Raw genomic sequence first — 144179 nt, forward strand, 5'->3', positions numbered from 1 at the left:
GCCTGCCAATATTGTGCCTGGTTCGTCGATAGCGGACCCATTCCTCAAGCTGGTTAGACTCAGCCTAACATTACCTACTCCCTCAGGCGGGTAAGGCCACACCCCCTCCCAATCGACCACAACACAGTGGGAGATGCGGCCTACTGGTATACGGCCCTCATGCACTCATATATATCCACTTGGTCTTGACGTTAGGGCGTCCTCTGGTACCAAGAGGGTTTAGGAATTTTCACCCAGGGCCATCTATGGTAACCTGATGCTAATAACATATTTTCGGTGTCCCATCTGGTCTTCCATGATATGACTGTGGAGGGTACGATCCTGATGTTGCTAGGGCGTATAGTAATCACAACACACAATGCAAGATGCATGAGTCATACAATCTAGTCATGCATCAATCCCGCGCATACCGTGTGCTCATGTGAGATAACCTCCGCCTATCAGGGAGTCTCATAACAACCTGTCCAATGACATATGCAATGGTCAACCACATCTCATAACAAACATGTAGATGATGCGCATGGGCATGTATCATGATGCTATGCTGTCACATACTCATAATTGGTTTGACAATCGACCTCCACAATGTGGACTTTTAAGCAACATTGCCCCCAAGGAATAACCCATATAGAGCCTAACATAGAGTGGACCTATGACCTCACACAAGGGCCAAATATACAACACCATGGGTCTCACTCAAAAGCTTAATACACATCACGATGGGCCTTTCACATGGGCCTAACATACATCATAATGGGCTCCATCGCCTAGCCCTCGAAGGCATCACAATGGGCCTCATCACATGGCCTCATATAGATCACATTGGGCTTTAAACACGGGCTGAATCACATCACAACGGGCCTTAAATACGGGCTGCATATACATCACATTAGGCCTCAAAACACGGGTCGAGTGCACATCACAATGGGCCTCAAATATGGGCCACATATACATCACATTGGGCCTCGACAATCGGAATTAGCCTCGATAATTGACCTCGACAATTGGCCCATACAAGGCCCCAATAATCGGAATCAGCCTCGACAATCAAAATCAGTATCGACAATCGAAATTTGTCTCAATAATCGGCCTCGACAATCGGAATCAGAATCGGCCTCATCAATCGGCCTCTACAATCGGAATCAGAATCAACCTCAATAATCGGCCTCAACAATCGGAATCGGCCTCGACAATCGGAATCGGCCTCAGCAATCGGAATCAACCTCGATAATCGGAATCAGAATCGGCCTCGACAATCGGAATTGGCATCGATAATCGAAATCAGAATCGTCCTTAACAATCGATCTCGACAATCGGAATCTTCCTCGACAATCGGAATCGAAATTGTCCTCAACAATCAGAATTAGCCTCGACAATCGGAATCGGAATCGGCCTCAACAATCGAAATCAGAATCGGTCTTAGCAATCAGCCTCGATAATCGGAATCGGCCTCGACAATTAGAATAGGCCTCGATAATCGGCCTATCAAAGGGCCTAAGGGAAGGTCACAATATGAACATTTACCAATCATCTCCCATCAATGTGGATATTTAACCATCATTGCTCCCAAGGAGTGACCTTCATAGGGCCAAATATATATAGTGGGCCCATGGCCTCACACAACGGCCTAATATACATCGTAATGGGACTCAAATATACATCATAGGTGGGCCTTGCTAAATGGGCTATAAATACATCTCAATAGGTCGCATCACATGGACCTCATATATATCATAATGGGCCACATCATATGTGTCACACCAATGGGCCTCATATACAATAAGTGGGCCGCATCAATGGGTCGCACCAATGGGCCTCATATACATCACATTGGGCCTCATATCTTGGGCTCCATATACATCAAGTGGGCCGCATTACATGGGCCACACACACATCACATTGGGCCTTGCATATGGGCTAAAAATATATCACAATGGGCCACGTCATATGGGCCGAAAATACATCACAATGGGCTGCATCCATGGGCTTTAAATACACAATAGGTGAGCCCTACACATGGGCCTCAAATACATAGCAACGGGCCCCATTTCATGGGTTTGTTATATATCACAATGGGCCGTAATGGGCCCAATACACATCACAATGGGCCACATGACATGGGCCCAATATACATTACAATGGGCCTCAAATACATCAATGTGGGGCCCACTGTCCAGGCAATAGATGGCGTGGATGAAACACTTACATCATGGCCGGTCCCATGATTTGGACAGCATGGATGAAATCATAAATACCTGGTGGGCCTCATAATGGGCCTCATCGCCCCATAGTCGGGCTTTCTCACAACATCACAGTGGGCCCAAAAGATTACAATTAGAGACACTAGCCCCACTGCTTCCTGTGCTGTGGATCAACTGAGATTTGGATCCCTCTCGTTTCCAGGCCTATGGCCTATAATGATATGGAAAATTGGATGGACAATCTGGATATACTTTACATGCATCATGGTGGGACGTCCATGTCTCAGCTAGATGGTGGAGGTTCCACACGTGCAGAGTGGTCCCACTGTCCAGCAATTGGACAGACGGTTGGGATATCACGGATACCTCATGACAGGGCCCACAACCCTGCTGACGTCAATATAGTCAGCAATATACCTGATGAGGGTACTCCAGCCAGTCCGTTTCCAGCAAGGTGCGGCCCACCATAACATTTATTTTCCATCCAATCTATTGATAAGGTCACACAGACCTAAATAAAATAAATAAATAAATTTCATATTTATCTAAAACTTCTAGGACCCAAAGAAGCTTCAATGATAGACGTTCAATCCAACATTGTTTCCTGTAGTGTGGACCACCTGGGCTCTGTGTATGGCTGATTTTTGGGGTGCCCCACTATTTAAAGGGGCCCCATTATAATACACAGTATTGATGTTCAACATATATCACGGTGGGGACCATGGCTGGGACCCACGGTCCTTGCCTTTACGTGAAGCAGCAGGACGCTGCTGCAGCGTCCTCTGGATGGTAGCAACAGCAGCGACCGCTGAGTATTATTATTTATTTATTTATTTACTTTTTTCTTCATGCAGTTTTTCCTATGTGGGGCCCACATCAAGAGGATCTAGTCCATCCGTTGGATTCCCAACTCGAGACAGGTCTAACAAGCCCAATATATAATATGTTTTGAAGCAAAGAAACATCGTAGCGGGCCCTAACAATTTAACACTATTAAAATAATGTTTTTGATAGTATGGCCTACCAAGGATTTGGATTGGTTCCATTTTTTGTCTCAACGCCTAAAATGAGCTGGGAAATTGGATGGATGGTTTGGATCAAATACATACATCAAGGTGGGGTCCACATGAGTGGCCCACCAAAATTTTTGGATCAAGCTGATATTTCCCTTTCTCCCTCTAGCAACGCCTGCTGCTGGGTGATGAATATACAACATGTATAATAAGTGGGCTCCACTGTCCCTTACTAGATGGTTGATAGCATGGATAAAACATATATATCAGGTGGGGTCCACGTCAGTGTGGCCCACCCATTTTTTATCAAGGCTTATATTCGTGATTTCCCCCTATCCATGCCTGTCCCCAAATGGACAGCAAGGTGGGCTCCACCAGCTAGATAGACAGCTTAGATAAAATGCATCAAGGTGGGCGTGATGGCCCTGGATGGTCTGGATGTGCTGTGCACATCAGGTGGGCCACTCATCATAAAAAAAATAGAGAGAGAGGGAGAGAGAGAGAAAATGGTTGTGGGAGGGGCCCCACCACTATAGGCGCCTCATGCATTGCATCACATGTATGCCATTAAGGTGGGACATTAGCCATACCTAGGGACCAAGATGGGATCTTCACCATTGATTGGTGGGTCCCAGTTACCCTATTCAAGAAAATGAAAGGATCCACCTAAAGAACACCCACTATTTGCTTCATCTTGGATTCTCCTAATCTTTAGCTCCAATGGAACATTATTCAACGGTTGAGATTGATCATAGAGGGTGGGATTGGATGGTAGGAAGGTGGGCCACACCTATCTCTCTCATGGAGCTTGGACGTCCACCCTTGGGAGTTGGAGAGTGAAGTTAGAAATGAGAGAGAGAGAGAGAGAGAGAGAGAGAGAGAGAGAGAGAAGTGATGGATGGATGAAGTGGGTGTTGTAAGAAATGGGAATGGGAAGTATGGGTTGGTTTAAAGGTGGAATGGGTGGGGAGAGAGACTGTTAACATGGGAAAACGAGGGGATATGTGCATGTACTTGGGATAGAGTGAGGTGGCATTAGGGTATAGAGGGTGTACTTGATTGATGTGATGGGTCGTAGAGATTCTCTCAAAATTCGCAACGCGCAGAGTTTCTTCGGAATGAACGTAGGCCCATATCTCCTAGCTTGGGTATCTGATCGGCGCATGAAACACGGCATTGGACCCGCGGCGACGGTGTGGTTGCTAGGGTACAAGTTTCGAGTCAAGCCAACTCTAATATATAGGACACGGCTTAGGATCGTATGCAAACGCTGATAACAAATTGCAGGTCACCGGAATTCAACCGGGAGGACCACGGAAGCCTACAGAATGGTACGGGCTAGGATACGGGTCTCACAGCTCTCCCCACCTAAAAATATTTCATCCTCGAAATTTATAGAACAGACCAGGGAAGAGGTAACATCATCAAGTATATATGTCAAGGCTCAATTAATCTACAAAAGGATGAAGAAAGCACTCTCTAATCTCAGCCTTACGCTCCCAAGACGCCTCCTTAATAGAATGTTGAACCATACTAATCCTCGAATCCCGGATCAGAAATGATAGAAACGAGAATGTTATGCAGCCTCATAATCTCAATGGTAAAGAGCTATATCAAAAAATCTCTAAGTTATTCTAACTCGAGAATCTAACCATCCTAAGTTCTCAACAATCATTGAGTGCCGGGTAGCTATCAGCAAATATGTGATGTTATCTTCAGGTGTTCCCAAGTTATGCTCTGATACCAACTTCTATCACACCCCAAACTATGAAACCGGACTCACAAAATTCCAAATCGCCAAATCCGTTGCCGATAGCCTCCGTAGTACCCCATTCTTGGCTCCTAGTGTCCATACACCAGATTCCGATCTTGGCTATAAGGAGGATTTTTCAATGTACATTTAACTCGTAATAAGCATAACCAAAAGTATACCCAAATCATAAAGGCAACATCATCACCACATATCCACTAATATAAACATTTGAATACAATGCTGAAAGAGAAATACACATGTCAAAACTAGAGCTCCAGAAGTTCGTTGCACTCTCGAAGCTCAACGCTGCTACAACCTAATGCCACCTGCACGCATCTATCATGCATAAGCTTATAAAAAACTTAGAGGGTGGTGAAAGTGTATGCACAGGGTATGTGTCAAGTATTCAATATAATGACATAATCATACAATATCAAAAATATTGACAAGATCATGAATCATACGATATCAGAGTAAGCAAAAATACTAACAAGTCCATGAGTCATACAATATCAGAGTACATAATACAGATTAGCTATGCAAATGAGGAGTCATAAAGAGCCAAATATCCGATGCCAAGGATGTAATGTAATATGCGGTGCGAATGAAATGACCATGCTTGAGTGTGATGTCGGGATGATAGTACGTAGTATCGCAGGATATGGGGTCCACTACAAGGGACTTCTATCCAAACCAGTCCCATACTTAAATTTGTATAGTTAGGCTCAGTATGGTAAACTCCTGATCTCAAGTTAATCGCGCGCCCTAACTGAAATCCCGACTATTACGAAGGTATATGTAACAAATAGTTGGGCACCAACAGCCCGAGTGGGCAGTGAATGAATTGATGAATGAGTAAAATGCTGGGTATACAACTCATGCTCTATAAATCGGTATGTACATTTCTGGGATTATCACCAGGGTCTAATACACTCTACACCAGCTTGTCGCCCCTGTTCACTCCCCAAGTATAGGGTTGTGATGTAGTAATAAACTCGGTAAGACCAAGGTCGAATCCACAGGGACTGAAACTTGTACGTGATCTGAAACTAACTAGATATAGAACTAGCAAAAAGATGTAATCTAAATCCAATAGAATTTAAGGAATAATTGAGGAATAATTATCTAAAACTTAGGGAATTCAGAGGAAGGAAACTAGGGATTCAGAGGATCCACTTGTAGAGATCAGGGAGATCTTATGCCTGCATCAAGAATTATTGAATTTAAACTAGACTTCCTTTGATATAGTTTTCAAGAGGTGAAAGGTGTATGAATTAGAATGGATTCCATCACCAAGCCATGCCCAGGAGACAAAGTAAACAACAGAATTAAACTAATTACCAACTAACCAACAATGTATGAGGATCAGGAAGGGTACTGTCATCCTACCATGCCCATGGGACAATGATGAACAACAGGGGTTCCTGACTTCATAAACTTAAAAAGGGAAAAGAAATACTCAAAGCCATTGCAAACCCATTGTAATTTCAGTCACAACAGACCATAAAAGACTAAGAAAAATATTCCTTTAATAATCAACTATATCAACTTCAGTTTAGAAATTTAAATTAAAGGCATAAAGTAGGTTCTCCCATCTCGCTACAGGCTTCACCTCTTAGCCCTAGCTAAGGGGTTTAGCCACTCATGAATGGGCTAAATAAAACAACAAAATAAAAAATAAAAAGGAAAGAGAGAAGAACAAGAAGGAAAGGGAGAAAACCAGCTCCACGTTCAATCTTTCCTGCTACATCCCACGGCCTCCACCTTCCAATCTCCTCAAAACCGAGCCTCACGTTCCCCCCTTTCTTCCCGTTTCTTCCTGACGTGCAGCAGCAACTGACCTCCCTTTCTCCCTGCTGCCGTCCGCATGCTGCCAGCAGCCAACCTTCACACTGCCTCTCTTTCTCCCTGCTGGCGTTCAAGCCTTAGATCCCTGCCATCCTTCCTTTTATAGAGGAGCAAAAATCAATCCAGAGTCCCAGACTGACTCTCTTTTTCGCTGAAGAAAACAGCCGCACTCCGTTTTTTTGTGTCCGACTTGGAGAATACACCCGGCGTTTCAATTAAATTTGGGAGAAAAGAACCTCCCGTCTTCGAAATCTGCTTCTTGGTGAGGAAAAGAACTCCTTGCTTGGAATTTTGGACGGTCTGGATCACTGATCCGACCCTGATAATGATCACAGAACGGACCACCGTGGCCGGTTTTCACGGACGCGCGTCCCTGCGTAAACAGGGTATGCTGCGACGATCGGTGGGCCCCACAGTATGGTTTTTAGAGAAATCCACCCCGTTCATTGGGTTCCTGGCGAAAAAACAGGCTGGAAGGAGTGGTTTTGGTCAGGTTTTAGTGTGGCCCACTGTATTTTCTCCCTACCGTCCGTCCTGCGTTTGGACGGTTAAAATCCGATCCACGCTTTCTTCTATAATTCCTCCACCTAGGAGAGGGTCAAGCCACCCCTCTAGGACACATTGGACGGTCCAGATCATGAAAAAAGATGATGGATGGGGCTCACTGTCAAAACCCAATCACAAGCACCTACGTCATTGGACGTTTTTTCACTATTTGCATGTTTTGTACAAAAAATTGGTGGGGCCCACTTATGATGACATTCTTGGAGATCCACTCCCTCCATCAGCTCCTGTACATAGTGTTAGCCCATGGCTTCCAGTTTAAAGTAGATCTGACTTCAGGGTGGGCTACACGCTTAACCAATGTATGGACAACATTCACCGTTAAAAAAAATAATGGGCTTCACGTAAGCCATGCATGGCACATCTATTTACAGATTTGCCATTCTGTTTTGTTATATCTTCTGCCGTCAGTATCTCCTGATTACACTGTCCAAACGCATTGAAATTTGGCGGATATCCATCGTTTTTCATCTTCTTTCCATCAGTTCAGTTTGGGTCCAGATCTCCCAAGGATGTCCAAGATGCTTTCTTAATGGTTATTATCCTCTGATCTCTCTGTTGGGCCACTTCCACAAGGATCTAATGGCTGAAATTTGACGTGTACGGTTAATTTATGGTCCTCAGGCCATGTATGAAGTTTCAAGCCGAGTGGATGGTGGAAACCCTGTGATCTTACATTCTGACTAACTTTCAGGCCACTTAAGCTTCAGTTTATCAATTTTCTCGAATCTCTGGTGTGTATATCCATCGATCTCGGTCCCTTGGAGTCCATTCCTTGCTCTGGTGACTTTGGAGCATTAAATCCATGCTTTTAATACTCTTTTTCAATCAAAGCTCCTTATTACATCCTGCAACAAAAACACGATTAAATTATAATATTAGGCATTATCGTGTACGTAAAATCAGGCAGTAATCGGGGTCTAATATGCAATATTCGACCCTCAACAGCCCCATCAAGCATACAACTGGGTAAGTGGAAGAGACCTTACTATCCGCTTGCCAATATCAAGCCTGACTCGTCGATAGCGGACCCATCCTCAAGTTGGTCAGACTCAGCGTAGCATTGCCTACTCTCTTAGGCGGGTAAGGCCACACCCCCTCTCAACCAACCACGACACAGTGGGAGACGTGGCCTACTGACATACGACCCTTATGCAATCATATACATCCACTCTGTCTTGACATTAGGGCGTCCTCTAGTACCAAGAGGGTTTAAGGATTTTCACTAAGGGCCATCTGTGGCAGCCCGATGCTAATAACATAGTTCCGGTGTTCCATCTGTCGTTAGGCCGTACAGTAATCACAACACACAATGCAAGATGCATGAGTCATACAATCCGGTCATGCATCAATCCTGCGTATACCGTGCGCTCATGTGAGATAACCTCCGCCTATCAAGGAGTCTTATAACAACCTGCCCAATGACATATGTAATGGTCAACCACAACTCATAACAAACATGTAGATAGTGTGTATGGGCATGTATCATGATGCTATATTATCACATACTCATAATCGGTATCAATAACCGACATCAACAATCGACCTCGACAATGTGGACATTTAACCAACATTGCCCCCAAGGAATGGCCCACATAGAGCCTAACATATAGTGGACCTATGGCCTCACACAAGGGCCAAATATACAACACCATCGGCCTCACTCAAGAGCTTAATACACATTACGATGGGCCTTTCAAATGGGTCTAACATACATCACAATGGCCTCCATCGCCTGGCCCTCAAATGCATCATGATGGGCCTCATCACGTAGGCCTCATATACATCACATTGGGCCTTAAACACGGCCTGAATACACATCACAACGAGCCTCAAATATGAGCCGCATATACATCACATCGAGCCTCAAAATATGGGTCGAGTGCACATCACAATGGGCCTCAAATACGAGCCGCATATACATCACATTGGGCCTCGACAATCGGCCTCGATATCCGGCCTTGACAATTGGAATCAGCCTCGATAATTGACCTCGACAATCGGCCTCAACAATCAGAATTGATCTCGATAATCGGCCTCGACAATCAAAATCGGTATCGACAATCGGAATCGGCCTCAATAATCGGCTTCGACAATCGGAATCAGAATCGGCCTCGACAATTAAAATTGGAATCGACCTCAACAATTGGCCTCGGCAATTGGAATCGGCCTTGATAATCAGAATTGGAATTGGCCTTGATAATCGGAATCAGAATCGGCCCCAACAATCGGCCTGTACAATCTGAATCGGTATCGACAATCGGAATTGGCCTCGACAATCGGAATCATCCTCGACAATCGGAATCGACCTCGACAATCATAATTGGTATCGACAATAGGAATCAGCCTCAGTAATCAGAATCGGAATTACCCTCGACAATCGAAATCGTCCTCAACAATCGGCCTCAACAATCGGAATCAGAATTGCCATAAACAATTAGCCTCGATAGTCAGAATCGGCCTCGACAGTCAGAATTGGCCTCGACAATCCGAATCAGCTTCAATAATCGGCCAAACGAAGGGCCTAAGGGAAGGTCACAATGTGGACATTTAACCATCATCGCCCAACAATGTGGACATTTAACTAACATTGCTCCCAAGGAGTGACCTTCATAGGGCCAAATATATATAGTGGGCCCATGGCCTCGCACAAAGGCCTAATATACATCATAATGGGCCTCAAATATACATCACAGGTGGGCCTTGCTAAATGGGCTATAAATACATCACAATAGGCCGCATCACATGAACCTCATATATATCATAATGGGCCACATCATATGTGTTGCACCAATGGGCCTTATATACAATAAGTGGGCTACATCAATGGGTCGCACCAATGGGCCTCATATACATCACATTGGGCCTCATATCTTGGGCTGCATATACATCAAGTGGGCTGCATTACATGGGCCACACACATATCACATCGGGTGTTGCATATGGGCCAAAAATATATCACAATGGGCCACGTCATATGGGCTGAAAATACATCACAATGGGCCGCATCCATGGGCTTCAAATACACAATAGGTGGGCCCTACACATCGGCCTCAAATACATCGTAATGGGCTCCATTTCATGGGCCTATTATATATCACAATAGGCCGCATGAATTGGGCCTAATATACTTCACTATTGGTTGCATGGCATGGGCCTAATATACATCACAATGGGCCACATGACATGGGCCTAATACACAACACAATGGGCCTCACCAAATGGGCCTCAAATACATCAATGTGGGGCCCACCGTCCAGGCAACAGATGGCCTGGATGAAACATTTACATCATGGCCTGTCCCATGATTTGGACGGCATGGATGAAATCATAAATACCTGGTGGGCCTCACAGTGGGCCTCATCGCCCCATATCTTGGCTTTCTCACAACATCACAATGGGCCTAAAAGATTGTAATTAGGGATGCTAGCCCCACTGCTTCCTACGCTGTGGATCAACTGAGATTTGGATCCGTCTCATTTCCAGGCCCATGGCCTAAAATGATATGGAAAATTGGATGGACAGTCTGGATATACTTTAGATGCATCATGGTAGGACGTCCATGTCTTAGTTGCTCAGTGGAGGTTCCACACGTGCAGAGTGGTCCCACCGTCCAGCAATTGGATGGACGGTTGGGATATCACACATACCTCATGATAGGGCCCACAACCTTGCTGACGTCAATATAGTCAGCAATATATCCTAATGAGAGTACTCCAGCCAGTCCATTTCCAGCAAGGTGGGGCCCACCATAACATTTATTTTCCATCCAATCGGTTGATAAGGTCATAAAGACCTAAATAAAAAATAAATAAATAAATTTCATGTTTATCTAAAACTTATGGGACCCAAAGAAGCGTCAATGATAGACGTTCAATCCACCACTATTTCCTATAGTGTGGACCACCTGGGCTTTGTGTACGGCTGATTTTTGGGGTGCCCACTATTTAAAGGGGCCCCATCAAATACACGGTATTGATGTTCAACATATGTCACGGTAGGGCCTGCAACTGGGACCCACGGTCCCTGCCTTTACATGAAGCAGCAGGATGCTACTACAACGTCCTCTGGACGGTAGCAGCAGCAACGTCTGCTGAGTATTTTTATTTATTTACTTTTTTTATTTTCTTATAGTTTTTCCTAGGTGGGGCCCACATCAAGAGGATCCAGTCCATCTATTGGATTCCCAAGCTCGAGACAGGTCTAACAAACCTAATATATAATATGTTTTGAAGCACAGAAACATCGCAATGGGCCCTAATAGATTATTGCTATTAAAATAATGTTTTTGATAGTATGGCCTACCAAGGATTTGAATTGGTTCCATTTTTCGACTTAACGCCTAAAATGAGCTGGGAAATTGGATGGACGGTTTAGATCAGATACATACATCAAGGTGGGGTCCACATGAGTGGCCCACCAAAATTTTTGGATCAAGCTGATATTTCCCTTTCTCCCTCTAACAGCGCCTACTACTGGGCGGTGAATATACAACACGTATAATAAGTGGGCTCCACCGTCCCCTACTGGACAGTAGACAACATGGATAAAACATATATAACAGGTGAGGTCCACGTTAGTGTGGCCCACCCATTTTCGATCAAGGCTTATATTAGTGTTTTCCCCTATCCATGCCTGTCCCAAAATGAACAGCAAGGTGGGCCCCACCAGCTAGACAGACAGCTTAGATAAAATGCAACATGGTGGGCCTACTGGCCCTGGACAGTTTGGATGTGCTGTGCACATCAGGTGGGCCACACATCATAGAAAAAATAGAGAGAGAGGGAGAGAAAGAGAGAAAACGGTTGTGGGAGGGGCCCGCCACTATGGGCCCCTCAGGCATTACATCACATGTATGCCATCAAGGTGGGCCATTAGCCATACCTAGGGACCAAGATGGGATCTTCACCATTGATTGGTGGGTCTCACTTACCCTATGCAAGAAAATGAAAGGATCTACCTAAAGAACACCCACTGTTTGCTTCATCTTGGACTTCTCCTCATCTTTAGTTCCATTGGAACATTATTCAATGGTTGAGATTGATCATAGAGGTTGGGATTGGATGGCAGGAAGTTGGGCCACACCTAGCTTTCTCATGGAGCTTGGACGTCCACCCTTGGGAGTTGGAGAGTGAAGTTAGAAATGAGAGAGAGAGAGAGAATTAATGGATGGATGGAGTGGGTGTTGTAAGAAATGTGAATTGGAAGTATGGGTTGGTTTGAATTTGGTGTAAAGGTGGAATGGGTGGGGGAGAGAGAGTGTTAACTCGGAGAAAAGAGGGAATGGGTGCCTGTCTTGGAATAGGATGAGGTGACATTGGGGTATGGAGGGTGTACTTGAATTGATTAATGTGACGGGTCATAGAGATTCTATCAGAATTCGCAACGCACAACATTTCTTTGGAATGAACACGGTCCCATATCTCCTGGCCTGGGTATCGCAACGGTGCATGAGACGCAATGTTGGAACCACGGCGATGGCGCGGTCACTAGGGTACATGTTTTGAGTCGAGCCAACTCTGATATAAGGGAAATGACTCAGGATCATGCGCAAATGCTGATAACAGATTGCAGGTTATCGAAATTTGACTGGGAGGACCGCAGAAGCCTATGGAATGGTACGGGCTAGGATATGGGTCTCGCAGTTGACCTATATAGAGATCTTCTAATCTTGATAAACTTGAAACCAAGCGACGTCGTTTAAGTCTTAAGATGTTGAGCTGATCGTGAGTCGATCTTCACGAGATGCCTTAGACTATTGTTGTATATTTGCGATCTGATTGTATCTTTGTCTAAGAAATTTGACAAGTTTATATGTGATATAAATATAAGCACTTACACACTTATCATATATGCAATCGACCATGCAGGGGACTAATCTGATTGTTCAAGGGGAACCTTGGACCGATAGGCATTTTGTGCAGGCAACCCATGTAACTCCAACTACTATTAGTCATCCAAGTTCAGCCTCAGTCAGCCACATGAGTCGGGATGACTCGGCTCGTCGATTATTCCCTATTTATAAAGTTATAGGCAGGGCTCGCCTCTTCTTATCATGGCTTGATTCATAAAATATGATGTAACTAATGATATAATATTTATTTGACATTAATAGGGTTTTAAACTTAAATCTAACAATCAATGTATCTTAAGGAAAATGTAGGTCAGAATTTACATGTGTCCCGATTCTGTACACAACAAAATATGCAATGAACATGCCTAAAGTTATACATGCATCAAATACACTTGAAATTTACCATTTTCATTTACTAATCGTAATCAAACACTAGCCAAAAGGGCATTAAAATGAGCATACATTTCATCATACATGTAAGCTAGCACCCATAACACAACCAAGGGTCTTTACAATAAAGCATTTAGTGCATACTTAAACTAATGATATGTAGTATATCAAAAAGGGACCATAGTCTATCACCCTCAAGGGTTGATAAATGGAAACCCTTGTAAAGTTTGGGAAAAACTTAACGCATGGTTCAGCAGCAATTAGATCGCTAATTTTTTAGCTAGGTTCGGAGTAAACCTTCAATGCTTGTGGATGGAAATTCGACGAAGGGTTCGGCCGTAATTGGATTGCCAATTGGCTACGAAGGAGGCAAAGTTCACAACCGATTTCCCTTTCTCTCATAACTCTCCCTTTTTTCTCCTCTCCCCCCCCCCCCCCCCCAAAGCTAGGGTATGAAAATTCCTGCGGGAGGAGGAGGTGAATAAGAGGGATATTTATAGTGCCAAAATGTGCACAAATGACTCTAAGAGCTAAGTTTTCATTAAATTAATTAACCATATAGGGGGGTTGTTCCCAACCATGAGGGCCCATCGGGAGGTGCGTGGGTCAATCCAAGTTAGGGGATCGATGGCCCATTAGGGGATCTATGTTTGGATGTGGTTATCTGATGATCTGACATGCTGATCAATGGGTAAAGTATTAAACTCAGTTTGACTATCATTGTTAGTTGATCGGGGACGTGACTATACAAATATGTGTAGGGGAATGTTTTAAGTCAGTGCCCCAAGTTTGTCTATGATCTGATAGTCCTAAAGTCACAACTTTAGTAAAATGCATCTGTAACATCTCAAAAAAATTCGTACAAAGGCTCGAGTACCGCCTCAGGCAAAAATCCCCAAAGACCGTAATCTGTAGAAATTACCCGAAGATTAATTAAGTACTAAACCAAATTAATCAATGGATTTAGCTCGAACCACCATTAACACAAATGGCAAGACCCAAAACCACTAATATCACTGACTCAACACTATATAAAAACCTAGGAGAAATCCCAAGAGCCTGTCGCTCTCGGGAGCATATTGAAACTCCGTATCAGACCTGGACCGCACGTTGAAAGTCTGATGACCGCGAAACTATAGGGTTACATCCGCCTTACTGGGCTTGACAACCATCATGGGAATCTAGCCCAGATAGTGTCCAGAAATGTTTAATTTGAATGCTGAGTGAAGTGTGTGAGGAATGCGAATATCCTTAGAAAAAGGTCTTGAAACTTAAGTGAATTGGGCCATTCGCACACAGGTAAAAATGAGGATTTCAGACCGAAAGTTTCTGAACAAACTTCACCATGGAATAGGGAAATTTTTCTACACATATCTGTATACGTGTGGCCCCGATCGAGTAAGAACGACCGTTGATCTGATACAGGTCCTTCACGGTTGATCCGCTTATCTGATCGCACCGAAAACACATCCTGGTATAGATCCATCGTCATGGAACTTACCCTACATCTTAAGTGAGTAATGGACCTCTAGATGGACACCGCTTGCCCGAAACAGGCACCCTTTGGTTATAATTTAAGTATACTATGGCCATGGGGCCATTTACACCAGTTCTGGGCCTATATAAAGCCCTTAAACCACCCCATTCCCATTTCATACGAATTTCTCTAACCTAGAAGAGAAAAGAGAGAAAAGAAGAGAAAAGAGTGAGAAAAGAAGGGAGAGTTTGGGAGATCATTGCTAGGATTCCTTCCCACGACTCCACGCACTGAATCGCCTTCCTGTTACGCTATACAATCCATTTCAACTATGATTTGGGTAAGAAATCCTAACGCTAATCTTGATTTAGGGACCAAATAGAGTAATTGATGAAATAGCTACCTATTTCATTGCTTAGGTGTCCGTCAATCCATTTTCGGGAACGTAGGATACGAATTGCGTCTGAATCGAGTATTTCGACGAAAGGTGCAGACTATAAACATTTAGGTTATGGTTTTCAATGCTTTCAATGTCAGTAATGATTTATGACTGACTTGATTGTTGTCATATTGTCTTAGATACGCCACTTTCGATACAATATACATGTGTGAACTATGTTGAACGAAATATGCATCTCATGTGTTTGTTGAAATGATTGAATGAGTATGAAAATCTGATTTGTATTTAACATGCTTACAAAATTAGGATTCATTATTGTTATATGCGTACTAGCCTCCCTGTGTAAGAATTTACAAAAATATATGTCGTAACTAATCTAGTCTATGTATTTAATTAGTAATGTGTAGTCTAAGTGTTTGATTAAATGTCTGAATGAGAAATTGTTGGTGAATTGTATTTAATAAGGGTATTGAGATAGGACTACCAATTACTTTATCCATATGTATAGTTTCCTTCATGTAATCCTAATTTCACTACACGATTTATGGATCAAATGCAAGTATTTGGTAACATGCTCAATATGTTAGGCGAGATACTTAAATGAGAAATTCACTTGAATTGTTTGTCAAATGATGATATGATTATCACATGTATTTACATGCTACATCTGAGTAAGATTGGGACTACAACGTGGTCTAGGTAATTGACAACAGTTCCCATTCGAGTGGCCGAGTTAGTTTTGCCACATTTGATACTTCCAATGAATTTGGGTTGTACGACAATTGTTGATAGTGGTTAGGCCACGTGGAGTGCTTATGCGCTCCATGTCGATTAAGTCACCATGCACTCGTACCAATCGAACTATCTAATAAACTGATTGGCCTATTGTGTGTTTACCATGTATGGGCATCACTACTTGAATCTAAGGTACCACTTACTAATGTAAAGATCCGTTTCAACCATGGTACCACGATCCGCTAAGACTCATGAGCCGGGCATGGTGGTATGGGACATCATGGTTGAGTTGTCGGCCTGCGCTGGGGTGACGAGCATCCCTGTAGTGACCAGTGAGCAACCCAAACTTGTGAGCCAGGTATGGTGGTATGAGACACCGTGTTCGAACTGTCGCCCTACGCTGAGGTGACGAGCCTCCCCGTAGTGACCGCGAGTATAAACTTTTAAATTTGCCTATCGATTACTTTTCATTAGGGGTGATGCCCTACAACTTGCTTATCGTATGTGAATAACTAGGATTGATGACCCTAGATGGATCCTTCGGTTGGGTAAATGATACAAAGGGAGGTACCTTAGCTTCTCGAACCTGCTGTATGAATAAGTTTAATTAAGTACTCAACTAACACGACCATGCACCGCATTGCATGTGCTTTGGCGAGGAAGTTAGACTTTAGGGAGTTTGTCATGCGCAAACTTGGTTGTTGGAGTCGCTTTTAAGGGTGCTTTGTGCGAGGGCATGTATCATGCTGCACACCATCCCTGCATTAACAAGAGTAGCTAGGAAGTGATTGTTGTATTGCTTTATCATTACTGCTTGACTGAATTGATAACATGTTAACCTTTGTCTTATAGTACCACTGAGTTGATCACTCACTCTCACCTTAGGACGGTGTTTTAAAACACCAACTAGACTCTGTTGTAAACGCAGGTGATGACGGAACTTATGCGGCTGAGTTCGACTTTGTAGATGAGGAGGAGAAATTCTCCTATGTTCAACTATCAGGTGGGTCTATGTAGACCTTGTTTGATTCGACGGGATTACAAGGTTACATGGATTACTTGGACACCTACATTTTGACATTTTGTATATTTTGAAACAAACCTTGTATATATCAAGCCCTGTTACATCATCGTACTCTGGAGGCTGTGAACTGCTTACTCATTTCAATACTTATACTTCAGTCTTCCGCTTACTTAACTATATTATCTTTGGAGTATGATATGCTGTTTAAGTATAATCTCACTCATGTTTAATGCATTGATATGGACAACATCTAAACATCATTATCTATGTTGCATAAGTGATGTGCTGGATCTCGGGAGTAGAGCTTTGCTCAACCCTCGAAATCCGGGGCGTTACAGCGTCGGGTGACCATTTCACTTAAAATTCAAGCTATTAACTAAGGTACTCACACAACTCATGCGCCCAACTTGCGAGTTGAAGTTAAGTGATCCGAGGTGTCACCTTGGCTCAATGTCCATGATGGACGTCAAGCCTAGCAAACCAAATGTTAATCTATAATTTCGAGACCAATAGACTTAGAATTTGCAGTCCAGCACTATTTTGGTTAACTTGGGCATTTATGGGATATGTTAACACCCGGTTCTTCTCATGGGTGCCAACTAGCATTGGACTTGTCTAACTTTGTGACCCTACCCATTCGTGGTAAGCGGAAACATGTATTTAACTCTAATTTTCCCAAATTGTGTCATTCCTAGTATGGTTAAGGCACTTAGTTGGATTTATACAACCTACTAACAGTTTCACTCACCTACATACGGGGACTACTATATGGAGAATTTTAGAGCTCTACAAGTATGATGTCCTGAGAGAGCATTGGGTTTACATACACACACAATAATCGTTCTCTCTAACCCTTATTTTATTAAGTGCCGGAACAAAAACCCGCCTTCCTTTTGGACTATTTTTGAAAAATTAACTACTTTAAAAATATTTAAAGTAATCCGCCTATCCTTTTGTGTCGCTATCGTTTTAACTGAATGGTGTCGTATATCGTTGTGATTGCATATATTTTTAAAATTGTATTTAATAAAAGGTTAAAATGCCCTTAATTTAAAACACGTAATGTAACAGATAGAGTGGCGGTTAATGTTCAAAGTTTCCAAGCTAGGTGGGGCCCACTATGATGTTTGCAAGAAATCCACCCTGTTCACATGTTTTACCAAATCATTTTATGGCATAGCTCAAAAATAAGGCAAATCCAAAGCTTAAGTGGGTCACACAACAGAAAACATTGGAGATTGTACACCCACTGTTGAAACATTCGTGGGGTCACAAAAGCTTTAGATTAGGTTAATATTTTTCTTCTTTCAATTCATCACATGTAAATAAACTTATGAGCACTTGGATCACCTTATGAATGGTTTGAATTGCATATAAACAACGCATCCAGTCCAAAAACTTTTGAACAATAAGCAACCGCTTTCCATTGTTTCTAATCATGTGGCTCACTTGAGTTTCAGATCTACCATATTTTTGGTTGCATGTCATAACATGATCAGCCAAAATGAATTGATTAAGTGGATTTCTCCCAAACACCACGGTGGGCCCTACATACAGTAGGGTAAGCTAGGTGAGACCCACCATGGTGTTTTTGAAAAATCCACGCTGTCCATCCATTTTTCCAAGCCATTTTAGGGTATGACCCTAAAAATGAGGTACATTCAATGCTCAAGTACAAGTATTTTTCAAAAGACAAATATTTTTAAAAATAGGCAGATTTTCAAATATTGACCAAAACACAAAACTCAGGTAGCCATCTCTAAATAATTCTTTTATTATTAATAAAACATATAATATGATAAAGTGTCACGAAAGAGCACGCAATCATTCTACATTCCGTAACAGGAATTTTATTCCAAGCTATATATCATCAGTCACAGCAACTCCGATCAGGATATCTACGTAAAATCTGTAATAGATGACTTTTCTCCAAGTACAAGTGCCCTTAGGATGGTATCAGTCACTCCATTAGCTTGTGCAAGAAGGTGTCCGCTATCGGGAAGCTCATGATACTGGATCCAAGGAAGCCTCTTCGAAACATATCGTTGTAGAGCGACGGGAATGATCTTGTCTTCATACCCTTGCCATATGTGGACAGAGCCCTTGTTGTGGGGAAATGGGTTGTTTAGATCCATAGGATCGAAGCCCCATTTGCCGAGGCCAACGATCAAGTCTCGATGGAGAGATTCGTAATCGCCTTGTTGCCGGGCTTTATCCTGGGATTTTAGAAAACACAATTGAATTCAGAACTATGAATCTAGGAAATGTGGCAACACTACCATTTCTTACGAGCTGAAATGTAGCATACTCTTACGACATTCCAGATGTCCAATTTGTGGGGTCCATTTTGGTGGTAGCATAGCCAAAAAATACTACTAGAGTTGAATGTTCTTGCTGATATTTCCATTTATCATCGGCTGTTTAATTTGGACTCTTTTCTTTTATCTGTCCATTTGATGATAACCATGTTGATTGTAGGCATCGTCCAACCAGTTTGATTTTCAAGCCATAAGCCATATGCAGTGGCTCACACAATTTCGGCAGGGGGCATTGATCTAAATTTACGCTATCTGTATGGTGGATGAATCATTGCCATTCAAAAAAATTGTTGGGAAATGTACCTGAGAGAAGATCATTTGGATATCAGGAAAATCAGGATATTTGATGGATGTATGATGGATGCAAGCGATTCAATATCATATGTCCATTTTCATACCCATGTAAAAGTCAAAAGGATCAAAATCTATAGACACGAGAAATTATTGATTGGTTGCAAAATTTTCAAACTTCTAGAGTTAAAACAAGGATTGTTCACACAGATAACAAGCCCTTCAAATGAATCATGAAGGGTTTGGGGTGCAACTTTGGTCGGGCTAAACCCAAACCCGACACGCACAACCCAAACCTCCGGTAGGGTCAGTTGGGCTCACGTTGGAAATCCTCAGTCTGACTGTAGGTTGGGTTGAGGCGTTGGGCAACTCACACAATCAAAACCTGACCCTATGTTTGTACTATATATAACTTTCGCCAGGGGCAAAAAATTTCAACCATTTAGTCCTTACATTGGTTCAAAAAATAAAAAATAAAAATAAAAAAATAAAAAATAAAAATAAAAAAATAAAAAAATCCCCTTAAGGGAATTTGACCGTAAGTACTCGATGTTGGTCAAATTACTTGGAGAGGTACTGCCGTCCAGACATCCCGAGGGTGGCCGTCTGACAACTTTTATAAATTATTTCAGACAAAAATGCCCTTGTATAATTGTAAGGTCCTGGAGTGAATAAAAAGTTACCTTTTGTTTCAACCCCGAGAAGGAAAATGATTGGCTACTCCCCCACATCTAGCCAAATGGATGGTGGTCGATGCTCTGTGGGTCCCACCATGATGTATGTGTTTCATCCATGCCATCCATATATTTTTCTAGATCATTTTATGGTATGAGACCAAAAATGAGGTATATCCCAATATCAAGTGAACCATGTTACAGGAAATAGTGTTGAATGAGCATATACCATTAAAAGCTTTTTGGGGGTCATAAAAATTTTGAATCAAGCCGATCTTTGGTTTTTCCCATCCGTGTCTGTATGACCTAATCAATAGATTGGATGTCAAATAAATAGTACAGTTGGCCTTAAGTGGATTTTAATGGTGGATATCCAATCACTATTGTTTACCTATGGTGTGGTCCAGCTGAGGTTTATATACCTCTCATTTTTGCGATCAAGCCCTAAAATGATCTGTAAAAATGGATGAACAGAATGGATGAAACACATACATTATGGTTGGGCCCACAAAGCACCGAACACCAGCCCATGGCTGGTGGCAGGGGGAGTAGCCAATCCGTTTCCTCCCCCCCCCCTGAGAACGTGTGACGTGGACGGAAGCATTTATGAGCTAAGGAAGGGCCAAATGTCGCCTATATTCACCTTTTGCAGACCTTCTTCTTATTCTTTCGTTTTCCTAGAAAAGTGAAGATCCAGGGACCAATTGCCAGAGTGGGACGTTGTTTCTCCTTATCGTTTCTCTCGTTTGAAAGCCTCTTCCACTACGAGGTTGGCATTTTATTTTATTGTAACCATTTGCTAAGATAAAGGAAGATCAGAGTGGAGAAGGTGAGGGTTCTAGTTGTCACGTGAATGAAGCTTACTGTAGGGCACACCTTGATCAAACATCCACCATTGATAGTAGAAAACCACTACTTTACGTTTTCAAATCTTCCACCCTCCAAGAAATCAAACTTCGACCACTGACCATGACAACCACAACCCTTCACGTTGTCAAGCCAGTTGTTATGAATTGTGTTTGTCACGGTATATGGATCGTGGCTTCCAGTTGTTATGGATCATGATTGTCATGTTATATGGTTTGTGGTTTGCATGTTACACGGGTTGTGGTTGTCAGTTGTCATGGGTCGTGGTTGTCATGTTATTGGTCGTTGTTGTCATGGCATATGGATCGTGGTCGTCATGTTATAAGGATCGTGCTTTTCACTATCCTGTGCAAGGACCAACTTGTTTGGTCCATAACCTTGTATCGTGGTTGTCAGGTTATATGGGTCGTAGTTTTCACGGTATATGGATCGTGACTTCCATTTGCTATAGATCGTGGTTGTCATGTTATATGGGTCGTGGTTGTCACGGAATATGGATCGTGGTTGACAACCACGATCCATGCTGGATACAACAACGATCCATTGTTCATCATAATCACGACCCAACGTGTATGACAACCATGATCCATTGTGCATTTGAACCATGACCAATTGTTCATGACAATCAGGACCATTTGCTCTTCATAATTAACCACGACCCTTCGTACTGGCCTCGATGCATGACCTTACCTCTCAAATATTCCAAGGGTGGCCTTCTAACAACCTTTATAAAATATTTCGATCGAAAATGTCCCTTGTCCTTAGATCAGTAGTTGTACAGTTTCAGAGTGCAGAAGAAGTTACCTATTTTGAACAATCCCGAGAATGTGACATGGACCGAAGTCTTTTTGAGCAATGGATCGTGGTTTCATGTAGATTAGGTCGTGATTGACAACCATGATCCATTGTGGATGTAAACCACAATCTAATGTGCATGTGAACCACGATCCGATGACCGGGTCATGGTTGTCATGCAGAGTAGGTAGTGGTTCCCAACCACGATTCAATGTGGATGACAACCACGACCCATTGTTCATAATAACTTGACCCTTCTCATGGGTCGTGTTGTCATTCACATAGGTACCCCGACCTATTGTGGATGACAACCACGACCCATTATTCGTCATAACCATAGCCCTTTGAGTGGATCATGGTTATCATCTACAGTGGTCTTGGTTATAAAGAACGATTGGTCATTGTTGACTTGTTGTCATCCACAATGGGTTGTGGTTCACCAACCACGACCCATTGTGGTTGATAACCACAACCCATTCTTCATCATAACCACAACCCTTCAAGTGGATTGTGGTTGTCGTCCACAGTGGGTCGTGGTCGTCAACTATGACCCAGTGTGGATGACAACCACGATCCATAGTAGATAATAACCACGACCCTTTACAGATGACAAGCAGGATCCTTCATTTCTGACAAGCTTTACCCATTTAATTTTTTCACAGATTAAGCAATATTAGAAGAGTATGAGCCGTAGGCCTTTATTATGTTATTATGATGGAGAGAGTGTATATGACAAGGGAATATTTACTTACGATGGTGGAGACTCAAAAGGATTTGCTATGAGTAATGATATTACATATCGGCAGCTCCCAGATAAAATGCATTTGATTACGAAGACTACATCAGATTAATTCGATTTGATGATTAAAGTTGTGTATGGTGATGCACTACATGGATTCCTCCGTCCAGATAGAATCAAAGACGATGAAGATCTCGAAGCATATATATTATTCTATAGACAGACTCCTCAAACACAAATACCATTGTATGTTGAGAAAGTGAGGCGTTATCCTCTCATTGAAGATAATAGCATAGATTATACTTTACATTTGAACTTATCATCTCTTGATTTGTAGCCTTCAAGCAATGATTGGGTAGACGATGATTTCGATATACTTGGCCCTTCAAGTAATGACTGATATCACAATCGAGGACTCGACAATTGTGACACACACGTCCCTTCATGTAATGATACACATCATGATTTAGGGAATGATGGCTGTGATATACTTGGCCCATCAAGTAATGATAAATATCATAATTGAGGACTCGACGATTGCGATATATGCGGCCCTTCAAGTAGCGATCAATTTCAAAGAACAACTGACCACTGCAATCTCCAAATCCCATCTGTCAATGATGTGTCTTTTGATCCATCCATGTAGGTCAATCCACAGCCTATAAACTTAAATTTAACCATACCAGTGTATGAAGAAAATGGAGATATTCCTAGATCATTGTATACTATCTTCGCTCCATCTAATGAAGCTTTGGTCAATTCAAATCATTAAGGATATCCGGAATTGGTGGAAGATCCAATCGAAATATTTGTTGGACAAGTGGTCAAGGACAAAGGCCGATTACAACATTTTCTATGTAAATATACAATGCGCCACAATTTCCAATATAAGGTCTTAAAGTCTACCAAGCTGAGATATACGATTATGTGCATTATAGAAAATTGTAGTTGGAGGATGCATGCTTCAAAATTGGACGACACAACGATGTTCAAGATAAAGACTTACAACTCAAAGCATACATATAACATGTCATTTAAGGCGATATGCCATTCTGAGTCAACGATTGTGGAGGACGGACATGATATAGTAACCTCGAAGAGGAAGGAAGAGATCATCGCCAAGCCACCAGTTTGATAAATAGTGAATTTGGAGTTGGTCGAATGAGTTCGGGACTGGTTTGCACACCAAAAGAAATTCAATATCGAATGAGTGAGATGTACAGGGTTGAGATCAGCTACAAGAAAGCATGGAAAGGTAAAGAGATTGCAATGGAACAAGTCTTAGGATCTTACGAGGGTTCTTATAATGAGCTTCTGGCCTATTTTTAAGAGTTGAGAAATGTCAATTTAGGGACTATGATGGAGTTACAGGTGAATGAAGAAATAAATAGTTTTGAAATATGCTTTATTGCAATTGAACAGTGCATCAGAAGCCTACATTTGCATATTCAGAGAGTTTTTTGTGTTAATGCGGCACATTTGACAGGAAAGTATAAGGGTGTTCTTTTCATGGCTACTGCATTGGATAGAAATTCACATCCTCCATGTGGCATATGAGATTGGAGAATCTGAGAATAATAGTAGCTAGAGGTAGTTCCTTGGAAATTTTTTCAAAGAAATCGGGATTCTTTTAGGACTAGTTATAGTGTCAGATCATCACAAAGGGTTGGTCAGTGAAGTCCCTAACATTTTCCCCTATGCAATCCATGGATATTATGCTCATCATATTCTTGGAAATATGAAGAAGGTGTGTTCGGATGATTCTGTGAGGGAATACTTTTGGGGTACTATTAAGACATACAATACATCCACGTTTTGGGAGATGATGCGATGCATTTAAATGTTGAATCCCACAGCATATCAGTTCCTTAATGGTATAGAAAATGAAAGATGGTCATCCATTTTCTCTCCTGGCATGAGGTATAACATTGTAACCACAAACATTGTCGAAAGCATGAATGTATTATTTGTAGATGCACGAGAGTACCCCGTCACGAAACTTCTTGAATCAATAAGGAGTAAAATTCAAGACTTCTTCCTCCACCGACGAGACGAGGCCTTGGCTTGTAAGGAAATTTTGACTCCTTAGGTAGAAAAAAGATTCATCGAATTTTATCACTCGAAAGTGCGAAAGGCACAATATATTATGATTTCAGTGGATGAGTTCCAAGTGACAGCACAGGGAATGACTAATGTAGTGAAGCTAAGAGGAATGAAGTGCACGTGCGGTGAGTTTAGTTTTATGTTGTTTCCTTGTATTCATGTGATAACGGCCTGTGATAAATATCAGCTTGATATTTATAAATACTGCTCTCCATTCTACTTAAAAGAAATATATTGTAAATCATACCAAGATTCAGTTTACCTAGTGCTTGACACGACACAATGGAACATTCCAGATGAAGTGATGATTTTATGTGAGAATATGAAGCCTGTAGAAATGAGAAGATCTACTAAAAGACTGAAAAATATTCGAGTTACATCACGGGCAGAAGATAAGCCAACACCCAGATGCTTAAGATACAATTGAATAGGTCACAATCATCATCAATGCACTTTCGTTCATGCAGGCTGAGGCTGATGATGATTTACTACTTTGGTTTTTTTAATTTTTAATTTTTAATTTTTTGTGATAATGTAATGGAATCACACCAATGAGCATTTTGGCCTTGTGAATTGTAATATACTTATTGATTCACGAACCGTTGTGCATGTTAACTACGACCCAATGTGGATGATTATCATGAACCGTTGTGCATTTGAACCACGACCCAATGAGGATATCATGTACTTAACAATGGGTCATGGTTGTCATGTTATATGGGTTATGCTTTCACACAGGGTCGTGGTTGTCTACCACGATCGAATATGGTTGACAACCATGATCCATAGTGGATGATAACCACGATCCACATTGGGAATATTTTCCTACGAGGGTGGAGACTCAAGTAGGAAAAGATATCAAGTAGACCAATAAAGAGAGCCAAACACTGATTTGGTATTGAATGTTAAATGGATTGGTGTTTATAATGTTTTTTCTTATTATTATCTGTAATGGTTTGGTTACTGAGATGGGTCGTAATTTTTCATGATCATCGTAGTTCTCTTGCACTTTGGATCATGGTTGTAATGTTCTATGAGTCGTGGTTGTAAACCACGAGCCTTTTTGGATGACAACCACGTTCCATTTTTTCACATGAACCAAGATGCATTTTGGAAGTGAACAAAGATGCATTCCATCGTGGATGACAATCACGATCCATGTAACATGTAATGACCCTGGAAATTTTATGCTTATCTTTCCCTAAGTAGTTGTTTTTGGGGTAATTAGCGCTATACTCGATTGCTTGTGAAATTCGCATCAATCACTTTAAATTCGATTTGCATGACTCAAAACTTGTAGATTAGTTAGCGCTATGTTACTCTGAAATCTGGGATCCATCGCTAAATCCAGTTGTTCTGGAGAATTTTTGGAAGTTCTGGATCGGACCTAGACCGCGCGTCGAAAGTCCGATAGCGATGCTCTTAGGCTGTTGCGGTCACTATGTTGGGCTTGACCATTACTTTGAAAATCAAGTCCAGATGTTGTTCTGGGTCGATTTGATTGAGTTCGGAGTGAAGAGTGTGAGAACGGTTGGAAATTTATTAAGCTTTTATGAAATCTAAGTCGTGTCACTTGCGCGATGATTTTAAGCTATCTGACCATTGGATCCTGACCCAATTTCACCCTCTGATCAGGGAAGGTGGCCCAGGCATGTCCTTGTGCTTGTGGACCTGATCGAGATTCCTTGACCGTTGAATTGAGTGTGGTCCGCCACGGCTGATCTGAAGAGCCGGTCGATACGAAAACTCAGATTGACCTAGATCCATGGTCAGTGAGCTTAAGTCCGACCTTTCGTGGTTATATGCCCACCAGAAGTGCTTCGTTGGATCGAGAGAGGCTTGCTTTGGTTATAACCAAAGTATACCTTGTCCCTGGGGTTATTTTCATCAATTTGAGGCCTATTTATAGTCCTTAAACCCTAGCTCTCTTTTCCATACGAATTTTCTCTAACCCTAGCTTGGAAAGAGAGTGGAAAAGAGAGAGATAGTGAGAGAGATGTTGGTGAATCATCTTGGATTCTTTCCTGTTCTTCTACATCTTTGAACCTTCACTTTGAATCGTTATTCTGACGATTCTGAGTTCATCTTAGGGTAAGTTAACCTAACCCTAATCTGTGTTAGAGCTTAGAATAGTCTTGGTGTTGTTGTATCTCATTTCTATTCTTGCTTTAGGGTATTCTATCGCCGTTGACGAAGACATCTCGTCTAAATCAGTTTGGTGTTCTTTTCTGGCTTAAGGTACGGACTTTAAGTGTGTAGGTTATGGTTTTCAAGGCTTTCAATGCCAATTAATGATTTATTCTTGTTATGGATGAGATTTCACATGCCAAATGTTATGTTTATGTTGCGTTCCTGATATGCATGTGTTATATTGAGATTTGTGTATTCTATGTGTATGTATAAAGTACCATATACGTATAAAATATGCACTTGTGTTTGCCATGATTATTGGTCATGTATGTATGCTAGATGTATGTGTGACAACTCCTTGGTAAAAGGAATTGTCCAAATGCTTGTATTTCAACATATGTCATATATGTTGTATTATGTATTCTAAGTGTCTGTAGAAATGTCTGAATGATCTAAAGTGTGATATTTCAACCTAGTATGGGCGTTGAGAAGCGATTCTCAACTCTCCCACTAGTGTGTATGATTTCCTTCTTGCTAGTTACATTCCTTGTCATTTAAATTCAAGCATTACTTATGCTTACATTCATGTTAAGTTGATAATTTTCAAGTGCTTATGTACCATGATTTGAGTTGTTGTTCCTTTACTGTTCTACATTCAATATGAATATCTGTTATAGTGTAATGTGTGTGGGACTATGCATTAGTCCAGGAAATCGGTAATCTGCCTTAAGGTTGTGGCTGAGATTGCTTTCACCACAAAGGACGTAATTAGACGAACCCGAGCCATATTAGAGTTGTCGGCAGTGGTTTGGCCACGCGGAGTGTTTGCGCACTCTATGTCATTTAACCCAACGTGCACTCATGTTAGTCGAGTTCGTCAAGTAACCCGATTATCCAATGTATGTTCACCATGTATGGAAGCTACTGTTTGAATCTAGGGTACCGAACTTACTAATGAAATACTATTAACCTTGGTACCTTGATCCGCAAAGACTCATGAGCCGGACATGGTGGTATGGGACACCGTGGTCGAGCTGTCGGCCTATGCTGGGGTGACGAGCCTCCCCGTAGTGACCAGTGAGCAACTAAACTTGTGAGCCGATTATGGTTGTATGTGACACTATATTCGTGCTGTCGGCCTACATTGATTGGTGACAAGCCCTTTGTAGTGACCTCGAGCATGCCTGGATACCGCATTGAGGTGATGAGCCTTGGTGTAGTAACAAAGGTATGATAGGCATGCATTGTTTGGTGACGAGCCCTTTGCTACGACCTGAAACCATATGATCGTATGAGATGTCTAGGACTGACGACCCGAGAATGGATCACTGTTTAGATGGTGATATGGGGAAGGAATCTTAGCTTTCCAATTCTGCTGTATGAAAGGACTAATAACAACTTGGTAATCATATCCATGCACCGCATTTGCATGTGCTTTGTAGATGTGACGCACTTTGAGGTGGTGTCATGCGTAACGTAAGATGAAGACGCTGAGGGTGTACGCGTGAGGGCACACATCATTTTACATACATCCTTGCATTAACAAGAGTACTTAGGATTTGTTTAATTGTTCTGCTTTATCATTACTGCTTGATTGAGCTGATAACATGTTAACCAGTGCCTTATTGTTCCACTGAGTTAATCACTCACTCCCACGTTCTGGGGCGGTGTTAAACACCCACCAGACTCTGTCTTAGGTTCTGATGTTGCAGATGTGGATGCGACTTCTGAGGTAGAGCGGGAGATGGATGATGATGAGGCTGCTTTCTCATATATGCAGTTTTCAGACGGGTTCTAGCGAGCTCGTTCTGATGCACGGGACTCTGGGATTATTCTTGGGATTTAAATGATGTAACTTGATACTTGTAATTTTGTTAAGTAACACTTTCATACGACCTGGTTTGTGTATGTACTTCAGGGATTCACACTTGTACACATATATTTCTATAAGTCTTCCGCTTGCTTTATTCACTTATCCCTGAATTATATCTGTGTTTTGACTTAATCTATTCCATGTTTTATGCACTAATACAGACAACATACATCCATCATTAAATATGTTGCATAAGTGATGTTTTGGAACTCGGGAGCTGAGTTATGCTCGACCCCCGAATTTCAGTGCGTTACATAACATGAGAACCACGACCCATGTAGTAGGAAAACCCCAAAAAAGGGCTCACATGAACGTGAGAACCATGACCCATATAACATGATAACCACGATCCATATAACATGTTAACCACAACCCATATAACATGACAACCCGGATCCATGTAATGTGAGAACCACAACCCATGTAACATATCAACCACAGAGCATGAAAAGGGCTTTTTTGACTGAAAAATGGTAACCATGATGCATATAGCATAACAACCATGACCCATATGACATGACAACCACGAACCATTATAACTAAGAACCACGATCAATGCAACACGACAACCACGACCTGTATAACATAAAAACCATGAACCATATCAATTGGCAACCACAATCAATGCTTCACGACAACCACGACCTATATAATATGACAACCATGACCCATATATCATTACATTCAGGAACCATGTACCATGACAACCATGAGCCATACAATATTACAACCACGACCCATATATAATGACAATCACGACCCATGTAATGTGTCAACCATGAAAAGGCCAAGCTATATGTCCTAGAGGACTATGCCAAATTAAATCTTTAACAACAAAATTTAAATGAATAAAGGAAAGATGACACTTTAAACAAATCACAATACGAAAATGTAAAGCAACCTCAAAATTCAAATCTTGAGAGGTTGATACAAATGTTGTTCTAAGGACAACCTTGCACCATAAAAACCAAGGGTTTATGACAGGACAACCTTACTAGAACGGTTTAAGTATCAATATCTCAAACTGAAGAAGAATAAAATTAAAGTAAATAGCAGGAATGGAAGTCTAAACTATTACAACATTCCCCATAATGCTTGAAATATAAATATTACAACATTCACATCCACACATACATCCCACAACTTTGAATGATAAAAGATATAGCAAATAAACAAACATTCAAATCACAAGAAATAAAGAATTATAGTGGTTCACCTGTGTGTTCACCAACTGTTAAACAATAGCCACACAACTTGCTACTCCACTCTTAATATCCTCACACAGGGGATATTAACATTCACTATGAAAATAGGTTTTTCTCAGGTTCACCTAAAACCCTCACAATTGTGTCTTTCTAATGGGCTTACACAATTCAAAAACCCCCACACTCTGAGTTTTCTGGCTCTCCTCAGATAACCAAAATTTCAAAAAAACCAAAAGCATAAAAGATTTACACAAATGTAAAATACCTAAATTTCTCCTTTTGTAGCAGCCTAGAAGAACTAAGTCGGAGTAGAAGTTCGAATGTAAAAGTTCAATGTCCAATACTCACTTTGAAATGGTTCTAGGTTCTAATTGATTTTAAATTAAATCAAGTTGGGTTAGCTCTATTTGATTTTGATTTGAAGAAGTGGAATATCACAATTCCTCTTTCAAATCGGATTGGAATGTAGAAACAAAATCAAATATAAAAAGCTAACAAAAGATAATATTAAATATGCGTAATGTAGCTTAAAAAGAACGCAAACTTATCTCTTAGAGTGATGCCTTGATTTTACTTTATTTGGATATAAAACTCTGAAATTCGTGCTCTATTTATAATTACAGAAATCGCATCTACGATTGGTCCTGTGGACACTACGACTGGTCATAGGACCAACAACATTTTAAAATTTTGAGCACGATCGGATAAAACCATTCAACGACTGGTCGTAGGCACTTCATGATTGGTCGTGAGTCCTCTACGACTGGTTGTGACCTGCCCACAACTGGTTGTGAGAAACCAGAATTCATTGTCGGAGTTTGAGTTGTCGCTACAGGACTAGTCGTGAATGAGTCGGCACTGTTCACATGACCGGTCGAGTAGACTCCAGGACTGGTCGTAGCTCAACCAAAAAATTCTAAAATTTTGCAACAACTTAGGAATGGCCTTGAAATTTCTTGGACTAGTTGAGTCAGTTCTAGGACTAGTCGAACAGAGTCCACGAGTAGTCTAAGAACAGACCAAAAATATATAAAACAAGCAATTGACTTATGTATCCAAAATGACCTACCCTAAGGTCAATCTAAGGTCATTCATACCTGAGACATGAAGTATGAACATTGAACATTCTTTTCTTCAGATGATGGATGATCTTTGAAGATCATGAAGCTTTGGATCTCGACGCTTGATGAAGCTTGAAAGCTTGAACTTGTAGTTCTTGAGTTGTACTTTAGAGATCTTTGGAAGTAGTACTTTAGAGATCTTTGGAAGTAGTTCTTGAGTTGTACTTCAAAGATCTTTGGAAGCTTTAGAGAAGAGAATAATGTACTTGATCTTGCATTTCTTAAAGTAGATCATTGTACTTGATTTGAAGATTGTCCTTGAGCATGAGATGCATTTCTTTGAACATATATAACAATGTGTTACACAAGGCGCAGATTGTGGTTTTAGCATAACAAAATTTGACAATCAAAGGAGCAAATAACCATAGCACTTACAAACCATGACCCATGTAACATGTCAACCATGACACATGCGCTGAAGTTAGCGGTTATACTGAGATAGTGCGCTGAATATCGCTTCGTACGTGCATTACTAGAGTTAAGTCTCGAGCGTGATTATAGGGCTTGCCTCTGTCCGAGCCAACCTTATAATCAGAGTCCTTGTGACAGTTTAGCTATGTTGTCAATGAGCACCTACTCGGTGTCGGCAGACGAGGTGTATAATGGCTTCTTCTGGGTTCTTGGCTGATGTCAAATCTCTACAGAAGAACTTGGACAAAGTCCTATGGCTCGAGCTAATGAAAGACATTTTGTCATGACAGTTTAGCCGTGTTGTGATTGAGCACCTACTCAGAGTCGGTGGACAAGGTGTCTAATGGCTTCTTCTAGGTTCTAGGTTGACATGAAAGCTCTAGAAAAGAACTTGGACATTTTGTAACATGACAACAATGATCCATATAATATGACAACCATGATCCATATAATATGATAGCCACAATCCATATAACATGACAACCACAACCCATAACGACTGACACCATGACCTATGTAACATGAAAACCACGACCCATATGACATGAAAACCATGACCCATAACAACTGTCAACAATGACCCTTCGTCTGGGTTGTGGTTTGACAACGTGAAGGATCATGGTTGTCATTTTAAATGGTTGAGATTTGATTTTTTAGAGGGTGGAAGGTTTGAAAATGTGAAGTCGTAGTTTTCAACTATCAATGGTGGAGGTTTGATCAAGGTGTGATCTACAATAAGCTCCCTTCACTTGGCAACGAAAACCATCACCTTCTCAACTTTGATCTTCCCTTATCATAGCAAATGCCTAGAAGAAGGTCCGATAAATAGATACATCCCCCTATGGGAAAATGGTTGTTTTCCATTGGGAAATCCATTAGATACATTCCTCCTATGGGAAAACAAACATTTTCCATTGGAAAATCCATTTCCCAATGCATTCCCCATATTATGGAGAAACAGTCATTTTCCATTCGAGGCCAATACAAAGGGTCGTGGTTATGAAGAACAATTGGTCCTGGTTGTCATGGACAATGGATCGTGTTTCACATGCACAATAGATCATGGTTGTCATACACGTTGGGTCATGGTTATGATGAACAATGGACCATTGTTGTAAAATGATAACCACAATCCATATGTCGTGACAACCACGACCAATGACAACTAACAACCACGACCCATATAACATGAAAACCACAACCCATATAACATGACAACCACAATCCATAAAAATTGGAAGCCACGAACCATATTTTGTGACAACCATGACCCATGTTCAATGGGCCGTGTTCAAGGCCCAACTCTTTGGCCCACAATTTGTATCGTGGTTGTTATGTTATATAGGTCGTGGTTTTAATGTGCGATGGGTCCTAGTTGTCAGTTGTTATGAGTCATGGTTTTCATGTTATGTGGATCGTTATTGTCATGTTATATGGATCATGGTTGTCAAGTTATATGGATCTTGGTTGTTGTCATGTTATATAGATCATTGTTGTTATGTTATATGGATCTTGGTTGTTAGTCATAACGAATCATGGTTTTTATGTTAGATGGATCGTGGTTGACATGTTATACGGATCGTGTTTTCAACGGGCCATGTTCAAGGCCCAACTCTTTAGCCCATAACTTTGTATTGTGGTTGTTATGTTATATAGGTCGTGGTTTCAATATAAGATGGGTCCTAGTTGTCAGTTGTTATGGGTCATGGTTTTCATGTTATATGGATTGCTGTATTCATATTATATGGATCATGGTTTTCAAAATTTTCAGACCAATATGCCCTTTACATGTAAAAAGTGGTAATGATGAAAAGGAGAGGTCAGAGCAGGAGTTCTTGTGTTGTGCTGGTATGTCTCATATGGTTGTGGTTATCTCTCGGTTGTGGGACAAATGTGATGTAAATTTTCAATCTACACTAATTATTAGTTGTTTGAGTATGTCTTAATCTTTATCTAAAAATATGAACATTACTTACAGATGAAGTTGACCACACCCAAATAAATAGTTATAAAGTGTTGAGAACTATGTGGACCATACACCCTTCTGATAAATATTATTTTTATGTTATGCCTTTATATACGTATATTACATACGATGAGCAGGTTAGATGACATTTATAGATCACTCTGGGCCCAACATATCTTACTTTGTACTGAATTAATATGTCACACGTAGGTACAGTAAAAATGGCGAGAAAAGGCGGAATATTTCGCTTACGATTCCCACTGCATAAAACCTGTTATAGTCTACAGGCTCATCATAAATCAGATCTAATCCGTTAGAATTATTCAGGGTTGATGAATTCCCAAGAAATGTTTAATACTGACACCGTATCAAGCCATCAGTGGCCCACCAGATTTGAATATTTGGATCATTCTTTGGACAATTGTGTTCCTTGATTTTACAAATAGAATGGACACAGCGGATCGGACAAAATGCAAATTGATGTGACTTAGAAATGTCATAAGTTGGAATGTATATAATATAAAGCAACCATTTGTCCTCATACAGAACACCGAGCTTACCATTGGCATTTGAAGCTTCTTCTCTGGGACCCCCTTCCCTTTACATTTTCCTGGTTTTGAATCTTCTTCAGTGGGATCCTCCATCGCCACTCAGTAAGTACATCTATAACTTCAATCCAACTAGTCTATATAAATGGCAAAGCAAGGTATGTGTTTTGCCAAACTCCATTCTCAGTGTTTTGAGAGGGGTCGTGGTTTACATGAAAATATGGTCATGGTTTACATTCACAATGGTCCGTTGTTGATATGCTCAAAGGATCACAGTTAACACGTACAATGGATCGTGGTCATCAAAAAATGGTTGTGGTTGGTAGCTTATTGAGAACGGTCGTGGTTACTTAAACAATGGGTCATGGTAGATAGGCACAACAAATCGTGTGGTTCACATGTACAATGGATCGTTGTTTTCAACCACGACCCAGTGTGAACCATGACCCTTCACTGTCTTCTAGCAACCACGACCCATTTGTTAATGTGAACCATGGATTATATTGTACAATGGGTCATGGTTGTGTTTGTGGTTGATATGCCCAGTGGATCATGGTTGACAAGCATAGTGGATCGTGTTTGACAGCTTATTAAGAGGGGTCGTGGTTTACATTAACAATGGGTCGTGATTGATAGGCACAACAGATCACATGTTCAATGGATCTTGGTTGTTAACCACAATCTATTATGGATCACAGTTCACATGTACAATGGATCTTGGTGCACATGCATAATGTAATGTGGTTATCAACCATGATCCATTGTGGATCGCAGTTCACATGTATAATGGGTCGTGGTTCACATGTACAATGGATCGTTGTTCTCATGTATAATGGTCTACATGTGTAACATCCCGAATTTTTTCCAACTAGGTGATGCACGTCCTTAGGCAATGGGTTGATCATAACACCTTATTGACTTCTCAGAACTTAAATCCTAAAGTCTTAAATCCCCATTTCAACCCATTTCCTTCAAAAATCTCACCTTTCACTACCTTATTCTTCAAATTTTTCTAAGTACTTTCATATTAGACACAAATCCTAAAGTCTAAATAATAAAGAACAATAATTAAACTAAAATTTACTATAAATAGTGAATATATAAATAAAATGGGTTTTTGACCATTAACCTTTTAGAATCTCACCAAATAAGTAGGTTATTTGGATAGCGCAGCTTCTCTTACCCCAAAATCATATATTGCACGCCGAATAACTCATTTCAGTTTGTAAAATACACCCATTTCAAATATCGAGTGGTAAAACCACCACCGGACAACACAGCCGACCGCGATGCTCGCCGGTGCACCGAAATTATGTGGATCCTCGCCGCGATTTTCTACACTTTTCAACCGACTTCAAAAAGTCATATCTTCCTAAATATAACTCCGATTTAGGTGATTCAAAAGCCAGATTAAAGGTTGGTAAGTTTGGTTTCATATTAAAATAAGTAAAAAATATAGTAAGATTTTTAATATAGTTAAATCTATATTTATGTGACAACTGTCTAAAAATTATTAGTATGGACAGCCGCTACTTCTAGAATTTTAAAATTTTTTTTACAATATGAAATCTAATGAAATTTAGCAAAGATAAAGTAAACTTAAGCATGAACTAATAAAAAAATAATTAAAATAATATACTAACAAAAAGTGCCAAAAGGGGGCATAAAACTACCCTAGGACCTTATTCTGTCGTAATTAGGGCGGAATTTAATTAAGTGTTAAACTAAACAATCAATGAATTTGGCTTGAACCACTTTCTATACAAACTACAAAACTCAAAACCATTAAAATCACTAACTCAACATTACTTAAAAACCTAGGAGTAATCTCAAAACCCAGTTGCTCTCAGGAGCATATTGAAACTCCGTATCAGACCTGGACTATGCATCGAAAGTCTAATTACCTTGAAACTATAAGGTTATGACTGCCTTATTGGGCTTGACAGCCATCGAGAGAATTGTTCCCAAATATTATACAAAAATACACAACTTGAGCCTTGAGCGAAGTGTGTGAGAAACGTGAATATCTTTAGAAAATAAACTCAAACTTAAGTAATTTGGGCCATTTGCTTACGGGCAAAATTGAAGACTTCGGAGCGTCAGATTCTAACCCAAATACGCCAATGGATTAAGAAAAATTTCTTGCACCTATTAGTATACTTGTGGCCTTGATCGAGTAGCGATGACCGTTGATCTGATACGGGTCCTTTACGGCCAATCCGTTTGTCAGATCGCACCATAAACGTAGTCCTAGTGTAGATCCATCATGAGAGAACTTGTCCTGTGTTGTACGTGAGAAATGGACCTTCCCAGGGGTCCCGTTTGCCCGAAACAGACGCCTTTTGGCTGAAACCCAAGTATACCATAGCCCTGGGGCCATTGACATCAGTTCCGAGCCTATATAATGCCCTTAAACCCCCCCTCTCATTCCATACAATTTTCTCAAACCCTAGGTGAGAGAAGAGAGAAAAGAGGAAGAAAGAGTGAGGAGAAGAGAGAGAGAGATAGGGAGATCGTTGCTGGGATTCACTCCCATGCCTCCATACGCCGAATCGCCACCCCACCATCACTACACCATCAATTCCAACTTCGATTTAGGTAAGAAATCCTAACCCTAATCTTGAATTAAGAATTCAAATAGAGTAATCGACGTAATAGCTAACCTGTTTCGTGATTTAGGTACCCGTTGTTCTGTATACGGGAGCGTAGGATTCGAACCGAGTTCGAAACGAGTTAACCTATGAAAGGTTCAGACTATGAACGTTTAGGTTATGGTTTTCAAGGCTTTCAATGTCAGCTAATGATTTATGTCTGACTTGTTTGCCACCATATGATCTTAGTTACCATGTATTCAATAAATAATACATGTGTGTGAACTATGTGAATATATAATGCATTCCACATATTTGTTGAAATGTTTGAATGAAATTGCTATCATGATTTGTGCTTGCCATAACTATTAACCTAGAATATATGATCGTTGTATGTATGACAACTCCTTTATGAAAGGAATTGCCATAATATATGATATAACTAATTTAGTTCATATATGTGGTAATGTGTAGTCTAAGTGTTTGATAAAATGTCGGAATGAGACATTGTCTGATGAATTGTATTTATTAAGGGTGTTGAGATAGGATTCTCAACTACCTTATCTAGATGTATAATTTCATTCATGCAGTCTTAATTCCAAGCACGTGATTTTTGTACAAAATGCATATGTATATTAATATGTTCTATGTGTTTTGATAAAATGTCTGAATGAGATATTGTTTGATGAATTGTATTTAATAAGGGTGTTGAGATAGAATTCTCAATTACCTTATATATATATATATAATTTCCTTCATGTAATCTTAATTTCAACTATGCAATTTATGGATGAATTGAAATGTTTGGTAGCATATTCAATATGCTGATAAAATGCTCAAATGAGTGTTATACTTGGATTGTTTGTTAAATGCCTATATGATTATCACATGTCGCCACATGCTGGATTTGAGTATGATTGGGACAACTACGTAGTCCAGGCAATCGATAATAATTTCTCTTTGAGTGGCCGAATTAGACTCGCCACATTTGATGCGTTCGGTGAATCCGAGTCATACGATGATTGTTGATAGTGGTTAGGCCATGTGGAGTGTTTATGCACTCCAAGTCAATTAATTCAGTGTACGCTCGTACCAGTCGAACTTGTCTAATAAATCGATTGGCCTATTGTGTGTTTACCATGTATGGACACTACTGCTTGAATCTAAGGTACCACTTACCAATGTAAAGCCCGTTCAACCATGGTACCACAATCCGCTAAGACTCATGAGCCGGGCATAGTGGTATGGGACACTGTGGTCAAGCTGTAAGCTTACGCTGGGGTGACGAGCCTCCCCGTAGTGACTTGTGAGCAACCCAAACTTGTGATCCAAATACGGTGGTATAGGACACTGTATTCGAGCTGTCAGCCTACACTGGCACAGCTTAACTGCAGTCCCAATGTGGGTTGGGGTGTACCGTCTGATCTGAACCCCCTTCGAAAATAGTGCTCCAGTTGGTAGGGCGTCAGTGGAGTGACCTCGAGTATAATCAATTGAACTTGCCTCTCTACTACTTTCAATAGGGGTGATGCCCTACAACTTGCCTATCGTATGCAACTAACTAGGATTGACGACCCTAGATGGATCATTCGGTTGGGGCCAATGAAATAAAGGGAGGTACCCTAGCTTCCCGAACCTGCTGTATGAATAAACTTAACTAAATACTCGGCTAACACGACCATGCATCGTATTGCATCTAACACCCAGTTGCATCCTAGCTGTGGTCCCAGTGTGGGTTGAGGTGAGCCATCTGAACTGGACACCCTTTGAAAATAACACTCCAGTTGGTAGGGCACTGGGTAAGGTTTTTTAGGATGTGCTTTGGTGAGGAAGTGCATAGTAGGAGTTGTCATGCATGACCGTGAGATGGTGTCGCCGAGGGAGTGCAGGAGAGGGCCTACATCATTTCTGCATATCATCCCTGCATTAATAAGAGTAACTAGGATTATTTGATGTATTGCTTTATCATTACTACTTGACTGAATTGATAACAGTTAACCTTTGCTTTATAGTTCCACTAAATTAGCTACTCATTCCTGCCTGGGATGGTGTTTTAAAACACCAACCAGACTCTATTATAGATATAGGTAATGACGGAATCTATGCAGCTGAAATGGACGTCATGGATGAGGAAGAGGAATTCTCCTATGTTCAACTATCAGGCGGGTCTTCGTAGACCTTGTTCTGATTCGATAGGATTATAGGGTTACGTGGATTAGTTGGACAATTTCACTTTGATATTTTATAAATTTTGGAATCATACATGTATGTATTCAACCCTGTGACATTATCATACTTTGGAGGCAAGTAACCGCTTACTTATCTCAATACCTATATTTCAGTCTTCCGCTTGCTAAATTACATTATCTCTGGAGTATGATGTGCTGTTTTAGTATAATCTCACATATGTTAAATGCACTAATTTGGACAACATTAATCATCATTATCTATGTTGCATAAGTGATGCGTTGGAACTTGGGAGTTGAGCTTTGCTCGACCCCTGATTTTTAGGGCGTTACAACAAGTAAGAGAACCAAGACCCTTCTCTGTCTGCTAGCAACCACAACCCATATAACATGACAACCACGATTGTGGTTGTGTTTGTGGTTGATATTCCCAGTGGATCATGGTTGATAGGAACATTGAATCATGGAGCACATGTTATGTGGGTCGTGACTATTAACCACAACCCAACATAAATGACAACAATGATTCATATAACATGACAACCACGATCGTGGTTGTGTGTGTGGATGATATGCCAATGCTTATAGGCATAGTGGATCATGGATCATATGTTATGTGGGTTGTGACTGTCAACCATGACCCAACATAGATGACAACAACAATCCATATAACATGACAACCACGATCATGGTTGTGTTCGTTGTTGATATGCCAAGTGCTTACAGGCACATTGGATCATGGATCACATGTTACGTGGGTCGTGATTCAACCACGACCCAACATAAATAACAACAACGATCCATACTGCCTGTCAACCATGATCCACTATAAACTCATGTCAACTAGGACCGTTCGTGGATTACAACCACAATCCACTATGTACTACAATTATGACCCATGCTAAAATTTGACTCCTAAATTTGTAAGACCATCTTATTATTGATTAACAATCCACGACCATATTAGAATACAGTTCGAAACAAGCCAATGATGACCACATACTTAGACTTCAAAAAGACACAGGTCTCTCCGAAGTGCTTCACCAGTTTTTTGAAGGAGTACATGATTGAAGATATGGAGAAGAATCCTGCTAGAAAGAAATTATTTAGGAACAACTATTTTGGATTTCTACTTGACTTTCCACTGACTGGGTGGATGACACACTCTCAGATCATGCATTGCATAATGCAGATGCATGTTGGTGATCTGACATTAAATATTCAGGGCACTATGATAAAATTTACTGAGCTCGATTTTGCATTAATAATGGGTCTTAGGTTGGACCAATTAGGATAAATGATGGCGGTCATGACAAGAGTGGAAGAGTAGAGATAGGAAAAGGTATTAGGGAGACCTATCTGAGAGCAGTTAGTGTGAGTAGGAAAGAATTGAAAGAAGCCTATATGTCACTCACCGAGAAAGAAGAACATATGGACGTGGTGAAGCTGGCTCTAATAATTTGCGTTGAGAATCTAATAATTGGATCTCCATAAGAGAATTACTGTGTTGATAAGTTTATCGACATGGTTGATGATTTGGATTATTTTAATAACTACCCTTAGGGCAGTGTGGGGTATGAAAATTTGATGGATGGGGTTAACACTACAATTGGCAGTGTTGGGGAGAATGGATAGTACCCCAAATCATACAACATATACGGATGCGCGTATACACTACAAGTAAGTTATTATTATCCTCATTCATACTTTGAGTTTGAATTTTTACTCCATACATGTTAACCAACATGTAATGCATGATAATTGATTTTAAATAAATTTGGGCATACGAACGTTTCCCAAAACTCACTGGTGACAGTGGGTGGGCCGCTAGAAGACTGCATACAAGGATTCCTCGAATACTAAATTGGGATACTTATAAAGTAGGCAGTATCACCATATCGACCATCTTCACAACTATACCAGTAAGAGTTATTTAATTATTAGTGTAATTTAATTATACAGTATGTGTATAATTAATAAATTGATTTTTCTCCTGTAAGTGGTGCTGGCTCCAAAGCTTCAACCAACGGTCGAAAAAGAAGAGACGAGGTTGTTAGGAGTATAACTGATGACACTTATAGGAAGGACAAGGCTCTATGGGCAACACCCACGATAGAGAAAATGGTGGAGGACATGGTGCTCAAACATGTCACTAGCAGAAAGGAGAAAAGCGAAAGTTATATGGATGGAAAGGAGGAATTGGAGGAAATAAGAAACAAACTTGAGGCTGATCTTAAAGCCTCCCTCGAGACCCTTATTGGCAAGATATTTAAACAGAATAACAAATTAAGATCTGCAATAAAGAAATTTAATTAGCGAATTGAGATCACTATCAATGAAATGGAAGGAATAAAGGAGGAAGTGAAGCGGATTGATGGGTTTGGAGGAGAAATAAAGCATCTCAAGGAAGAGAATGCTTCTTTACGCCAAGAAGTGAAGTTAATGAGAAACGATATTCATACAAAATACGTACGCGATATTACTTTGCTTTATTTGTTAATAGGTCACTATGAATGTAATGTCTTCTAATATAAGATTTTAATACAGGTCAACAGCACAACAACAACAACAATAACTGTTAATGATGGGATGAGCCATATCAAACGTTTTGAAGATGGGATGAGCCATCTCAAAGATGACAATGCTTCACTGTGGGAGTAGATGAAGCAACTAATAGATGAGTTTCAAGCAACAAAGGTATATGAGATTGAAGTTATCTGGATTCTTATTTGGTCGTAGTTGTGTTCTTATATGGGTCGTGGTTATCATCCACAATAGATCGTTGTTATCATCCACAAGGGGTCGTGGTTGTCATACACATTGGGTCGTGATTGATGCACGACACAATATTAATGACAACCACGATCCTGATGAGGGTCGTGGTTACTGTGAAAAATGGGTCGTGGTTTGAATAAACTATGGATCATGGTTATCATACATAATGGATCGTGATTTTCATCCAAAAGGATCGTGATTTTCATCTACGATGGTTCGTGGGTGTGGTTGAACCACAACCCAATATGGATGACAACCACAATCCATTGGTCGTAATAACCACGACCCTTTTCTTGATCGTAGTAGTCATCCACATTGGGTCGTGGTTCACAACTAGGAAGGGTCGTGGTTGAGTTCCTTAAAAAAGACACAATGAAATACATAATAATATATGATTTTATTACAGGACAAAGTCCCTTCGATGAGCCCTCTCAGAGGAGAGAATGCTTTACTGCAAGAGCAGATGAAGCAGCTTAGAGAGGAGTTCCAAGCAATGAAGGTATATGAAATCGATTTATCTTGAATTTTATTTGGTTGTTGTTGTGTTCCTTTTTGGGTCGTGCTTATCATCCAATGATGGATCATTGTTATCATCCACTGGGGGCCATGGTTGTCATACACATTCGGTCGTGGCTAATGCACGACCCAATATTGATGACAATCACGATCCAGACCAGGGTCATAGTTATAGTTTTATAAGGGTCTGGTTTGTATGAACTATGGATCATGGTTATCATCCATAGTGGATCATGATTTTCATCCACGATGATTTGTGGGTGTGAACCATGACTCAATGTGGATGACAACCATGACCCAAATGGAGGGTTATGGTTCATATTCCCAATAGAACATGGTTTCTGTTCATAGTGGGTCGTGGTTCAACCACGACCCAATATGGACAACAACCATGATCCATTGTTTGTAATAACCACGACCCTTTTCTTGATCGCAGTTGTCATCCGCAGTGGGTCGTGGTTCACAACCAGGAATGGTCGTGGTTGAATTCATTGAAGAAGACATTGAAATTCATAAATAATATATGATTTTATTATAGGACAATGTCCCTTCGGTGAGCCCTCTCCGAGGAGAGAATGCTTCACTACATGACTAGATGAAGCAGTTTAGAGAGGAGATCCAATCAATGAAGGTATATGAAATTGAATTTATCCTGAATCTTATTTGGTCGTTGTCGTGTTCCTTTTTGGGTTGTGGTTATTATTCAAAGATGGATCATTGTTATCATCCACCAGGGGTCATGGTTGTCATACACATTAGGTTGTGGCTAAATTAGGACCCAATATTGATGACAACCACGATCCTGACTAGGGTCGTGGTTACTGTGAAAAATAGATCTTAGTTTGTATGAACTGTGAATCATGATTATCATCCATAGTTGATTGTGATTTTCATCCACGATAGCTCGTGGGTGTGAACCAGGACCCAATGTGGATGACAACCATGATCCAGATGGAGGGTCGCGGTTCACATTCCCAATGGAACATGGTTTCTGTTCATGAACAACAACCATGATCTATTATTTGTAATAACCACGGCCCTTTTCTTGATCGTAGTTGTTATCCACAGTGGGTCGTGGTTCACAACCAAGAAGGGTCGTGGTTGAATTCATTGAAAAAGATATTGAAATACATGAATAATATATAATTTTATTACAGGAAAAAGTCCTTCGATGAGCCCTCTCAGGGGAAAGAATGCTTCACTACTGGGACAGATGAAGCAGCTTAGAGAGGAGATCCAAGCGATGAAGGTATATGAAATTGAAAATATCCTGGATCTTATTTGGTCATAGTTGTGTTCCTTTTTTGGTTGTGCTTAGCATCCACAATGGATCGTAGTTGTCATCCACAATGGATCGTGATTATGAAACACAACCCAATGTGGTTGAAATGACCTGTCCAGGCAAGGATCGTGGGTGTTATGCATAGTGGGTCATGGTTTTCATACACTATTGGGACGTGGTTGATGCACGACCCGACGTGGATGACAACTACGATCTAGACGAGGGTCATGATTATTGTCAATATTGGATCGTTGTTATCATGTTTAATTGGTCATGGTTATCACCCAAAGTAGATCGTGGTTATTATCCAAAATGAGTCATGGTTGATGCACGACCCAATATGGACGAGAGAGGATATACATACAAAATATGTACGTGATTTGCCTTCGGTTTAATTGTTAATAAGTCACTATGAATGTAATGTCTTCTAATATACGATTTTAACACAGGTCAATAGCTCAATAATAACTACAACCATTGAGGATGGGATGAGCCAGCTCACTCGTTTTGAAGATGGGATGAGCCATCTTAAAGATAACAATGCTTCACTGTGGGAGCAGATGAAACAACTAATAGAGGAATTCCAAGCTACGAAGTTATATGAATTTTAATTTATCTTTGTCCTTATTTGGTTATAGTTGTGTTCCTTTATGGGTCGTGGTTATCCTCTACAATGGATCGTGATTATCATCCACAATGGATCGTGGTAGTCATGCTATATGGGTCATGGTTATGATGCACGACCCAATGTGGTTAATATGCCCAGTCCAGACGAGGATCGTGGTTATTACTCATAATGGGTCGTGGTTATTATATACATTGGGTCGTGGTTGATGCATGACCCAATGTGGATGACAATCACGATCCAATATGGGTAATAGATGACAACTACGACCATTCATCTGGGTGATACATAAATAATATATGATTTTATTATAGGACAAATTCTCTTCGACGAGCCCTCTTAGATGTGAGAATACATAACTGCGGGAGAGGATTAAGCAACTAAGAGAAGAGTTCCAAGCATTGAAGGTATATGGAAATGAATTTATCTTAATCCTTACTTGGTCGTAGTTGTGTCCCTTTATGAGTCGTGATTATCCACAATGGATCGTGGTTGTCATCCACAATTGATCGTGGTTTTCATAAACATTGGGTCGTGGTTGATGCATGACCCAATTTGGATAACAACCACGATCCAAATAAGGATCGTGGTCACTATCAACATTGGATCATTGTTATCATGTATAATTGGTCGTCGTTTGTTTTGACAAGAAAACAAATGTGTTTAATTTGGTGGATTTATTCAATGATAACAAAGATTTTGATAAGAGAACAATGATCACATTTATTCTGAGTTCATTTACATCCTCAGATTCCCTTGATTCTGAAAAACAAAGTACAATCAATCAAAGTTAGATAAGATAGTCCAATGAAAATTTTGGCAGCATTCCGATGCCTGTTTCAGTCATCTCCTAATACTTAGGAGGAATTGTTAAATCGATCAACTAATCTCTAAGGAGAAAGAAATTTTGGCAGCATTCCGGCACCTGCTTCAGTCATCTCCTAGTACTTAGGAGGAATGTTGAATTGATCTCTTCTACTGATTTCTCCCCTTGAAGCTTGAACAGAGGAAATCTAGAGACTTAGCTATTTCAGCAGCATGTCCGCTTGTTGACTTCACGGACTGCAGGGCAGTCTAGTTGTACGGACCCGCGTAATGGATATTGGTTGTGCAGACCTGCGCAAACCACCGGAGCCTTCTCTCTTTTACCTTCAGTCTTCCTCCTTGCTCCACTTCCTTTCTAAAATCTTCAATCCGTCCAAATGAAGGAGGGGAGGGGGTATTTATAGGCCCTCGCACATGTGGCACCTCGATTTTGGCACCATGGGACCCTCCTTCCAATGCTTGAGACCTTTTTACAAAGGACCAGTTCTGGAATTCATTGCGCAGACCCGTGCAACGGATATTTCGGTTGTGCGGACCTGCACAACAGATATCATTTGCGCGGACCCGCGCAAACCACCCTTAAGTCACTTCATTCTTCTTCTTTCTCAATTTCCTTTCTATTTCTCAATCTTCTTTTGCTTCAATCCCTTCTTCATTTTTTTATGCCTTAACAGATGCCCCCTTGATCCTTCTTTGATTGATTAATGAAATCAAATGGAGGATCGATCTTCTTCCGACCAAAGAACATAATGAACTACAACTGAAGGATGACTAGATGATCATACTTGTATGGAAGACTGGATAATCATGTTTTTCTAGAAGATTGAATGATCATGTTCGAGAAGGCTTAAATGATCACGTTAAAACAGAAGACTTGAATGATTGCGCTTGAACAAAAGACTTGAATCATTGCACTCGAACGGAAGACTTGAATCATTGCGCTCGAATGGAAGACTTGAATCATTGCACTCGAACATAAGACTTGAATGATTGCACTCAAACAGAAGGCTTGAATGATCATGTTTGAATGGAAGATTTAAATGATTGCGCTCGAACGGAAGACTTGAATGATCACGTTCAAACGGAAGACTTGAACGCTCACTTTGAACGGAAGATTTGAATGATTGCGCTCGAACAAAAGACTTGAATGATCACGTTCAAATGAAAGACTTGAATGCTCACATTTGAATGAAAGATTTGAATGATTGCGCTCAAACAGAAGACTTGAATGCCCCTTGCTAGCAGTATCGAGTGGATGCTTCATTAGAGAAGATGAAATTCTCTTTTCATCGAAACTTGCCACTGTAACAGCTATGATGACTTTGTCTTTGAGCAACTTGATCAGAGAACTATCTTTCAACACCATTGCTACTGCAACGGTCTCTTTGATCAACTCCAGCGACTTTTCCTTCAATTCTGTGTCTAGAAAGTTGTTCTTTAATGCCACTCCTGCCGTAACAACTTTTCGACTGTTTCCTTTATTCATGATCTGCATAACCCGACCTTTCAAATGATGATCTTTCCTACTAAATTAATCAAAATTAGTATCTCAAGACATTATAATTTTCCACTTTTAGCTTCATGAAGTATTGATAATTTTAAAATATATATTAAAAACTTCTCTTCTTTTTAGGTTGATTGTGATATTCACAATATGATAATGATTTAATCATTTCATCCCTATGCTTGTCATTGTTGCTTGTCATCGTGCTTCGCATTGCATCGTTTGCTTATTAAATCATGCTCTTAGAGATATTATCTCCAGCTCCAAAGGTTCAACCGTTGAGTCTTTTGTCGAGTCTTTTCTAGTTTGTGCTCCTTAGCATTTCTTCATAGACTTTGCCTGGGATCTTTGCTAATTCTGAAAAATAGACAAGACTTCTCTCAATTTTCACTTCTTAGCTTTTTAAAGGACATAGAAGTTACTGATGATGATTCTGTCTATTCTTTGTCTCCATCAGATCTAGTACTTGGAGTGTTACGTTATCATTACTAAGATAGTGAGAAGTTACGATATTGGCATATAAATTTCTCCACCGTGTATAAGAGATTATCAGAAAGACCAAGGCATAGATTACTGATGAAGACATAGATCCTGCCCCTTTTCCTGGACAATGTCACATAAAGATTTCTTCAGAAGATAATATTTCCGAAGTGAAACCTGCTGACACTCCTGAAGAATGGATAATCTTTACTGCTCTTTTAATGAATCTGAAGAATATATCTGAATCCTTATATTGTTCGGGAGAGAATGATAATTCTTCACTAGTTTATTCTCTACCACCTTTTGAGAATCTTGTGCAATAATATTTTTCTATTCATCAAGAAGACGAAAAGACCTTACGGCTCTTATCAATATATTAATTGACCTTGAAGACTTGAACTTTTGAATAGATAATTGCCAATATCTTGAAGGCATTTACTGTCGCTGTAATTTGAACCTGATTCAAAAGAAATGCATTTTTGCACATATATTTTTTTACTCAATATTTAAAATTTCCATCAGGCAATTGCATATTTGAGCATTTCTAATATGTATCCATAACATTTTGAATGTTGCACATATAGTTTATGCTTTTTGAGCAGTGGTACTAGTATACTTTGACTGACCATACTTTGACTGGACAGGACTTAACCTTAACTGAACTTGACTTGACCAAACTTGACTGAACTAGATGACTAGATTTGACTAAACTAGACTTGACACTGGGCTCAAAGAGCAACATAGTTTACCACCAATTTCAGGCAGGGCTCTAGGAGCAAGATAGTTTACCACCAATTTCAGGCAGGGCTCTAGGAGCAAGATAGTTTACCGCCGATTTCGAGCTGGCCAATTTTGGGTTTTTTAAATCATCGAAGCTTTGTAGGTCTTATGCGTAGTTGGCCATATAGGCTTGGCTAGGCTGCCTTAAATGATCATTTGCCATCACTGTCGTAAGATTTGTGTGGTTGGCCATATAGGCTTATTCCACTGCTTATTTCACTGCCATGAATGGTGAATCAATAATTAATACATCGCCACTGCTGATATGTTCTCACAATGCTTATGGTTAGGATAGTGTATCAACTTGGCGATGATAATAATTTCAATAAGGTAAGATAAGATAATTTTGTATCAGCAATTGATGACAGCAGCGATAGTTACTAATTTTGGTGATAATCATCGACGCTTTTCATTTAGCGATCATCATTGGCGCTTTGTATTTGGTGATTGTCATTGGTGCTTCGCATTTGGTGATGACTTGATATGCTTGAAAGCCTGCATTTTATTCATATACAAAAGAAATACATTCCATGGTGAGAAATATATTTCATATTTTTTTTACTCGCCTGTCTTGCCCCCTTTTAATTTTGGAAGTATCATACCAATACCTTTCGAAATCAAAATAGCGGTCATCTCCTGAACTGGCAGGTATTGCAATGCATTTCTGCAACGAATATGTTTTTTTTATTGTGGATTTACATCTTTTGCCTCACTCACTTCTTTTCATTTGACTATTTATGCTATGACAGCTCGATCTTGTCAATTATCGACGGTTCACCATACGAAGCATGTTATCGTCTTTTAACGCGGATGCCCCCAGAATTTTCTTTATTGAGTTTCTATCATTTTTCTCCTTTTTTCTCTTTTTGTCATGCTCTTTTCATCGCAATTTCTCCCTTATCGATCATCTTTTGTAACTTTTTCCTGAGGGAATTACAATTTTTCGTGTTATGCCCAAATTTACAGTGATAATGGCAATGATCCATTCCTCTTGTATTTTCAATTTCTTTGAGGTGTCTTAGCCGAAGTAATTCAATACGCTTCATAGCCAACAATTGATTCAGCATAGGAAGTATATCTTTTATTGAGAATGCATATTTCATATGGTCTTTATTTTGCCTGGACCTTTAATATGTCATTATAACCACACGACCATTTCTATCTTCTTCATCCCTATCTATTTTAACATTCTGATAATCATCTTTAGTTTCTTCTTTTCGAGTTATGTGGGCTGATTTTGACTGAAAAGTAGACACTCTTCCCCTCATCTTTTCAAGAGCATAAGCCTTCATAGCAAAATTATGAAAAGTTCTCCAATCTTTACTAATCAGGTGGCATGCCAGTTCTGATCTCAGGCCTTCTAAACAAAATTCTACTTGTTTTGATTCCCGCAAAGGATGTTGACATGATCTTGCCAAGTCCTTCCATCGACTGATGAATTCTTTAGCTGATTTATTTTCTTCCTGGCGAATAGAGGCCAATTCGATCAAACTAACTTCTCGGTCTGAAGAGAAAAAATTTGACATAAAAGCATCCTGCATTTGTTCCCAGGTTTGAATAGATCCTAGAATTAAACTTGAATACCATCTAAAAGCTCTTCTTGTCAGAGAAGATCCGAATAATCATAGATAATATTGAGGAGCTCTAGAGAAATTTTCCATCTTTATTATAAAATGCATCATATGCTCTTCCGGTGATCTGTTCCCATTAAATTTCTGAAAGTCTGGGTGTCTGAAATTAGCGAGAAATGACATCTCTTCTATTTCACGAGGATATGGTGTCAGATATTGAAATTTTTTATTCTGACCTTGCTTCTTCTCTAAATAAATGGCTTCAATGACCTTCTGTCAAATTTCTTCCTGTGTTATATTCTGAGTAATATTAGGCATCGGTTCTTAAAATTTAACCGATTATGGTTGTGGCCTTTCTTTTTGCGGTTCAATGTTGTTCACAACAGTCGCTGTTGGAATATTAGGGACTTCTTCAGCTGCATGTTCATCTAGCGAAAACTGATTAGGCTGATTAATATTTGTCGACGGGCTTTTTGTTTCTTTATACTTCAATTGTCTTGATATTGAGGGAGAAAACGAGTGTCGCGCTGCTGACCCTGTTGAAGAGGATGAACTATCATTTGATTTGAAACCAGCATACTATCACTTCGAAGGACTAGCTGACTCAAATTGTGGCATTCTTAATGCATGAGTTTGCTTGAAATCTTTTACAGGAGGTGCTGTGAGCGAAAATTTGTTGGTTACGATCGCCTTCCCTTTATTTTTCTGAACTCGTAATGATTATATGGAAGATGTCTTTATGGTTATAGTTAATGGTATCGAAAGACCTTTTGGAGTGACGGGCCTTTCTATTTTGCTTGAATGAGATGTTTGTATAACCGAAGCAGGACTGTGTCTCATGACACTTCGCATAATTGACCCAGTACTTGGCGAGATGATGCTTCTTGCTGGAGTAGATCGAACTTTTCGTCTTTTGGATGTTACTATTCTCCATCCTCCCTTATCTTGTTGAGCTAGTGGTGAAATAGAGATCATTCTATCCATCATGTGAAATTCCCTACTCTTGATCACAGCAGACTTTGTTTTCTCTAACGCTTTCTTCTTACCTTCAGATAAAAAATACGAAATCGCAATTAGCATCTAAGTGATTAAACATTCTATCTCAGAGATGAAGGGGGGGGGGGGGGGGATGTTCCCACTGAGAGTCGCCATTTTGGCGTCTATGCTAACGCCAAAAAGTCATAAATGTTCTCTGAATATTTTCTAAGTTACCATTGAAAAAGGTCCCCAGTGGAGTCACCATTTTGTTTCGACAAGAAAACAAATGTGTTTGATTTGGGGATTTATTCAATGATAACAAAGAATTTGATAAGAGAACATTGATCACATTTATTCTGAGTTCATTTACATCATCGGATTCCCTTGATTCTGAAAAATAAAGTACAATCAATCAAAGTTAGATAAGATAGTCCGATGGAAATTTCGGCAATATTTTAACGCCTGTTTCAGTCATCTCCTAATACTTAGGAGGAATTATTGAATCGATCAACTAATCTCCAAGGAGATAAAAATTTCGACAGCATTTCGGTGCCTGCTTCAGTCATCTCCTAGTACTTAGGAGGAATGTTGAATTGATCTCTTTTGCTGATTTCTCCCCTTGAAGCTTGAACAGAGGAAATCTGAAGACTTAGCCATTTCAGCAGCATGTCCGCTCATTGACTTCACAGTTGCGTGGACCCACACAATGGATATCGGTTGCGCGGACCTGCATAAACCACTGGAGCCTTCTCTCTTTTACCTTCAGTCTTCCTCCTTGCTCCACTTCCTTTTCAAAATCTTCAATCCGTCCAAATGAAGGAGGGGAGGGGCTATTTATAGGTCCTCGCACGTGTGGCACCTCGATTTTGGCACCATGGGACCCTCCTTCTAATGCTTGAGACCTTTTTACAAAGAACCAGTTCTGGAATTCGTTGCACAGACCCGCACAACAGATATCGTTTGCACAGGCCCGTGCAAACCACCCTTAAGTCACTTCATTCTTCTTCTTTCTCAATTTCCTTTCTATTTCTCAATATTCTTTTGCTCCCTTCTTCATTTTTTATGCCTTAACATGGTTATCACCCAAAGTAGATTGTGGATGTGAACCACGACCCACTATCATTGACAACCACGATCCTTTGACTGTGTCATGGTTACTAGGAACCATGGATCGTGGGTTTCATCCACATTGGGTCAGGATTCATCCACGATAGTTCATGGTTGTGTACCACAACCCAATGTGGATGACAACAACATTCCATTTGAAGGGTCGTGGTTCACATTCCCAATGGAACGTGGTTTCCATCCATATTGAATCACGACCCCGACCAAGTGTGAATCACAACTACGATCCAGTTCGAGTTTCATGGTTCAGATTCTCAACGAAGCGTGGTATCCGTCCATAGTGGATCATGGTTCATCCTCTCCTCATTTCCCTATATGACGTATTGAAATACATAAATATTATGCTATTGTATTATAGGACAAAATTCCTTTGATGCAAATAGTCGAAGCAAAAATGAAGCAACTGAAAGAGCATAATGCTTTGTTAAGGCAGGAGATGAACTTGCTAAAGGATGAAGTTAATAAGAAAAATGTATATGAAACTGCATTTGTTTTAATTTTTAAATAGATATTATGTTATGAATTACATAGATAATATGTGATTTTATTACAGCTTAACATCAGTACTTCGCAAATGAGTGAGGAAGGGAGAGGACAACCAATGGGTACAACAACTGTGACTATGGTGGATGCTACTCCTACTGTGGATGTACTTAGGCCACAACGCAATACATTGGCCTTGAAATTTCGGTCTTCTCCATACACGGCTCCAACTTCTTCGCCTGTAAAGGAGAGTCGTCAGGGGTATGTGGATCCCCACTGAGCTCTAACTAATGCTGAAGACAACGAGTTGAGACTTGTTAGAGAACCAGGTTCACAACAATGGTTGAAAAACATCTATGACTTAAATTCATAGGTCAACTCTGAGGTAAGTTTCTATCCTTTCTATTTCTTTATGTAATATCAACGTATGAATATTATATGACACATTTTCCCCATTACGTAGGCCATCGATCTATACTTAAACTACTTATTAACACGTTGAGAAAATCGATCGCGTCATAGATAGGACTGCGCATTCGTCCCGTCACTATTTACGTTAATGTGAATTTGATGGCCATAGTTTTCTTTAAAACATCATTAATTATTTATGTTTCTAACACTATCCAATATCTCAATAGTAAATCATGGAAATTCAACTTGGCTTGTTGCGCACTTAAGAAGCTGGGAACCATAAGGATTGATAAGTCATGAAGTCAGAAAAATTGAATGAAAATCTTATAGCTATAGTCGATGGTGATGGTAAAGTGAAGCCTCTATGGAAATATGAAGTGGTAAGATCTTAGTTACTTGCACATGCACTTAGACTTAAATGATATTATTTATTTTAGAAAGACATGAGTTTAATTGTTGTCATATTTCTTGTGCTTGACAGTTATACATCCCTCTCAACATGAGACAACAACACTGGTTGATGGGTATTGTTTCTCCAAAGAAGAGAGATGTCACTTTGTATGACAGCATGAGTACTGATTGGAAAGAGAAAAATGAGTTAGTCGTTGCTTAGATAACAAACAGTTTGAGGTGGTTATTCCACATTCTTAATGGTGGATCTAAGTTGTGGGAGAAGCCATGGAATGTGAGGATAATCACTGATAGACCTGCGCAACAAAACTATGATGATTATGGCGTATTTATGTTGAAATTCATAGACTTCTTGAGTAGCATGCATGTAATTGATTTTACACTTATAAGCATATATTTATTCATCTACATTAAATCTTGATTGCTTTGTCTTTTGTTTTAATACTAGTTCATTCCTTTTCTGTAGGAACAAATTCCTAAATTTAAAAAATTACATACAACTGTCTACGATACAAGAAAGAAGCTGATGCTATTTTCATGAAGAAACAGCAAGAGATATCAAGTAGACTAATGAAGAGAGTCAAACACTGGTTTGGTATTGAATGTTGAATGGATTGGTGTATATAATGTTTCTTCTTATTATTATCTGTAATGGTTTAGTGAACGAGATGGGTCATAATTGTCCGTGATCGTCGTAGCTGTCTTGCACTTTGGATCGTGGCTGTAATGTTATATGGGTCATGGTTGTAAACCACGAGTCTTTATGGATGACAACCACGAGCAATTTTTCATTTGAACCAAGATGCATTTTGGAAGTGAACCATGATGCATTTCATTGTGTATGACAATGACGATCCGTGTAACATGAGAACCACGACCCATGTAGCAGGAAAACCCCGACCCATTATAATCACAACCCATATAACATGATAACCACGATCCATGTGACATGAGAACCACAACCAATATAACATATCAACCAAGAACCATGAAATAGACCTTTATGATTGAAAAATGTCAATCGCAATCCATATAGCGTAACAACCACGACCCATATGACATGACAACCACGAACCATAACAACTGACAACCACGATCCATGCAACACGACAACCACGACACAGATAACATGACAATCACAAACCATAACAACTGACAAGCATGATCAATGCTTCACGACAACCACAACCCATATAACATGACAACCACAAACCATAACAACGGACAAATATGATCAATGCTTCAGAACAACCACGACCCATATAACATGACAACTATGACTCATATATCATCACAGCCACGGCCCATATATCATGACAACCACGACCCATATAACATGACAATCACAACCCATATATAATGACAACCATGACCCATATATCATCACATTCAGGGACCATGCATCATGACAACCACGACCCATATAACATGACATCCATGACCCACATATAATGACAACCACAACCCATGTAACATGTCAACCACAACCCATATAACATGTCAACCATGATGCAACATAGTGGGGCCAACGAGTTAGGTTTTTAACGTGGCCCTTACAACCACTACCCTTACCACATGACAATCACGACCGTCACTACATTACAACATGACCAATACTAGATATTATTAGGTGGTAGTTGTCATGTGGTATGGGTCGTGGTTGTCAGTTATATGAGTCGTGGTTCACATACGCAAAGGATCATGATTGTCATCTATATTGGATTGTGGTTGTCATTTACGATCCTTTATTCATGACAACCACGATCTGAAAATTACATTATACGTGAACTCCGTAAGAGGAATACAAAATCAACAAGTGAATTTTCATTTAATTATAAGAAGTTTGTAGATAAAGAAGAAGAAGAACAGGACAAGGAAGAAGAAGAGTGGCGGGATAGGAGCTATAGGTGGGCCGATTTGAGGTCTTCAAATATTTTAGTGACCTTAGCTTTCGCTTCCTTTAATGCGTTGCACCTCTTGATCCAGTGCAGCATTTTCTTGTTAAAGCTCTGCTCACAAGTATAGTGTAGCCTGTTCTTCCCAGCTGCTTCAAAGTGAGCTAGCAGAGCCCTGCACTCAGCACTAAGGGCCGACAGGCGAGACATAGCCAAAGAACACATCTTAATTTCTCTGTTTGCCTTAAAGAAATTATCTCTGAGTTTTCGAAGTTCTAAAATGATCTTTAGAATTTCCTATGGAGATCGTTGATCTTCAGAAAGATCGAAAACATCCCTGAGGAAAGAGAGGAGATCACCCATAAAAGAAGAATGTGAGAAGGATTCGATGCCTTCTTCGAATATCTCCTCTATTATTTTGATTGAAAAAGCAAAGAAATCCATGAACACTTAAGGTGTTATAATAAGGATTTTGGTTAGGGTTGGCTTGTGAAAGTAATTTGAAACCCATGTACCACTTTTTTAGGCTGGTGATTTAGTGGTTAATGTGATTAGGATGCGATGTGACTATTGGTTTTTCAATGTTAGGTGAACCATTTTTTGTGATTAGAGGGAAGTAGTGAAATGAATGTGATTTCATGAAAAAGAATGTGGTGCTATTACCATGGTCAATATAGTCTTCATAATCTGATGCATTTTATCTAGGAGCTACCGATATATAATATCATCACTCACAACAAATCCTTTTGAGTCTCTACCATTGTAAGTAAACATTCCCATGTCATATACACTCTCTCCATCATAATAACATAATATAGGCCTACAACCCATACTCTTTTAATATTGGTTAATCTGTGAAAAAATTGAATGGGTACAACTTGTCAAAAATAAAGGATCCCGGTTGCCATCTGTAAAGGGTCATTGTTATCGTCTACTATGGATTGTGGTTGTCATCCACATTGGGTTGTGGTTGACGACCACAACCCACTATGTACGACAACCACGAACCACTCGAAGGGTCGTGGTTATGATGAAGAATGGGTCGTGGTTGTCAACCGCAATGGGTCGTGATTGGCAACCACCGCCTAGTGTGTATGACAACCACGACCCAGTCGTTGGATCATGGTTTACATGCACATTAGACAGTGGTTTTCATCCACGTTGGATCATGGTTGTCAACCATGACCCACTCTAGATGAAACCATAATTCATTACTCGAAAAGGGTTCAGTCCACGTCACATTCTCAGAATTGTTCAAAACAGGTAACTTCTTCTTCTTCCACACTCTGAAACCGTACAACTACTGATCCAAGGAAAAGAGACATTTTCGTCTAAAACATTTTATAAAGGTTGTCAGAAGGACACCCTCAGAATATTTGAGAGGTAGGACCATGTATCGAGGCCAGTACAAAGGGTCATGGTTATGAAGAGCAAATAGTCTTGGCTGTTATGGACAATGGGTCATGGTTCACATGCACAATGGATCATGGTTGTCATACATGTTGGGTCATGGTTATGATGAACAATGAATCGTTGTTGTATCACGAGTGGATCGTGGTTGTCAACCATGATCCATATTCCGTGACAACCATGACCCATATAACATGACAACCATGACCCATAGCAGCTGACAACCATGAACCGTGTAACATGCAAACCACAACCCATATAACATGTAAACCATGATCCATGACAACTGGAAGCCACGATCTATATACCGTGACAACCATGACCCATATAACATGACAACCACGATACAAGGTTATGGGCCTAATGAGTTAGGCCTTACAAAAGGCAGTGAAAGGCATGAACCCATATAGCATGACAACTGGAACCTATATAGCATGACAGCCACGACCCATAACAACTGCCAACCATGACGCACGACCCATGTAACGTGACAACCATGATACAATGTTGTGGGCTAAACGAGTTGGGCCTTCCATAGGGCAATGAAAGGCACAATCCTTATAACATGACGACCATGATCGATATACCGTGGCAACCACGACCCATATAACATGACAATCACGACTCATAAAAACTAACAACCACGACCTATGTAACATGCAAACCATGATCCATATAATGTGACAACCACGATCCATAACAACTGGAAGCCATGATCCATATAGTGTGACAACCACGACCCATGTATAATGACAACCATGATACAAACTTATGGGCCAAACGAGTTGGGCCTTGCACAGGGTAGTGAAAGGCACAATACTTATAACATGATGACCACGACCCATATAGCATGACAACCACGACCCATAACATCTACCAACCACAACCCATGTAACATGATAACCATGACTCATGTGCATGTGAAAAGCATGATCCTTATAACATGACAGCCACGATCCAATGTGCATGTGAACCACGACCCTTTTTTTGGGTCGTGGTTGTCACTGTCAGTGGTCAATGTTTGATTTCTTGAAGGGTGGAAGGTTTAAAAACGTGAAGTCATGGTTTTCTACTATCAATGGTGGAGATTTGATCAAGGTGTGACCTACAGTAAGTTCCCTTCACGTGACAACCAGAACCCTCACCTTCTCCACTCTGATCTTCCTTTACCTTAGCAAATTCCTACAATAAAATAAAATCCCTAGATCTTCACTTTTCTAAGAAAATAAAAGAAGAAGAAGAAGAAGAAGGTCTGTAAAATGTGAATAAAGGCGACATTTGGCCATTCCCATGATCATAAATGCTTCCGTCCACGTCACACTTTCTTGGGGTTGAAACAAAAGGTAACTTCTTATTCACTCCAGGACTGTACAACTACTGAACCAAAGGACACGAGCATTTTCGTCCGAAACAATTTCTAAAAGTTGTCAGAAGGCCATCCTTGGGATATATGGAAGGTAGTACCTCTCCAGGTAATTTGATAAAATGTTGAGGTCAGTATGGTTAATTTCCCTCCCCTTAATATAGAATTCTTAACCAAGACAAAGCATAGTTTTTACGCAACCCAGGTTGTGTTATGGTTGAGTATTTGATACCTCCAATGGGGTTGGACCATCAGTCGACTCTTCTTAAGCTTGGGCTGAGCTTGGGTTGACCCTCTACCTGACCCAACCCATCCAAGTTTCAAAGCCTAATGGAGGGGCATATGCACCAGACATACCATTGAGCATGAGTTTCACACATGAAGAGGGTCATGCTGAAGTAGTTGGCTCCACCAAAATAGCAAGGATCCCATCTATATGGGATCCAAGAACTTCCAATTCAAGTATGTTGTATATTTCTGAAGCCAGTGGCCTGCTGTTCGGATGCACTATTGAATTTAATTGCGATAATCATTTTAATAGAGTAGGAATGTCAAATCGCAGTTGACTTCGTTAGTATTCATACTAAGGGAAGAGCATGCTCCAAACTGAAATCATGTTACTTTGATACTTTGAAGTCTACTGAAGAGGTATGAAACTTTGAACCAGGGGCTGCTCCTTTAATATGAACACAAAGGCAATTGTAATTTGGTAATATTCACTTTATTGAACTAATCACACTTCTGATGTAATGAAGGATGTGATGAGGTTGATCACTGTCTTCCTCAATTGATAAACACCTTGAATTCACAAGGCCCTCTTGAATTCACAAGAGTTTTCTTGAATTCGCGAGAAGAAAGAAGAAAATTTCTAAGAAATTGATTTATTAAATGAATACTAAAAATGACTTTAAAACCCTTTAAATAACCCTTAACAAACCTTAAAAACATAATCATAAAATTCTAATCAAATAAGGAAACAAATTCCAAAAAAGGTGTAAATTTCCACCATCTGTCGACTTGTCGTCTACCTGTCGAGTCGACAAGTCGAAACAACCAAAAAGTATTCAAAGATTTAAACCAAAAAAATTTTGATTTTTAACCTGTCAACCAAATCTATTGACCTATTGAAATGGATTTCGACTTGTCGACAAGATATGTTGACCTCTCTAATCTGACATAAATCAGCCAGCAAGCAATCTAGAATAATATTTCGACCAAGAGTAACTATGCATGCAACAACTGCTTCATCTGTGACCACGAGCGGATTGGATCCTTCATTCATCTCATCGTTCGAGTTGAAGTTGCTCCCATATAGTCGAAGTTTTGCCCTTCAACTTGTAAGGCATAGGCTTAAACTTTTTCTCTTCAATGACATCCATGTAGTTGAAGAAGCGTTTGACTTCAAGCGGCCTATCCAGGAGGTCCTTGATGTGTAGTTGGTCATTGAAACTATGAAGGTCGACTTTCATCTTAAATTCCCGATCCATCTGATCTATCCGATCAATGCCTCGTCTGGGATATTTCAAAATCATGTCGTTGGATCCCAACTTCTCGAGTGCAATTCTACAATTCACCGTTGGCAATGCCCTACGATCAATGCGATTACGAATTTCAGTGCCTATCAGGAGTAAATCACCACAACGAACATGGAGCTATTGTAGAGCCTCCATCATGTGATTGATAGTAGCCTACGTGACTTACTAATTCTCTCGTTGCACGACTTTGAAAGCCGTTGCCATTAAAGAGAAATTCCCTAGAGCACCATCAATGAGAATGTTACCTAACCCATTGTTAGAAGCCATAGATCAGAGGAGAAAGCCTCGCTTTGATACCAACTGACATAGGGGAGGATGTGATGAGGTCGATCACTATCTTCCTCAATTGATAAACACCTTAAATCCATAAAGCTCTCTTGAATTCACAAGAGCTTTCTCGAATCCACGAGAAGAAAGAAGAAATTTTCTAAGGAATTGATTTATTGAATGAATAATAAAAATGAATTTAAAATCCTTTAAATAACCCTAAACAAACCTTAAAAATGTAATCAAAGAGTTTTAATCAAATAAGGAAAAAAATTTCACAAAATGTGTAAGTTTCCACCGTTTGTCAACCTGTCAACTCGATAAGTCGAAATAGCCAAAATGTGTCCAAAGATTTAAACCAGAAATATTGTGATTTTGACTTGTCAACCCGATTTGTCAATCTGTCGACCTGTCGAACTAGATTTTAACCTATCAACAAGATATGTCGGCCTATCTAAAATGACAGAAAACACATAACAAGCAATCTGGAATATTATTTTGATCTATCTAAATCGATAGAAATCAGCTAGTAAGCAATCTGGAATTTTTGGCAAAATTTTGACCTATCGGCCATATTTGTTGACCCAATGGAACTATGTTGAATTTTATCTATTTCTTATTGGGTTTATTCTAATCCATGTGTGTTAGGAATGTATTTGATATACATCATACATCAGACCCTGAATTTGGAAAAAACTCATCCTCGAGTTTGATTCACGATACGTATTCAACTTCATCTTGTTCTTCAGTAGACTTGGTTCACGATACTTATACTGGTTTGCTAAATTGAAAGTCCTTAGTTTTTAAGAGGCGTGATCATTGATTTTCTTATGGAAAATAACATGGCCTATCTTCTTATCATCAACTTGTTATACAACATAGTCGAAAAAAATTTCCTTGCGTAAGTGAACCAACACATTATCATCCACTTGAAACACCTTTTGGCACCAATGTATGTTAGGCTCTTCCATGCACTTGACATTTGACACCTGAGGTGGCACAACACATGTACTCACGCACTCCTTGAATTGACACTTATAGATTAGTTCCTCCTCTTATGGCTTCAAGATCCTACATTCTTTCCAATAATATGGCCGATTAGGTAAACTTGCTCTTGGTTCAAGATCAATATAGTTTTGTAGATCTTGTATGGGAAGTAATTCCTTAGAAAGTTCATCGGGTACATTTGTCTTGAATTCCTGCAATAATGATTTCAAATTCTTTAAGATGTTTACGGGCTTCACATCTTTGTCCTTTTTAAATGATGCATCTACATCTCCCATCTCCTCAAATTGTTTAAGGAAATCCTGTTTAGTTATAAGAGACTATCTCTCTACTTTATAAGTCTTAGGATGGTTCTCCATTTCCTCAGGGACCACATGTACTCCACTGATGAATCTGAATGCCTGTTGCGGCTTCACCTTGACTAGGTCACCTCTTGCCTTCAAACAATGGGATTTCTCTACATAAACCCTCACTGATTGGCTATCTTTGCCTCTCGCCAACAAACAATATGATTTCTTTACATAACACCTCACTTGTCAGCTATCCTGCCAATAATTTTGGTTTTCTTTGAATAATAACTTTTTGTAAACGCTAAAGAGGAATTGAGCATGCAACAACTACTTCATGCACGACCATGAGTGAATTTGCACCTTCATTTGTCTCGTCCATTCGAATTGAAGCTACACCCACCAAGCCAAAGCTCTGCTTTTCAACTTGTAAGCCACAAGCTTAACCTTCTTCTCTTCAGCAACATCCATGTAATCAAAGAAGTGTTTGACTTCGAGTAGGCCATTAAAACTAGGAAGTTTGACTTTCATCTTGAATTCCTAATCCATTTGATATATTCGATCAAAGCCTCATTCAGGATTTTGGGGAATCATGTCACTGGATCCCACCTTCTCGGGTGCGATTATGCAATTCACGATTGGCATCGGCCTACGATCAGTGCGATTACGAATTTCATTAGCTACTAGGGGTAGATTATTGCCACAAATACAGAGCTGCCCTAGAGCCTTCATCATGTAATCGATGACACCCTGCAACCCTTACATAACTTGCTGATTTTCTCGCTGCACCGCTTCGAAAGCCGCGGTCGTTAAAAGAAAATTCCCTGGAGCACTGTCCATGTGAATGTTGCTTGACCCATCATTAGAAGCCATATATCTGAGGAGAAAGCCTTGTTATGATGCCAAATGATGCAGGGGAGGACATGATGATGTAGATCACCATCTTCCCCAATCGATAAACACCTTAAATCTACAAGGCCCTCTTAAATCCATAAGAGCTTTCTTGAATCCATATGAAGAAAGAAGAAAAATTCTAAGGAATTAATTTATTGAATGAATAATAAAAATGAATTTAAAACCCTTTAAATGACCCTAAACAAACTCTAAAAATGTAATCAAAAGGTTCCAATCAAATAAGGAAACAAATTTTTAAAAAACATGTAAATTTCTTCCGTCTGTTGAGGTCAAAACAACCAAAAAGTGTCCAGAGATTTAAACCAGAAATTCTGTAATTTTTAACCTATCGACCCGATTTGTTGATCTGTTGAACTGGATTTCGACCTCTCAACAAGATATGTCGACCTCTCTAAACTAGCAGAAATCAGCTAACAAGCAATCTGGAACATTATTTTGACTTGTCTAAACTGATAGAAATCACTAAGCAAGCAATATAGAATTTTTGGTGGAATTTTGACCCATCGACCATATTTGTCGACCTGATGGAACTATGCTAAATTTTATCGATTTCTCCTTGGGTTTACTTCGATTCATGTGTGTTAGGAATTCTCATTATCCACGTCCTACATTAGACCCCTCAACTTGGAAAAAACTCATCCTAAAGTTTGGTTCATGATACGTGTTCAACTTCCTCAAGTTCTTCAACGAACTTGGTTCACAATACTTATACTGGGCTGCTACATTGAAAGCCCTTGGTTTGATATAGGCCTGATCATTGATTTTCTTAAGGATCAGAATATGGCTTATCTTCTTATTATCAACTTGTTACATGACACAATTAGAAAATTTTCCTTGAACAAACGAACTAGAACATTATCATCCCTTGAAACACGTTCTGGCACTAGTGGTTTTAGCCTCTTCCTTGTACTTAACGTTTGACACCTGAGCTGGAATAACACATGTACTCATGCTCTCCTTGACTTGACCCTTATGGATCAGTTCCTCCTCTTGTGGCTTCAAGATCCCACATTCTTTTTTATAATATGGGTAATTGGGAAAACTTGCTCATGGGACAAGATCAATGTGGTTTTTTAGATCTTGTATGGGAGGCAATTCCTTAGAATGTTTACTAGATACAATTGTCTAGATTTCCTGCAATAATGATTATAAATTCTCTGAAATGTTCATGGGCTCCACATCTTTGTCCTTTTTAACTGATGCATCTACATCCCCATCTCCTCAAATTGCTTGACGAAATCCTATTCAGTTATGAGAGATTACCTCTCCACTTTTGAAGTCTTGGGTTGGTTCTCTATTTCCATAGGGATCACATGTACTCCATTGATGAATACGGGGGCTTGTTGTGATTTCACCTCGACTAGGTCACCTCTTTCCTTCAAATAATGGGATTTCTCTGTATAACCCCTCACCAATTGGGTATCTTTGCCTCTCGCTAACAAAATGACGCAGGGATGAATGTGATGAGGTTGAGCACCATCTTCCTTAGGGGGATAATTGTTTTGAATCCATGGAACTTCTCTAGACTCCTGACGGAGAAACCTTGAATCCACGAGGAAAAGAAACTAGAAATAATTCTAAAATATTTGAAAGAAATTCATTAATGATTGAAATAAATGAGTCTATAGCCCTTTAAATAGGGATACCAAGCCTTGGAAGAAGTTTAGGAATTAAACTATAACTAAAACTCCCTAAAATTCGTAACTTACTATAAATAATAAATTTACTATTTATAGTAAGTGTAAGTACTATATTGAATAAAACACAGCTCTATTTGTCAAATTTCATTTAGACAAAACAGCTTATGAAGTGGTTCGTCTAATGTGGATCAAGATGGAAAGTTTAAGACTATACTTCAAGACAAGTAGTGGATCAAGATGGAAAGTTCAAGACTCTACTGAAGTTCAAGATGACTGAGTTCAAGTTCTACTACACTTCTAGTAGAAGATCAAGCTCCATTTTTAACTTCAAGCTCTATTGAAGATTCAAGTAGAAGAACAAGTTCCATGAAGGTCAAGCTAGTTTAATAGTTCAGTCATATCAGGTATATGAAACCCTAGAAAGACCTTAGGCCTAGGTTCTTTCAAAACATAACTCAAATAGGTTTCTATACTTATGTTAGGCTAAAATTTGGCTAGTCTAGGATAAGGTTTGACTAGTCTAAGGAATCTTCGACCAGTCCTAGTTTAAATTCCAGAAAAATGGATTTTTTCGTTAGTTCTTCGACCAGACGAGTAGGCAGTTCAACCAGTTGAAGAGAGGCCTTCGACCAGCCGAGGGTTGCTCGACTCGAAGTCAAGCGACTAAATTTTTGGCACCCTCGACCAGTCGAAGTTCTATTTTATCCGATCGCGCTCAAAATTTGAAAATCTGTTGGAACTTAGACGAGTCAAAGAATGTCTTAGATGAGTCGAAGCAACAACTTTTCTGCCTATAAATAGAGGCCTTCTCTCAATCCGAAAATACAATTGAAGTACATTAAATCCATCATCATGAGGGATAGAAACCCCTATTATACTCAAGCTATTGCACGGTATTTATAAACTTTTAAATAGCTTATTTGTTTTAATTCATAAATCTCTTATTCTTTGAATTCCATTTTATAAAGAGAGTAGATGCTCTTCTTTGAGATCATATGGAATTCAAACAAGTAGCTTTTGGTTTGAATCTATTTAAAATCAATCTAGAACCTTGAACCCTTGTCTATGTGACTAAATATTGAACAATATATGACAAGAGAAACGGTTCTACGGCTACATCGACTGCTACATCTTCAAAGGTGAAGATAAGTATATTTTGTCTTTTGTATTTTGGTTTTATTAAGATAACTAGAAAATCTCATTTGTTGGTTTTCCTGAGATAGCCAAAAAATCTCAGTGAGGAGTTTTTGTGTTTGTAATTGCCCTTTAAAATCACAACTATATCAGGTTTTAAGGTGACCTTTTGAAAACTTGGTTTATAGTGAAAGCCAATATCACGTGGATAGTGATTATTGGGAGTGGAGTAGGTGTGGCTGTTTGAGAACAGTTGTTGTATACATCGAACCATTATAACTCTTTGTGTGGTGGTGAATGTTTACTTTTTGCATTTGTGGAGAATTGTTGTAATTTTATTTATGCAAAAGTGGTGAATGTTTGTAATAGATACCTTTATTTTCTTTTGCTTGGTTTAAGATCTTGATTCTTACAATCGTTCATAAAATAAGGTTGTCCTACCTAAACTTTGTTTTTGGTGTAGGTTGTCCTACGAAATAGTTTGAATCAATTTTTCAATACTAGTTCAATTGAGTTTTCTTTCTTATTTATTATTTCACCACTTTAATTTTTATTTGGTATAGTCCTATTCACCCCCCTTCTAGAACTTCTTAAGCTTGCCTTTTCAAGTGGTAGCAGAATTAAGTTGCTCATTTTTTTTAATCAAATTCCTTGAGTTAAAAGATCTAGAGCTTTCATAATGTCAAATTTCGATAGCTTGTCTATTAGCAGGCCACCACCTTTTGATGGCTCTAACCATGCATACTAAAAAACAAGAATGAGGATTTTTCTAAAATCCTTAGATGAAAGCGTGTGGCAAACCATTGTAACCAAATGGAAACCTCCTATGACTGAGATAATAGCCAAAGATGGACCCAAGTCCATGAGAGAAATTACATTCTACTTATGAACTGGATCTCAGAAAAGTGAAAGCAGTGTAAATGCTAAGGCCTTAGATGACATAACTTGCGCTCTATCGCCTGATGAATTCAAGAGAATTATTTCATGCAATATAGCCAAACAAGCCTGGGATATTCTTAAAATGACACATGAAGGAACTACTATAGTCAAGAAATCAAAAGTCCAACTCCTCACTACTAGATTTGAGGAGATTCGTATGGAAGAAAATGAAACTTTCATAGACTTCTATACGAAACTAAATGATATAGTAAATTCCATGTGGGTCTAAGAGATGGAATTCCAGAAAGCAAGGTCTATGCAAAAATACTGCGATCTCTTCCTAATAGATTCAACTTTAAGGTCACTGCCATTCAAGAATATAAAGGTTGAGGATTTAGTTGGCTCTCTCCAAACGTATGAGTTAAATTTTAAAGCTCCTAAAGGTAAGTCCATTGCTCTTAAATCATCTAAATCTGTTTCAAAAGAAAAATTTTGTAATTCTGATTTTGAAGATACAGAAGATGATATGGCATTGCTAGCTAAGAAATTTTATAGAATTTTCAAAAATATGAAAAGATCATATTTTCAAAAACCATCTGATAAAAGAAAAGGAAAATCTAAGTCTTGGAAATCTATAAAGGACAGTCAATGTTTTAACTGTCATGAATATGGGCACTTAGCAAATAAATGTCCTAAAAGGGATAAGTTAAATAGAAAGGGCATGATAGCTACTTGGGATGAATCATCTGGCTTTGAAAGTTCTTCTGAGTCTGATGAATCAGAGCAAGAAAAATCAAATGATGTAAAAGCCCTTATGAATATAGCTAGAGTCACCTTCTTAGATAAATGTAACATATCTGATTATAAAAATCTCAGGAGTGACCCTAAAAATGAAAATGAAGATGATCTTCAAGATACCTATAATGCCTTATACAGGGAAAGTTGTAAAATTGCTGTCAAACTGAAAATTAAAAGATAGAAATATCTTAAGTTAAAAGAAGAACTTGAAAATAATGTTTTACAAAAATCTCATCTTTCAAATTGTTTTGAAAAAACAAAACTAGACTTAAATTTCAAAACTTCATAATTACAAAAAATCATAACTGAAAATGAGAAACTAAAACTCGAAGTTTCTTCCCTTTTGAGTTCTAAGGATACTTGGAGATATACCCACGGAGACTTAAAACTGGAAAATTTATTATCATCATCCAGAAAATGTAGCGACAAGTCAGGTCTAGGCTATATCAAGAATGATTTTTTAAAAATTAAGAATTCAGCTCCTACATTTATAAAAGGAGAATCCTCAAAATCTAAAGGTAAGAATTTGAGAAATTATGGTCGAAATGATTCCAAAAATTCAAAACCTCTTTAAGTTTCTAAAATTAACTCTAAAGCCATCGGCTATAGAAATCAAAGATATAGCAAACCACCTTTAGCTGAAAAAATAGTGGACTTACTCAAAGAGCTTCTAAATTCCAACTCAGATGGAATCGGAGTTAATAGAAAGTGGAGAAATTTGTACTCACAAAAATAGAGAAAATCCAATGGAACTCCTAAACCCATAACTATAATGAAATGGGTTCCAAAGGTTACATGTCTTGTTGCCCACACAACTTTCAAAGCCACTAGCCATTCAAAATGGTACCTGGATAGTGGATGTTTAAGACATATGACAAGTGACAAAGCGATATTCACCAACTTCAAAGAAGTAAATGACGGCTTGGTTACTTTCGGTGAAGGAAGCAACTACAAAATCATAGGCCAAGGTACTGTTCAACTCTCTAATCTTCCTCCCTTTGAGAATGTACTGTATGTTGAAGGTCTAAAACATAACCTTCTAAGTATATTTCAAATCTGCGATAACAAACATAGTGTAGAACTTACAAATCACAGATGTGAGATTATAAATGAGAAGGGAAGTGTGATATTAAATGGTCGTAGGACTTCTGAGAATTGCTACATTATGAATGACTCATGCTCTTTTAACTTTCTTGTTACATGGTCCAAAAAGACGAAATAGAACTTTGGCATAAACATCTTGGACATGTTGACTTTAGAGATCTTTATAGATTGAGCAAGAGCAATCATATCCATGGTTTACCCAAATTAAAAAAAGGTAGAAAATTTTTGTGGCGCATGTCAAGCAAATTAGGAGTAGTCACAAGAAAGTGAACTCCTTAGCCACAGTCAAACCTCTTGAACTACTCCATATGGACTTAGTAGGACCAATGAGAATGGAGAATAGAAGTGGAAAGAAGTATTTTCTGATTATTTTTTATGATTTTACCAGATATACTTGGGTAGCCTTCTTGAGAGAGAAATCAAAGACTCTCGATGAAGTCAGAAAAATTTTAAAACGAATTCAGACTGAAAAAGAAGTACATGTGATCAAAATCAGAAGTGATCATGCTACTGAGTTTGAAAATAGTAATTTTGAGAAGTACTATTCTGACCATGGTATATCAAATGAGTTCTCGGCTCCTAAAATACCTCAACAGAATGGAGTTGTTGAAAGAAATAACAAAGTGTTACAGGAAATGACCAATGTAATGTTAAATGGTATGAACTTACAAAAAAACTTATGGGCTGAAGCTGTTAATATTGCTTGCTACATTATAAATCATGTGTATGTTAGAAAAGCCCAAGATAAAACAACATATGAGTTATGGTTCAATAAGAAGCCAACAGTCAAATACTTTTAAACTTTTAGAAGTAAATGTTTCATTTTACGTGACTGAAAAAATTTAAAAAATTTCATGGCTAAGAGTGATGAGGGAATATTCTTAGGTTATTCTCTAAATAGTCGAGCATATCATGTTCTTAACAAAAGAACATGGGTGATTGAGGAATCTATTAACGTAGTAATTGACGATCACCTAATTACACTCGCACCAAGTCAAGATGATGATGAAGTCAACATTATCGATAAACATGATTCTTCATCTAAATCAAATAATGTTGAATTAAGATCAGTCAAAGACCATCCGAATGATAAGATATTAGGTAACCCTTGTACTGGTGTTCAGATAAGAAGACAGTTAGAAAATATCTGTAATTACGTCTGCTTTACGTCTCAAATTGAACCAGCAAATGTAAAAGAAGAACTTGCAGATGAAAGTTAGATATTGTCGATGAAAGATGAGTTAAATCAATTTGTCAGAAATGATGTTTAGCATTTGGTTCCTAGACCTTCTGATAAACAAATAATCGGAACCGAATAGATTTTGAAGAACAAATATGATGAAATGGGAAATATCATTAGAAACAAGGTATGACTGGTTATACAAGGCTACACTCAGATATAAGGAATTGACTATGATGAAACCTTTACACCAGTTGCACGCCTTGAATCCATTAGATTATTTATTTCAATTACTTGTTATAAGAAATTTAAAATATATCAAATGGATGTTAAAAGTGTGTTTCTAAATGGTGATTTATATAAAGAAGTATATGTTGAACAACCTAAGGGTTTTAAGGACCCTAAACTTTTAGATCATGTGTACCGTCTTACAAAGGCACTTTATGATTTAAAACAAGCTCCCTGGGCATGGTACAAAAAGTTGACTAAATTCTTACTGAGTCACAACTTTATCATGGGAAGTGTTGATAAAACTTTATTTGTTAAAAAATATAATGAACATATATTGATAGTACTGATCTACGTTGATGATATTATTTACAGATCTACAAGTATTAACTTGTCCATTGAGTTTGCAGATCTGATGAAATCCAAGTTTAAAATGAGTATGGTTGGAGAACTAAATTACTTTCTTAGATTATAAGTAAAACAACAGAAAGATGGTATATTTATCTCTCAAACCAAGTATGCTTTGAATCTGGTAAAAAAGTTAGGTTTGAAAATAGGAAAAAGTTTGATACTCCTATGAGTACAACTCTCAAACTTTCCAAGGATGAATCAGGTAAATGTATAAACTCCCGTCTATATCGAAGTATGATTGGTAGTCTTCTATACTTAACTGCTAGTAGACCTAATATTACTTTTAGTATTGGAATATGTGTTAGATTTCAATCTGATCCTAAAGAATCACATCTAATCATTGTTAAATGGATAATCAGATATGTCGCAAGTATTGCTAATTTCGATTTATGGTACCCACATGATACAATTATACAACTTGTTGGATATACTGATGCAGATTGGGTAGGAAACATCGATGATAGAAAATCTACCAGTGGTGGATGTTTCTACGTAGGAAATTGTTTAGTTTCCTGACTCAACAAGAAACAAAATTCTGTATCACTTTCAACTGCTGAAGCCGAATATATTGCAGCTGGTAATACTAGTACCTAGTTGATCTAGATGAAAAGTATGTTAGCTGATTATAGGATTGCGCAAGATACAATGATGTTATATTGTGATAACTCAAGCACAATTAATATTTTAAAGAATCATATTCAACATTCTCGTATGAAACATATTGACATTCGATATCATTATATTCAAGAATTAGTTGAGGATAAGAGTATTTTATTATAGTATATTTTGACTAAAAAGCAGCTTGCAGACATAATGACCAAACCGCTCGATATGAATAGATATTCCAAGTTAAAGCATGATATTGGTTTGTATACTTTTAATTAATTAAATCATATTTCTTATACATTTTTGTTTATTATATGCTTATAATTTTTAAATTTTAAAAATATTTTTTTTAAGCTGCTTGACAGGTCAAGTACATCCTCGACCAGTCAACCTTCAACGGGTCAAGGACCATACTCGACCAGTCGAGGTGCACCGATTTGCTCATTAAAAGGGGGAAAAACACATTTTTATTTCATTTTTTCCTTTCTTCCTCGACTAGTCATGGCTTCACTCATCGAACTCGTCTCCAAATCTTCGTTATAAGTGGTCAATTTCCAATTTCCTTCTAGATTTGGGTTCCTCTTTACTAGTTAATCTTCCATTTGTGGTTTATTTGTGATTTACATCCTTTATTTAGTGAGTTTTAAGTAAAAATATGATTTAAGCCAAACCAATCTATCCTCTTTAATATTCTCTTTTGTAATCTCTACATAGAGTATCGCACTAAGAAGAAGGCTACTCACAAGGGCCCTAGCAGCTCCTCCAGGTCGACTCCAGTTAGGGTGAGAACCCTAAGATCTCCTGAAGAAGATTCGGAGCATGTTAGGGATTTTCGCTCTAAGGAATTATCATAGAAAGGAATGTAAATGTAGATCACATTGCACCATTCCATCTTTTGCCTATCCTTACTGCTATTGGTTGGGAAAATATTCTCGGTTTGGGCAGAATGGCTTATAGCTCCATAGTACAAGGCATGTATGCTTTTATAGGCGATTTGTCCCTTGAAAATCTTACATTTTCTATTAATTTTTTAGAATGGACAGTCCCTATAGATCACCACTTGATTTCAAGTTTGCTTGATATAAATGTCAATGATGATGGCATCCCCATTGCCACTTTTACTGAGAAAATCACAGAAACTAAGCGACGGGCAATCACTCACAAATTATGTCGATTTAATGCTTAATAGAGTTCTGGCAATGCCCTCCGTGCTAACTAGATGCTTCCTAAATATAAAGTCATACATCACATTTTCACGTCCAATGTGTATCCACGATTTGGGAATAAGTTTGAACTTACTCCCTTCATGACTCGGGTTCTTCACGCTGCTGTGTCTGGTATTGCTATTTGTCTTCCTTCTTTGATGTGTTATTTGATTATCTAATTTCGTATCCATCCTGGTCATGGGTCAATACCTTTTGCCTATCTCATGACAAGCCTTACTATTTATTGCAATGTTGTCATTTCATCGACCGAGGCACTAGAGTCAGCTCTACCATTTTATAATACAAATATACATAAAATGAACTTGGCATTCCTTCCCAACAAGAGAGATGAAGGAGAAGGAGAAGGAGAAGGAGAAGATGCGCCTTTACTAGAGGACACATCCATGGACGACATATTTTCCAAGCTTGATGAATCGGATGATGAAGCTGATCCTGACTATCAACCTTCTTAGGTTGATGATCGGCTCAAGTGATTGGAAGAGAAAGTTGTTGAGTTAAAGGTATCCTAAGATAATCTGGCAGAAGTCACAAATCATTTATGAAATATATACGAAATTATTTTCTTCGCACTACCAAGGGACTTCACCAGATTGATCATTATATACCTCCTTCATCTTCCTCTAGATCCGATTAGGCTGATTTACATTTATCTTTGGGTTGTATAACTTTAACTTTGTGTGTGCTTGGTGATAACTCTCAAACTCTACTCTCTTAATGCTTCTTGATGACATTTTGATAACTCCTTTAATTGACATGTTTATATGCATTTTCTTCTTTTTATTCTACTGATTCTGTTGTGGTTATTAATTATAATCACATGAGTGTTCTTCCCTCTGTCATTTTTTGACAAAAAGGGGGAGATGATTGATAATTATTAACCAAGTAGAATGAATGAAGATGCGCATTATATGAATGTTGATATATGGTTGGAGTTTTGCATTAGACTGCAAAATGTATATGTCATAATACAGGGAAAAGCTAACATTGAGGCGGGTAGTAAGGTGAGTAGTAAAGTTTTTGCACATTCATTAAAGCTGCACCAAATCTTCTATAACATGGAATTCAAGATGTCATTCTAGTTGTTGTAATAATAAGTGTTTTGTCACAAATTTGAGAAAGGGAGAGATTCTAAGTACTATATTGAATAAAGCACACCTCTATTTGTCAAATTTCATTTAGACAAAACAGCTTATGAAGTAGTCTGTCTAATGTGGATCAAGATGGAAAGTTCAAGACCATACTTCAAGACAAGTAGTGGATCAAGATGGAAAGTTCAAGACTCTACTGAAGTTCAAGATGACTGAGTTCAAGTTCTACTACACTTCTAGTAGAAGATCAAGCTCCATCTTTAACTTCAAGCTCCATTGAAGATTCAAGTAGAAGAACAAGTTCCATGAAGGTCAAGCTACTTCAATAGTTCAGTCATATCAAGTATATCAAACCATAGAAAGACCTTAGGCTTAGGTTCTTTCAAAACATAACTCAAATGGATTTCGATACTTATGTTAGGCTAAATTTCGACTAGTCTAGGCTAAGTTCGGCTAGTCTAAGTTGTGGCTTGACCAGTCTAAGGAATCTTCGACCAATCCTAGTTTAAATTCTAGAAAAATGGATTTTTCCGTTACTTCTTTGACTAGTCGAGCAGGTTGCTCCATCAGTCCAACAGAGGCCTTCGAACAGTTGAGGGTTGCTCGACTCGAAGTCCAACGACTAAATTTTGGCACCTTCGACGAGTTGAAAACCATGCTTGACCAGTCGAACAGGGCCCTCAACCAATTGAGTAGGGCCTTCGACCAGTCGAAGTTCTATTTTATCCGATCATGCTAAAAATTTGAAAATCTGTTGGAACTTAGATGAGTCGAAGCAACAACTTTTCTGCCTATAAATAGAGGCCTTCTCCCAATCCGAAAATATAATTGAAGTATATCAAATTCATCATTAAGAGAGATAGAAGCCCCTATTCAAGCTATTGTAAGGTATTTATAAACTTTTAAATAACTTATTTTTTTAAATCCTAGATCTCTCATTCTTTGAATTTCATTTTATAACAAGAGTAGATACTCTTCTTTGAGATCTTATGGAATTCAAACAAGTAGCCTTTGGTTTGAATCTATTTAAAATCAATCTAGAACTTTAAACCCTTGTCTATGTGATTGAACATTGAACAAGCTACAAAAGAGAAGCGGTTCTACGGTTACATCGACTGATACATCTTCAAAGGTGAAGATAAGTATATTTTGTCTTTCTTATTTTAGTTTTATTCATATAGGTAGAAAATCTCATTTGTTGGTTTTCCTGAGATAGCCAGAAAATCTCAGTGAGGGATTTTTATGTTTGTGACAGACCTTTTGTAAGGCCCGTATCTTAGTCCGTACCATTCCTAAGACTTCCGCGATCCTTCTCGTTAAATTCTGGCGACCCGCAACTTGTAATCGGCATTTGCGCATGACCCTAAGTCGCATCCCATAGATCTAAGTTGACTCAACCTGAGACTTGTACCATTACGACCGTGCCATCGTCGCGTTTCCAACGATGCATCTTATGCACTGATGTGATACCCATGCCAGGAGTTGTGGGCCCGCGTTTATTTTGAGAAAAACGCCACGGGTTACAAATTTCGAGAGAATCTTTACCCAAACATCACATCAATCAATCAAGTATACATCCCATCACAACTCATACCTAGCCCATCCCTCTCTTACCAACAAGGCATGTCACCCATCCCTCTCTCATCCAAAGTCAACTCTCAGCCCCATCCCTCTCTTACACACCCATCTCTCTCTTACACCACCATCCCTCTCTCCCATCCATCACTCCATCCCATCTCATTCTCCACCATTTTTCTCAAGCTTCCATGAGAGAAAATCCTAAGGAGAGAAAAGAGAACCCAAGATCAAGGCCCACTTTCCTACCCTCAAATCTTACCATCTAACCATCCAAACTTCATCATTCACCCTTAAAGAAGAAGTTTAGGAGCTAAGGATTCCAAGGAGCTAAAGAAGAGACAATCAGTGGGTGATCTTAGGATTTCCACCCTTGCTTTCTATTTGAGGGCCCACTTGTGGTGGGACCCATTTGATGTATGCATTGTATTGAGTAAAGGGAGGGCCCATAGTGGTGGGGTCCCCTCCCCTTCACACGATTCTCTCTCTCTCTCTCTCTCTCTCTCTCTCTCTTCTCTCTTTTGTGATGGTGTGTGGCCCATCTGATCCAAACCATCCACCAAGTAGGGGTCACCCTGCTGACCGTCCAGCGGCAGCAATGCTGCCCGTTTGGGGTAGACCCTAATGAAGGGATAATACAAATATTAGCTTTGATACAAGCTGCTGGTGGGCCACACGTGTGGACCCACCTGATTCATGTATTTTATCCAAGCCATCTATGGCCCACCATGATGTATGTGTGAATCCATGTCGTCCATCCGTGACAGCCACACGTGATGTACGTGTTTCATATCTAGGTTGTCCAAGGCCTGGACATTAGTAGCAAACATCGTCTACTATATTATAATACATATATATATATATATATATAATATCATATGTGGTGGGACCCACCTAATGAGATAGTGGATTGGCTGGAGTACCTTATAGCGGCTATATAGTTGTTATATTGATTTCAGCAAGTTTTGTGGGTTTGTTCATAAGGTATGTGTTTTATCCTATCTGTCCATCTATTTGGCAGATGTGTAGGGCCCAACCCACACGTGCTGCACATGTGGGATGGGGCCCACCTTGATGAATGCATTTTATATCCTCACCATCCACTTGATTGGGATGGTGGGATGCCACCGTGATGCATGTATATCCACGCAGTCCATCGGTTATCTGGACAGGTGGGGCCCACCTTGTGGCATGTGTTTCATCAACATTGTTCATCTGTGGAACCACCATGATTTATGTACTTTATCCCACCATCCATCTAGACGATGGGGATCGCCTATATAGCGGTTGTTTGACGACAGCAAGTTATGTGGGTCTTATCATGAGGTATGTGTTATATCCCAATCGTCCATCTGTGTGGGACCCACCTGTGATGTATGTGTTTCATCCGTCCGTCCTGTAGTCCCACATGATATATGTGTTTTATCTATAACGTCCGTCCATCTGGAAAAGTGACCCAACATGATGTACGTGGGTCATCCATGCTGTTTAATCTTTTGCAGAAATCATTTTATGGCATTACAAAGACGATGAGATAGATTTAAATTTCATATGGGACCCACTTGTTGTATCTGTGTGGCCCACATGATGCATGTGTGTTTCATCCACACCGTCCAAGTAGGGACGGTGGGACACACCATGATGTACGTGTTTCATATCCACGCTTCCCACTCGGTGGGGCCCGTTTACCACACGCAGGGCCCACCTGCCGTATGTACAAGGCCCACTTGATGTATAAAGTTGTCTGTGAGGCCCAATGTGATATATATATATATATATATGTGGCCTTGTGTCAAGTCCAATGTGATGTACATGAGGCCCATGTGGTGAGGCCCAATGTGATGTATATGTGGCTTTTTGTGAGGCCCAATGTGATGCATATGAGGCCTATGTGATGAGGCCCAATTGCGATGTGTGACCCCATCGTAGTGTATGTTTCCTTTGGCCATGATATTTCTAGGCCATGGGCTACCCATATATATAGCCCATCTTGATGTATGTGGGCCATGGGCCGTTTCTTGAGGCCACCATGATCTATGAAATGTTAAGTGTGATGCCCATTCTTGTTCTTAAGTAGTATTCAGGCCATGGGCCCCATTGTATATTAAATTTCTCAATGGGACACTCTCTAAGGAGTAATCGGTGGTTAACTGTCCACATTATAATCCTCCCTAGAGCCCTTTATCATGCCCATTCTCATCTATTGGGCCCTCATAGTGTTTCCTATTTAGCCTTAGTGGGCTACTCAAATCATTGGGCACCCATTGGTGTAATAACCCAAATAAATCTTTACTGTCCAATTTTAACCATTGATCGACGTACCCAATTAGTCTGATATGATTGTCGATCTACAAGATCATTTGGTTCAATCTCAACCATTGATTTGGACATATTCAATCCAACTATTCATTAACCAATAAATCCAACCATATATTTAACCATCCATCCAACAATACAACCATCAAACCGTCCATATGTTGAAATCATCAGAATACTTGTCCATCCATCTAAACTAACAGTCCATCTCGCTCTTCATGTGGCCAGTTACAATTCTACCCATCCATCTCACCACCAATCCACAAGTACATCACGAAGTCCATTCCCCATTCACATATGAACTCATCCAACCATACATTTATTCGTCCATCCATGTATCCATTGATGTGTCCATCGACCTACATCATCCATTTATGTACTATTGACTACATCACAACCGTAGGTTAATGCATACATCATAGCTTGCACATACATGTGGCACATTCACAACAATCGCCTACACACACCTATCACATGTGTGGCATGCACATACATGTGGCACATGCACAACAATCGCCTACACACACCTATCACATGTGTGGCATGCACATACATGTGGCACATGCATGCAGTGCACATGAGATGCATGGTGCATGCATGCATTTAACCAGCCCACGTTGCAAAAATAAATAAATAAAATACAAACAAAAAAACAAACAAACAACATTATGAAAAGAAAAGAAAAGCAAAATGGAGGCATAAATGCATGTGAAGTGTTTATACTTGTGCACACGGTGTAAATCAAAAGAAAAAAAAAACAAAAAAAAAAACGTGACGTACAAAGATTAAAAACGAAAGAAAACTGAAATTTTAGAAGTACATTTATTAATAGCAAACATTGATGTTGTGCTCATTATAAATAAAGAGCAAAGGAAGAGAAGTGGGATGTGTTGTGACGTGAGAAGAGTGAGGAGAGAGAGAAGAGAGAGAGGGAAGAGAGAGAGAGAGAGAGAAAAAAAAGAGTTGCTGGTTATCTACGTTGGAAAGAGGGGGAGAGAAGAGAGAAAAAGGAAGAAAGAAAAGGAGGAGAGAGAAAAAGGAAGAGAGGAACAAAAGAAAAGAAAAAGAAAAGAAAAGAAAATACTTTTTTAAGAAATGTGAGTTTCTCTCACTTGATATTATAAAAATGTTATTTATTTGTTTATTTGTTTGCACTTATAATTAATTATTTTTGTTGCCATCTTAAATGTTCTTTTAATTCAATGTAATTGGTTAGTATGCTTCCTAAAATGTTTTTTAAATTTTATCTTCAATTTTACTTCAGTTGTCGTTATTTTAATATGCCTCAATTCGGCTTTTATATCGCCTTATTGTTAATCATACCCTGAAAATTCATTTTTATTTATTTAGACTTTAAAAAAATTATATTTGAAGGAATTTTGAGTTTATATATAATTTTTATAGATTCTGAGATCTAATTAATTACGTTGCATGTTTATTCATTTTTATTTTTTGTAGAATTTAATCATGTAAGGACAATTTACATTGACCGGAAACTTTATTTTAAGTTTGATAAATTATTGACAACATATATCATGGATTCAACCGAAGAATAGCGATGCTTGTATATTTTTAGAAACATTTGTTTCATGTAATATTCAAATCATTTATGACCAGAATAGATCTTGAAACACCAGAAAATAGGTGGGGCGATCAAGTCCTCTGGGTTGAAAGTCCCAGAAACCCAATTGGTACCTTTTAGAACCTCTATCATAACCTTTGAGTGGGTGAGCATGTCAGGATTGCAAAATGTTCCCACCATTAAGTTCGGTAGGGTAGTAGTCTGATCAACTAATGTATAAATGGGTCCCTCATCACATGCCCTTTGGATGGGTGAGCATGTCATGTGAGAGGTTCCCATTGCCAACTAGGTGTTGTATTGGCGCAGGTGCTGGCCAACCAGTGTAAATTAGCCCTTGTGTTAAAAAGAATAAACTATACATGTTATTATGGATTATAACATATGTTGATTTCATTCATTCATTTTTCTTTAAATTTACATTGAAATATCTTGTTTATTAAATTTCCTTAATTGTTGTTTTACCTAAATAGGTACTGTATCTTTTAATACATTTTTCTTCATGTTATATGTGGTTATTTTGAAACCTGTGTTGAGATTACTCACTAGGCTTCACAGCTTACCCTATTGGGATTTTAAAATTTCAGGATCGGGATCTCATGGAGGAGCTTAAAGAGATTTTCTTTTATTTATTTTTGTTTCTTTATCATTTTCTAAATAAGTGTAATGAACATTAAGTATAGTATGATAGCATGACGATGACATGCGTTTGATGATAATCTTGAATGGTCGGAACATGGACATTTTATTCTTCTTTAAATAAATGTTTGATTATTTAATTTTTGGATTGTTATATTTTATAAATGAGAATCATTTTGTTAATATATGCGTGGATTATGAAATGTAAATATACAAAATATAAGTCATGCTTCAGATACGAAATCAGGATTGAATATACCCGGGTACCAGATTTTGGGGCGTGATAGATTGGTATCAAAGCTTAGGTTTAGAATCATTGAGGACCTAGGGTTTTACTTGAAAACTTAGTCACTTTGAAAATTAGGATATATCCCCTGCGAGTGTTGTTGTGATTAAAACTTAACCTGTAGTATTTTCTTTTAGTGATCCACCCTTATATGATATCTAAAGCTTATTGTTTGATTTAAAACATGTCTGGGAGCTAGCGTGGAGATAGAGGTAGATGTAGAGCCAGTCCTGTGGCAGCCACACCGAGGTCCACCAAAAGTGACCAGTCACTTGATGGGGTTTTCCGTGCTTTAGGTGACATGGCGGCCATTCTTGGACAACACATTTGCCCCGATAATAGAAGAGCCACCTAAGTTGTGTAGGATGGTGTTGGGGGCTTAATAGAGAAATTTAAGAGATTGAAGCCACCTGCTTTCGAGGGTTTGTCGGACCCTATAGAGGCAGAAAAGTGGAAAAAGCAAATAGAGAAGATATTCACTATTTTAGGATGTAATGAGGAGCAAAAGGTTACACTTGCAGTGTTCATGTTAGATGGAGAGGCCAACCACTGGTGGGAGACAATTGCTAGAACAATTGAAGAAGATACTGCATGAACATGGGATATGTTCTATGAGAAGTTCAATGAGAAATACTTTCCTGAGTGTGTACGGGAGCAGAAAGCAGAGGAATTCATAAGCTTAGAACAAGGGGAGATGACTGTAGGCCAATATGAGTCTAAATTTATTGAATTATCCCGTTTTACCCCATATATGATTCAAGATGAAGCTCGCAAAGCTAAGAAGTTTGAGCAAGGTCTGAGAGGGTCAATTCGTAACAAGTTAACTCTACTTAAGCTTAGATTGTATGTAGATGTAGTAGAACAAGCTCTAATGATAGAGCGAGACAACGAAGGATTCTAGAAAAGTCATAACCAGAAGAGAGTAGCGAAGAGCAATGGTAGGGCTACACCGAATACGTATCAAGCACAGGGCGATGCTTCTAACAAGCAGAAGATGATGATAACAAACACCTCAACTCCTGCCCAGCCAATGATCATAATTATAGGTAAATGTTATAACTGCAGAATGGAGGGTCACTCTGCTCATTTTTATAGACGACCACCTCTACAACCACACTATCAAGCACCCTAGTAAATACCTTAAGTCGTAAGCCACACGAAGTAATTGCTCACCTAATGATTTAACGATGGAAGATGTTAGATGCAGTGAAGAAATTTGATGTTCAATTGAATCAGCAAACATCTGTAGCTCGTCTCGTTAACCTAGCCATTCAACCTTCCTTAATTAATAAGGTTATAGAAGCTCAACAACAAGATTCATGGCTACAAGCCAAGGTAATAGAAGCTGAAAAAGGTGATAAGTCGGAATGGAAAGTTGGTACGGATGGTGGATTAAGGTTCTAAGGAAGATTATATATACCAAATGTGGCGGAATTAAAGAAGGAATTTATGGATGAGGCACACCGCACTAAGTTCACAATCCACCCTGGAGGTACAAAGATGTATCGTGATATGTGTAGCCAATATTGGTGGAATAATATGAAGAGGGAGATCGCTAATTTTGTAGCCAAATGTCTCACGTGTCAACAGGTGAAAGCAGAGCATTAGAAGCTGTCAAGGATGTTATAGCCACTACCGATTTTCAAGTGGAAGTGGGAGCACATGTCCGTGGATTTCATTATGGGATTGCCATGGACACGTAATAATCATGATGCAGTTTGGGTCATCGTCGACCGGTTAACTAAGTCCACACATTTTCTTCCTATACATGTTACCTAACCCCTAGAGGAATTATGTAAACTCTATATTAAAGAAATAGTTAGACTACACGGAGTGCCTGTATCTATCATATCCAATCAGGATTCCAGGTTCATGTCCCTTTTTTGGAGAAGTTTACAGAAGGCGCTGGGAACCACTCTTGATTTTAGCACTACTTTTCACCCTCAGACTGACGGGCAGACTGAACGAGTGAATCAGATCCTTCAAGACATGCTCCGAGCTTGCGTGCTTGATTTCAAAGGAAGTCGGGATGATCATTTACCATTGATTAAGTTCTCTTATAATAAAAGCTACCAGATGAGTATCAGGATGGCACCATATGAGGCTTTGTACGGGAGGCCTTGTAGATCTCCAAATTGTTGGGCAGAAGTTAGAGAAGGTAGTTTACTTGGACCAGAGATTATACAAGAGACAACAGAAAAGATTTTTATCATTAGAAACCATTTGCGCGTAGCCCAAAGTCGTCATAAGAGTTATGCAGACAATCGCAGAAGATATCTAGAGTTTACAGTTGGAGATCACGTCTTCTTAAAGATTTCTCCTATGAAGGGCGTCATGAGGTTCGGTAAAAAGGGAAAGTTGGCTCCAAGGTATATAGGTCCGTTTGAGGTTCTAGAGAGGGTTGGTGTTGTCATATATAAGCTTGCTTTACCGCCTTAGTTGTTTGGTATTCATGATATTTTCCATGTGTCGATGTTAAGGAAATATGAGTGGGATGTTTCTCATGTTATAGACTGGCAACCATTAGAGATCCGAGAAGATGCTTCATATATCGAACAACTAATATGTATTCTTGATCAGAAAGACTAAGTGCTTCGATCGAGAGTTATACCGTTAGTCAAGGTTCAGTAGAGTAACCATACCAAGGAAGAGGCTTCTTGGGAACGAGAGGCCGAGATCCAAGAGAAATACCCTCACCTGTTTGCATTATAGGTATGTAAATTTTGATGACGAAATTTCTTTTAAGGAGGGTAGAATGTAATAACCCAAATAAATCTTTACCGTCCAATTTTAACCATTGATCGACGTACCCAATTAGTCCGATATGACCGTCGATCGATGTGAGACCTGACCCGAGTTCGCATGTGTGCATTTGTTTGTGTGAGTATGCATCTTATGTATTTTGGTCCCACGGTCTTACCGGTCAAATTTCAGCCACCCGCGACCTTCGGATAGTGATTGCGGTCACCCATGAGTTTGGTCACGTAGACCCGACTCGGATTGACCCAAGACCTATGCCATTGCGACCGCATCATCGCCGCGGTTCCAGTGCCGCGTCTCATGCGTAAATCCAGCATGTCCATCAAAAGTTATGGGCCGCGCATTATTTGGACCGTTGATTGCATTTTTGGTGGGACCCACCTGATTGCACATTTCCCCATGTGCACTATTCCCCATGTAAGCCACCTTTAGCCTAGCAATGATGGCTTCTTTTCTCAAGAAAACCATGATGAGATTAGCTTCTCTAGGCAATGATGAGCCACCCTATCCCATGAGCAATGATTATTTTCTCTTTTCAAAACTCATCTTTTTCTAAGAAAGCAATCATTTCAACCTTAGAAACTCTCTCATCTCCCTCTCTCTTTCTTCATTTCTCTCTTCTCCTCCTTGCAAATGCTCTCCAATGTCCTCCATTGCTGAACTTTTCCAGCCATCTTTCCTCTTCTTTCCCCCTAGATCTAACCATCAAAGATCCATCATCACCATTGAACCTCCTTCCTTGAAGCTTAAGGAGCATGGTGGTTGAAGAATCTTGAAGATCCAACAAGTGGGTGAGCATGTAGGATAGATTGCATGGTTTTTATTTTCATAAATCTTTTGTTGCTTCATATGGAGAGTGTAGGACTCACCACATCAATGGTGAAGGTCCACCACTCCTTGGATAAGTTTTTTTTTAGCCATCACTTGCATGCATGTGATCTTGATGGGGCCATTCTCCATGGACCCCATCTTTATGAGATTTTCTTTCTTTTTCTCTTCTCCACTTTCTATGGTTTGGATGCAATGATTATGTGGCCCACCTGATGTGCCATGCAACCAGAATTTTTAAATTTTTGGGACATCCAGGCCCAAGTTGTTGGACACCCAGGCCCAACTGTGCTGCCTAGTTTTGCTACTTGATTTGGAAAGCCTTTGGGCCTGATTTTATGGATTTTCTTGGGGAGGGGCTGGGCCTGGGAGTTGTGTGATACATCAGGGTGGACCCCACCTTGTGGAATCTATGATTTATTTCCCATTTATTAATTTTTTTGGGCTGATCTAGACAGCAACATGTTCCTGTCCAGATTGCTGGAATTTTTTTTTATGTTATAATGTATGGGTTGTAGGCCTTGTTTGTGGTCTCCTTTTTCCTGATTTCTTAGACTTTTCTTTGAGGTGTGGACCCCACCTAAAATTATGCTAAACCTCACCTTCAAATGTCCCTATTTGATCACCCAAAAGGGTGGGCCAAGGAGGGTGGACGGTCCAGATTTTTCTGGACTGTCCAGCCACACTGTTTGCTGGACAATCATAAATATCAGCCTGATTTTTAAATGGTGGGCCACCTTTGTGGACCCCACCTTACTGTATACTTGTATAGGAAGGTTGGCCTTGCATTTTTCCAAATTTACATAGACCTGGGCCCACTCAAATGGGGTGCTAAAGTCAGGGACAGCAGCATTGCTGCAGCAGGAAAATAAAAATCTAGACCTTGCTGTCCATAAATTGCATGAGTTAAATAAAATATTTCTACTATCCCAAAAATCCTAAATTTTTGTAGGGAGGTGTCCCACCTATGGTAGGACCTATCCACATAATTTCAGGGCCAAGGAATCCTATTTGGGCATCCAAAAGGGGGGGCCAACATACTGCACTGCCAGAAATTTCTGTTGTGCAGTCCAGCAGTATAGTCCCATAAAAATAATATTAAAAAAATAATTTCTAAGAAGGTGGGCCATATTTCTGGATGCCAACTTATTTTAGGCTTGATGAGGGACCTTGGGTCCAAATTTCAGGAATTTTGGAGGCCCAGAACCCACCCATTTGATGGCCCAAATTCAGGACGGTTATATTCCAGCAATATTTTACCCTGGATAGATTGTATTATTTAAATTAATTTAAATACTTTTGAGTATCCTATAATCATGAAAATTTACAGGGAGGTGGTACACCCATGGTGGGACTCACTTACAAATTTTTGGGGCCAATGGAGCCCTGTGTACACCGTGACAAGTTCTGGAATGGCTCACCACGTTCAGGTGTCCCGATTCACCAGATTTTCTTGATGGTCTGTATTATTTAAATTAATTAAAATACTTCTGACCGTCCAAAAATCCGAAAATTTTGAAGATTCGTGGTCCACCTATGGGAGGACCATCTTGTAAATTTTCATGGCCATCGGGCCCCTGTACTGATCGTGGTGTGGCCTGTAAACTTGGGTAAGTTTTGGGCCAGATACTCAGGCCCGTAGGACTACCCATCACGGGACGCCCCTACCTTAGGCTGTTGTTGGGCCTGTATTCCAGCAGCATGGCCCACTTCTAATGTGTGTTGTGCATTCCCCTCTCATCTGGTGGGACCCACTAATATGTGTGGGTCACCATGGGCCAGTAACCCATCTGAATTACATAAATTTCTAGATTTCCAGCAGGCCCAGGAAGTGGGTGGGCTGAAATTCCAACAAGGGGCCCAAATTTGCTCCATAGTTGATTGTTTTGGAGCTGTTGTGGCCCACCAGATTTAAGGGAGTGTTGCACACACTCCTTGCCCTATTTCCTTAGATATTTTTGGGCATAATTAGTGGCTCTTAAGGCTCACCTTTGTGGTGATGTTGTGGGTTAGCCTTAACCAGATTTTTGGTAGTTTATAGGCCCAATGGGCTGGAAACCTATTTCTTGAGCCCAAGATCGTGTAGGGCCTGACCTTATTGTTTCACGGGCCCAATGAGCCGTCTACAGGCTGACCGTGTGTATTTATTAGCCGTGATGCCCTCATGAAATGCTTAATTATGGGCTGACTTGTGGGGCCCATATAAATGTATATTGTGGAGGGCCTTGTTAAGTCCTTGGGCTGATGTGGCAAGGCCCACACTGTCAGTATAGGCCTTGCCTATGTGTATTCTTGGGTTTATGGGCTGCCCTCAAGCCCACCATAATGTATGAATTGGATGACTTTTGTTTCGGGCCATTTCTTTAGGGCCCATTATGTGATATAGTATATGCATGTTTGTGTTAGCAAGTAGGCCTTGTGGACTCAGTTCTTTTGGATAGGCCTATTGATCTTGAGCCTATACTCTCCTATCTATTGTGATGGGCTTAGGGGCAATGATACACAAGAAGTCGGGCCCTTGGCTGCCCATTAAACTGACCCTGTACTTAGGCCAAAAGTGAGGCCCAACTCACTTGTGTTAAATGTGAAACTTGCCCATGTAAATGAATTACTGGGCTGCCCATGAAGGCCACCACAATATGTGGAATTATGACCTTTGTGGTTGGGCCCAAACCTTACTTGAGGGCCCACTATATGGCTTATGAGTTGGGCTTGGTGTATGGCCTACTAGTCCACACATTGCTTAGGCCTTAGATCTTTCATTATATGGGTAGTGGTGAGCTACCTCTTGGAAATCAGTTGAGGTTGGATGTCCTCCTGGGTGATCCTAAGGTAAGCTCATAAGTTTCTCTATGGGTGGTTAAAGGCCCACCATAGACCTTAGGCTATTTATTTAAGGCTCAATGTGCATGTATGTGGAACCTACCTTAATGCATGTTTGGTCCAGGCCGTCCAAGCCTTGGATCGCCCGGTTGTGGAAGCACTCTCTGCCTTGGGTTGCTGCTGGACTCACAATCCAGTAGCAAGCCCACTTGATCTTTTCATGATATATACACACTCTCCATCTGGTGGGGTCCCCCAGTGAGTATAGTTGACCTTCATGAGATTATTTCCACATACTCAACTAATTTCTGGACCGTAGCAGGCCCAGGAAGTCAAACGGGCCAAAAGTTTATCAAAGGGCCTTCAATGTATAATTTTATGGTTACAACTTTATTTGGCTGTGGGGCTCACCATATTGAGAACTTGTGTACGTGTTACATGTTTATGCTTTCTTATAATCCTTGGGCTTAATCAGTGCATTCTTTTGGGTCACTTTTAGTGATCTTATGAGGACCCCATCTTAAGATCAGAATTTTGGGACATCCAGTGAGCCCAGATTGGGCAGGGACATCCCAGCTTGGCCCAACCATACATTGGGCCGACTTCCACCATTTTGATGGACTTGTGGGCTGAGGTAAGGATAGTATTGGGCCCTTGGTTGTCCACTTAAATTGCTAGTTATTGGGCTGATGTAGTGGGGCCCATTTCATCCAAACTTAAACCTATGTTTTTGGGCCGTATATTGTGTACGCGGGCTGCCCACCAAGTCCAACTTAATGCATGGATTCTATGGCCATTGGGAATTGGGCCTTGGGCCTTAATTTCCCTCTTAGAGCCCATGTTGTTAAAAGTGGTATTATATCTTTTTATGGCCTATTATGAGGAATATATGTATGTGGTTACTTTTATTTTTATCTTAAATGTAGGCCTTGGGCCTTTTATCCATATAGTTCATGGTTGATATGCCTTTTTGGGGAATGGTGGTTAAATGTCCCCATTATGGACCCCTCTAGGTCCGGTTGTATTTAAGAGTGATTGGATACTTATCTTAGACAGTTGCTAGGCTCATTTCTATATTACCTAGACCCGTAGTTGTATGCTTAGTCTTATGGGCTACCCCAGGTAAATGGGTCCCCACTAGAGGTGGGATTCCTTATGGATATTGTCTAAGTACCTAGTCTTGATTCCTTCTTGGATAGGAGGAATGTAATTTACTTTGTATATCGCCGCATAATGCGCCTAGACCCATCTTCATGGCCCATGTGCATCATTGTATGCTTGGATGACACTGTGTGTGTGGTTATGATTGTGCCATTGGGCATTGCATGCTGTCTTCCCGAGGGACGTAATATTCCCTCTTGAGCATGTTGGATGCTTGGAATTGATGCATAGTTGATTGTGTGATTCATGCATCTGGCATTGCATAATATGAGCATTATCACCCTTACTTCATCAGGGTTGTAGCCTCCATAGATACATCATGGATGGCCAGGTTTGGACACCGGAAATGTTACTTGAGCATACTGGGTGCATAGGATGCCCATGGGTGAAATTTCCAAAACTTCCATGGTACCAAGGATCTGCTCCAACGCCGTGACCGGGTGGAATATATGAGCGCACGAGGGCCTTATACCATTAGGCCGTGACTCCCACTATCGTGTAGTCGGTTGGATAGGGGTGTGGCCTTACTAGCCTAATGTAAGAGGGCATTGTTAGGCTGAGTCTGACTAGTGAATGGGTCCACTACCGTCAGGCCTTGCTGGTGATTGGTTGTCCACAGGCGGGTAGTGAGGTCTCTTACGCTCGTTTGACTGTGCGGGGTCTGTAGAGCGGCAGTCATCCAGCAGTGTAATGGACCCCGGTGATTTCCTTATGATTGGAAATATACTTGACATACGGTTTGGTTATGAGCACTGGCATTACTTGCATCGCATTAGTATTGGTTATGTAAGCCCCTTCATGCATTGCCTTGGTATGGCGTCCAGTACTCATTGCATCATATTCATGATAAGCCTTGGTAAGGCTAGTGATATTCTCATTGAGCATGTCTCCTTCCTGTATCTCCTATTATTCTTCTGTGCACTATTATCACATACTTACACCACCCTCTAAGCTTCTATAAGCTTATGCACGATTGATGCGTGCAGGAGATCCTAGGCAGGTGTTGCAGTGGCAGAGTTTGGATTAGAGCTGAGCTTGAGGACCCAGTATTGCATCCTTCCTTTCTTTCTTCTATTATCTTATGTATGTCCTTTTGGACCTTATGTAAACTTGTAAAAGTTCAAATTCATAGTGGATTTTGTGATATGTGCCTTTTTTTTCTCAGATTTACTTGTTATGATCTTGGGTATGCTCGTATTGGAAATGGTTATATTGTTATGGAAATCCTCCTTGTAGGATCCCAGGATCGGAACCTGCTTCAGGAGCCGAGAATGGGGTACTACGGAGGCTGTTGCAGCCAGAACCGGCCATCGGATTCCTTGTGAATCCGGTTACCGAGTCTGGGGCGTGACAATCGACAAGATCATTTGGTTCAATCTCAACCATTGATTTGGACATATTCAATCCAACTGTTCATTAACTAATAAATCCAACCATATATTTAACCATTCATCCAACAATACAACCATCAAACCGTCCATATGTTGAAATCATCAGAATACTTGTCCATCCATCTAAACTAATAGTCCATCTCGCTTGTCATGTGACCACTTACAATTCTACCCATCCATCTCACCACCAATCCACAGGTACATCATGAAGTCCATTCCCCAATCACATATGAACTCATCCAACCATACATTTATCCGTCCATCTATGTATCCATCGATCTATCCATCCATCTACATCATCCATTTATGTATTATTGACTACATCACAACCGTAGGTTAATGCATACATCATAGCTTACACATACATGTGGCACATGCATAACAATCACCTACACACACCTATCACATGTGTGGCATGCACATACATGTGGCACATGTATGCGGTGCACATGAGATGCATGGTGCATGTGTGCACTTAACCAGCCCACGTTGCAAAAAAAAAAAAAAAAAAAAAAAAAAAAGTGGTGAAAAGAAATGCAAAATTGAACCATAAATGCATGTGAAGTGTCTATACTTGTGCACATGGTGTAAATCAAAAGAAAAAAAAAAAAAACGTTGTGAAAAGAAATGCAAAACGGAAGCATAAATGCATGTGAAGTGTTTATACCTATGCACATGGTGTTAATCAAAAGAAAGAAGAAAAAACTTGACATACAGAGACTAAAAATGAAAGAAAACTAAAATTTTAAAAGTACATTTATTAGTAGCACACGTGATGTTGTGCTCCTTATCAATAAGGAGCAAAGTATGAGAAGTGGGATGTGTTGTGACGTGAGAAGAGTGAGGAGAGAGAGAAGAGAGAGGGAAGAGATTGAGAAAAAAGAGAAAAGAAAAAAAAAGAAGAGTTGCTGGTTATTTACGTTGGAAAGAGGGAGAGAAAGAAGAGAGAAAAAAGAAGAGATAGGAAGAAAAGAAAAGAAAAAGAAAAGAAAAGAAAATACTTTTTTAAGAAATGTGAGTTTCTCTCAATTGATATTATAAAAATGTTATTTATTTATTTATTTGTTTATTCATTTGCACTTATAATTAATTATTTTTGTTGCCATCTTAAATGGTCTTTTAATTTGATGTAATTGTTTAGTATGCTTCCTAAAATGTTTTTAAAATTTTATATTTTATTTTTAATTTTACTTCAGTTGTCCTTATTTTAATATGCCTCAATTCGGCTTTTATATCGCCTTATTGTTAATCATACCTTGAAAATTCATTTTTATTTATTTAAATTTTTAAAAAAATTTATATTTGAAGGAATCTTGAGTTTATATATAATTTTTACATATTCTAAGATATAATTGATTACGTTGCATGTTTATTCATTTTTATTTTTTTGTAGAAATTTAATCATGTAAGGACAATTTGCATTTACCGGAAACTTTGTTTTAAGTTTGATAAATTATTTACAACATATATCATAGATTCAACCGAAGAATAGCAATCCTTATATATTTTTAGAAACATTTGTTTCATGTAATATTTAAATCATACATGACCAGAATAGATTTTGAAACACCAGAAAATAGGTGGGGCGATCAAGTCCTCTGGGTTGAAAATACCTAAAGCGTAAATATGTGGGACGATCAAGACCCTTGGGTTGAAAGTCCTAGAAACCCAATTGGTACCTTTTGGAACCTCTATCATAACCTTTGAATGAGTAAGCATGTCAGGATTGCAAAATGTTCTCACTGTCAGGTTCGGTAGGGTAGTAGTCTGACTAGCTAACGTATAAATGGGTCCCTCTCCAAGTGCCATTTGGATGGGTGAGCATGTCATGCGAGAGGTTCCCATTGCTAGGCTAGGTGTTGTATTGGTGCAGATGTTGGCCAACCGATGTAAACTGGTCATGGTCTTAAAAAGAATAAACCGTACATGTTATTATAGAGTATAACATATGTTAATTTCATTCATTCATTTTTCTTTGAATTTACATTGAAATATCTTGTTTATTAAACCTCCTCAATTTTTGTTTCACCTAAATAGATATTGTATCTTTTAATACATTTTTATTCATATTATATGAGGTTATTTTGAAACCTGTGTTGAGGTTACTCACTAGGCTTCGCAGCTTACCCTGTTGGGATTTTAAAATTTTAGGATCGGGATCTCATGGAGGAGCTTAAAGAGATTTTCTTTTATTTATTTTTGTTTCTTTACCATTTTCTAAATAAGTGTAATGAACATTAAGTATAGTATGATAGCATGACGATGACATGTGTTTGATGATAATCTTGAATGGTCGGAACATGGACATTTTCTTCTTCTTTAAATAAATGTTTAATTATTTAATTGTTGGATTGTTATATTTTATAAATGAAAATCATTTTGTCAATATATGTGTGGATTATGAAATGTAACTATACAAAATATAAGTCATGCCTTCGGATACAGAATTGGGATCGGATATACCCGGGTACCAGATTTCGATGCGTGACAATTGGTACTAGTGATACTCATCCTCCCTTAGTGGGCTTCTCCAAAATCATTAGGCTCCCAATGGTTGTTAGTATGATTTTTTATTTTTTATTTTTTTATCTTGGAGTCCATCTAAGACTTATTTGGGCCCCCTAGGGCATCTAGCAGGCTATATGATAGTCTGGAGAAAGAACCCTTTCCGGATCCTTAGGAATTTAGGTAGGCCACCTAGGCCCCAACCTTGATGTGAGGAGAGTTCATCATCGCTGTAGACGGAGGGATCCATGGTATCAAATTTGTTATACCCACAATTGAGGACCGAACTTCATGTTATGGGTTTGTTGTCCATCTATGGACCCCGCCATGTGTATAGGCGGTTATCGATGCCGACTATGAGTGCGTGCTAGTATAACATCATGATACAAACCATTGAGATGGTATGAGGTCCATTGTGATTGTATTAGGCTCATTCCCATTTCCCCTTAGTAGGCTAACCCAAATTGATGGGCCCCTATTATTATTAGTATGATCCATCTCACCTTATTGGGCTATCCCAATCCTTTGGGTCCCCATTGATGCTAGTTGAAGTACCCAAACCTGGAAGCCTACTCTTAGGCCCATGAGTAGGCCATCTAGACTCATCCTTGTTACGAGGAGGATGCATCATCACCTTTGGCCGTAGGAAGAAGAATCTGTGATATTAGATTTGGTGTATCTGCTATTGAGGACTGATCCTCATGTTATGCATTAAATCTGTTGTCCTTCTATGGACCCCGCCATATATAGGCCGATTATTGATTACGACTATGTTAGTATATACACTGAGTATGTGTTAGTATAGCATTATGATTGTATAAGGTCATTGCAAAGTTAATTGCTATATGAGGCCCATTATGACCATGTGAGGCCCGTTGTGATTGTATGAGGCCCATTGTGATTATATGAGGCCATTGTGATTGTATGAAACTCATTATGATGATATGAGATCTATTATGATGGTACGAGGCCTGTTGTGATCGTATGAGGCCCATTATGATTGTATAAGATTCATTATGATTGTATGAGATCCATTGTGATAGTACGAGGCCCGTTATAATTGTATGAGGCTCAATTGCGATGAAAGAGGCCCTCATATGTGTGAGGACCATTATATGCGTGAGGCCAATTGTATGTGTGAGATCCACCATGTCTAGGTGATTATTGCACACCATCCATTTTCCTATACAGGCCATGATCCATCTTATACCGGCCCACTATGATGTATGTTATTATAATCATGCTTGTTATACTTCATGATACATGCTTATACGCATCATCCTCATGCTTGTTATGAGGAGTGATTGGGCATAACATGTGTCATTGGGCTGATAGTTTATGAGGCTCTCTGAGAGATGGAGTTACCCCACATGAGCTTGCGGTACGCACAGGTTTGATGCATGACTGGATGGTATGACTTATGCATCTCGCATTTTGTAATATGACTACCGTACGCCCTAGCGACATCAGGGTTGTGGCCTCCACAAGCATGTCGTGGATGGCTAGATGAGACACTAAAAATGTTTGATTCTAGCATACGGGTGCGATAAATGTCCCTGGGTGAAAATCTCAAAACTCTTGAGGCCAGGGGATGCCCCAACGTCTAGACCAAGTGGATATATATGAGTGCATAAGGGCGTATACCAGTAGGCCACGTATCCCACTGTGTCATGGTCAGTTGGGAGGGGGTGTAGCCTTATCCACTTGAGGGAGTAGATAATGTTAGGCTAAGTTTGACTAGCTCATAAATGGGTCCGCTATCGATGAGCCGAGCAGATATTAGTAGGCGGATAGTGAGGTTTCTTCTACTTACCCAGTTGTATTGTGTGCTTGATGGGGCGGCAAGCTGGCGTAGAGTGTACTAGACCCCGGTGAAGATCCTAGAAATGTACGGTACTGATATGTGAACTTATTGAGCAGGAGTTGCATACTCAATATTTTACTCATTCATTCATTCATTCACTATCCACTCGGGCCGGTGGTGCGCAACTAATTTGTCATGTGTACCTTTACAATACTAGGATTTCAGTTGGAGTGTGCGACCAACCTGAGATCAGGAGTTTACCACATTGAATCTAGCTATCCAAATTTAGGTATGAGACTGGTTTAGATAGAAGTCTCTTGTAATAGACCCCACAGCTTATGATACTACGTACTATCATCCTGACTTCACACTCTAGTTGGGTTATTTCTTTCGCATTACATATTACATTGCATCCTCAGCACATAGCATTTGGTTTACTATGCTTCTGTATTGCATAGCCTGAATGAGGTTAATGGTATTATGGACTCATCAGGATCTGCATATTGCATTACATCCGTGGCATATGGCATTTGGGTTGCTATATTTCTGCATTTATATGGCCTAGATGAGCTGATGGTACTCGTAGCTATTCAGAATTGCATATTGTATTGCATCCTCGGTATTTGATATTTGGCTCATTATGACTCCGCATTTCATAACCGATCTATATTGTATACTCTGATATTGAATGTGTTGTAGCCTCGCCAGTATTTCGCTTACATTGATATTTGTGTGCTTGGCACTTATCTTGCACATACATGTACACCACCATCTGAGCTTTCTATAAGCTTATGCACATAGATGCATCCAAGTGACAACAGGATGCAGTCGAGCTGAGGCAGGAGTGTGCGGCAGAGCTTTTGGAGCTTTTGGCATTTACCTTATATTTCCCCTTTATGTATTGTACTTAAGTTTTTGATTTTAGTGGATATGTGATGATGATGTTGCCTTTATGATTTGGTTAAACTTGTGGTTATGCTTGTCTACTAAGAAATTCATGTTAAAAATCCTCCTTATAGGATCCTAGGATCAGAATCTGGCGTATGGGTGATGGAAGCTAAAAATGGGGTACTACAGAGGCTGTCGACACTAGATTTGGCGATCGGGAACTTGTGAGCCCGTTTTCCTAGTTTAGGGCATGACATATTTAAAATCATTACTGTATCAGGTTTTAAGGTGACCCTATGAAAATAGTAAAAGCCAATATCACGTGGATAGTGATTATTGGGACTGGAGTAGGTGTGGCTGTTTGAGAACAGTTGCTGTACACACCAACCACTATAACTCTTAGTGTTGTGGTGAATGTTTACTTTTTGCATTTATGGAGAATGGTTGTAATTTTATTTATGCAAAAGTGGTGACTGTTTGTAATAGATAGCTTTCTTTTATCTTACATGGTTTGAGATCTCGATTCTTATAATCGTTCGTGAAATAAGGTTGTCCTACTTAAACTTTATTTTGGGTGTAGGTTGTCCTACGAACTAGTTTAAATCAATTTTCAATACTAGTGCGATTGAGTTTTCTGATTTATTTATTATTTTAGCACTTTAATTTTTATTTGGCATAGTCCTATTAACCACCCCTCTAGGACTTCTTAAGCTCACCTTTTCAGTAAGTGTCCTATGTGGCTTAACCATGTTATCATCCTAATTTTCCTAAACACTTTTCATGTTGGACACAACTCCTAAAGCCCAACAGATGAAGAATTACAATCAAAATAAAACTTACTAAAAATAGTAAAAATAGAAATAAATAGGGAATTTGACCATCGATATGATGGAATCTCACATATTCGGCATGAGTAACTCAGAATAGCCAGGTTGGTTGGCTAAAGTAGCTCATCATACCCTAAAATCATATTTGGTACATCAAGTAACTCATTATAGTTTGTGAGATATGCTTATTTAAGGTTTTGATGGTCTTGATGACTTCTGCCTTCGTTCGGGCCTTCTCTAGTCCATGTTGGACATGAAAGTGTTCGCGACCTACCCTACATCAGTCCCTTTCACTTCAAAAGAACTCCTCCTCGAGTTTTCATCCTGCTTCGGTTCATGGTACTCAGTCAGGTGTGCCTCGTAATAATACCTATAAGACCTGCATCATAGTCCATACCATTCCGTAGGTTCCCCCAATCCTCCTTGTCAAATTTCGGCAACCCTTGACCTGTATCCAACATTTGCGTGCGATCCTAAGCTGAGTCCTGTAAACTAAAGTCGGCTTAACCGAAGACTTATACCCTGGTGACCGCGCCGTCGCCTCGTCTCTTTCACTGAGGCGATACCCAAGCTAGGAGATGTGGGCCCGCGTTCAGTTTGAGAAAATGTCGCGCGTTGCTAAACCCAAGAGAATCTCTACTCAATGTCACATCCATCAATCAATTAATCCCATCAAAAGCCAAGTACATGTCAAGTACACCATCACCTCACACCCATCCCCAAGCAACCCCATAAGTCAACAATTTCTTACACACCCCATACCCTTCTTACACCATCTACCCCTAAAGTCAACAAAGTTCTCACACACCCACCACTCACCACATCCATCACTCCATCACCCATCTCTCTCTCTCTCTCTCCCTCTCTCTCTCTCTTTACAACCCTCTCTCTCTCATTTCTCAAACTCACTTTCCCAAGCAAGAAAAAAGATCACAAGTCTAAACTCTTTTAAACCTCTAAGAGAGCTTGTGTGTGGCCTACTTTCTACCCTCTCATCTCCCATCTCAACCACCCAAACTCCATCTCTTCCATTACGATCGAAGCTAAGGAGAAAAGGAAGCTAAGGGAGCAAGAAGAAGTGGATGGTGGGTGATCTTGGACCGACATTTTTATTCTTTTGTAATTGTCTTTTTGAGATCTAAGGGCCCACATATGGTGGGACCCACTTTGATGTATGCTTATATCCAAGAGGGGCCCATAGTGGCGGGGCCCCTCCGTTATCTTCAATCTCTCTCTCTCTCTCTCTCTCTCACTCTCTTTCTATGATCATGGCCCACCTATGATGTGTGTATTTTACCCATGTCATCCAACTAGTGGGCCACCTTGATCCCTATTTGGGGCTTGCATGACCGGACGGTAACACAGGCCCGGATGAAAGGGAAACACAAATATTAGATTGATCCAATCAGGTGGGCCACATCCATGTGGGACCCACCATGATGCCTGTGTTGTATCCACACTGTCGAGCGTCTAGGGACACTAGATGTGGACTATCAATGAAGTGTGAACTGACGTGGGGTGGTTAACGGTGATGTGTGAGCGTGTAGTGGGTGTACTGACAGTGAAGTGTGGGTTGACAGTGGAGTCCATGGGACCCATCCACATCCTCCATCCATTCTGATGGACCACGCCATAGTGTATGTGTTTATCCAAACCGCCCACCATCTTTGAACAGTGGGGCCCACCCCACTTGTGGGGCTGCAATGATGTATGCGACTATCCAGGACGTCTAGGGCCTGGACGTTGTATATACATTATATATATTATATTATATTATATTATATTATATATATATATATATATATTCATTATATATATTGTATATTATATTATATAATATATACCTATTGTGGTGGGCCCTACGTGGGACCCACCTTTGTTTTGTTTTAAAAATAATAATAATAATAATAAGAAAGGAAAGGGGCAGTAACCCTGCACGTGCTGCGTCTATGCAGCTACTCTCTTTAACGTCAGCAAGTTGTTGGTCCCACATGATGTATGTGTTTTACACAAGCCGTCCATCCATCCTGACGGTGGGACCACCTTGATGATGCACTGCATCCACCGTCTAGCCCATGGACGGTGGATTCCAGCCATGATGTATGTGTTTTACACATGCCATCCATCTGTTTTTTATGGTGGGACCCACTGCCATCTGATGACAGCAAGTTCTGTGGGTCCCACTATTAAGGACGTCAGCAGGTGGTTTGGGACTCCACAGTAATGTATGCTTTGTATCACATCGTCCAGATGGCTGGACGGTGGACCATGCTTGATGTATGTGATACATCAAAACTGTCCATCCAAAGGGTGAGCTCAGTTTAAGGCTTAAGACCAAAATGAGACAGATCTAATATCAAGAGGACCACATTGCAGAAAACAGTGTTGAGTGAACGTTCACCATTGAAACACTTCTTGGGGTCACAGCGGTTTTGGATCAATTTGAAATTTGTTTTTCATCTTAATTCAGGTCTGTGTGACCTTATGAATAGATTGTATGGGAAATAAATGTTATGGTGGGCCTTGAGAATTCTAATGGTGGGAATCATTATCACCACTGTTATTTGGAGTGCAGTCCATGTGATTTAAATATTTCCTTTTAATACTCTAAAATGATTCCTATGAATAGATGAATGGTGTAGAAACCCCCCTTTGATGAAGGTTAGGCCCATGCCATGTGGCCCTTGTAATGTGTATTGGGCTTATTAGTGCAGCCCATACAATGCGGCCCACTTGATATTCAAGGCCCAGGGACGAGGCCCATTGTGATGTATTCAAGGCCCATGGGCGTGGCCCATTGTGATACACTTGAGGCCCTTATATGAAGCCCAATGTGATGTATGTGAGGCCCATGAAGGAGGCCTAATGTGATGTTTGTGTGGCCGTTACATTGCGTTTAAATCCCTTATGTGGGCCACTCCTTGGGAGCAATGTTGGTTAGATGTCCACATTGAGGGGCAATGATGGTTAGACGTCCTCATTATGACCTTCCCTTAGGCCTTGTTAGACCGATTCTCTTCATGGGGTAACCCAAATAAGTGGGCCTCATTTACCATAGATGGATGGTTTCATGCTATCGGATTTGATATAACCTCGGCCAAGGGCTAATCTTTATATTATGGTTTGATTGGTTGTTCATATATGGACCCTGCCTTACTTATAGGCCGATAATCGATTCCGATTATGATTATATGATAACATAGCATCATGATACATGTCCATACGCATCATCCGCATGCTTGTAATGAGATGAGTGATTGATCATAGCACATGCCTTCGGGCAGATTGTTTATGGGCTCCCTGATAGGCGGAATTGCCCACATGACCACGTGGTACGTGCATGTTTATTGTATAACTAGATTACGTGATTCATGCTTCTTGCATTGTGTGACAGGTGTACTGTACGCCCTAGCGACAACAGGGCCATAGCCTCCACAGGCACTTCATGGTTGGCAGGATTGGACACCAAAAATCTTGTTCTACATGGGGTGTTATAGATATCCTTGGGTGAAAGTCCCTAAACCATAATGGTACCATGAGATTGCTCTAACGTCTAGACCGAGTGGGTGCATGAGCGCCGAGTGCCGATTAGCAGAAGGCTGAGCTTTCCACTATGTCATGGTCGGTTGGAAGGAGGAGCGGCCTTACCCACCCGAGAGAGGAGGCAAAGCTAGGCTCAGTTTGACTAGCTTGAGGAATGGGTCCGCTATCGACAGTCGGGCCCGATATTGGTAGACGAATAGTGAGGTCTCTTCCACTCACCTTGTTACGCATGATGAGGTTGCAATCTGGCTTGGAGTGTACTAGACCCTGGTTATATTCCAGCGTTGAACTGTAGTAATATATGGACTTAGTTGAGGATTTATATGCTTAAGTTGCATCTTGTATAACATGGCCTTGGTATGGCCAACATCATTCATGTCTTGCATCGCATAGCTTTGGTACGGCTAATAGTATTCATGGATTCATCAGCATATTCCGCATTACTCTGATACTGCATAGTTGTATTACTACCTCCCGAACTAACTTTCACCACCCTCTAAACTTTTCATAAGCATATGCACGACCGTTGCGTGCAGGTGACATTGGATCGCAACAGTGCTGAGGCTAGAGCGCATGGCAAATCATTTTGGAGCTTTTGTCTATCATCATTGTATTTTCCTTATCGTGCACTGTACTTATAGATTTTTTATTATAGTGGAAATATGATGGAGTTTTTGGTTGTTATTTACAGGTTATGCCTTTGGTTATGCTTATTATGAATCAAACTAATGTTGAAAATCCTCCTCGTAGCATCCTAGGATCGGAACCTGGCAAATGGGCACTGAGATCCAAGAATGGGGTACTAAAGAGGCTGTCAGTGTCGGATTTAGCGATCGAGAATTTTCTGAGCCCGGCTTCCAATTTTGGGGCATGACAGAAGTTTGTTTCAGAGCATAACTTAGGAATAACTAAGAACAACATTACATGTCTGCTATGAATGATTAAGTCCTAAGTTTGGATAGTTTACAGACCCTTAACGAGCGTGCCTTCGAGAGTTTTTGAAGTTGATAGGCGCCTTCGCTCTTTTCTATAGGACATGCCGCCCAGGAGAGTGACTTGATCAACTCCCGCTCCATCACATGAGCCTCCCGCTCCACCACCTGTGACTCCTGCCCTACCACCTACGATCCTCAATCCACCACCAGATATTCCGACTCCCCAGCCTGAGGATGTCGTTCCTCTACCAGAGACCGGTGCAGATTCAACTGCACCTGTGAGTGCTTCTTAGTTACAGTAAATGTTGCAGGCTGTGACGGTCGCCCTTTAGGGGCAGGGCAGGTATCCCATTGTTTCACCAGCCCAGGTAGAGCAGGAGCGCACGAGCGCCCTTCTTTGAAAGTTTCGACGGCTCAATCCCACGCGTTTCCAGGGCGAGCCAAACCCGACAGTAGCTGAGAGATGGCACTCCAATGTGGAGAAGATATTTGATACGATGGGATGTATGATCAGCGGCGAGTCCGATTAGCAGTATTTCTTCTCCATGGTGAGGCTAAGCACTGGTGGACATCAATCTCCTGAACAGCAAGCGTCAATTTTCTATGAACCTAGGAGGATTTTGTGGATCAGTTTGACCGACAGTATTTTCCTAATCACATCCGATAATAGCGAGTGTTGGAGTTCGAGGCCCTAGTGCAGGGTGATATGACAGTGGCTCAGTATGCAGCTCGTTTTCTAGCGCTGTCCATATTTGGGCCATATCTAGTAGATGATGAGGAGCAGAGAGCCCGCCGCTTCGAGAACGGCTTGCGTTACGGTCTTCGAGGTCGTGTTATTGGGCATGAGCTCCTAACTTTTGAGTGGGTGGTACGGAAGGCCCAGATTTTTTAGGCTGAGTGGCCTGGTTCTCAATCTGATCGTGGTCAGAGGAGAGATTGGAAGAGGTAGGCTCCTTCTGGAGACTCCCAGCAGCGTCGACCATAGCAGAGGCGCACAGGTCGCCCAGCCTTCCGAGCGCCAATAGCACCTCCAACACCACCTCCGAGGCAGTTCACCGGTAACTGTTTTCTGTGCGATGCGACGGGGCACCGTATATGGGAGTGTCCCCGCCCCCAACAGCAGCAACCGAGAGGTCCACAGCAACCTCCACCATAGTAGCAGCAGAGACCCCCACAGCAGTAGCAATAACAGCCCCCACCACCGAAGCCACCTCAGCAGTAGCATCAGCACCAGTCTCCGAGGCCGCAGTAGTAGAAGTATCAGTTTCGACCACCTCAGCGATAGCAACAGCATCACGCTCAGAGGGGACAGGCACCTCCCTAGCCAGCTCAGGCTAGGTTCTACGCGGCTCAACAGGATCCGTCGTCATCTAGAGGGGTCGTCAAGGGTATACTTTTAGTCTTTGCATGTATTGCATGTGTGTTGTTTGATTCTGGTGCATCACATTCCTTTGTGGCTGAGAGTTTCTACCGATCGATTGGTTTGCCATTGAAGTATGCTCGTGAGGGCTTATCAGTATCGACTCCCTTGGGGAAGACTGCAGTGTTGGGCCAATTTTGCTGGTCTTGCCCCGTTCTAGTTGGGGATACCTTTTTGCCTGTCGATTTGTTTGCATTGCTGATGTTCGAGTTTGATATCATCCTGGGTATGGATTGGCTTGCTGAGTACTATGCCATATTAGACTGCTCCGCGAGGACAGTCACGCTTCGTTTACCCGGCTTGCCACAGTTCCAGTTCATTTTTGAGCCTAGAGGAGAGCTGTTGTCTTGTATGATGTTGTGTGCCATAGAGGAGCCCATAGTGGTGAGCATCGACTAGTTATCTATGGTTTGCGATTTTCCTGATGTATTCCAGGAGATTCCGGGATTAACACCTCACCGACACACCGATTTTTAGATTGATCTCATGCCTGGTACCACGCTTATTTTAAAGGCACTATTAGAGTTACGGGAACTATAGAAGTAGTTGGACGAGTTATGCGAGTTAGGCTTTATCTGTCCGAGCAGTTCACCATGGAGAGCACCAGTACTCTTCGTGAAGAAGAAGGATGGCTTGTTGAGGCTCTATATGGATTATCGCGAGCTCAACAAAGTTATGATCAAGAACAAGTACCCACTCCTGAGAATTGATGATTTATTTGATTAGCTGCAGGGTGAACAGTTCTTTTCGAAGATTGACTTGTATTCTGGTTATCATCAAATTTGGGTCCGAGAGGAAGACATTTGGAAGACAGCTTTCATAACGCGTTATGGTCATTTTGAGTTTCAGGTCATGTCCTTCGGACTAACCAATGCGCCCACGGTATTCATGCAGTTGATGAACGAGGTCTTCCGCCCATATCTCGATTAGTTTGTTGTAGTATTCATTGACAATATTCTGATATATTTGAGGACCCGTGAGGAGCACGAGCAGCACTTGGAGATTGCCTTGCACACCCTCCGTACACACCAACTGTATGTGAAGCTGGAGAAGTACGAGTTTTGACAGGAGGAGGTGAACTTCCTCGGTCACGTGGTGACGAGGGAGGGTGTCGTGGTGAACCCCTCGAATGTTGATGCAGTGCGTCAGTGGGGCCAACCCATGAACACATCCGAGATCCGCAGTTTCCTTGGTTTGGCAGGCTACTACCGGCATTTCATTGAGGGCTTCTCTTGTATTGCAACCCTGCTGACTAGGTTGACTCGGAAGGGAATAGAGTTTATTTGGAGCGATGCTTGCAAGAAATCATTTATGGAGTTGAAGGACCGCCTCACGTCCACTCCTGTCCTCACTCTTCCCTCTGGGAGTGATGAATTTATTATATTTACCGATGCCTCACATATTGGTTTGGGTGATGTCCTGATGCAGCACAGGAGACCAGTGGCCTTCGTGTCTCGTCAGCTCAAGGTCCGTGAGCTGAACTATCCCATACATGATTTAGAGCTGGCTGCAGTTGTCTTCGCACTGAAGGTGTGGAGGCACTATCTCTATGGGGTTAAGTTCGAGCTCTTCTCTAACCACAAGTGCTTGAAGCACATGTTCTTTCAGCCCGAGCTGAACATGAGGCAGAGGGGCTGGATGGAGCTCCCAAAGGATTATGACTTCGATCTTCAGTACCACCCGGGCAAGGCGAACGTGGTGGTAGATGCCCTCGCCGTCAGCCATATGGCCTGGTGGTGCATATGATGATCTAGGGGTGGATGATGCTCAAGGATATAGTAAAGTATGATTTTGAGTTTGGTTTGCAGTCTTCTATCATGCAGTTATCGAGCCTGTCGATTCAACCCTCTCTTATCGCAAGGGTGATCGAGGCTCAATAGGCTGATGAGTCATTGCAGAGTTATATGGTTGAGGCGGCATCTGAGAGTCAGACAAGTTGGCAGATTGGTTCGGATGGTGGACTTCGCTTCAGAGGCTGATTATGTGTCCCGGATATATTTGAGTTACGTAGAGATCTTATGACCGAGGTATATCGATCGCGGTTTTCTATCCACCCTGGCTCAACGAAGATGTACCGTGACATGAGGCGACAGTATTTTTAAGCGGGGATGAAGTGCCAGATAACCAGTTTTGTAGCCAAGTGTGACACGTGCCAGCATGTCAAAGCTGATCATCAGAGACCCCCTGGTCTGTTGCATCCGTTAAGTGTCCTAATGTAGAAGTGGGAGCACGTATCGGCAGATTTTATTATGGGTTTGCCGAGTACTCAACGCGATCATGATGTCATCTGGGTTATTATGGATCGTTTGATGAAGTCGGCACATTTCCTTGCGATGCGTGCGATTTGGTCTATGAATCGGCTTGCGAGGTTATTTTTCAAGGAGATTGTGAGACTGCATGACATTTCAGTCTCGATCGTTCCTGACCAAGACCCGAGGTTCACGTCTCAGTTTTGAGAGAGCTTTCAGAGAGCGATGAGGACTGATATGCAGCTCAGCACCACATATTATCGGCAGACCGATGGCCAGACCGAGAGGGTCAACCAGATCCTTGAGGATATGCTTCAGGCCTTCGCGATTGATTTCAGAGATAGTTAGGATGAGCATATGTGATTGGATGAGTTTATGTATAAAAACAGCTATCAGGTGACCATTGGCAAGGCTCCTTTTGAGGCACTATATGATAGATCATGTAGATCACTGAGTTGTTAGACCGAAGTTAGAGAGTGTCGTCTCCTAGGTCCCAAGCTTGTGTAGTAGACATCAGAGGCTATCGATATCATCAGACAGATGATGCGCACAGCTCAGAGCCGGCAGAAGAGTTTTGGTGATCGCTAGTGTCATCCCTTGGAGTTTATTGTAGGGAACCATGTGTATCTCAAGGTCTCGCCCATGAAGGGCATAGTTCGATTTGAAGCGAAGGGCAAGCTTGCCCTGAGGTTCATAGGACCTTTTGAGATCATTGGGAGTGTTGGCGCCATGGCATATTGTCTTGCCTTACCATCTTAGTTATCTGGCGTCCACAACATTTTTTATGTCTCTATGTTGAGGAAGTGTGGGTCAGACATCATTCCTATTATTGATTGTCAGCCATTAGAGGTTCGTGATGACGCTTCATATATTAATCAGCCGGTTTGCATCCTTGATTAGAAGGAGCAGGTCCTCGGGACCAAGGTCATTCCATTGGTGAAGGTTCAGTAGGGTCACCATTCCGTTGAGGAGGCTTCTTGGGAGAGTGAGGCTGATGTTTGAGATCGCTATCCCCAACTTTTTTATGATTGATTATGTGTTGTATTTTGTATGCTGTCTCTGATTTTATATGATGATGTTATATTTCTTATTTCTCATGAGTTATGTCTAGTTACGATAATTGTGTAAATTTCGAGGATAAAATTTCTATTAGGTGGGGAGAGCTGTAAGACCCGCATCATAGTCCATACCACTCCATAGGTTCCCCCAATCATCCCTGTCGAATTTCGGCAACTCTCGACCTATATCCAATATTTAGACACGATCCTAAGCCGAGTCTTGCAAACTAAAGTCGGCTCAACCCGAGACTTATACCCTGGCGACCGCGCTGTCGCCGAGGTTCCGATGTCGCATCTCTCGTGCTGAGGCGATACCCAAGCCAAGAGATGTGGGCCCATGTTCAGTTCGAAAAAATGCCTCGTGTTGCTAAACCTAGGAAAATCTCTACCCAGTGTCACATCCATCAATTAATCAATTCCATCAAAAGCCAAGTACATGTCAAGTACACCATCACCTCACACCCATTTCCAATCAACCCCATAAGTCAACAATTTCTTACACACCCCATACCCTTCTTACACCATCTACCTCTAAAGTTAACAAAGTTCTTACACACCCATCACTTACCACATCCATCACTCCATCACCCATCTCTCTCTCTCTCTCTCTACAACCCTCTCTCTCTCTCTAATTTCTCAAACTCACTTTCCCAAGCAAGAAAAAAGATCACACATCCAAGCTCTTTCAAACCTGCATGAGAGCTTTGTGTGTGGCCCACTTCTTACCCTCTCATCTCCCATCTCAACCATCCAAACTCCATCTCTTCCGTTAGGATCGAAGCTAAGGAAAAAAGGAAGTCAAGGGAGTGAGAAAAAGTGGACTGTGGGTGATCTTGGACTCACTTTTTTATTCTTTTATAATTATCTTTTTGGGATCTAAGGACCCACATATGGTGGGACCCACTTTTATGTATGCTTGTATCCAAAAGGGGCCCATAGTAGTGGGGCCCCTCCGTTATCTCCGATCTCTCTTCTCTCTTCTCTCTTCTCTCTTTCTCTCTCTCTCTCTATGATCATGGCCCACCTATGATGTGTGTATTTTACCCATGCCATCCAACTAGTGGGCCACCTTGATCCCTGTTTGGGGCTTACATGACCGAACGGTCACACAGGCCCGGATGAAAGGGAAACACAAATATTAGATTGATCCAATCAGGTGGGCCACGTCCATGTGGGACCCATCATGATTCCTATGTTGTATCCACCCTGTCCAGTGTCTAGGGACGCTAGACGTGGACTATCAGTGAAGTGTGAACTGACGTGGGGTGGCTAACGGTGATGCGTGAGCATGTAGTGGGTGTATTAATAGTGAAGTGCGGGTTGACAGTGGGGTCCATGGGACCCATCCACGTCCTCCATCCATTTAGATGGGCCACACCATAGTGTATGTGTTTATCCAAACCGTCCACCATCTTTAGACAGTGGGACAGACCCCATGTGTGGGGTTGCAATGATGTATGCAACTGTTCAAGCCGTCTAGGGCCTGGACATTGTATATACATTATATATGTTATATTATATTATATATATGTATTCATTATACATATTATATAATATATACCTGTTGTGATGGGCCCTACATGGGACCCACCTATGTTTTGTTTAAAAAATAATAATAATAATAAGAAAGGAAAGGGCAACGATGTTGCACGTGCTGCATATATGCAGCTAGTCTCTTTAACGTCAGTAAGTTACTGGTCCCACATGATGTATGTGTTTTACACAAGCTGTCCATCCATTCTGACGGTGGGACCACCTTGATGATGCGTTGCATCCACCGTCCAGCCCATGGACAGTGGATCCCAGCCATGATGTATGTGTTTTACACATGTCGTCCATCTGTTTTTTATAGTGGGACCCACTGCCATCTGACGACAGCAATTTCTATGGGTCCCACTACTAAGGACGTCAGTAGGTGGTTTGGGACCCCACCGTAATGTATGCTTTGTATCACACCGTCTAGATGGCTAGACGGTAGGCCATGCTTGATGTATGTGTTACATCCAAACTGTCCATCCAAAGGACGAGCTCAGTTTAAGGCTTGAGACCAAAATGAGACAGATCTAATATCAAGAGGACCACACTGCAGAAAACAGTGTTGAGTGAACGTCCACCATTGAAACCCTTCTTAGGGTCACAACGGTTCTGGATTAATTTAAAATTTGTTTTTCATCTTACTTCAGGTCTGTGTGACCTTATGAACAGATTGTATGGGAAATAAATGTTATGGTGGGCCTTGAGAATTCTAATGGTGGAAATCATTATCACCACTGTTATTTGGGGTGCAGTCTATGTGATTTAAATATTTCTTTTTAATACTTTAAAATGATCCCTAAGAATAGATGAATGGTGTAGATGGTGCGACCCCCCTTGATGAAGGTTAGGCCCATGCCATGCGGCCCTTGTGATGTGCATTGGGACCATTAGTGTGGCCCATATAATGCAGCCCATGTAATGTGGCCCACTTGATATTCATGGCCCATGGGCAAGGCCCATTGTGATGCATTCAAGGCCCATGGGCATGGCCCATTGTGATACACTTGAGGCCCTTGTATGAAGCCTAATGCGATGTATGTGAGGCCCATGAATGAGGTGCAATGTGATGTATGTGTGGCCGCTATGTTGCGTATAAATCCCTTATGTGGGCCACTCCTTGGGAGCATTGTTGGTTAGATGTTCACATTGAGGGGCAATGATGGTTTGACGTCCTCATTGTGACCTTCCCTTAGGCCTTATTAGGCTCATTCTCTTCATGGGTTGACCCAAATAAGTGGGCCCCATTCGCCGTAAATGGATGGTTTTGTGCTATCGGATTTGATATAACCTCGGCAAAGGGCCGATCTTTATATAATGGTTTGATCGGCTGTTCATATATGGACCTCGCCTTGCTTATAGGCCGATAATCGATTCCGATCATTAATTCCAATTATTGATTCCAATTTTTGATTCCGATTATGAGTACATGACAACATAACATCATGATATATGTCCATACGCATCATCTGCATGCTTGTGATGAGATGAGTAATTGATCATAGCACATGCCTTCAGACAGATTGTTTATGGGCTCCCTGATAAGCGGAATTGCCCACATGAGCACGCGGTACGCGCATGTTTGTTGTATGGCTGGATTATGTGATTCATGCATCTTGCATTGTGTGACAGGTGTACTGTACGCCTTAGCGACAACAGGGTCATAGCCTCCACAGGCACATCGTGGTTGGAAGGATTGGACACTGAAAATCTTATTTTACATGAGATACTATAGATATCCCTGGGTGAAAGTCCCTAAACCCTTATAGTACCAGGAGGTTGCTCCAACGTCTAGACTGAGTGGGTGCATTAGCGTCGAGTGTCGATTACTAGAAGGCCACGCTTTCCACTGTGTCATGGTCAGTTGGAAGGGGTGCGGCCTTACCCACTTGAGAGTAGGGGGCAAAGCTAGGCTGAGTTTGACCAGCTTGAGGAATGGGTCCACTATCGACGAGTCGAGCCCGATATTGGCAGACGGATAGTGAGGTCTCTTCCACTCACCTTGTTGCACGCGATGGGCGACAATCTGGCTTAGAGTGTACTAGACCCCGATTATGTTCCATTATTGAACTATATTGATATATGGAGTTAGATGATGATTTGTATGCTTGAGTTGCATCTCGCATCGTATGGCCTTGGTATGGCCGACATCATTCATGCCTTGCATCGCATAGCCTTGGTACGGCTAATAGTATTCATGGATTCATCAGCATATTTCGCATTACTTTGATACTGCATAATTGTATTACTACCTTACGCACACAGTTTCACCACCCTCTAAGCTTTCCATAACCTTATGCACGACCGTTGCGTGCAGGTGACGTTGGATCGTAGTAGCGTTGAGGATAGGGTGCATGGCAGATCATTTTGGAGCTTTTGTCTATCATCATTGTATTTCCCTTTACGTGCACTGTACTTGTAAATTTTTTATCATAGTGGAAATGTGATGGAGTTTTTGGTTATAGTTTGTGGGTTATGCCTTTGGTTATACTTATTATGAATCAAACTGATGTTGAAAATCCTCCTCGTATCATCTAAGGATCAGAATATGGCAAATGGACACTGGGAGTCAAGAATGGGATACTACGGAGGTTGTCGGCACCGGATTCGGTGATCTGGAATTTTATGAGACCGGCTTCCAAGTTTAGGGCTTGACAATACTTGGATCAAAAGTTATAATCAATTTATGATCCACATTCTTTTGGTCCAACCATGCTAGGTATGTATCGTGCCATGTCCTACATTAGACTCCTCCACTTGAAAAAAAAAACTCATCCTCGAGTTACTCAAGGAACTTAACTCATGATTCTCAGATAATTTTTACTGTCGATGTTTACCAACCATTTTTTTATCCTTGGTATTATGCTCTTGAGTTGACACAATACATGTACACATGCTCTCCCCGACTTCGCTAGTATAGATTAGTTCATTTACTTTGGCTTGCAAAATCTCATGTTCTTCCTATTAATGTGGGCAATTAGGCAGACTTGCCCCTGAGACAAGATCAATGCGGTTTTATATATCTCGTATATGAGGTAATTTATTAGGAAGTTCATTGAACACAATTGCTTCGAACTCTTACAACACTGGTTTCAAATCCTCTGGAATGTTCACAGGCTCCATATATTTTTCTTTTTTATCTAATGCATTTACATCTCCCGTCACCTCAAATTGTTTAACGAAATCATATTTTCTTATAAGAGATTGTCCCACCACTTTAGAAGTCTTTTGTTAGTTTTCTGTCCTCGTAGGGACGAGGATAATCTTTCTACCGTCTTTAATAAATATAAATATGTTATCCCGATCTCTATGCGTAACATCAATATTTTTTTGCCATGGTCAATTAAGTAACATGTGACAAGCTTTCATGTCGACTATCTCATACATTATTTAATCCTTATAATATTTACGAATGGAAACTGATATATGACATCGTTCGATTACCTCCGTTTTATTGACCTCCTTGATCCATCTAATCAGGTACAGAGATGGGTGACTTTCTATTTTCAGTTGTAGCTTTTCCACTAATGTTTTCGACACAAGATTCTTATTGCTCCCGACGTTGATGATCGCATTAAGAATTTTTGGTTTATAGTGCACCTCGTTCGAAAGATATTGTGCCACTGTAAATTTATCTCTACCTTCTACATGTATAACAGCTTCCTCATGATCAAAGTAATGGCCTATGATTCCCCATCATCTGATGGTGCTCTGTGGAAATGGAGGTTGTGTCGTATACTAACTATAGTCGGTTAAGCATCACCTTGGGCTTAGGGTGAAATTAGCACACCCCCAATATGGTTGAGGGTTGCTTGTAGCTTTTGCATGATCAACTGACTCTCTCGGTGGAAAGCTTTCATTCTTTTTGAAAGATAATGAATCCCTAAATCACCATCCATAGGATTTTGGTTCATACCTTCGTTATTTTCCATTGGCCCAAGGAGAGTCCTTGCTCTGTTACCAATTGACGCAGGGATGAATGTGATGAGGTCGAGCACCATCTTCCTTAGGGGGATAATTGTTCTGAATCCACGAAACTTCTCTAGACTCCTCACAGAGAAACCTTAAATCCACGAGGAAAAGAAAATAGAAATAATTCTAAAATATTTGAAATAAATTTATTGATGATTGAAATAAACAAGGCTACAACCCTTTAAATAGGGATACAAAGCCTTGGAAGAAGTTTAGAAATTAAACTATAACTAAAACTCTTTAAATTTCGTAAGTTACTATAAATAGTAAATTTACTATTTACAGTAAGTGTCCTATGTGGCTTAACTACATTATTCTCCTAATTTTTCTCAACACTTTTCATGTTGGACACAACTCCTAAAGCCCAACGGATGAAGAGTTACAATCAAACCAAAACTCACTAAAAATAGTAAAAACAAAAATAAATAGGGAATTTGACCGTCGATATGATGGAATCTCACAAATTTGGCGTGGGCAACCCAAAATAATTGGGTTGGTTAGCTAAAGTAGCTAGTCCTAGATATGATTGTGTTAAAGTTCTGACTGTCTTGATGACTTCTGCTTCCGATCGGGCCTTCTCTGGTCCATCTTGGACATGAAAGTTCTGCGACCCACTTTACATCATAAACAATAGGATTTCTCTACATAACCCTCACTGATCTGCTATCATGCTAACAATTTTAGTTTTGTTTGAATAATACCTTATCATAACTACTAGGGAGGAATCGTGTGCGTAACAACTGCTTCATCCACAGCCACGAGTGGATTGTTGCCTTCATTCATCTCATTTGTTCGAATTAAAGCTACTTCCACTAAGCCAATGATCTGCCCTTAAACTTGTAAGCCATAAGCTTAACCTTCTTCTCTTCAACGACATCCATGTAGTCGAAGAAGCATTTGACTTCAAGTAGCCAATCGAGGAAGTCCTCGATGTGGAGTTGGATGTTGAAATTAGGAAGGTCGACTTTCATTTTGAATTCTAGATCCGTCTGATTTATCCAATTAATGCTTCTTTTGGGATATTGGGGAATCATGTTGCTAGATCCCACCTTCCGAGTGTGATTCAACGATTCACCATCGACATCATCCTATGATCAGTGCGATTACGACTTTTAATACCTACCGAGGGTAAATCATCATCACGAACACGGAGATACCCTAGAGCCTCCATCATGCGATCGATGGTAGCCTATAGCCCATACATGACTTGCTTATTCTCTTGCTGCACTGCTTCAAAAGCCATTGCCGTTAAAGGAAAACTTTTTGGAGCACCATCTATGGGAATGTTGGCCGACCTGTCGTTAGAACCCATAGATCCGAGGAGAAAGCCTCGCTCTCATACCTATTGATGCAGGGGAGGACGTGATGAGGTTGACCACTGTCTTCCCCGATCGATAAACACCTTGAATCACACAGGGCTCTCTTGAATCCACAAGAGTTTTCTTGAATCCACAAGAAGAAAAGAAAAATAAAAAATAAAAATCTAAGGAATTGCTTTATTGAATGAATAATAAAAATAAATTTAACACCCTTTAAATAACCCTAAACAAACCTTTAAAATGTAATCAAAGAGTTTTAATCAAATAAGCAAACAAATTTCAAAAAATGTGTAAATTTCTACTGTCAGTCGACCTATCGAGTCGACAAGTCGAAACAACCAAAAAGTGTACAGAGATTTAAACAAGAAATTATGTGATTTTCAACCCGTCAAACTGGATTTCGACCTGTCAACAAGATATTTTGACCTGTCTTAACTAGCAGAAATCAGCCAGCAAGCAATCTGAAATAGTATTTCGACCTCTCGAACAATATTTTAACTTGTAGAACAGTATTTCAACCTATCTAAGCTGATAGAAATCAACCAGCAAACAATCTCAAAATTTTGGCAGAATTTCGATCTGTTGACATAATTTGTCGAGCTGATGGAACTATGCTGAATTTTGTCGATTTGTCAATGGATTTATTCCAATCCATGTGTTTTACGCTTGATCCACGTCCTACATCAGATTCAATAGTGCAACCAAACGCAGCAATGAAGTACGGGAACTAGGAAGAGAAGGGAGTACCTTATTATGCGTTTTGGCTGCCAACATATTCTGAAGAATCTCTCTGTCTTGATGGCTGTAACTTCCTTGGTGGCCTTTTAAGAGGCTTAGTGAGGGGAACCATTTCTGAGTCATCCACCAGTGCAGCAGAGAAGGGGCATAATGTGCAATCCGAAGCGTCCATTGGTCTTGTTCAGGCAGTGTCCTGAAGCCATCTCCAGATAGATTGGCAGGAAATGAAGGCCACCAGTAGTTAACCATTGGAACTATCAGCCCTATACCTGCCAACCTGTATGGAAATGATTTGAGAGGTAAATAAAGCTTCAACAGCATTGAAAGAACTAAAACTGTGAAACCATGATTTTCCAAACAAGGTCAATTTGGTATTTAGCTAGATTCTGTCGAACATCACAATTCGATCTCGAATTCATTGAATTGCGTGATATATGACCACAGAAAAGAGGTTTGCTCAAATACATCTCAACAAATTGCAATGTTATAGTCAAGACTAGTTTAACTTTCGAATCTGGATTATCTTTAAACAATTTCAAGCCATTTATGCAATGGGTCTCAGATTGTGTTGTCGATACACAGTAAATAAATCTCTTAAATTGAATTCTTTCAACCATTTGAAATTTGGCTATTTTGCTTTGAAAATGGACGGTCACCATAACCTTTGTGTAACCAATGGGTGGAAATATTCAACGATTTGGGTCATTGGAGAAAATCCGATCCCAATGGATAAAGTCTCGATGTATCATATTGGAAGACACAAAATGTACTCAAGCAAACCTCCATAGGAAATTACCTTGCACAGGTAGAACTATCCATTTTTGGCAGCTTGAAAATATAAATTCCTGTTTCAATTTATGCCTTGCAATTTTTATTTTTATTTTAAACATAAATGTTGGGTAAAATACTCTTAGAAGTACAATGCTTAATTTGTAGGAAATATCTGATACAGGAGTTACCAAATATTATTACAAAATGAATAAATGCCTAATGTCAAGGTTTGAAATTGAATTAACCTGGTCTGATAAGATGCGGTAAAAATCGATGACGAGTCAGCACACACGAGGAGTTTAACTTACTCCAAGTTCTAGGTTGATATCTATGAATTATACCAACATAAACACAACCTTTGGGCCAAACAAGGCTTACATAATTCAGCCGCCCAAGCGGAGTGTAACAGTAAGCTAGGTCAGCATTTTCTAGACGAGATTTAGTCATAACCAAGCCAAAAATATGAGTGTTCCAAACAAATGATAACTTTAGATGACCATGCCTGTGTGGAATGTGTTTGAGACAGCTCCAAGCAGAGTAAGCTCCCATGGAGATTCCAATCACATAGAACTTCGATCCAATCTCCAACTGATCGGCAAGATCTTGAATGTCGAAAGCTTCGCTCTTCACCGATCTTTTTGGATTCGGGTCGCTCTCTCCATACCCAGCTCTATCAAAGGAGAGAAGGTAAATCCCAAGCTCTTCCACCAGCTCCTGAAACACATCACATAATCAGTTTGTACCAGTGGGGCCCTAATAGTGGATCTGATCAGTCCCATATTGGATAGATCCTGCCCCAAAGGTTTCCTGGATGCGAAGATCCCAGCCATTCAATGTTCAGCCCTTCCCAGCTCAATGTGGACTATCATTGTATTTCTTTTATTAGCCATCCATATGCAGGCCACCGAATTAAATTATTATTAGGACTAATTCTATCATGGAATTTTTTGGGTCATGATCCATCCGCCATGGGACAATAAAATCAATGGTCTGGATCATCAAAGCATGGTCAACATTTGTACAAAGGATCTTAGGATGTAAATGAATATCCTAGGTTGAGAATTGGCCAAATTCTTCTCAAGATAAAATCTAATTAGAAAAACCATATGAGAATTTCATGGAGGCATCATGAGGCTTATTAATTAGGATTATCCCATAATGATAATTGGGGCCAATGAAAACAACATTTTGGATCACGCGACCCACTTGTACAAAAGACCGATAGTAATCGACATTTTTCTTTCCTGATACATTAGTATTGAAACAAGGCTTATCTACCATTGAGCAACAGTCTCAAACCTATAACAATCTATCAGAAAACCTGATGCAGGGATGAACGTGATGAGGTCGAGCATTGTCTTCCTCAAGAGGATAACTGTCCCAAATCCACCGAACTTCTCTGGACTCCTCACTGAGGCTTCTCGAATCCACGAGAAAGAAAGCAAACAAAATAGAAAATAAATTCTATAAAATTCGAAATTGATTAATGAATGAAATAAATGAGTTCACAACCCTTTAAATAGGGATACAAAGCAATGGGAGAGAAATCAGACGAAAACTACAACTAAAACTCGTAGAATTTGCAACTTACTATAAATAGTAAATTTACTATTTATAGACGGTCGTGATGTTTACTAGTGCGCAAGGTTTTTGGCCACAAATAGCAAGTGTCCTATTTGGTTTCACCAAGATGTTCTCCTAATTATTCTAAGCACTCTTCATGTTGGGCACAACTCTTAAAGCTCAACGGATGAAGAGTTATAATCATACTAAAATTTACTATTTATAGTAAAAACAGAATTAAAATAGAAAAATGACCGTTGATCTGAGGGTATTTCGGAAATCCGACTTGCGCAACCTAGAATAGCTAGGTTGGTTGGGTAAAATAGCTCGTTCTATCCCAAAATCATATATTTTACGCCCGATAACTCATTTCGGATTGTGAGATACGCCCGATCTAGGGTTCGACGATTTGGATCACTTCTGTCGTCGACCGGGCCTTTTCTAATCCATCTTAGCCATGAAACTGTCTGCAACCTGCTCTACATTAGTCCCCTCCACTTCAAAAGAACTCGTCCTGCTCTAGTTCATCATACTCAGTCAGGTCTACGACATTGAAAGTCCGTGAGATCACCATGTCATATGGAAGATCAACAATATAAATCTTATTATTAATCTTTCAGATGATTGGTATGGGTCTAATCTTCTTAATCTTTAACTTGTTGTACGTCTCGGTTAGAAATCTCTCTTTGTGCAAATTAACCATAACGTGGTCGCCCACCTCGAACACTTTTTGTCGTCGATGCTTATCCGCTTGTTCTTTGTATTTCTTATTTAAGGCATGTAGCTTACTCTACACCTCTACATGGATGCCCATGATCCCGTCGATCATATGTTCTGCTGCAATGCTCGTGGCTAGGAACTTAGGCAGAGGGACCAAGTCGAGTATGTGACGAGGCACTCGTCTATAGATAATCTGGAATGATATTTTTCCTATTGAGCGGTTTAGCATGTTGTTGAATGCAAACTCTGCTTGAGACAAGGTCAAATCCCATTGCTTCGGTTTTTCTCTTGAAATACAACGAAGGAGGTTTCCTAAGGTGTAATTCACAACCTCGGTCTGTCCATTAATCTATGGATGGTAGGCGCTGCCGAATTGAAGTCATGTATTGAATTGAGTCCACAAAGTCCGCCAAAAGTAGCTAATGAACTTTGTGTCACGATTAGAAGTAAAGGTCTTGGGGACTCCATGTAGCCGTACGACCTCCCTAAAGAATATATTTGCCACGTGTGTTTCATAGAGGGTCTTTTTGCATGGGATAAAGTACGTTATCTTGGAGAAACGATCTACTACTATAAATACTGAAACTATGCCGCGTTGTGCTCGTGAGAGACCAAGTACGAAATCCATAGATAAATCCTCCCAAGGACTGCCAGACACAGGTAACGGGGTGTAGAGGCCCGTATTCTGAGATTACCCCTTAGAGGTCTGACAAACATGATAAGGTTGTACGACTTTTTCCACATCCCGTACCAATTGCGGACAGTAATACCGCTCTTTCACAAGAGCTCCCATCTTGTCTCACCCAAGGTGTTCACCAAGGCCACCTCCATGTAACTCTTGAATAATCTAATCTCTCAGAGAACTTTAAGAGATGCACAATCGATTCCCTTTAATGAGAAAACTGTCTTATATATGAAGGCTACTGGGGTGACCTTCTTGACACTTCATCCAAGCATCTTTAAAGTCCTCGCCCTCGGCATACAATTCCTTGAGACGGTCGAAGCCAACCACCTCGTTGCTCATCGTAACAAGTAGTGATGCACGATGGCTAAGTGCATTAACCACCTTGTTCTGCTGCCTTGAGTTGTGATTTAGAATGAACGTGAATTCCTATAAAAATGCAACCCATCTAGCATGCACATGATTCACATTAGTATGACTATTAATAAACTTTAATGTTTGATGGTCAATGTATATAACAAACTCTCTTTGAATCAGATAATGCCGCCAATGTCGCACACGATTCACGTTAGTCTGACTATTAATAAACTTTAATGGTTGATGGCCAATGTATAGAACAAACTCTCTTTGAATTAGATAATGCCGTCAATGTCACAGCGCCTAAACAACTGTGTACAATTCAACCTCATATGTCAACCACTTCTTTCAAGCTTCGCTGAGCTTCTCGCTGTAGAAGGCTACTGGTCTGCCTTCCCGTGATAATACTCCTCCAATTCTGACGTATGAAGCATCACACTTAACCTCAAACAACTTGACAAAATTAGGAATCACTAAGACCGATGATGTGGACAAACTATACTTGATCTTATGAAAGCTTTTATCAGCTTCATTAATCCATTAAAATGGTCATTTTTTCATGCAATCTGTAATAGGCACGACTATTGTGCTAAAATTTCACACAAATCGATAATGGAAGGTCATCAACCCATGAAAACTCCTCACCTCATGAATGTTTGTCGGGATCGGCCATTCCCTAATGGCTCGCAACTTTTCATCGTCCACATGGATGCCTGTGGACATTAGAACAAATCGTAAAAACAATAGGCTGTCCATTAAAAAGTTACAATTCTTCAAGTTAAGGGATAACTTGTTAATTTGTAGGACATATAGAACATGCGTGAGATATTTCCTGTGCTCCATCTCATCCTGGCTATATATCAGCATGTCATCAAAATATACTATCACAAATCGGCCAGTGAATGGTTTTAGAACTTGATTTATCAAACGCATAAAAGTACTTAGTGCGTTCGATAGACCGAAGGGCATGACCAGCCACTTATACAACCCTTCCTTAGTCTTAAATGCCGTTTTTCACTCATCACCGGGTCATATACGAATCTAATGGTATCCTCTCCTTAGGTCTAGTTTAGAGAACACCTTGCCCCCCTTTAGCATATCAAGCATATCGTCCAACCACGGGATTGGGAATCGATATTTCATGGTAATTTTGTTGATTGCCCAACTGTCAACAGACATGCACCAGCTTCCATCTTTTTTTGGCGTTAATAATGCTGGTACGACACATGGGCTCATGCTCTCTCTCAAGAGACTTTTATACATCAATTCCTCTACTTACCCTTGAAGTATCTCACACTCCTTCGGACTCATTCGATAATGAGGACGGTTGGGCAGATTAGCCTCAAGGACGGGGTCTATATAATGTTGAATGTCCCTCATGGGAGGCAATCCATCGTGTAAATCTTCAGGCCAAACTTCTTTGAATTCGTTTAGTTATAGTCTTAAACTTGGAGGAATGTTTGTGGGTTATGATTCCTCACCCTTCACCGCTACGGCATATACCTCGCCGGTTTCCTTGGATTCATCCATGAAATACCGAATGGTCAAGAGGGAACTCCCCTCCACTTTACAAGATTTAAGGTGGTTCTCTGGTGCCATAGGGGTAAGGATTATTTTTTGAATATCCTTGACTAATATATAGACATTGTCTTATCCACAATGGGTTGCATCACGGTCCGATTGCCAGGGCCGACCGAGTAACATATGGCATGCTTCTATGTTGACCACGTCACAAAGTATTTGATCCTTATAATTTTTACCAATTGAAAATGAGATAGTACATTGTTCAGTTATCTTGGTCTCGTTCACCTTTTTTATCTAGCCAATTGAGTATGGGGAAGGATGTTTTATCGTTGGTAGCCGCAACTTGTCTGCCATTACTCTTGATTCGATGTTCTCACTACTACCACTATCTATGATCACATCACAGACCTTTCCGTTGACAGTGCACTACATGCAGAATATATCATGTCGTTGTGGATGTAATTCCTTTCGTGGGGTATACAGTAATTTCCTCACAACTAGAGATTCACCACAATTCTTGCCCATCACTTTATCGTCATCTATTATTTTCTCAATGGCTTACTCATGTTCATCAAAGCCAGGGTCTTCTTCTATGACCTTACATTCAGTGCCCCCTTCATTTATGGTCAAGTGTGTTGTGGGACGTTGAGGACATGTGTTTGATAAGTGGCTTAGTTGGCCATAGCAGTAACAAATGTTCGACCTTGGCCGAACGTAAGGATTTGGAATTCTACTCTAACCTACTATTGTGGGTGCTACACGTTGAGGCTTATATGAGTCGCTCCCCGTATCACGGTTTGCGGTTGTAGGAGGTTAAAGATGTTCTCCTACTGGTTATTTTCCTCGTGCCAGCACTGGATCATGTGCGGGACCCGTTATGGGGGGGTCAAGTTGAAGGATAAGGCCAATTCGGAACTTTTGGAAGCTGTGTTTTTTCCGTACCTGCCAACTGAACCACTTCATCCACGGTCCCGACTGGGTGCATCTGAACTTGATCTTGAATTATAGATCGTAACCCTCCTATAAATCGTGCCACCTTCTGTGACTCAGATTGTAGCATATCGTTTCGTGTTTCCAACTACTAGAATTCTTCAGTGTAATTTGTGATGGTTCGATTTTCTTATTGGCAATTCTGGTATTGCTGGAATAATATCTGCTCGTAATTGCCGTGGAGGAATCGTGATTAAAGAAGATGTCTCATCCATGGCCATGATGAGATGTGTGTCTTGTTCTAACGCGCTCGTGAGAGTTGTAATTGTTCCCACCATGCAGAGGCACCAGATTTTAATTTAAATGATACTAATTTTACTTTTTTATGATCCGGCATATCCATATAATCAAAATATTTCTCTACTTTGGCTAGCCAATCAAGAAAATATTCTATGCATAATAAACCATAAAAACAATGAAGTTCAACCTTACTTCAATAGTCTCTTTTAGCACAATCTAAATCATCGCCTCCATGGATTGATCGCCAGCCGAAACCTTCATTAAGGTCCTCCTCGGTAGAACTTGAATCATTTGGTATATCCTTATGGTTTGTACTGGTAGTGCTCTATGAAAATCGAGATTATGCCGTATAGCAACCACGCGCAGTGGAGCAACCGTAAGTGGTGGAGCACCGCTTAGAGCTAGGGGTGGAAGTAGCGCATCCGCAAGATGGTCGAGGGTTGCCTGCAACCCTTGTATGATCAACTAACTCTCTCAGTGAAAAACTTCCATTTTTCCACAAGATCACGAATCCATGGATCACCTTCCACAGGATTTTGATTCATACCTTCATTGTTTGCCATCGGCCGTAGGGGAATCCTTGCTTGGATACCAATTGACGTAGGGATGAACGTGACGAGGTCGAACACCGTCTTCCTCAAGAGGATAATTGTCTCGAATCCACGGAACTTCTCTGGACTCCTCACAGAGGCTTCTCAAATCCACGAGAAAGAAAGCAAGAAAAATAGAAAATAAATTCTATAAAATTCAAAATTGATTAATGAATGAAATAAACGAGTTCACAAACCTTTAAATAGGGATACCAAGCAATGAGAGAGAAATCAGAAACAAACTACAACTAAAACTCCTAGAATTCACGACTTACTATAAATAATAAACTTGCTATTTATAAACAGTCGTGATGTCTACTAGTGCGCAAGGTTTTTGGCCAAAAATAGTAAGTGTCCTATTTGGCTTCACCAAGCTGTTCTTCTAATTATTCTAAGCTCTTCTCATGTTGGGTGCAACTCCTAAAGCCCAACAAATAAAGAGTTATAATCAAACTAAAACTTACTATTTATAGTAAAAACGGAATTAAATTAGGAAAATGACCGTCGATCCAGGGGTATTTTGTAAATCCGGCTTGCATAACCCGGCACAGGCAGGTTGGTTGGCTAAAGTAGCTTGTTCTACCCTAAAATCATATATTTTATGCCCGACAACTCATTCCGGATTGTGAGATATGCCCGATCTAAGGTCCGACAGTCCGGATCACTTCTGTCGTCAATGGGGCCTTTTCTAACCCATCTTGGCCATGAAATTGTCTGTGACTCGCTATGCATCAAAACCCATCAAAGATTTGGATTGAAACAAAGAAAAGTAAGGATTTTACATACTGGAGAAACCGGTATGACACAGTCTTTGGAGTCAGCGAAGCCATGGGCAATGATGATTTTGTAGGTAGCAGTATCCTTGGGGACTCCTCTTTCTTTGTAGCTCAGATACCTTCCATCTCTAATTCTGATTCTAGGTGAGGTAACAGGTAGGCCATCCGGAGAACCACAGAACTTTGGTGGTGGAGGTTGGATGGCTTGATAAGCCCATCCAATCAAAATCACCACCAAAACTAGTACTGCTTGCACAAACATTATCCCTGAAAGATTATATATTCCTAGAGTCAATGGTTTCAACATTCATTTTGGAACTGCACCATCTCAATTCGCAAATTGGAAAATGGATGTGTGCAAATTAAGAAAAAGTGGGTGTAAAAATCCAAAAAAAAAAATAAAATAATAATAAATAAATAAATAAAACAAAAAAAAAAAAAAACAAAAAAAAGGGGGGGAGGAGTGTACAAGAATTCACCAGAAAGCTTTTTGGGTTCTTTGGCTTCTCCCTCTTGTTTTCTCTGTTGTTAGAGCCTCTCAGCTTCGGTTTGTAGGGGTAACAGTTCTTGAGAGGAATGCTAGCTAATTGATTTTAGTAGCGTATACACTTTTACCCATTCATCATTCTCACGGTTGAAGCACGTTGAACCATGACTCGGATTGCATAATTAAATTCTGTAGGGCCCACCATGATGTACTTTTTTCTTATCCATGCCGTCCATTCGTTTTAACATATCATTTTATGCAATGAACCCAAAATTGAAGCATATCCAAAGCTCAAGTCTGCCACATCACAGGACATAGTGGGAATTGAACACCTAGGATTGAAATTTTCCTGGGGCCAGAGAAGTTTTTGGATCAAGCTGATATATTTCTTTTCCCTTCATCCATGTCTGTGTGGCCTTATAAGACACATAAACATCATTGTCTACCCTACGAAGGTTCCAGCGCTGGTGTCATTATCCCCACCTTTTCCTGTGGTATGGCCCACTTCAACTCTGGAGAAGCTTCAGTTTGGAATTCATGCCCTAAAATGGGCTGGTAAAATGGATGTATAGACTGGATGAGGGATATTAATCACTTAGGCCCCTCAGAGTTTGCTTACCCGAGCGGATTGCATGCTGTACTATTTAAAACTTCTCAAGGGCTATGAAAGTTTTGGATGAGTTTGATATTTGTGTTTTCCTTTTAAACTTTGGTAGTACATCCCACTGTCAGTTGACACTTCACTGTTAGCCACCCCCACTGGCGATCCATACCAAGACCTCAACGATGAAACGATGTATCTTTCAATTAGTCTACCACTTGAGCTATGGATCATGTTGTATCTAGGATTGTATAACCTAATCAACAAGTTGGATGGAAAATAAACATTACGGTAGGCTTTAAAAAGTTTTTAATGTTAGGCATTCAATCACTACTGTTTTCCGGTAGTGTGGTCCACCTGAAATTTGGATCTGCCTTAGAAATTCCATGTACAAGCGTTCCCTATTTGATGATCAGATTAACCATTGTTTTGGGTCCACTTGATTGACATCTTTAGATGTTTCACACGTAATATAGGTTTCCATACTTGGGAGTTCCGTGTCAAAATAGTGAGCTATACGGTGTCACTTTCTAATTTCGGTTTTGGGTAGTTGAAGCGGGCTACTTTTGTCAATTTGTTTTTGTTTTTTCGTTTTTTGGGTTTTCTCAGAACAGCTGTAGCAGCGACATGGTAACTTTGACTTATGGGACTGTGATGTATTTTAAGCTATCGCGTTACTTATGGAGGACATCCATACAATCAAAATAGTTGACGCTAGCAACAAGTTATGGCTGTGGGCTACGTCTGTCCGCTGAGCCAGACCGCCTGTAGTCTATAGAGCTTTCCACGCAAGTATACCCAAGGTTTAATGGAAGCAGCGCAGCGCATCGTGGCTTTTCAAATTATTATTTTTCTACGCCCTGGGCACCGTTTGCCTTCTTTGGATACGACTTCGCCCTTGGGCAACGAGAGACCTGGGATTTTAAACGCCATAAGGAGACTTTAGTGTGGTTGATCGAGGGATGTTTTGTAGGGCCCATCACAACGCCCATCGTCACTGTGAATACGGGGCTCATGGAAGGTAATATGACACTTGCGATTTTATACCCCGCCTCTAGAAATTCGAGATTCATTTTCATTACTGGATATTTTTCCAATCAACAATATGAGATAACAGCTCAACAAGCAGTTACACACATGATTCATAACAAAGTCAAGATACAATCATGAACATATCATTTAGTTTGCAAACTACCATAGTGCAGTTATAAATTAAACAATTAAGAGCATGTTTGTGCACAATGTCCAACCTGCCATCACCCATTCAAAGAAGACTAACATAAATTCAATCACATGGAGGAGAATACACATAAGGTCAGCTCATAGTTACTCACATATAATGTGTCACGCCCCAAACTTGGAAACTGGGCTCAGAAAATCCCCGATCGCCGAATCCGGTGCCAAAAGTCTCCGTAGTACCTCATTCTCGGCTCCCAAAGTCCATACGCCAGATTCCGATCCTCAGATCTTACAAGGGAGATTTTTAATATGAATTTGTCTCGTAAAAAGCATAACCACAAGTTTGCCCAAATCACAAAAGCAACATCATCATCACATATCCACCAATATAATCATTTGAATACAATGCTGAAAGGGAAATACATATGTCGAAATCAAAGCTCCAGAAGATGGCTGCACGCTCCAAGCTCAACGATGCTGCCACCTAACGCCACCTACATGTATCTATCATGCATAAGCTTATAGAAAGCTTAGAGGGTGGTGAAAGTGTGTGAGCAGTATATGCATGCTCAGAATATAATATTAGAGTAAACAGAAATACTGGTGAGTTCATAAATCATACAACACCAGAGTAAGCGGAAATACTAGTAAGCCCATGAATCAAACAATATCAGAGTACGCAATACAGATCGGCTTAACAAATGAGGAGTCATAAAGAGAGCAAAATATCAGATGTCGAAGGTACAATGCAATATGTAAATCCTGTTGAGTCTGACTAGGCCATATAAGTGCAGAAACATAATAACACAAAATGTCATATGCCTGCGGATATAGTGCAATATGCGATGCGAATGAAATGACCAATGTGAAGTCGGGATGATAGTACGTAGTATCGCAGGCTATGAGGTCCATCACAAGGGACTTCTATCTAAACCAGTCCTATACCTAAATTTGGATAGCTAGACTCAATGTGGTAAACTCCTGATCTCAGGTTAGTCGCGCGCCTAATCGAAATCCTGGCCATGTGAAGGTACATGTGACAAATAGTTATGCACCACCAGCTCGAGTGGACAGTGAATGAATGAATGAGCATGCAATTCCTGCTCAATAAGTCCACAAATCAATACGGTTCATCTCTGAGATCATCACCGGGGTCTATTACACTCTACGCCAGTTTGCCGCCCCTATCCGAGCATACAACTGGATAAGTGGAAGAGACCTCACTATTCGCCTGCCAATATCGGGCCTGGCTCGTCGATAGCGAACTTATTCCTCAAACTGGTCAAACTTAACCTAAACATTGACCCCTCACTCAGGCGGGTAAGGTTACACCCCCTCCCAACTGATCGTGACACAGTGGGAGACGCAGTCTACTGGTATACGACTTTCATGCGCTCATATATATCCAATCAGTTTCGACGTTGGGGCGTCTCCTGGCCACGGAGGTTTAGGAATTTTCACTTAGGGATATTTATGACGCCCGTATGCTAGAACCAAACATTTTCAGTGTCTCATCTGGCCATCCACGATATGCCTGTGGAGGCTACGACTCTGATATCGATAGGGCGTACAGTAGTCCTATCACAAAATGCGTGATGCATGAGTCATACAATTCACTTATACATCAATCCTGTGCATACCCTGTGCTCATGTGGGACGACTCCACCTATCAGGGAGTCTCATAAACAACCTGCCCTATGACATATGCAATGGTCAACCACATCTCATAACAAACATGCAGATGATGCATATGGGCATGTATCATGATGCTATGCTGTCACATAATCATAATCGGTATCCATAACCGGCATCGACAATCGACCTCGACAATGTGAACATTTAACCAATATTGCCCCTAAGGAATGACCCATATAGAGCCTAACATACAGTGGACCCATGGCCTCACACAAGGGTCAAATATACAGCACCATGAGCCTCACTCAAGAGCTTAATACATATCACAATGGGCCTTTCACATGGGCCTAACATACATCACAATGGGCTCCATCGCCTGGCCCTCAAATGCATCACAATGGGCCGCATATACATCACGTTGGACCTTAAACACGGGCTAAATACACTTCACAAGGGCCAAATATGGGCCGTATATACATCACATTAGCCTCGACAATCGAAATCGGCAATCGGCCACGATAATCGGAATAGACAATTGGCCACGATAATCGGGCTCGATCGATAATCGGCCTCGATAATCTGCCACGACAATCGGAATCAATCGATAATTGGAATCGGCAATCGATCACGATAATCAACCTTGATCGCTAATCGATCAATCGGCCACGACAATTGGAGTAGATTAATAATCGGCCTCGTTAATTGGAATCGGCAATTAGTCACGATAATCGGCCTCGATCGCTAATCGGTCAATAGGCCACGACAATCAGAATCGGCAATGACAATCGATCTCAATCACTAATCGGAATCGGTAATCGGTCACGATAATCGGCCCCGATTGTTAATCGGTTAATCGGCCATGGCAATCAGAATCGACAATCGACCACGACAATCAGAATCGATCGATAATCGGAATCGAAAATCGGTCACAATAATCGGTCTCGATTGTTAATCGGTCAATCGCCCACGATAATCAGAATCGGCTTCATCAATCGGAACTAATGATCAATATCGACAATCGGCACCGATAATCAGCATCGATAATCAGCATCGATAATCGGCATCGATAATTAGTATAAAAACAAGGCGAGGTCCATAGATGAACAACCGATCAACCAAAGATTGACCCTCGGCCGTGGTTATATCAAATTTGATAATGCGAAACCATCCGTCTATGGCGAATGAGACCAACTGATTAGGGTTAACCCATAAGAGAATGATAAAAATGAGACTATCAAGGCCTAAGGGAAGGTCACAATGTAGGCATTCAACCATCATTGCCCATCAATGTGGTCATTTAACCAACATTGTTCCCAAGGAGTGGCCCACATAGAGTCATACGTATAGTGGGCCCATGGCCTCACACAAGTGCCTAATATACATCGCCATGAACCTCAGTTAAGGGCCACGCATGTATCACAATGGGCCACGCCCATGGGCCTCGAATACATCACAATGGGCCTCACCCATGGGCCTCAAATACATCACAATGGGCCTTGCCCATGACCCTTGCCCATGGGTCTCGAATACATCGCTATGGGCCTCGCCCATGGGCCTCGAATACATCACAATGGGCCTCGCCCATAGGCCTCGAATACATCACATTAGGCCTTACCCATGGGCCGTAAATACATCTTGATGGGCCTCATCAATGGGCCATAAATACATCATATTGAGGCACACACAAGGGCCTCATATACATCCCATTGGGCTTCACTCATGGCTACATATACATCTCATTGGGCCTCATTATACGGGCCTGGTAAACATTACAATGGACCTCACATATGGGCCATACACACGTCACATTGGGCCCCACCAATACATCATATTAGGGTGGGCCTTGTACATTCTAAATATGTCACATATACATCAAGATAGGCCCCATGATCTGGATATCCCAAAAGGTTGGGCGGTTTGGATATGACGTATACATCAAGGCGGGCCCCACCGTCAAAAGGGCTGAATGGCTAGAATATTACACATACATCACATGGGTTCCACTGTCCATATCTGGACAGTGGATAGCATGGATGAACACATGCATCGGGATAGGATCCACTGTCCAGATCATGGTGGGCCACGTCCAAAAAAAATGGATGGACGACTTGAAATAAAATACATATATTATGGTTGGTCCCTCTCTGCTCGTCTAGAAATGGACGGTGTGGATATAAAACACTTACATCAAGGTAGGGTCCACATGGGTGGATAGTATAGATATAGCATATACCTCGTGTGTGGGGCCCACATGGCCTAGGGACGTCAATACAGCAACTATTATACTGTTGTATGTGTACACCAGCCAATCCTCTTGCAGGTGGGTCCCACGTGGGGCCCACCATTACGTTTACCTTCCATCCAAACTGTTAATAAGGTCATAGGGACCTGAATGAAAAGGAAAAACAAATTTCAAAATGATCCAAGACGTCTGTGAAACTCCAAGGGTTTCAATGACAGACGTTCAATCATTACTATTCCCTTGTCGTGTGGGCCACCTGAGCTCCTAGTACGACTAATTTTTAGGGTGGCCCACTTCCCCATTGGCCCTATCAAAATGCATGATGTGGATATCAACACACATCACGGTGGGGCCCACGGCTGGGACCCGTTGTCCCTGCCCGCATCCGTCCTCAGCGCAGCAGTGTAGGACGCTGCTGACGACAGCAGCAGCGCTTACAGCTGCATATTACATTTTATTTTATTTTATTTGGAAAAATAGTATTTTTTGGGTTTTTCATTGGTGGGGCCTGCATCAGGAGAATCCAGCCCAACCATTGCATTCTACGGCTCAAGACAGTCTAAATGAGCCCACTGTTTTCTAAGTTATGGCCCGCCAGAAAATCGGATTGGCTTCATTTTTCGGCTCAACGCCTAAAATGAGTAGGGGAATGGAATGGATGGCGTGGATTAAACCTATACATTAAGGTGGAGCCTGTATGAGTGGCCCACCAAAATACCTTATATAAATATATATTATTATTTTATGTTGTTGGAAGTACCCCCATTGTCTATTCACACTCCACTAAAAACACGTCCAGCATCCAGGGACGTTGGACGGACGGTGTCAATATATATCAAGGTGGGTCCCACATGGTCGTGGCCCACTTGATTTGGGTAAATTGGATACTTATGTGTTCCATCACCAAAAGGTAGGGCCCACATGGTTTGGACGGTGTAGATCCAACACGTCCATCAAGTGGGTCCCACGAAGGAGGACAACATGGATACATTGCATGCATCATGGGGCCAACAATCAAGGGAAAAGAGAGAGAAAGAGAGAAAGGGAGAGAGAGAGAGAGACGTGATGATGGAGGGCTGCGCCACTATGAGACCTCCCTTGCAATCAATATACATCAAGTGAGTCCCATTACATGTGGGCCGATCAAATCGAAAATCAATGGTGGAGATCCTTTCTCCACCAAAATGTAAGGTCTTGATGACCCTATTCATGCAAGGAGAATAAACATCATGATGGGGTCCATGGAGAATGGCCCCATCATGGAATGATCATGAGAATCAAGGTGGGCCATCGGCCACACCTAGGGTCCAAAGTGAGATCCATACCACCAATTGGTAGGCCCCACTTGGCCCATTATCAAAACCATGCAATTTAGGCCTATAGAAACAACCACCTTCCTTCTTCCGCCAACGTGATCTAGAGCTCCAAGTGGTGGATTTTAACGGTTGAGATGGACTTTGGATGGTGAGGATGGGAGATAAGAAGTGGGCCATACTAGCTTCTCCTCCATGGAAGCCATGGACGTGGGTTGCTTGGAGAAAAATAGAGAGATGGGAGAGGCGAGTGATGGAGTGATGTGTACTTAACATGTATGAGAGAGAGTTGACTTTAGGGATGGGTGTTGGTACTTTTCGATGGGATGTTGTACTTAATATGTAAGGTGATTGATGGGACATTTCGTAGAGATTCTCTTGGAATTGCAATGCGTGGTATTTTCCTCGAACCGAATGCAGGCCTACATCTCCCTGCCACGGTATTGGATCTGTATGCAAGACGCGGCGTTGGAACCGTGGCAACGGTCCGGTCACAATGGTACAAGTCTCGCATTAAGCCAACTTAAATCTACAGGATACGACTTAGGGTTGTGCGAAAATGTCAATTACAGATCGTGGGTTGCCGGAATTCGACCGGGAGGATCGCGGGAGTCTACGGAAGAGTATGGACTAGGATACGGGCCTTACAGGATGTGTAACCACATAACCTAGCGATAAGTGACCTACTTGAAAATTGTCCAAAATTCTTTCCCACCTGTGACCTTAGGTTAAGGAGGATGCTTTATTGGTACCAACTTGGGTTCCAATGAAAATTCTGCTTAAAATTTTAAGGGATACTTGCTCCCCGAGTTGTCAGGTGTTCTAAAGAATCAATCATCAAATCTTAATGCAGTTGCATACTTGACAAATATTAATAACTTATCAAAAGTAAACAAGTAAATGTACATATGATATACCATGAGATGTATGTAGAAAAATCCATGTGTAATTGACTATTTATCCAATGTCTACTCTTCCTTTAGCCACTTAAGCTTCTTCATAATCTTCTTGATGATATGATGGCTAGATTATAAGTTTCTTTCTTTACACAATTTTCTCTTTTGATTCATGACTAAGTTTAAACAACTAAGTCAATGTAGTATACTAATTTAAGGTTCATGTATTTAGATTGTAAACAAAACAATCATTAATCATTAATCTAACTGTTGATTAGCTAAACTGGACCCTAAACTTAGATCCATGCCCTGAATGATCCATTTCTTACTTTTCCCAACAATTCTAATCGTCCATTCGAGTTAAAACTTATATTTGGAGTTAAGATCTTGCTTTTGAATAAGTTGGATGCTAAGATCCATATGATCTGACTGTTGAATTTTAAAATTTATCTCAAAATTGAATCTAAATGTCTTAGATTAAAAGTTACATCTAGTGGATCTTACTTTCCATAAGTTAGACCCTAAAAATGAGTGTCTAATCTCTCAATGAACGGTTGGATTAGGCCATATCATAATTTTAATGGTCCCAATTATGCATTTTGTCATTTTCTCAAATTTATGAGGTTTGGATCTAAGATCTTTCCAGGGTTCATGATGATCATTGCCAAATCAAGGTCTTATTATGATTTTGATCACAAACTAGCCTTAGATAACAAGATCCATCATCAAATCTAAGTGAGGGCAGTGTGGCCCATTTAGGTAAACTTTTTGAAGTAGTGAGCCCCACTAGCTCATCATTTGATGATTGCAAAATCCTTATCTAGATAGCTTTTAGGTTAAGTTTGGGTTCAAGTCTCTAGTTTGATTCTTAGCTCAAGATCTGAAGGTGGAGCCCACTTAGATAAAAAAAAAAACAATTTAATACCAAAACAACAAAATTGGTCTTTCCCGGCCATTAAAACCGATGGTAAAGGGTTTACCGGCGGTTAGGCAAGCGCCGGTAAAAGCTACGTCGGTAAAGGATTTACCGGTGGCCAGCAGCCTTTACCCGGATTTGTGTTAGACGCCACTATAATGTGTGGTTTTACCGGCAGTTTACACCTTTTACCGACGCTTTTATGAGCCCCAGGAAATCCCTGAAAAGCGCTAATACAAGTGCTTTCAAGCGCCGATTAAGATCTCTCGAACCACATCTTTCAGATCTTTCACTTTCAAACTAGATGAAAATGAGAAGAATTTGCATGATTAGATGTTCATAGGCATACAAGGGCATACGAAATGGACAGTATGAGTGAACTTGCCACCCATATTGACCAAGTCTGTAATCATCTTAAATTATACAATCCAGTGGAACTTGCCTATACAACAACACTTTGATCATCTTAAATTATACAATCCAGTGGAACCTACCTATATAGTAGCATCTTCTATCACCTTTACAAATTACTGATAGTTCGATTCTTCAATTTGATTCGAAGCTTATAAACTGAACTTCCCTTGGTAGCCTCAGTAGCCCCAGGCCCAGTTTCCCCACCACCTATTAGACTCAACTGTCTCTTCCAATTTCCTCAGCCCCACTGATGTAGGTGCCTTCACTTGCAATTTGATTGTCCTTCCCAAATTCTGCAAATCCGGTGAAAATGCTTTGTTCTAGAACTACAGCCTTTTAAGATTTCTCCAAATGTAATATTTGAGCCTTTTGATGTTAGGAATTTGCTTGAAGTTTCTCAATGATTCTGTAGTCCTCATTCATCTTATTTGATTCTTCAAGTTCCTAAATAGTACCATAATATAGAAGAAATCATGTTCAACTGATTGCAGAATATTTGAAAGAAATTTTTTTTTTTCACTCAAAGTGTACGTGCCAATTCCAGAAAGCATCAGGATATGTGAAAGGGAGAGTTAGTGATGTCTTAGAGGGGTGAATAGGACAATGCCAAATAATAGAAATAAAAGCAAAATATATAAAGAATACAAAATCTCAATCACCTAAGTATTGAAACCTTAATTCTAAATAATTTGTAGGACAACCTTCACCTAAAATATTAGGCAGAACAACCTTATTTCACGAATGTCTTTAAAATCAATCTTTTAAACTAGTAAGAGAATATAAAATAATTACAATATTCAATACAAGAAATAATAACATCCACCACCAAAAAGAAATAAACATTCACCACAGATGCACAAGGAGTGATAGTGGTTCAATGCGTAAAACAATCACACCTACTCTACTCCCAAAATTACTACCTTCATAATTTTGGCTTTCACTATAGTAAGGTTTTCAAAGGTTCACCTTAACAACCTAATACAATTCATTGTGATTTTGACGAGATCACCACAATAAAACTCCTTTTATGATTTTGATGGGCTATCACAAATAAAAACCCACTTTGTGATTTTCACAGCCTATCACAAATCAACCTACTTTGTGATTTTCATGAGCTATCACAAATCAACCCACTGAGATTTTCAAAGGTTATCTCAGAAAAACCTAAAAGAAATAAAGTACTAAATAACTTATCTTCAAATGTCGATTGAAGAAGTAGTAGAAGCTTATAGTAAAAGAACTTTTTTCTTAAATGTAAAGGAGGCAATATTCGCTCGAAATAAAAAGTATAGGGTTCTATAATATTTTAGAAATTAAAAACTCAAATGCTACTTAATTCAGTTCTCTTAGATCTCAAAAGGAGTATAGAATACTTTTTAAAATAAGATTAAAATTATCTTTGAGAATGAGAATTGAATAGGCTAAAAATAAATTCTAAATACCACACTATTAGCTTGCCGAGGACTTGAGCTTCTCTCTCACTTCCAGAAGGTTTGGAGTTAATTTTTGTTGTAATTTAGAATGAGAGAAGGCCTCTATTTATAACCAGAGATATTGAAAATTTAGCTAGCCTAAGAATAGCTTCGGTTGTTTGGATTCCACCGGATTCATTCTAACGACTATTAAATTGCATGGGATAAGATTTATCTAAAATTCGGCTGGCCCGAGGCAAAATTCGGCTGACCAAACTTCATAATTCGTCTGGCCAAATTTGTCAATCGGCTAGCCGAATTCCCGTGAATTCCAAAGAAATGCATTTTTAGAATTTGACTTGAACTTCACTTGGGCTACTCAAATTTCAAGTAGGCTAGCCAAACCAAAATTTAGGCTGACCAAATTTTTAAAAGAATTTGTTATTTTGCATAAACTTGAAGTTTAGTTAGCTAATGAAATTAGGTTCAGCAAACTTCAGATTCAAAACATTATTAAAAACTGAAAATTAATGAATTTTTGAAAGAGCCTAACTTAAGGTCTTTCTAGGGTTATACCACTTATGTTTTAGCAAATACACGAGATAACTTGTCTTGAAATTTGACTTGATCTTGTCTTGAAATTGGACGACGACTACTTGAGAGAATATGCCGATCTTGACCTGATCATAAGCCGATCTTCACCTGATCTTCAGATATATAGAATAGTTGTGATTCCATACTTGCGATCTGACTTGGAACGCTTTTATCTTACGAAATTTGACAATCCATGTGTGCTAAACGTATAAGCACTTACAATCTCCCCCTTTGTCAATTTCATGACAAAATACATGACATACACAATACATCCACTAACATACTCATGATCACAATTACTTATAAGATTCATTTAGAAGATTCAACAATATCGAAGCTGCTCTGTGTAGATTTAATAATCAATCCTTGTAATCCTCTTAATCAAATGTGTTCAACTGATGCTTACATCAATTAGTAGCATGTAACTCCCCCTGAGAAATATACATATACTATGCACAAAATATGTAGCACAATAATTCCAGAATCATCGCACACTAATAATAAACCCACAATCAATCCACTCACATACTAATAAATCTCCCCCACTTTTTGTCACAAGTTGACAAAGGAAGAACAAATCACATGATATAGCAATAAGTGTTGAGTATCAAATATTGCATATTTTTCCCTATTTATATATTAGTTTTATGAACATGATAATGCTTAATGGGTATATTTTGTACATGTTTGTATTGCGAGGTGAGTCTGAGAGCTTGGATTGAAAAAAATGTTAAAAGCATGGAATTAATGCTCAAGAATCACTAGGGCAAGGGATGGATCTTAAGAGACCAAGATTGAAGATTCCAAGGGCCCAAGATTCAAAGAAAGTAGATGGTGGATGAAGGAAGTTGAAAGTGTAAAGTGTAGAAAATCAGAAAAAATTGAACTTCACTATCAATGACATCGAACACCTTTTGATGGCATCGAAGTGAGTGTTTGATGACATCGAAGACGGATCAATTGCATCAAGAATTACATGAAATCAAGTTTTCTTGTTGGACTAATTGGGCGCTTTTCTCGATGACATCGACGACCTGTTCGATTGATTGAAGACCTGTTCAATGACATAGAAATTCTTAGAGATTTTTGACGAAATTTGCTGGAACACTCTAGACACTTTTTTGAGTACCTCTCGATGCCATCGAATATATGTTCAATGACATTAAAGGAAGTTCGATGACATTAAAGATTTATGCAGTGTGAAAAGGCGTGACTCACGAATTCGATTCAACTAAGGATTTTGCCTTAGATGACATCGAAGGCGTTACATAGAGTATGTAAATTTGAGGCGATTTCCAAAGACGGTCTGGGAAAGCTTATAAATATGGGTTCTTTAAGTAGTTCTAAAGAAAAATTAGGGTTCAAGGAGCAGAGCAAAGGGTGGAGCAGCATCCCAAGAGTTTTTCTTCTTCCTTAATTTATTTTTTAATATTTTATTTAAGGGTTTTATTCTTAATCATGTCTATAGTTAACTAAACCTCCTAGCAAGGGCTAAGAGGTGAAGCTTGTAGTTTGTTGGGATGTTTATCTTGCTTTGATTCATGTTTATGTTGAACTTCATTGATTTTTAGTTTGAATTAAGGAATATTTTAAGTTTTATATGATTTATTGTGAATTAAATTGCAATAGATGTTGTGATGGATTTGAATATCTTCTTATTTGTTTTAATATTGTTGAGATTGGTAAAATTCTTGATTCACCATCGTCTCTTGGCCATGGTGGATGATTGAATTCCATTCCAATCATCACAATGGTTCTTCGCGTGTGAACTATTTCAATGAGAAGTTCAGATTGTGCTTCAATTATTGCATCTTCCAATTGGATAGGATGGGACTCTGATTCCAATTGCATTTGTTGAATCAAGTGAGGTAACATCTTGATAACTACAAGTGGATCTTTGACACTCTAGTTTCCTCTTTTAATTAATGATTCCTTCACAATTATTCTCAATTATTCTAGATTTTAGTTTAGATCTCATCTTACTTCTAGTTCTAGTTATTTTAAAAATACGTTTAAGTTAAGTCCTTGTGGATTTGACCTTCATCTCACCGAGTTATTACTATATCGTGACCCTGCACTTGGGGTTGTGAACAAGTTTTTGGTGCTATTGCCGGGGGCTTCGGTCACATTTTTATGAGATTAATTAGTACTAGAATTAAGTTTAGATCAGGGTTAACTTCTGTTGTGTTTTTAGGTTAGAATTTTCTGAATTTGTTTTGGAAACTAACTTTGTTTTATATTTTGTAGAATCCTAACATAGTAACTCCAATCCGGTAACTTCTCTCCAACTCTCTTTTAATTTTAAAGTTTTTAGTTACTGTAGTTTTTAGTTTTCCTTTTCTTATGTTAGTTATTTAGAATTTGAGGGTTTTGAGTGCTTCATGCCCAAGTGGGTTCGTGATAACACTCTCTGTCTCTTGAGTGAAGGAGGATTAGTTGAAGGGCTGCCTATCCATCACCGGATTAAACACCCTTTGAGATCCTCTGAGTTAGTAGGAGTGATGGTTGTACATCAACCTCGACACCCATTTGAGGAAGTCTAGGATGAGAATGAGGTGCATCATGCATCCCACCTCGCACTTTACAAGATTATTTACAACCAGCGGGGGTGAGTACACCTTCCTGCATGATATTCCCATTGAATGCAGTAAACGTGGATGTTAAACCTAGAGTGATACAACTCCATCCTAAGTTTAATGGACTAGAATCTGAAAGTTCATATTTGCACATGCAAAAGTTCGATGAGATAATAACCACATTGCACTTTCCAAACTTGTCCGAGGACACAGTAAGACTGAAGTCATTCCCTTTCTCCTTGAAAGAAAGGACTAAGTCATGTCTACATTCCTTAAGACCATGATCCATTGGCACATGGGCTGAGATGACGAGGGAGTTTCTTAAAAAGTTCTTCCCGTATCATAAAATGAACACCTTAAAAAAAGCAATCATGAATTTGACCCAAAAAGAGGGTGAGACCTTCTTCAAACGTTGGGAACGATATAAGGATCTCATCAATTCATGTCCACAACATGGCTATGAAATGTGACAGATAATAAGCTTTTTCTATGATGGATTGACTTCACCCGTGCACCAATTTGTGGAGATGATGTGTAATGGGGAATTCATGAATAAGGAAGCCGATAATGCATGGGATTATTTTGATAAACTTGTAAAGAACGTGCAATCATGGGATACCTCCCCAAGACCTACCATGTCCAAGCCTACTTAGCCAAGAGAGACGGGAGGAATGTATGTCTTAAAAGAATAAGATGACATGAGTGCAAGGGTGGCATCTCACAAGGAAAGTCGAGGCCATGGAACTTAAAAAGGTGGAAATGGTCAAACCAAAGGGGTTGTGGAACTTACTTGCAGTATTTGTGCTAGCAACATACATGTAACACAGGATTATCCTACAATTCCTACGTTCCAAGAGTTGTTGACCGAGCAATCAAACGCCATAAACAATTACCAATGACCATTCAACAGACCCACCTCAAATACCTATAATTCTAATTAGAGGAACCATCTAACTTCAATTGGATGAACGGACAAACGGCAATTCCTCAACAGGCCCTTACTCAACTTCTCAATCAAATGTAACCTCGAGAGTATCCGGTTCTTAAGCATATCCAAAACTAAGAGCTCTTTAATCAAGGCAAATTACAAGCATTCCAAGACCATACTAAGGTCATACAAAGGATTAAGTCACACTTAGTGATTGGGGAGAAAGGGACTTTTCCAGCCCAACCTCTATCCAATCCAAAACCTCAATGTGAGATAAGTGACCCGAGCTCTTCACATAACATAAAGCAAGCAAAGTCTATCACCACTCTTAAAAGTGGAAAGACAATTGACAAAACTATTCCAGTGAGGGCTAAAAAGCCTAAGGACTTGAAAGAAGTTGAGAGTGATAGATCTAGCGTTACTCCACAAGAGGAAGAACCAGAATCTCAAAATAAGCCGATTGTACCATTCCCTCAACGGTTGATTGCACCAAAACCTCTATCTAACTTTCAAGATATTTTAGAGGTACTTAAACAGGTGAACGTCAATATCCCTCTATTGGATGTTGTTAAACAAATTCCTTCATTTGTCACATTTTAAAAAGATCTATACACTACCAAAAGATAGCAAAACATATAAAAGAAAATCTTTTTGACAGAAAAATGAGTGCTATCCTTAAGCAAGATGTGTCACAAAAATAAAAGGATCTAGGTAACCTAGCCATCACTTGTGTAATTGGGAATCACTAGATTAAACATGCACTCCTTGACTTAGGGGCAAGTGTTAATTTGATCCCTTACTCAGTCTGCAAAAATTATGTTTAGGTGAATTAAAACTCACCCAGACCACATTACAACTTGGTGATCATTCAGTTCATATACCGAGAGGGATGATTAAGGACGTGTTAGTCCAAGTCGATAAATTCTACTATCAAGTGGATTTTATTATTTTAGATACTCAACCTATCATAGACGTGAGCACTCAGATTCCTGTCATTCTTGGTCATCCATTCCTAGCTACATCAAATATCATCATCAATTGTAGGAATGGAATTATGAATTTATCTTTTGGGAATATGACATTGGAGCTTAATATCTTTTTCGATATGAGTAAACAGTCAAAGGATGTTGACGATATCCATGACATTAACATGATCGATTCTTTCGTGAAAAATAGAACACTTTTAACTTTATATGCCGACCCTCTAGAGATGTGTTTGGCCCACTCCCCTTATTTAGATGATGAAATGATTAGGGAGATGAATACCTTGCTTAATACTATGTTGCTACTTGAAGTTCACTAGTGGAGGCCATAATTTGAAACTTTGCCCCAAACCGATATAATGCCTCTATTGTCTAGTCTCAAGGCACCAAAGCTTGACTTAAAAATCTTTGCCTACCAATCTTAAATATGTTTATTTAGGACAAGACGAGACATTCCCGGTAGTGACTTCTTCCCACCTTGATGAAAAAATACTTATTTTTACTAAATCGAGCATAAAGGAGCCCTTAGATGGTCGATTGCGGACCTCAAGGGAATTGACCATTCGATTTGTACTCATCACATTCATCTCGAGGATAATGTGAAGACCTCCCGACAACCACAACATCTACCAAATCCAAATATGAAGAAAGTGGTTAAAGGAGAGATCCTTAAGTTGTTGGATGTTGTATCATTTACCCTATATTTAATAGCTAATGGGTGAGTCCAACACAGGTGGTTCTTAAGAAGTCTGGAATCACCATCGTAGCCAATACCGACAATGAACTCATGCCAACTAGAGTCACTATTAGTTTAAGAATGTGCATTGACTACAGAAAGTTGAATATCATCACAAGAAAGGACCAGTTTCATTTGCTCTTCATTAATCGAATTTAGAAAGGCTACCTAGTCACTCTTACTACTGCTTCCTTGATGGGTATTCGGGCTACAACTAGATAGAGATAGCCCTTGAAGATCAAGAGAAAACTACGTTCTCATGTCCCTTTGGCACCTTTGCTTACCGAATGATGCCATTTGGACTGGGTAATGCCTCAGCCACATTCTAATAATACATGTTGAGCATATTTTTTGACATGGTGGGGCAATATTTAGAGGTCTTCATGGACGACTTCTCTGTCTTTGGTCCATCCTTTAGCGACTACCTATAAAATCTTAAAAATGTGTTGAAGCGATATGATGAAAAGAATTTAGTTTTGAATTAGGAGAAGTGACATTTCATGGTTCACAAGGGAACAGTGCTTGGACATATAATTTCATCCAAGGGAATTGAGGTGGACAAGGATAAAATTAACCTTATCTTGAACTCACCTCCACCAAAGAGCATACATGGTGTGCGATCCTTCTTAGGACACGCTGGATTCTAAAGACGATTCATAAAGGATTTTGGTCAATTCTCTCATCCTTTATGTAATCTACTTCAAAAGGATGCACCAAATGAGTGGATTAAGCAATGACATGAAGCTTTTCTTAATCTCAATGCTAAGTTGACTACCGCACCTATCATGCAGTTACTCGATTGGAACATCCTTTTTGAGATTATGTGTGACGCATCTGACTATGCTATTGGGGCAGTGTTAGGCCAGAGAAAAGAGAAGAAGCCTTATATGATTCTGTAGCACCCCAAACTTTTCGATACCTAAGTATTGAAAGTTCTCGAGTGTAATCATAAAATTTAACTTATTATGTATATGTGTACGATACCAATCTAGCTATCCTAACCTTACATCCATTCTCCAACACGAATCTAACTATTGAGAATAATCTCCATTCATAGATCAAGCTATCTAACCATTGATTTTGAGATATGATCACCATATACCCAAGTATTCTCACTTATCCATTATAACTGATCGTTTAGTCAACTATTCACCATATGTAAAGATATCTAACCGTTTACTCTAAGTTTGAACCACCTGATCAAAGTAAACTAGCTACTTGATCTCTACATCCGCTCGTACATATATCGAATTGATATTTCGATCCATTCATCTGGTTCATGACCTATGAATATGCTTAACCCACCATCAAAACTACAATCTGAGAAACTTACACATGTGAACAAGTCACTTAAATCTGACGGTATACATGTTCTACCTCTTGATCCCTCCGAAAACTCACTTGTGATAATCTATTTACAAAATTGACCATACACCCATTTACATACATGATCAGAGTGTTAACCATCAAAATTTTCTATTTTTAACATGTCATCTGACCATCCATTATGTTGATTGATATATGTACATTACCTTAATTAGTTTGGTGAATAATTCCTTATTCATAATGATTTAGATATAAATTCTTTTATAAGAATTACTAAGAAATGTGCTTATACCCATGTAGAAAAATTATATTTCCCAAAACTCTTATATCAGCAATAATTACAAAAATGCCATTAACCTCGACCCTTGAATTCTAAATCACATGGTTTCCACAATTTGTTTGATTTGAAAATTTATACCATACCTATGTATTAAAAATTAGACATACATGTCAAATTTTGACCCTTAGATCATTATAAAAGTGACCCAATTAACAAATCAACCCCTTAATTGTTGATTTTGGTGTCCATTGAGTAAATAAACCTCGTAGGTAGTCATAGTAGGATATTTAACTTCATATGAATGGCTTAGATTTCCCATCATATGGACTAAGTGTGAAATATGAAGACCCTACTTTGTTAGGCTTTTCCTTAGGCACGAAATTATCCTGTCAAGACCTATCAGCTCCTTATAAATCGGGATTTTCCAATTAACCACTTTCTTTCTTCTATTGAAACTCAAATTTTGACCACACTTTGGTCTCATACGACTATGAGGTTATATAAAATTTAAGCCCCGATCTATGATCATACATCGTTGAAAGTTGAATCCAGTTCCTTTATTTTGGTACAAAAGGTGAAATTTTATATTTAGGCTTTTTCCACCATTAATCAACCATTAAAATTTTTCCAATCGTTTGCCAATCCTGACTACACATTTTCTCCAAAATTAGGCCCTGATCATCAAGTGTAAACCATTAATTGAAATTAAGTTTAATTTGGTACCCGCAGGGAGAATTTTTAAGATAGGACTAAAATTTTCAAATCAAAAAGAAAATCACATACCTGGGCTCTACTCGATGACCCTGACATAATGGACAAATTAGATTTATTAAAAGATCGTCAAAAAAAGGGCAAATTAGAGAAACTCAATCCAAGTGGGATGGGAAACACACCCCTCTCACACACCCACTCCTTTATAAAAGGAGTATGCATCCCTTCTCCACTCACACGCCCACCTACCCAACATGCAAAGAGAAGGAGAAAGAGAGAGAGAGAGAGAGAGAGAGAGAGAGAGAAGAAAAAGACAAAGAGAAAGAGAAGGAGAAGCCTGGACGCCCTCTTTCTTCTCCATATGTATAGTGTCTCCCTCTTAGTTAAGCGATGTCATGATTCATGTGGAAACTTTTCACGTAGAAGCTCTCCTACATGGACATCTACTTAAGGTTTAGATTTATGGATAAGGTGAGGAATTCCTTTAAAACTTACATTGATTTAAGTTGATATGATTTATCTTGTCTTTTACATGCTTTCACGTTACTATGATTCTCTCCCTGCAATTGTTTAATTTACCACCAACAATTATTTATCCTTTGAAAATTATGGTATCATGTTAATTATGTATGATCTTTATTAATTTATGTGGGGCGATGGATACAAGCCATGCACTTGCCTTTACCAATTTTGTTTAGTTAGCCCTTGCTACTCTCCTCTTTTATTGAGTTAGCCATTGCTACTCTCCTCTTTTATTTAATTAGCCATATTGTTACTATCTTCTTTTGTTGAATTAAGCATTGCTAGTCTTCTCTTTTATTGAGTTAGCTTATTGCTACTCTTCTCCTTTATTATGTTACCCTTGTGCTACCTCCCTTTAAGGATTGGGCATGTGTCTTGAAATTCTAAAACTCTCATGATTCAACTTATCTCTCTATCGGTGCAAGTGATGTGTTAGAGGTATTGTTGAGGGTCAAATATTATATATCAGACCCCAGTTATTGCCTGATTTTACGTACATGATAATGCTTAATGTCATATTTTATTTGTATTTTTATTGCAGGATGTAATCAGGAGCGTGGACTGAAAAATAATATCAAAAGCGTGGATTTAACACTCCGAAGTCACCAGAGCAAGGGATGCACTCCAGAGAACCAAGACTGAAGAATTTACATGCCAGGGATCCGAGGAAATCAAGTCATTCACGCTAAAGAGGCCCAAAATTGGTGAAGAATGGAAGATCACATAGTTCCCGCTATCTAATTGGCTCGAAAATTCATACATGGCCTGGGAGATAAATTAACCGTACATATCAAATTGCAGCCCTCGAATCACTATGAAAGTGCCCCAACTGACAGATCAGCCTATAAACCGTGATTTTGGGCCCACCTGATATCTGGAGCTGCCTCAAATCTGGTCTCAACTCCTTAAATAGGGAGACTAATTGAATGAATGGATTGGATTTTACAAAAACATCACAATGGCCCCAGTATGTACAGCGTGTGTACATAACGTACACACGTGGCCGCCGCGCACTGAACTGAGTAAGGCGGGTCAGCAGGCACTGACCCGCGTCTTCTTCTCAAAATGGCAACTGCCGTTTTGGCGCTGCGTAATGGACGGACGGTGCCATTTTGCGGACGCTAGTGGGCCCCACAGAGTGACCGTACGGATGATCCAAGCCATCCATCGTGTAGAGGGCCACGAATACATCAAACCTATGCTGACTATTTGTACCCATGCAAGCACACGTGCGTGATACAGAGGCCATAAGTAGACTGCCCTTCAACGTTCAAATTGATTTTAACATGATTTCGTCTCTGGTCTGAGTCAATGGACATTGAAAACCATCCATTTCTGACCGAAATTTTGAGGGTAATCTAATGGACGGGGTGGATTTCCATGAAAGCACCTCTGTGGGGCCCACCATTCATGACAGCATTAGACGTGCGAAAGGTTATGCACGTCCCCGAAATCCAGAGTTCCAGGCGGTTGTGGCCCACCATATTTGATCATATGGCAGATCTGAACCGTCCATCATGTAGATCACTCAAAAATGTCCTAAGAGATGGTGTTTCTTTAGAGATTGAGCAAGGAAAGTGGCAAGTTTGAAGGCTCCGAAGTTTCCTGTGAAAAAGCTTTCGATGCGCGTGTATAGCTGCTACAACAGCTTCTCCACCGCCCCTAGTAGCTATAAAAATGTCCTAGGAGAGCTGGAGAAGGGACCAGAGACTAGACGTGGATGCACAAGAGAGAGAAAGAAAGAAAGTTCAGATTTGTTTTCTTCTTTTACTGTTTTTGTCTTATGATGTTTATGAGATCCAGCCTAATTATGTTGGGCTAAACCTCTTAGCTAGGGCTAAGAGGTGAAGCTTGTAGTCTGATGGGAGAGACTTTGCTTGTGCCTCTTGTTTAGACTGACTGATGTTGATTTTAGTTCAATTAAAAGGAATACTTTCAGTTTTTTTATGGTTTGTTGTGACTGAAATTATAATAGATCTGCGATGGCTTTAAGTATTTCTTCCTCCTTTTGATGTTTATGACATCAGGACGCCCTGTTGTTCACCATCGTCTCATGGGCATGGTCGGATGACGGTATCCTTCCTAACCTTCATGCATTGTTGATTGGTTGGTAATTAGTTTAATTATGTTGTTTTCTTTGTCTCCTGGGCATGGTTTGGTGATGGAATCCATTCAATTCATATACTTTTCATCTCGTGAAAACTAGATCAAGTAAGTTCAGTTTAATTTCCATGATTCTTAATGCAGGCATAAGATCTCCCTGATCTCTACAAGTAGATCCTCTGAATCCCTTGTTTCCTTCCTCTGAATTCCTTAAGTTTTAACTTAGTATTTCACTATTATTCCTCAAAAATCATTCGATTTAGATTTCATCTTAATCTAGTTCTCATTCTACTTAGTTTCAGATAACATACAGGTATCAGTCCCTTGGGATTCGACCTCAGTCTCACCGAGTTTATTACTACATCACAACCCTATACTTGGGGAGTGAACAAGTTTTTGGCGCCGTTTTTCGGGATTGACGGTTACGTTTTTTGAAATTAACTAGTTTTAGGATTAGTTTAAGATTAAGATTTTTCTAACTTTAGGTTTAGATTTTTCTGATTTCTAGAAACTAACCTGTTTTCCTGTTTTGTAGGATCCTGACATAAACTTCTAAATTGGTAATCCCTTTCTAATTCCTCTACTTTTTCTATTTTTAGAATTAGGTTTTGAATTTTAGAAATTTTCTAATTATAGTGTTTTCCTATTTTTAGGAAATAGTTTACTTTTAGAAACTTTCCTCTTTTGTTTTTAGAAACTAGGTTAGTTATTTCCCTTTTTAGAAATTCTTTTTAATTTTATAAACTAACTCATCTTTCCTTTATTTTATTTTTAGAAACTTTCTAATTTTACGTTTAGATTTTCTATTTTAGAAATTTTCTAATTCTAGACCTTCTCTTTAGAAATTGACTTATTTCGTTTTCTTTTACAGTTTTTTAACTTAGGGACTCCAACTTGGTAACTTCTTTCCAACCCTCTCTTTCTTTCTAGATTTTCTTTTCCTTTCTTAGGATTAGGTTTCAAATTTGATTGAGGGTTGCGAGTGTTTCATGCCCAAGTGGGCCCGTGACAACACTCGATGTCTCTTGATTGAAGGAGGATTAGTTGAGGGGTTAACTATCCATCGCAAGACTAAACACCACTCGAAATCCCCTGAGTTAATTGAAGTAATGGCTGAAAACCAACCTCTTCTACCCCAACCTAGGGTGGAGGACATTCAGGATGAGAATGAGGTGTATCAAGCACCCTCGCCTCGTACTTTATGAGATTATTTACAACCAGCGGGACTGAGTACGCCCTCATGCATGATTTCTCCTGAAAATACAGGACATATGGACATCAAGCCAGGAGAGTTCCATGGGCTTGAATTTGAAGAACCATACTACATTTGAAAGAGTTTGATGAGATCATAGCCACTTTATATTTTCAAAATGTGTCTGAGGATACAGTCAGGCTGAAACTCTTTCCTTTTTTCTTGAATGAGAAGGCTAAAACGTGGTTACATTCATTGCGTCCTAGATCCATCGGCACATGGAATGATATGCAGAGGGAATTTATAAAGAAATTTTTTCCACATCATAAAACGATTACCCTTAGAAAAAAAATCATGAACTTCACCCAAAAGGAGGATGAAACATTTTACCAATGTTGGGAAAGGTTCAAGGATTTGGTCAGTTCATGCCCACAACACGGCTTTGAAACGTGGCACATTACAAATTTTTTTTATGATGGACTGACATCTTCCATGCGCCAAATGGTCGAGATAATGTGTAATGGAGAATTCATTAATAAAAATGTTGATGAGGTATGGGATTACCTCGATAGTCTTGCTGAAAAAATACAATCATGGGACTATTACCCAAAATCAAACACCACGTCTAGGCCGACTCAATCTAAGGAGAAAGGTGGATTGTATCTCTTGAACTAAGAGGATGATCTCAAGTATAAAGTGACTATGCTCATAAGAAAAGTTGAGGCCATGGAAGGAAAGAAGGATAAGGTTAATGAAAGTGTTTGCGGCATCTGTGATTGCAACATTCATACAAATGAAAATTGTCCTACGATACCCACCTTTCGAGAAGTGTTGAATGAACAATCCAATGCCATAAATAATTATCAAAGACTTTCAATGGACCAACCTCTAATATGTACAATCCTGGTTGGAAAAATCATCCAAACTATAGTTGGAGAAATGGACAAACTGCTACCCCTTAAGGTTTCTTCAATCAAAATCTAAATAAGGGGAAACCTCAAGAAGAACCGGTTCAAAATTCCATGCAAGAGCTGACCCAGGCAATGCGAGACTTTATGCAAAAGATGGATTCACGTATGACCGTTATAGAAAAGGGGATGCTTCCTGCACAACCGCTCCCCAATCCTAAACCGCAATACGAGATAAGTGACCCCAGCTCTTCAAATCAAACGGGGCACGTTAAATCCATCACCACTCTTAGGAGTGGGAAGATCATTGATAAAACTCTCCTGGCTAGGCCCGAAAAGCCTCAAGAATCAGAAGAGGACAACAATAATGGATCTAGTGAGGCCCCATAAAAATTAGAACCGGAACTTCTAGAAAAGCCAGTTGCTCCATTTCCCCAATGGTTGGTCGCACTAAAACATCTCTCTAACTCTCAGGATATCTTAGGGGTGTTAAAACAAGTGAAAGTCAACATTCTTCTACTTGATGTCGTAAAACAGATACCTTCATATGCCAAATTCCTGAAAGACTTATGCACGACCAAATGACGGCAGAGTATTCAAAAGAAGATCTTCTTGACCGAGAAAGTGAGTGTCATCCTAAAGCAAGACGTGCTATAGAAATTCAAAGATCTCAGTAGCCTAACCATATCATGTGTAATTGGGGACCATCGAATTGATCATGCACTTCTTGACTTAGGAGCGAGCGTCAATCTGATTCCCTACTTGGTATAAAACAGTTAGGTTTGGGTGAATTAAAACCCACCCTAACCACACTACAACTTGTTGATCGCTCTGTTCGTGTACCAATAGAGATAATTGAGGATGTGTTAGTCCAAGTTGATAGATTGTACTACCCTGTAGATTTTATTATCCTGGACACTGAACCCATCAAAAACATGAGCACTCAGATTCCCATCATTTTTGGTCGCCCATTCCTTGCCACTTTAAACGCAATTATTAATTGCAAGAATGGTGTCATGACTATGTCCTTTGGGAATATGACATTGGAGTCAAACATCTTTTTCAATAACGGCAGAAACTTAGAGGATGATGACGATTTTCACAATATTAACATGATTGACTCTTTAGTGGAAGATACGACACCTCTGACCTTATAGTCTGACCCTCTAGAGACGTGCCTGGCCCACTCCCATGATTTTGATGATGACATGATTAGGGAGACGTGTGCCTTGCTTGATACTGCACCGGTACTTGAAGTTAACCGGTGGAGGCTACAATTTGAAGAGTTGCCCCAAACTGATGTAGTGCCTCTACCGTCTAACCTCAAGCCACCGAAGCTTGATCTAAAACCTTTGCCCTCTAATTTGAAATATGTCTATTTAGGTCAAGATGAAACATACCCGATGGTGATCTCTGCCCACCTGGAGAAATAACAGGAGAGTATGCTCATATCTACTCTCATTGAGCATAAGGGAGCCCTTAGATGGATGATAGCGGACCTCAAGGGAATCGACCCCTTGATTTGTACTCACCGCATTTATCTTGAGGATAATGTTAAGACCGCTCGGCAATCACAATGTAGACTAAATCCAAACATGAGGGAAGTAGTTAAGGCCGAGGTTCTTAAACTATTAGATGTGGGTATCATATACCCCATATCCGATAGTCAATGGGTGAGTCCAACTTAGGTGGTTCCTAAGAAGTCCGGGATCACCATCGTAGCCAATGCTAATAATGAACTCGTGCCAACTGGAGTTATTACTGGTTGAAAAATGTGCATTGACTACAGGAAGCTGAATATCGTCACGAGGAAGGACCACTTTCCTTTGCCCTTCATTAATCAAATATTGGAAAGGCTAGCTGGTCATTCCTATTACTATTTCCTTGACGGGTATTCGGGCTACAATCAGATTGAAATCGCCCCTGAGGACCAGGAAAAGACTACATTTACATGTCCCTATGGCACCTTTGCCTACAGAAGGATGTCATTCGGATTTTGTAATGCCCCTGCCACCTTTCAGTGATGTATGATGAGTATCTTTTCTGACA

The 144179-nt window shown here is 40.0% G+C and overlaps 1 protein-coding gene and 2 non-coding genes across 3 annotated transcripts; all 3 read right to left on the bottom strand.

The window, feature by feature from the left end:
- Positions 1-19157: 19157 nt before the first annotated feature.
- On the bottom strand, positions 19158-118555 carry LOC131238838 (uncharacterized). The gene is made up of 6 exons (XM_058236435.1): positions 118187-118555; positions 111237-111448; positions 109998-110240; positions 100620-100635; positions 60243-60251; positions 19158-19475 (listed from the first exon to the last, which is right to left on the bottom strand). Exons 1-6 carry the CDS (start codon positions 118481-118483, stop codon positions 19158-19160), a joined length of 1095 nt encoding a protein of 364 aa, XP_058092418.1. The 5' UTR covers positions 118484-118555.
- Positions 118556-132793: 14238 nt separating this feature from the next.
- LOC131241817 (small nucleolar RNA R71) lies at positions 132794-132901 on the bottom strand. The gene has a single exon (XR_009169386.1). It is a non-coding gene; the product is annotated as a small nucleolar RNA R71 (small nucleolar RNA).
- An 8657-nt stretch (positions 132902-141558) lies between these two features.
- Positions 141559-141665, bottom strand: LOC131241629 (small nucleolar RNA R71). Its single transcript, XR_009169189.1, has one exon. It is a non-coding gene; the product is annotated as a small nucleolar RNA R71 (small nucleolar RNA).
- Positions 141666-144179: the final 2514 nt, after the last annotated feature.

The sequence above is a fragment of the Magnolia sinica genome, chromosome 3 (assembly GCF_029962835.1).
Source record: "Magnolia sinica isolate HGM2019 chromosome 3, MsV1, whole genome shotgun sequence".
Classification (NCBI taxonomy): Eukaryota; Viridiplantae; Streptophyta; class Magnoliopsida; order Magnoliales; family Magnoliaceae; genus Magnolia; species Magnolia sinica.

What these genes read in the sequence shown, in the direction of transcription:
- LOC131238838 (XM_058236435.1), bottom strand. Translation starts at nt 118,483, where the DNA reads ATGTTGAAACCATTGACTCTAGGAATATATAATCTTTCAGGGATAATG. An exon ending in GTGTCATACCGGTTTCTCCA is followed by an intron (nt 111,449 to 118,186) that starts GTATGTAAAATC and finishes GATGTGTTTCAG; the next exon opens with GAGCTGGTGGAAGAGCTTGG. An exon ending in CTCAAACACATTCCACACAG is followed by an intron (nt 110,241 to 111,236) that starts GCATGGTCATCT and finishes ATTTCCATACAG; the next exon opens with GTTGGCAGGTATAGGGCTGA.